This window comes from Pseudopipra pipra, chromosome 1 (genome assembly GCF_036250125.1).
Source record: "Pseudopipra pipra isolate bDixPip1 chromosome 1, bDixPip1.hap1, whole genome shotgun sequence".
NCBI lineage: Eukaryota > Metazoa > Chordata > Aves > Passeriformes > Pipridae > Pseudopipra > Pseudopipra pipra.
In genome coordinates, this window is record NC_087549.1 from 23,910,537 (window position 1) to 24,054,715 (window position 144,179).

The following is a 144,179-nucleotide window of genomic DNA, read 5'->3' on the forward strand; positions in this document are numbered from 1 at the left end:
CAAAATGCGAAGGGTCTTAGTCATTCATATGGACTATCAGTCGAGGATGCCAGAGCAATAGTGAAAGAATGCCCTATTTGTAGTCAGCAAAACAAAGGAGTGGGTCTTGGAGTGGGAGTCAATCCCAAAGGACTAAAAGCTAACGAGCTGTGGCAAATGGATGTCACACATCCATTTTTGGTTCCTGTTTTTGGTCGTTTGAAATACGTGCATGTATCAATAGATACTTACAGTCATTTCGTATGGGTCACGCTGCAGCCTGGAGAAAAGGTTCAAGATGTAAAACGACATTTAACAGATTGTTTTGCCACCATGGGAGTCCCTAAAACACTGAAGACAGATAATGGACCTGCCTATGTTAGCAGGACTCTAGGACAATTTTTGCAACAATGGGACATAAAACATGTTACGGGCATAGCTCATTCGCCTACTGGACAAGCTATAGTGGAGCGAATGAATGGAACAATTAAAATCTACCTTGAAAAATACAAGGACATTGGGGACGCTCGAGAGCGAGTTAGCAAAGCCCTTTTTGTGCTTAATCATTTATGTATTTTTGGAAATGATTCAGTGCCTCCTATCATTCAGAAGGAACAGGTGTCGAAAAGACCATCCATGATTGTCCATTATCGAGACCCCAAAACCGGAATGTGGGAAGGTCCAGCAGAAGTCATCTTTATAGGTCGAGGTTATTTCTGTGTGTCTACTTCTACAGGTACCTTGTGGGTTCCCAGTTGCTGGGTCAAGCCAGCGGTTGTGAGCCCTGGAGGACGAGGAGAAGAGACATCTACAGTGCCTGCAGATTCACCTGACCTTGGACCACCCCCTCCAACCTCTCCAGCACCTGATTCCCTTGCGACTGCGGACATGGGAGACACTGGAACAGCACCTTGATTTAACTGAGTGACTGTACACCTTTAGACTGCAAGGCCCAGCTGGCACAAACTGCCTAGCCTGTACACAAAAGAACTGTAGAGCCTGGGTGAAACAGTAGAACAGCATTAAATTGCATTGGAATGGTGGGAGGTGCTGTATAACAGCACGAGGATATTCGCCCAGTCTCGATCAACTGTTTTTGTATATTAGTGTGGCAAAGATGTTAAGATTCCCCATCTTTGGATTGTGTTCCCGCAAAATTGGGAACGTCTGTGTAATAAGTTTTCTTCTTTTCATGGGCATGATTGCCACTGTTAAAACTCTTCACACCATTGATCCTCAGAAAAACATGTGGGTTACTTGGGCAAATCAAACAGGTCAATCGTCCTTTTGTTTGTCTTTAGCATCTGCTTCAGATCCTTTTCGCGCTTGTTTATTTGGCATGCCTTTTAGTTCAGTATACAGGTTAAACTTAGTGTTTACTGGTTGGGTTTCATCGTCGTGTGAGAGTGAAACAGTTATTTCTACTGCATCTGCCTGCCTTATAAAGGCTCTCAACACCTCTTTGCCCTGGGATCCCCAAGAGTTAGATTTAATGGGATCACTGTCTGTACGTAACACAAGTGGTAATAGGACTCAAACCTGTTTTATGTTGGGATTATTTCAATCTGGGTTAAGTGTTTATCAAAGCCACGACTTGTCCAGCTGGACTAATGTCACTTCATATACCCCAGGGTTTAATTACAAAAATGCAGGAGACTATTGTGGTACTAATAATAGTAACAACCAAGGCCTTGGAGCATATGGAGCTGAAGTAAGGCCTTCCTCTCTGGGCATTTGGGTTAACAACACTGCACGCGCTTTTCCACCAGGTGTGTTTCTTATTTGTGGTGACAGAGCGTGGCCTGACATACCTGTACATGCCTTCGGGGGGCCCTGTTATATAGGGTCACTTACACTGTTGTCCCCGTCTTTTTTACAACTCGTTAATCTGACTTAATCATGCAGGCAAAAGAGGAGCCTAGACCAACTTTCCTCAGACTGTGATGACAAGGTCAAACTATGGGGTAAAACAGCTGCTGTTTTTGGATCCATTATCCCAGGGATAGGCATGGCACAAGTGCTAACATCTGTTTGCAAACTCGCATGCTGGGCTGTGAAACAATCAAATATAACCACCCGAATAATAGCAGAGCTCACACAAGACGTTAATAGTTTACGTCATGCTGTATTACAAAATCGAGCTGCTATTGATTTTCTGTTGTTAGCACAAGGCCACAGCTGTAAGGACTTTGATGGTATGTGTTGTTTTAATCTTTCAGACCATAGTAACTCCATACACAAACAACTACGGCCCTACCTCTGTGAGGAATGTGGGAAGAGCTTTAGGAACAGCTCCAACCTCATCACCCACCAGCGCATCCACACTGGGGAACGGCCCTACCTCTGTGAGGAATGTGGGAAGAGCTTTAGGAACAGCTCAATTCTCCTCAGGCATGAGCGGATGCACAGGGATGAGAGGCCCTTCCGCTGCACTGTCTGCGGGAAGGGCTTTAAGCAGAACGGCAACCTTGTCAGGCACCGGCGCATCCACACCAGGGAGAGGCCCTACAAAACACCAGTACGGGGAGTGCCGTGTACTTTCTCCAGGGTGGGCGGGCTAGGGGCGGGAGGGTTCGATCTGGGGACGGGCTAGAGGGGCGGCAGTTTGAGGTCTGGCCTCCTGCTCGTGCATGGGGAGCGCCGTGTACCTCCCCGGGGCCGCACGCGCAGAGTGCGTGCGGTTTAATTCAAAGGTGCAGTCACATCAGGGGAGGGGAGAGAGAAAGCAGGGGAGCCTTGCCAGCAGTTGCTACTTACCCATGGAGGAGGAGATAGCAACTTCGGCGCAGACAAAGGTTTGATGTTTCAGGTTTGGGGGGAAGGGGGAGGGGATGCAAGGGAAGAGGGTGTGAAAGAGAGGGGTGGAGTATCGGGCGGGCCATGGGGGTCTTATGATTGTTGGGAGGGAGAGAGGGGCAGTCCTGTAGGAAGTATCACAGGCGTGCAATGCACCTGCAGATACATGGTAACACAGTGGAGGTGGGTTATGGTCAGGGAGAATACTGGGGTTCCTTTAGAGTAATTGGGGTTCCAGCCAAGCTGGGGCCTTGATAAGCACCCCAGCCTTGGATATGTATGCGACCCAGAACGGTGGGTCAGTTTGTTTGTCAGTTTGTCGTTTGCTTACCTGCTGGTATTGCTCAGGCTCGGCATGTTCTGGTTATGTTTGCTTTGCTCTGTTACGTCCTGTAAGAGTGGGCAGGACAAAGGGCTGCTCCTGAGTATCCCCTTATGTTTGTATATCAATGGGTGATAGTAAAGCAGGAAATGTAAGACTTGCCCAAACTGTTCTAATGGGAACGTAGCCTGTGTACCCCTGTGTGGTTGCAAGCTATGCTGGCGTTGGCAATGCCTTCGGTAGGGTCACCCATGCCAGACAGATCAAAACAGTAAGGTCAGATACAATACATCCATGGGCAGGATGAGCTCGCTAGCCTTCTGGCAGTCATCCTAGGAGAAGGACAACTCTAATCCCAAACCCGGGCAGATGGAGCTCGTTTAGCCCTGTAAGGCCATCCATCTAAGAGAAGGTCACTCTAATCAAACCTACGTCCTGAGGACCTCTCTGCCACTGTCCAAGCTCGCTCGGCCCTGGCAGATGAACCTCAGGATTAAAGGGTGAGTTCAGTTCCGCGCAGACTGCATCTCACCTAAAAAATCCAATGCGCAGGCTTGAAGGCTTTACCCACATGCAAAAAATCCTGTAGTGATGGGCGAGGGTCGAAACGGCAGGTGAAAGGTGCACTGGGAGCCGCAGACTCAACCCTGCATGCAGGCGGTTCAGGATATTGGTCATTTGAGACTGACTGGAGATGGCAGTCTCTTGAGGCAGCACCCTGAACGACCAAGCAGCCTTTCCAAGGACAGCACTGCTTGCTCCACTCGGAGAGGGGCCTAGAAAAGGTGACCTAAACAAAGCTCATCTCCACTTTCACCCGGTTGGTTAACCGCAGGCCAACGGGCATCTTCCTCCAATGTGGTCGCACAAAGATCAAAAGACAAAGGCATGCACCTGCCTCCAAAGGTGTACCTAAATTAACTCTAGCATGTTGGAACATCAGAACCATGCTCGATTCTGCAGACAGCGGACGTCCTGCGCGTCGGTCTGCCCTAATTGCCCATGAGCTGGCTCGTCTCAACATCGACATTGCCGCTCTCAGTGAAGTTCGCCTTCATGAAGAAGGCAGCCTCAGAGAACATGGTGCCGGTTACACACTCTTTTGGTCAGGCAAGCCCAGAACCGAAAAACACCTCTCAGGAGTCGGCTTCATGATCAAAAACTCCATTGTTCCTAAACTCGAAAATCTGCCAACAGGTCACTCTGACCGCATTATCTCCCTACGCCTTCCACTAAACAACAAGCAACATGTTGTCATCTTTAGTATATATGCCCCAACTCTCCAAGCTGACCCTGCTGAAAAAGATAAATTTTACACTGACCTACGCCTCCTTACCCAAAAGGTTTCTGCAGACAATAAGATCATTATCCTTGGTGATTTCAACGCCAGAGTAGGCAAGAATTTTGAAGCCTGGAAAGGAGTATTAGGCAAGCATGGTGTTGGAAACTGCAACGATAATGGTCGACTTCTGCTAGAATTCCGTGCAGAGCAACAACTCACCATCACTAATACTATCTTTCAGCAGAAAGATAGTCTGAAGACAACCTGGATGCACCCCCGTTCTAAGCATTGGCACCTCATTGATTATGTCCTGGTGCGACGGAGAGATGTCCGCAATGTCCACCATACCCGCGTGATGCCCAGCGCAGAATGCCAAACAGACCATCGGCTGGTGCGCTGTAAACTCAATTTCAAGATCAAATTCAAACCAAAAAGGGGCAGCATCCCAAGGAGAAGACTCCAAGTTAACAATCTCCAATCAGCCACAATAAGAGACAGTTTCCAGGCAAACCTTCAAACTAGGCTCGAAAACATTCCCACAGTTTCTGCAGATTCCTCTCCTGAAACAATCTGGCACCATATTAAAAACAGCATCCTGCAATCCTCTGAAGAATTCTTAGGGTTCTCCCTCAAGAAGAACAAGGACTGGTTTGACGAAAACAACCAAGAAATCCAAGACTTGTTGAGGAAGAAGAGAACCGCCCACCAAGCACACCTTGCACTGCCATCCTGTCACGCAAGAAAAACAGCCTTTCGTCTTGCATGCAGCAAGCTCCAACAGAAACTCCGTGACATCCAGAACAAGTGGTGGATCGATCTAGCTGAAAAAGCTCAATTATGCGCAGATACGGGTGATCACAAAGGTTTCTATGAGGCCTTGAAAACAGCATACGGGCCTACATACCAGGTACAAAGCCCTCTACTCAGCGCTGATGGTCAAACACTTCTGACAGATAAAACCTCCATTCTGAATCGATGGTCTGAACACTTTCAGACTCTATTCAGTACCAACCGCGTAGTCCAAGACTCAGCAATTCAGTCCATCACACAACAACCAGTAAAGTATGAATTGGATACTGCTCCCACTTTAGGAGAAACCCTCAAGGCCATACAGCAGGTGAAAATCGGCAAGGCAGCTGGGATTGATGGAATTCCACCTGAAATCTGGAAACATGGGGGCCTTGCACTCCACACCAAATTTCATGAGTTCGTGGTGCGCTGTTGGGAACTCGGTGAACTACCATCTGACCTTCGTGATGCAGTCATCATCACCTTGTATAAGAAGAAAGGAATTAAATCTGACTGCTCAAATTATCGTGGTATTACTCTGCTCTCCATTGCTGGCAAAATCCTAGCAAGAATACTCTTGAACAGACTAATACCCACTATAGCAGAAGGTATCCTTCCTGAAAGTCAGTGTGGTTTCAGAGCCAACAGGAGCACCACAGACATGGTATTTGTCCTCAGACAACTGCAAGAGAAGTGTAGGGAACAGAACAAAGGTCTCTATGTAACCTTTGTCGACCTCACCAAGGCTTTTGACACTGTGAGCAGAAAAGGTCTGTGGCAGATTTTGGAACGTTTAGGTTGTCCCCCCAAGTTCCTTAAAATGATCATCTCTCTCCATGAGGATCAGCACGGCCAAGTCAGATATGGCAACACACTTTCTGAGCTCTTTTTAATTAAGAATGGTGTGAAACAAGGCTGCGTTCTCGCTCCTACCCTATTCACCGTCTTCTTTAGCATGATGCTCCAAAGGGCCACAGCAGACCTCGATGATCAGGACGGTATCTACATTCGATACCGTACTGATGGAAGTCTATTTAATCTAAGGCGTCTGAAGGCCCACACCAAGACCTTAAACCATCTTGTCCGGGAGCTGCTTTATGCCGATGACGCTGCCCTTGTTGCCCACACAGAAGCAGCCCTGCAGCGTTTAACATCCTGCTTTGCAGATGCTGCTGAACTCTTTGGACTGGAAGTCAGCTTAAAGAAGACAGAGGTCCTCCATCAACCTGCACCTCAGGAAGTCCCCCATCATCCCCACATCACCATTGGCCAATCGGAGCTCAAATCAGTCCAACAGTTTAATTACCTCGGTAGCCTCATCTCCTCAGATGGTAAGATCGACAGAGAGATAGACAACAGATTAGCAAAGGCATATAGTGCTTTTGGAAAACTCCACAAAAGAGTATGGCGTAATAAACACTTGAAGAAAAGCACCAAGATCAGTGTTTACAAAGCCATAGTGCTGTCGACTCTCTTATATGGCTCCGAATCATGGGTCATCTACCGCCACCACCTGCGTCTCTTAGAACACTTCCATCAACGCTGCCTCCGCACAATCCTAAACATCCACTGGTCAGATTATGTGACCAACACATCTGTTCTAGAGCAAGCAGCAGTCACAAGTATTGAGGCCATGTTGATGAGAACACAGCTGCGATGGGCAGGGCACGTCTCAAGGATGAAGGACCACCGCCTCCCTAAGATCTTGCTTTACGGTGAACTTGCCACTGGCTGCCGCATGAGAGGAGCCCCAAAGAAAAGATACAAGGACTCCCTGAAACAACATCTCAGCCTTGGCCATATTGATCACCATAACTGCTCTACTCTGGCCTCCAGTTGGGAGGTCTGGAGACACACCATCTATAACGCTGCTGATGCCTTTGAGAATGCACACAGGATCACCCTCGAGGAAAAAAGGCAATGCAGAAAGAACCGTGTATTGCAGAATACACCATCTAAGGAGTCTTTCTGCTGTGCCTTTTGCAATTGGATATGTCTGTCACGTATTGGCCTCATAAGCCACCAGCGTGCCTGTAGCAAATGTGGATATTAGCCTTCCCAAATCTTCGTTCGCGAAGCCTAGCCATGATGATGACAGTGGTTAACAGAACACACAAAGAAAGTAACAGTAGCAACTAGTCCTATAGACTCGTGGCTTCAATCTATTTTTGGTTCTATGTCTGAATGGGTTTTAAGTTTTGTTAAAGAAGGCCTACGATGGTTGTTGACAATTGTTGTAATTTTAGTAATAGTTCGTATTGCTTTTTCTTGTATTGTTAAATGTGTAAGTGCTATGACAGAGAAAGTATTGTTGGTCCAGAATAAAAACGGGGGAATTATAGAGAATTGGCTAGCAGAAAAAGGGCATATGGATATAGCTAAAGCTATGGACGAGCTGTTAGAATACAGAACACGGCTTGTCTAGGCTGGTGAGAAAATCTGAGATACCAAAGCCATGGCAAGGCTACAGTGTCTTTGTAAGTGCTAGTTGGCTGGTAAACAGGATGTTGTGATTAGCAAAACAAAAGACACTGAGAGCCACCTGTGTCAACAAAAGAAAGGAGTAAAAGGTGGAATCAACATTTAAGCCAGAACCAATAATGAACTTAGCTTTTGCAATATGTATGAGCTAATTCTAAAACATATATTAAGCTGTTAGCAGTGATCAATAAACAAAGTTTGCTGATTCTCATATTGAGCGTCACTCTCTTCCCTCGTCGCGACACCCATGTACTTCAATCAAGCAGGGACCCAGTGAACCACACAATCAGTTTGTGGATTGTTTACATGAGTCGATAAATTCAGATCCGGACATAGATAATAACATGAAAACAAAATTCTTAGACATGTTGGCCTATAATAATGCCAATGAAAATACAAAACAAGTTTTAAGTACACTACCTAAGGGTGCTGATACAGCCCAGTTTTTAGAAACTGCTGCAAAAATAGTCCAACAAGAGAAAGCAGCCTATTTAGCTGATGCAATAACTGCAGCAATAAAACCCTTCTTGTCTGTGGAGACTGACACTTCTTCAGAATCGGAATAAGTTCTGATGATGATGACGAAGAAGTTAATGCTGGAGTTTAGAACAGATCAGCAACATTCCTAGAAATTTTTTCAGAATTATTAAATAATAGAATTAGTATAGTTGAGTTTGTTGCAGAATAAAGCTGTTATAGGTTTAGAATTATTAGCACAAGAGTATTTAGTAAAGAAATCAGTGATTTAAGAATTTTTTAACACACTTTCGCACAAAGAAAAAGGGGGAAAGAAAGATATCAGTTTTCCTCTATTGACTTGCAAAAGTGCTTCATGTGTTTAAGTTTTTTTTTGTGCACAGGTGTTCTCTGGTTAACTGCACATAAATGAAACCCTGGAAAGAAGCTGGTTCTTCAAAGCAAGGCTGATGTTGCTGTTGAAGGTAACAGTGAATTACCAAAAGAGCACAATTTTTTGAGCACAGTTTTTTCAGTATTACAAAAGCACAATTTTTAGGTATTATGAGCACAATTTTTTGATATTTTTAAAGCTCATAAGTCTAGAAGTTAAGAAGCACATAATTATAGAGGTTTAGAATTTAAGAAAGTGTGTTGTGTGAACTTTAGATTATTCACTATATTTTAGTAAAAGAAAGTTAATCTATTTGGTTAAGAAGCTTTAACATTATAAGGTACTAAAGAATTATAACTTTTTAGCTCATAAAACACAGTGATATGGAATTCAAAAGTATGCTTGTGTGAATGTTGACAGTGGCCACTGTGAGAGCTTGTATGTGTGTATGTATGTGAATGCATGATGATTAATGGGTTTTGATCCATCAAATACACAAACATCTTTAAACAAACACAGAAGACACATAACTCAAAAATGAATGGAGTTCCATTTCCAGAAGTGTTTTAGACTGAATAAAGATTTTCAAGAATAAATCCTATATTTAGAAAAGCACTTTTAAGCAAAATTTAAGAGCACAAACCTTGAAGTTAATAAAATGTTAAGTTTGTTAATGTACCATTATTGTTATATGTATTCATGCTTATTGATATGTTATTGGTACAATAAGGAGTATTACACAAATGCAATTTAAATTGTTCAAAAATCAAAAGGGGGGATTTGTGGCAAGACAGAAATTGTGTGAACAATTTCCCTTGCATTTCTGTGTGTATTAGCTTGGCATGGCTGGGTGCAGACAGTAAAAAATACTGCACCATTAATATGGCTGCAGGCCTTGTGCCAAGGTAAAGGAGGAGCTGTTTTGGCAAGAAAACAAGTTTTATGGACACCTGCAGTTATCCAATTAGTGCTGTACACCACAGTATGTTTTCCTTATGTAACCAATGTAATGTGAACAAGAACTAAGTGTCATGAGGACTATATATTTTGTCTTTCTCCTAATAAAGCAGACATTTTGCCTGATCACATTGACCTAAGAGCATCTGTCCGTTCCCTTCCATCAAGAAACCGGGCCTTGATAGATACTGGAGCCCAGTGTAATGCCTTTGGAGCATAAGACTACAGAGACTGTTTCTATTTCTGGAGTGACAAGAGGGTTTCAAGAATTGTCAGTAGTAGAGGTGGACACGAGCTTGACGGGACACCAATGGGAAAAGCATCCCATTGTGATGGGGCCAGAAGCCCCTTGCATCCTTGGTATGGACTACCTAAGAAGAGGATACTTCAAGGACCCAAAAGGGTACCAGTGGGCTTTTGGTGTAGCCACGGTGATTGAAGAGGAGTCCAAGCAATTGTCTGCCCTTCCTGGCCTCTTGGAATACCCTTCCATTGTAGGACTACTGCGAGTTAAAGATCAAGAAGTGCCAATAGCCACAACAACTGTACACAGACTACAGTATCGGACGAACCGAGATGCTGTGACCCCTATCCACAAAATGATCCGGAAGTTGGAGAGCCAAGGGGTGGTCAGCAGAACCCATTCACCCTTCAACAGCCCCATCTGGCCTGTACGTAAGTCCAATGGAAAATGGAGACTGACTGTAGACTATCGTGGCTTAAATGAAGTCACTCCACCGTTGAGCGCTGCCATGCCAGATATGTTGGAGCTCCAGTACGAGTTGGAGTCCAAGACGGCAAAGTGGTACGCTACCATTGACATTACCAACGGGTTTTTCTCCATTCCCTTAGCAGCAGAGTGCAGGCCACAGTTTGCTTTCACCTGGAGGGGCGTTCAATATACCTGGAATCGACTGCCCCAGGGGTGGAAACACAGTCCAACCATCTGTCATGGTTGTTTATATAAATATAGCTTTGTTTGGGAACAAAGAGAGAAAAATATATAAACATGGCCTTTTTATTCATTTTCTTGGTTATTTTGGCCATTTTTATATATGCTGCTGGGTATCCAGTGAGAACTAACCCAAAAGGCATCTACCACTATCTGCCTTTCCTTAATTATGACATTAAAGGCCTAGTGACTGAGGTCCCTGGGATCAAAATTGGCCCCAATCCTTAACTAAATTGTTTGGCAACGGTTCTACTATTCCTAAAAGCCATGGAAGTGGTGTTTAACATTGGAAAGGTGGTGTGGTACTGCTTTTCTTGTTGCAGGAAACGCCAAAACTCAAAGGGATTTGCTGGAACTTTGGGAAGGGCCTTGAAAAAAACCAGTCCCTGGATGGCAAGGAATCTGGGTCAACTTTGGTAAATTGGTAGGGCGCGTGACACCTCCCATTAGTTGGGATTTCACACCAGAGCAGGTGTTTGATCCTGATGAGGTGGCACGTCGTCTGGCAGAAGGGTATTTTTCTTACGAGGACCCAAATATGCAGTTTTTTGCTTTGTACTGGGGCCTGGCAAGTGCCTATCGAGCTGCTGTGGACTATGCTCGGAAGACTAAGGCTGAGGCAGAAACTCAAACCCTGCCACCTGAGACCAATGCCACTTCTACTACATGCACTGAAAGCGGAACCCAGACTACACCACCTGAGATACCTCTCGCCCCTGTAGTGAAAAGGAAGTCGTGGGTACCAGCGCCCGAAACTTTAAGCCTACGACCAGATGGAGAGCAAAACAGGTCAGAAGATAACGGAGAGGGGACTGATACTGATGCCAGTGCCAGAACTCCACCTCCACGAGCAGCACCACCCCCAAAAATGGAAACTACAGAGTTGCGGTCAATGACCCCATCAGAACTCCGGGACTTACAAAAAGATTACACTCGTCAGCCTGGTGAGCGAATTCTATCGTGGTTGCTCCGATGCCGAGACCGTGGGGCTAGAGGTCACATATTGTCAACTGCTGAAGCAGAACAACTAGCTTCCATCTCCGGAGACCGTGAACTTGATCACTTAATTGCAGAGGAGAAACCCGACCTCAGTCTTTGGGCGCGACTTGTCTTAAGTGTGAGACAAAGGTTTCCATTTAAAGACTATTTACTGTGCCCCGTGAGGAAGGGGACCAAGATAGAAGACGCCATCCAGTACCTAAGAGAATTGGCATTGCTGGAACTTATGTATGATGACCCTCAATACGATCCCGTCACTGATGACCCAGAGGTTACCGCTTGCACAACGCCCATGTGGAAGAAGACAATCCAGGGTGCTCCTGCATCATATGTCCATATCTTGGCAGGAGTAATGCTTCCAAACATGCCAGAAACGCCTGTGAGCATGCTGTGTACGGTTCTGCAACATCTAAAAGAAACAGTAGAATCTAGGAATGAGTTTTCTAGAGACTATTCTGATTCCAGTTACAGACGAAGACCTGAGAGAGATGAGCCTTACGGGCACTCTGATTATGAAGATGACTACGGAGACCAGAGGGACAGACGCTACAGAGATAGATCAGCAGACCGGTCTCGACCACGATCTCGATCTTGGTCCTGGTCCCGCTCATGATCTCCTTCCGTCACACGCAGAAGGAGCGAAAACCCTAAGCATAGATCTAAGCGCAATGAACTGTGGTCCTATCTGCGCGCCCATGGAGAAAACATGAGGAAGTGGGATGGTGAACCTACTTCCAGACCTGAGGACAGAGTGAGAGAACTAAAACGCAAGGAAGCCGATAAGAAAATTGTCTACGTAGTAGATGCAGATTTCTTTGAAAAAGAACTGAGATCTCCCAGACGCAGAGGGTCTGGTGTAGAGAAGCAAGATTCAGGACGAGAACAGTTCCAGGCATGGAGAAAAGCATACAGCAATTGGCAGGACTTTCATATGGACTTTACTGTTATTATGTGGTTTCACTGTATTCATGCTACACAGTGCACAACTGCACATGCCCAGGCTTCCTCCTCCCCCTTTTGCCTGTGCCCTGTTCTGATTTGCTCCCCCATTTGTCTGTCTGATAGCCCACTCGATGTTCTGCCCCCTTCCCCTGGCGGGACGGTTAAGAATCGGGCACACGCCTGAATAAACAAGTCTGCTTGCACCCTTCCTCGTGTCCTGTCCCCTCTTCCCTTCGGACCCGTGACAGATGGTGCCCAACGTGGGGCAGAAAAGGTTTTTCACCTTAAGAAAACCTCTCCCACGCCACAAAGGGCTCAGACAGCGCTGAGAGAAGCGTTTTCGTCTCACTGGTCCTTCCCGGTAGAACCCCAGATTACGGCAAGATAGCCACCGCACCGAGAAAGGTGAGCTCCAGGAAAAACCTCTAATCCCATCTCCCACCCTCACAAAATAATTTCGCAATGGCCCTCTCGCTATCTACCCCTCAAAAGTTTGTATACCACAAGCTTAAAGACTTTATTTTGGAAAATGGACACCTTTAGACAAAAAATCCGCAAAATCCCTTGCTAAATGGCTTGAAAACAGAGGAGAAGCAATCTCCGACAGCATGTCTGTAAAAGACTGGGAGAAAATTGGATACAATATCTGGAGAGCGAAAGAGAGGGGAGACAAAATTGCTACTGAGGCCTTAATTGCCTGGAGACTGATTCTGATGATGCTGCAGCATCAGTTGATGAGTTCCAATGAAAATCTCCAAGAATCTGAGCAAAAATTCAAGCCCCCATCCCCAAAAATGGACAAGCCCCTAGGGTCCCGGAGCGGCGGGGGGGCGGGCGAGAGCGTGGACGGCGGGAGGGAGAAACAAAGCACGGAATACCAGCATCATGGCGTCGGCGAGCTAAGCAGCCTCGTGGGCGAAACCCAGGAGAGCAGGGAGTGAGCGTGGGAGCGCGCGCAGCATGGAGAAACGGCATGCAAAGATTTCGCGCGTCTCCCGCCGGCACCGCCCCCTAGCCTGCCCGTGGAAGCTCGGCCGGCACCACCCCCTAGCCCGCCTTCGCGCCCGCCCCCCTACGCCCCCGGCACGACCACGGACCCTCCCACCAGAACGCCCTCTCCCTCCAGCGCTGCCTCTACTCCCACGTCATCACCTTCCCGGGGTAGACGGAAACTAAGGAGCAGGGCCAGAGCCTCTTCCGACGATAACACCCGGGAAGATGGCCACGCCCATGAAGCCTTTGTTACCGAGGCTCCCGGCAGTTGCAGGATAGCAAATGCCTGTCTTCCATGCAATGATATTTGGAAAGCTTTCCGGACAGAAGCCGCACAGGCTAAGGATGCCAAGTTTTTAAAAGCTTTTCCAATTTACCTAGAGGAAGGTCATGCCCCTCAGTGGCGTCCGGTGTCTTATACTATGTTAAAGGACATCAAAAAAGTGATTGTAGAGTACGGTTTAGGCTCACCCTATACTGTTGGACTTTTTGAATCGTTTTTTCTCGCCTGCCGGTTAATACCTTATGATATCAAAGCGGTAATTAATGGACTGTTATCGACTGTGCAGGCATCCGTTTTTGAGGTGGAATGGAAACGTCTTATAGTTAAATATGTCAATGAAAAGATGGAGAGGCGTGGTATTCCTGTAAGCAGTGCTATTGATACGCTGTATGGAGAGGGTAACTATGCCAGCCGACAAGACCAGGCTCTTGTGGATTTAAAATACCTAGATATTACAAAAGATCTGCCAATGGAGGCCTTTAAAAAGGTTGCTGATGCATATGTCCAAACACCCTCCTTCACCCTAATTCATCAGGGCTCAACAGAACCTTTTGTGGACTTTATAACCCGGCTAAAGGAAGCTATAGCACGGCAAGTCCAGCAAAAGGAAAGCCAAGACATTCTGTTTAACAAACTTGTGATTGAAAAGGCTAACGAGGATTGCCAACAAGCCTTAAAAATGCTAAAGGATCCTACACACCTGGAGATGATAGAGGCCTGTAAGAATGTGGGGTCTAATTCTCATAAAGCAAGACTAATAGCTGAAGCTTTAGCTGGACCACAAACCTGTTTTCACTGTAGTGAGACAGGACATATTAAAAAGAACTGCCCACAAGAATCGCCCTGGAATTCTGGAGGTTATCACAAATTGGCCTGAAGGTGGGAACTTCAGTCTGGCAGAAGAAAAAGAAGAACCAGTGAGCCGAGCTGAAGAAGCTCCACCATTTGATCAGCTGCCAGATGAAGAAAGGCGTTATGCCCTTTTCACTGACGGTTCTTGCCGTATTGTAGGAAGGAACCAGAAGTGGAAAGCAGCCGTTTGGAGTCCCACCCGACGAGTGGCAGAAGCTGCTGAGGGTCAAGGCAAGTCGAGTCAATTTGCAGAACTCAAAGCTGTCCAATTGGCCCTGGACATTGCCAAACGAGAAGGATGGCCAAGGCTCTACCTCTACACAGACTCATGGATGATAGCCAACGCCCTCTGGGGATGGTTAGACCGATGGAAGAAGATGAACTGGAGGCGTGGAGGAAAACCCATCTGGGCTGCTGAGTTGTGGCAGGACATCGCTGCCAGAGCGAAGAATCTGAATGTGAGAGTGCACCATGTAGATGCCCATGTGTCCAAGAAGCGAGCTAATGAAGAACACGATAACAACAGAGAAGCGGACCGGGCTGCACAGATAGGAGTGTCACAAGTAGGCCCAGACTGGCAGCAGAAGGGAGAGCTGTTTCTGGCTCGATGGGCCCATGATGCTTCTGGTCATCAGGGCCGAGATGCCACCCACAGATGGGCACGAGACCGAGGGGTGGATTTAACCATGGATATAATTTCTGAAGTTATCCATGATTGTGAGACTTGTGCCGCTATCAAACAGGCAAAAAGACTGAAGCCCCTGTGGTATGGTGGATGATGGGATAAGTATAAGTATGGAGAGGCATGGCAGGTTGATTATATCAAACTGCCACAGACCCGCCAAGGTAAGTGCTATGTACTTACCATGGTGGAAGCAACCACCAGATGGCTGGAGACTTTTTCAGTGCCCCACGCAACGGCCCAGAATACCATTCTGGGCCTTGAAAAGCAAGTCCTGTGGCGACACGGGACCCCAGAACGTATTGAGTCGGACAACGGGACTAATTTCAAAAATGAATTAGTCACCACTTGGGCGAGGGAACAGGGTATCAAATGGGTGTACCACATTCCCTATCATGCACCAGCTGCTGGGAAGGTTGAGAGATTTAACGGACTGTTGAAGACGACTCTAAAGTCACTAGGTGAGGGAACTTATAAAAACTGGGACAAGAACTTAGCCAAGGCTACCTGGCTAGTTAACACCAGGGGTTCTGTCAATTGAGTTGGCCCCGCACAAGCAGAATCCCTTCACATTGTTGATGGAGATAAAGTTCCAGCAATCCATTTGAGGGGAATGCTAGGGAAAGTTGTTTGGGTTACCCCTGCCTCAGGCCAAGACAAACCCATTAGTGGGATTGTCTTTGCTCAAGGGCCAGGACATATGTGGTGGGTAATGAGGAAGGACGGAGTGATCCAATGTGTGCCTCAAGGAAATTTAGCCTTGGGGAAAAACTAATTGTATGTCCTGAGCTGTGTTTTTACAGGAAGCCAGTCACCAGATGAGAGAGAGAGACCTGAACTAAGCTGATGCTGGTATCCAGTGATGAGACAGCCCAGAACGATGAAACAGCCATAAATCAGAACTGTAATTGTGACTGAGGAGACCAAAGATCTGGACTGAACTGAACTGACATCGGTATTGATTTTCCAATGACGAGACAGTTGCGCCGAAAGACCAACAAGAACTATATATATATGTATATGTGTATATATATATATACACGCGGGATGTAGGTGAACGTGAGATATAGGTGTTACGTAAAAATAGTATGGAATAAGGGGTGGAGAATGTAGTGGTTTGGGCTAGGCCTTCCTTGGTGACCAGTTTGTAACCAAGGAAGGGTCCAGATTTACCCAGTATTCCCTACGATTTTTACATAAGCCAGATTATAAGAAGAAAGGAGGAGAGGCCTTCACTCTCTTTCCTTCTGTCGGCTTGGAGGTGCAGGTTCCCTGCTGTTGAGTCTGCTGTGTTGGGGAGCGAGGCCTGGTTAGGCCTTGCCGACCTTGGGAGACAGAGGTTGCCGGTGATCGTTCCAGAGCGACTCTTGGTTGTCCCAAGGAGAGTAGTGAGCTATTTCTTTCCTAACTCTTTTAGTTGTTAGATATTGGGTCACTAATCGGGATACATATATATATTTTATTTTGGTTTTGTTCCTTTTTCCTTCCCCCTTCCCTTTCCCTTGTGAAATTGTATATATTTCAACTGTATATAACTGTAACAAAAGTGTAAATATATTTGTATATCTCACTTTAGCTCTCTCTCTCTCATTTCAGGTTTTCTTAGTTTTTTTCTCCCTCTTCTCCCTGAGGTTTTATTTGGGGGGGGGGGGACTTCTGGTGGTAAGGTTTGGAGACTTGGCAGGGAGCCAGCTTCAAACCATATCAGGGGGAAAGAGCAGAGATTTTCTCTCCTAGAGAGAGATTGGACCTGTGGGACGAGGCACAGGGGGAACGGAGCCCGGTGAAGCTTGAGAGCAGGATTGGTTCCCGCCAAACGGTCCGGACCTGAACTTTTTCGAACCCTCATTAGGTAAGCTAACGGGGGTGCCACCGGGGACAATATTTTAACGATGGGACAGCATATAATGAAGGAGGAAAGTGTGGTTCTGTCCACATGGAAATTCCTCCTTAACTGAAAGAATGTCAAGGTTACTGATTTTGCTTTGCGGCATGTGTTATTGTGGTGCAGGAAGCAGGGCTTTGAGGCCACATCTAGTGCCGCGTTTAGTATATCTGCATGGCAAAAAGTCGGTGATAAGCTATGGGATGAAATATCTAAGGGATCGAAAGACGTGAATGACCTAGCAGTCACCTGGCATTTGCTGTTTGATACTCTGAAAGAGTGGCAGGCAGAACAGCAGACAGGAGAAAATGAAACTAAGTCAGCTACAGTACAGAATGCTCCAAATTCCAAGGAAGGGAGCTCAACTGATACTATAAAAGAATAGTCAGAGTCCTTGAAAAGTTCAGATGGAGACCCAGCTGGCAGCAATCCAGGCCATTTGCAGGCTTCACAGTGCTCAGGAGGAGGCTTAACTAATAGTGAAACTGACACTAAGCCAAGTTGTAAATATCCTACACCTAACGAGCAAATAGCTGACAGCAAACATGAGTCTAAGCCGAGTTGTAAATATCTTACACCTAACGAGCAAATAAAAATGCCTCAGGACTGGACGTCCCCGACAGATATCGCCCCGTCTCCCTATAGGACCCCTGCGCAGCAGCTAGCAGAGTTTGAAGCTCAGGACAAATGCCCAGAGCCCTCTGCTTCTCATATTGCTCAGGATGATCCACTTCATACTGCATTGCCCAGTAGTGATGAGGATGAGGAGGCCGCAGTTAGTCATCCTGTCACTGACAACACGGAGAGAGCTGCCTGCCAGTCCGCTGTTACTAATCAGAAGAAAGGAGCTGCTTCTCGGCCCCTTTGGAAAGCAGCAGAGCTGTGGACTCTGCCCCCTGTAACCGTTACTGTGCTGCCTAGACATCCAGGCAAATTTTGGAATCAAGTAAAACAAAAGGCAGCAGAAATAGGGGACTGGAATCTGCTGGACAGGATTGGTTATCCTTCTAAGACGTGTGATGCAGTTGCATCTACAGGTCTTGAGGCTTTCCCAGTTTTCAAGGCAGTGCCAGGCTCGGGAAGACAGGATGAGCACACTCCATTTGCGTGGAAAGTGGCACAAGATTTGCAGATGTGTGCCTCTAAATACGGGATAAATTCCGCAGAGGTAATGAGACTGATAAGGGTGATAAATACAGATCTATTAGCACCCTATGATATTTCACATCTTGCACAAATTCTGTTTCAACTGATTCAGTATCAAGTATTTCTAGCAAACTGGAGAAAGCTCGCTGAAAGAGCAGCATAGATAACTAGATAACATGCAGCTGCCTCAAGGAGACCTGAGGGGCTGGCGTTGATGCATTGAAGGGAACGGGTCCAGTTTTTTCAAACCCTCAAATTCAAGCTCAGTGCCCCCCTGCATTGCTAGAGCAATGCCAGCGTATGGGAATGTCAGCACTCATACAAACAATGGAGTTCGCAGCTTCAAAGCCTAAGTACACCACAGTGAAACAGGGGGTTAAGGAACTGTTCCTGCAATTTGTAGAACGCATAGCCACCTCACTGGAAAAGCAGGTAAATGATGAAGATCTCAGACAAAGGCTATCCCTGGAGTTAGCTAAAGATAATGCTAATGAGGATTGCCAAAGAATAATCTAGGCAATGCCTGGGAATCCATCCATCCCTGAAATGGTGGCAGCATGCTCTAAGGTGGGATCGGTGGCTCATAAAATGACTGCATTAGCTGCTGTCCTTCGACCTAATCCCAAATGCCATGGGTGTGGAAAGCAAGGACATTTTAGGGCTGAATGCCCAGTCAAGCAAAAGGGAAACAAGCAGAAAAATAAAACAACAGAGGCAGAAGTTACTTGTAGCCGATGTGGAAAGACAGGGCACTTTTCTAAAGTGCGTTGATCAAAATATCATGTCAACGGACAGCTGCTGCAGGGAAACAGGAAGAAGAGCGCCATGAGGCGCGCGGGGACACAAGTACCTCATACACCGAATCCATACATGAGAACAGCCCCGATGGCTTATCCCTCTGTGACCGCCTCACCGGAAAAACCCGTGGATCAGCAGGCATGGATATATCGACAGCCAACACAATAACTTTAACAACAAGAGATGTTGTCACGGTGCCACTAGACGCTCATGGTCCAATAGGAAGAGGGTTTAGTGCACTGTTAATTGGACGATCTAGCAGTATCATAGCTGGGTTAGATATTTGTGCGGGTGTCATTGATGCTGACTACACAGGGCAGATCTCTGCAATGGTGTCTACTTCTTATCCTCCAGTGACTATACCAAAAGGGACTTGCATTGCTCAGCTTGTACCTTTTGTGAGTTGTGTTCCTAGAACAGAGCAACGAGAGTGACAGTCTGGAGGATTTGGATCGACCGGACCACCTCAAATCTTCTGGTCCCAAAGTGTTTCTGCACAACGACCGCAGATGACTTGCACCATCTTCAACAAGACCTGCACGCCATCCTCGATACAGGTTACGGGTTTATTGGATACCGGGGCAAATGTAACCATCATCTCTCAGCGTTCCTGGCCCCTGTCCTGGCCACTTGTAAACACAGGGATGGGGGTGGTTGGATTGGGAGGGACTGCTCAAAGCCATGTGTTTCAGTTGCCTCTGGCAATCGTCAACTCCGAAGGGCAGAGAGCCACTGTAAAGCCTTATGTCACTACAGCGCCTCTGACTCTTTGGGGGAGAGATTGCTTGGAGCAATGGGGGGTGAAAATTACAACGGATTTTTAACAGGGGCCACTGTCTTGCAGGGTGTTCGTCAACCTATACTTGCTTTAACTTGGCTGACATGTTCTCCAGTGTGGGTTCCTCAGTGGCCCCTGCCAATAGAAAAATTGCAGGCCCTGCAACAGTTAGTGGCAGAACAACTTGCTGCTGACCACATTGAGCCCTCCCATAGTCCATGGAATACCCCTGTCTTTGTAATAAAAAAGAAATCTGGCAAATGGCAACTTTTGCATGACCTGAGGCAGGTAAAGGCTGTAATGGCAACAATGGGAGCCTTACAGCCAGGCCTTCTGACACCATCAATGATTCCTATGGATTGGAACATTGTAGTCATAAATCTAAAAGACTGTCAGATGGTGCCAATGGAATAGTGAAGAAGCAAAGAGAAATTTGCCTTTACTGTTCCATCAATCAATCATGCCGAACCATCCAAAAGATACCAGTGGAAGGTGTTGCCTCAGGGCATGAAAAATTCGCCCACGATTTGCCAGTGGTTTGTAGCCCAAGCATTGTCACCTGTACGTGAACATTTCCCAGAATGCTATTGTTTTCATTATATGGATGACATATTGCTTGTAGCCAGCAAGGAGGAACAACTGAGTGAATTAGAAACATTGAATAAACAGTCTCTACAGCAGTTTGGATTGATCATTTCACCTGAGAAGGTGCAGAGAATGGAGCCTTGGAAGTATTTGGGCCTCATAGTCACTGCTTGTAGAGTGATGCCACAACCCGTCAAACTTAACATTGATGTACAAACCCTAATGGATGTAAAAAAATTGATGGGATCTTTAAACTGGGTTAGGCCTTATATCTTACAAATACTCAGTTGCGACCCTTGTTAGAGTTGCTCAAATATTCTGTCAATCCTTTGGAACCTAGAACACTGAACTCTGAGGCAGTTCAAGGAGTCCAGAAGGTAGAATCATTGCTGCAAACTAAATTCGTATCTCGTATTGACCTAACACAAATGGTTCAGTTGTTTGTCTTTATAGACCACGTGATTCCTTTTGGTGCACTTGTGCAGTGGAATACTGAGTGGACTGACCCTCTGCATATTTTGGAGTGGTTATTTTTACCTTTTAAACCTCACAAAACTGCTCCTGGCCTGTTTGAACTTCTTGCAGAAATAATTATGAAAGCCAGAAAAAGATGCATAGAATTGCTGGGAAGAGATCCAAGTCAAATTGTTGTACCTGTTCAGTCTACGTATTTTGAATGGTGCATGGTGCATAAGTATGAACTGCAGGCAGCCATGTCTGACTTTCAGGGACGAGTTTCTTATCATTTGCCTTCTCACCCTCTGATTAAATTTTTTCGTGAAGTGCCCGTAGGACAGAAGACATTAAGTCAGTCAGAACCGGTTGATGGACTCACTGTTTTCACAGATGGCTCTGGAAAGACAGGTAAAGCCGCTGTAGTCTGGCGTGATGAACACGGCTGGCATGATAAGGTAGTCACACAAGAAGGCTCACCTCAAGTAGTCGAATTGCGAGCTGTAACTGTAGCCTTTCAATTGTTTCCACAACCTGTAAATATTATTACTGATTCTGCTTATGTTGCTAATTTACTTTCTCATTTAGATCAGACTGTTTTGTCCTCAGTTGACCGACGAAAGCTGTTTACAGTTCTTTTAGAGTTATGGACAACCATACAACAGAAAACTACGCCGTATTTCGTTCTACATATCCGCATCCATACTACCTTGCCAGGTTTTTTCACTGAAGGTAACACCAAGGCAGATGCCTTTGTATCTGCTATAGCCCTGGGCCCTACGCCCAATATACAACAACATGGCTTTGAATCAAACCATGTTTGAGCCCCAAGAACTAGAACTATTAGGATCTGTGCCACCTGCATTTGGAGCAGTTATGTTTAAAAGCACAGGCACTGTTACTCAGTAATTAATCAATTCACAGGTAAAATTATCAGCAGTACAAATTGTTTCTCCACAGAACCCAATGTATAAGGGATTTCAAGAAATGGACTATTGCCTCCCACAGTGTAGATACAGTCACGTTTGGGGAAACAACTCTGTAGGCATGAGATTACCAAACCACACATTTTTAATCCGTGGAGATAAAACCTGGCCTGGAATTCCTAGTTATCCAGTAGGTGGACCATGCTATATAGGCAAACTTACCATGTTTAAACCCACCATGCTTGAGATGCTGAATAACACACTTTGGAACCATAAAAAGACGAGTCAAACCAAGCGAAATGTGCATCAACTAGGGCCAGATCGTAATGATAACGTTCAATTGTAGGACATTCCAACCAACACAACTGCTTCCTTTATAGCGCCAATTAGCACTGTGAAAGCGTTGAAAGAAATTAAAAAGTTAGGATGTTGGGCTGCTAAGCAATTAAACATAACATCAAAAATTTTACCTGAACTAAGAAATGATGTTGATAGCATTAGGCACGCTGTTTTGCAAAATAGAGCTGCAATAGATTTTTTGATTTTAGCACAAGGGCACGGATGTTAAGATTTTGAAGGCATGTGTTGTATGAATTCATCAGATCATTCAACCTCGATACACGCTGATCTCCGAAAGTTGAAAGACAACATGAAAAAACTTACTGTCAATGTGTCACCATTTGAAGAATGGTTAAACAATCTAGGATTATCAGGATGGCTACAAGACTTGGTAAAATATGGAATAGTTATTTTGCTGGTGATCTGCGTTATTTTGATAATTGTACCATGTATCTTGAAGTGTCTTACAGATATGGTGCAAAAGACCATCAATCAGGCCTGGATTGTGCAAAAAGAAAAAGGGGGAATTGTTGAGAGTATCTTAGACAATACAGGACATAACATATTGCTTCAGGCCTGCTTGCACAATCCAGCCTATGTGCCGGACGGCGGGGACCTGTGTTCTTGAGCAGCAGATGTGTGTCCTTGAGCAGCAGATATGAGTAAGCTGCATAGAGATAAACAAGGAAAGAGGATGTTATCCAGGGTGTTAGAAACCACAAGATGGGAGAGCCTAAAAAATGTCAGAGCACGTGCCTTGGATAGTTGAGCCAATAGAGATATAGCTATAGTGTGTGAAAACGGATGTAACCAATAGAGTTAGAGTAGAGCGTGTGAACCCTGTAGGACCCCATATAATTTGTGTAATTTTGCAATAAAGCAAAGCATTGACTGTAACTCCATGAGGATGTGTCCTTGACTCTGGAGCTCCTTTTTGCATCTTTTCGTTTCTCAGATGTGCAGAGAGATTGTGGGAAAGTAAGACTGAGAGTCAACCTATCAGCCATGAGATTGTGTTGCTGTGTTTGAAATTAACCTATCTGTAAAGAATACCTGTGCCTAAGAAATGTATAAAAGGAGCTGTAAAAGTGCAAGTTTCTTTTTCTTCTTCTATTCTCTTCAATAAGAGTCTCTTATAGGTGAGACCTGGGTGAGTAGGGTTTCTAGCCTTCTTTCTAGGGTCTTTTGTTCACTTTTTCCTCCTCCCTAATCCTTTTTCCTTAGATGCCTTTTTTTCCTTTTCCCTGTTTGCCACCTTTCATAATAAATAGTTACTTTGTTAACTAGCAACGGTGTTTAGTTTTTCATATTCCAGAATCTCTCGAACCTGTTTTCCCTGATAGAGTAACCTCCTCCCCGTTACATATTTTGGCGTAATCGGCAGGATTCTGGTCGTGAAAACTCACCGTTGCTAGGGGGTGGGGTCGAGTCGGAGCCCAGGGATCATGCCACTCCATTAGTGAGCGGGGCTCCGTTGGGCCAAACCGCGAGGGTTGCGCCACTCCAGTTAGTGGGTGGGACCTCGTCGGGTCAAACCACGAGGGGTACGCCACTCCAGTTAGTGGGTGGGACCTCGTCAGGCCAAACCGCGAGGGGTACGCCACTCCAGTTAGTGGGTGGGACCTCGTCGGGTCAAACCACGAGGGGTACGCCACTCCAGTTAGTGGGTGGGACCTCATCGGGTCAAACCGCGAGGGGTACGCCACTCCAGTTAGTGGGTGGGACCTCATCGGGTCAACCACGAGGGGTACGCCACTCCAGTTAGTGGGTGGGACCTCATCGGGTCAAACCGCGAGGGGTACGCCACTCCAGCTAGTGGGTGGGACCTCGTCGGGCCAAACCACGAGGGGTACGCCACTCCAGTTAGTGGGTGGGACCTCGTCGGGTCAAACCGCGAGGGGTACGCCACTCCAGTTAGTGGGTGGGACCTCATCGGGTCAAACCGCGAGGGGTACGCCACTCCAGCTAGTGGGTGGGACCTCGTCAGGCCAAACCGCAAGGGGTACGCCACTCCAGTTAGTGGGTGGGACCTCGTCGGGCCAAATTCCCGGTCGAGCCCGGCCCCGCCGCAAATTAGGGCTATTGTAACTGATCCAGGGTGGGATCCAAATACTTGGGATGGCAATATCTGGAATACCAGTGAGTCTGATAGCGAACAGGAGGATGCACAACTATCTAGAGGGGAAATATCTTCGGGACCTGCAAAAGCAGCTCCTGTGGTTAAACGGAAAGGGGCCATGGACCCGGTCACAGGACGATGGGCACGAATCGATACCATGGAAGACTTCACACCTGAGGATGTAAAGAATTTAATCAATCGTTATAGTCAACGCCCAGGAGAAAAGCCCCAACTGTGGCTAGTACGGCTAATAGAAGAGGGTGCTGACAGTGTGGTGATTGATGGGGTAGATTCCCCATGTTTTGTAGGTTTGGCAGGGGATCTGTATGTTCATGCTGCCTTGCGTCGTGTTCCCGTCGGTCAGAACTTTACCTTGATATTGGTAATTGCCGTGGGATTTAGTGATAGGCACACGAATGATGGTGCGTGGCCTCCCATATCAAGTCAGTGGGTTACATTATGGCAAGCTATTTTTCTACTCAAGCAGGAGGGGATGAAACTTGCTGTACAGCATGGTGACCCGGGAACATACCTGGATCAACCTTTCACACCAGGCATAAGAAACATATTGCTTGAGGGATGCCCATCACAATGGAGGCCTTATCTCATACCCATTCTGATGACGGCGCAAGGTAGCCCTATTCGGATGGTGATTGAAAAATTGGGGCAGTTAGGAGATTTACCAGGGTTTCCTGGGGGTCTAGGACAAGCTGAGATACACGGAGACACTAAACCTCTAAAAGAGACAACAGTAGGGGTCAAGGGGGATACAGGAGAACGCTCCCGTCTGTTCAAGCGTCTGCTTCAGCTCGGAATCCCGAAATCCGAGATTGATGGTATGACCATTCACGTGGATGTTGTATCTGAGCCTGTTCATATTTCCACAGATGGGGAGCTATTTGCCTGTTTTGATGCTCTCTTTAAGACCAGGGAGAGAGATCCAAATTGCTTTATTAGTATACTATGTTTATGTCATCATAACATCAGAAGCAATGAGTTTCATTGTGAATGTGTATTCAGTCTTGTTTGCCTGTCCTGGTTTGGGTTACTACCTCTGGGGCCTCATTAAAAATCGCACCCAGCCCTTTGCGGGAACAGGAGGGAATGGTTGTTTCCAGCCTCTCACCTCCTTCTTCCCCTTCAGGCCTGCTACAACAGTTTTTGAAAATATTGAGTTCCCTTTTGATGTTAAGGACAGCATAATGTTATTGTTAGTGTTGCTTTGTCTGCTCTGTACTGGCTACACCATGTTTAAGGTCAGAACAGGGCCTTCTAGGGGGGTTGTTTGGACACCTGCCCTGGGAGTGGATAATGCTGAGTGGCATGGGAAGTGGGAGAACATCGGTCAGTATTTGGAGAAGTTTTCTCCTCCAATGATCTGGAAATTCACCCCTGAACAACTGCAGGATCCTGTTAGCATGATAAGACTGGTGAAGGAAAAATGCACTGGCAGCTCCAGAGATGGCCAGCTCACAGCAACCTGCTGGGCCCTGGTCACTGCCTACTGGACACTACTTGACATGGTACAGCACTGTCAGGGGGAAGAGAGAAGGAGCAAATCCACAGGCATCACGTCCACCCAAACCACAGCTGAGTCAGAGGGAGAAAGAAATAAATCAACCGGCACCGTGTCCACACAAACCATCGAGGAGCCAGAAGAACAACCAAAACCAATAGCAGTCGCCCCTGTCCAGAAAAGGAAATCAAAGACTAAATCAGTCCGCATAGCAAATGATGACAAAGAGGCAGGACCTGCATATCCACCGGAGGAGACAGAGCCAGAAATAATCACTCGGTCCCTATCCCTGGGTGAGCTACGTGAGCTCCAGAGAGAGTTCACACAACAGGCGAATGAGTCCATTCTGACCTGGCTGCTCCGAATCTGGGATGCCGCAGCTAACGATACAATCCTAGATGGGAGTGAAGCAAGACAGCTGGGATCCCTGTCTCGAGATGCAGTCATTGATCAGGGGACTGGAAAGAGGCAGGAAACTCTCAGCCTCTGGCGGCGACTGTTGTCCAGTGTGAGGGAGAGATACCTTTGTAAGGAGGATCTCCACATACAGCAAGGACAGTGGAACCGATGGAACAAGGTATCTGGTGCTTAAGAGAATTAGCTGTACTGGAGATAAATCTTTTCAGAGGACGAAAAATTCCCTAAAAGTCCAGATGGCGTACAGTGCATATCCCAGATGTGGTTAAAGTTTGCACGACTCAGGCCAGAAATGTATTCCCACTACTTAGCAACACTGCAATGGAGGGAGGGAGAGGACAAGGTGGGAGCATTGGTTAGTAAACTCAGGATTTATGAAGACACTGTCACTGCCCCATTACGAGCCCACGTCTCATCTGTGGAAACCAAACTGGCTGAACATGTCCGAAGCCTGGAAGAGAAGACTGAAGAAGCTAAGAGAAGAAATTAAGGAAGGGATCTTCCATATCTCGCCAGGACAAACAAGAATCTCTGCTATCAGGAGCCAGCGTCCCCCAGCTAAGGAGAGAGGGTACACTCCACATGACAATCTATGGTTTTACCTCCATGGTCACGGAGAAGATATGAGGAAGTGGGATGGGAAGCCCACCTCTTCCTTAGCAGCCTGGGTACGTGAACTGAAAAGAGGAACAAGTACTACAAGGAACTCTTCAAGGGTAAATGCTGCTCTGGTCTCTCGTGGGCAAGACTCCAGATGGTACAGGAATGATGATATGTCTGATTCTCTTGAAGGGACCTCCAGGTCATACCCACAAGAAGAGCACAATGAGTACCATGACCAGGACTAGGGGTGCCCTGCCTCTAGCCAGGTAGAGAAGAGGGACAATCGGGTCTATTGGACACTGTGGATTCGGTGGCCTGGCACATCAGAGCCACAAAGATATAAGGCCTTAGTGGACACCGGTGCACAATGTACTTTAATGCCATCAAGATACGTAGGGGCAGAATCCATCTCCATTTCTGGGGTGACAGGGGGATCCCAACATCTGACTGTACTGGAAGCTGAAGTGAGCCTGACTGGGAAGGAATGGCACAGACACCCCATCGTGACTGGCCCAGAGGCCCCGTGCATCCTTGGCATAGATTACTTGAGGAGTGGGTATTTCAAAGACCCAAAAGGACTTAGTTGGGCTTTTGGCATAGCCACTGTGGAGACAGAGGAAATTAGACAGTTGAACACCTTGCCTGGTCTCTCAGAGGACCCCTCTGCTGTGGGACTGCTGAAGGTTGAAGAACAATTGGTACCGATAGCCACAGCAACAGTGCACCGTCGGCAATACCGCACCGACCGAGACTCTGTGACCCCTATACATAAGATGATCCGTGAACTGGAGACCCAGGGGGTGGTCAGCAAGACTCGCTCACCCTTTAATAGCCCTATATGGCCAGTGCGTAAATCCAGCGGAGAGTGGAGGCTGACAGTGGATTACCGTGGACTCAGTGAAGCCACACCACCCCTGAGTGCTGCTGTGCCGGACATGCTGGAGCTCCAGTACGAGCTGGAGTCCAAGGCAGCCAAGTGGTATGCCACCATTGACATTGCCAATGCCTTTTTCTCCATTCCTTTGGCAGCGGAGTGCAGGTCACAATTTCTTTTCACTTGGAGAGGTGTGCAGTACACCTGGAATCGACTGCCTCAGGGGTGGAAACACAGTCCCAGCGTTTGCCATGGACTGATCCAGACTGCACTGGAAAAGGGCGAGGTTCCAGAACATCTACAGTACATTGATGACATCATTGTATGGGGGAACACAGCGGGTGAAGTCTTCGAGAAAGGAGAGAAGATAATCCAGATTCTCCTAAGAGCTAGTTTTGCCATTAAACGAAGTAAGGTCGAGGGACCTGCTCAGGAAATTCAGTTCCTAGGAGTGAAGTGGCAAGATGGACGTCGCCTAATTCCAACAGAGGTGATTAACAAAATAGCAGCCATGTCCCCACCAACCAGCAAGAAGGAAACACAGGCTTTCCTAGGAGCTGTGGGCTTTTGGAGGATGCATATTCCTGAATACAGTCAGATTGTAAGCCCTCTCTACCTTGTGACACGGAAGAAAAATGATTTCCAGTGGGGCCCTGAACAACAACAAGCCTTTGAACAAATTAAACAGGAGATTGCCCGTGCGGTAGCCCTTGGGCCAGTAAGGACAGGACAGGACATGAAGAATGTGCTCTACACTGCAGCCAGGAAGAATGGCCCTTCCTGGAGCCTCTGGCAGAAGGTGCCTAGGGAGACCCGAGGACGACCGCTGGGATTCTGGAGTCGGGGATACAAAGGATCTGAAGCCAGCTATATCCCAACTGAGAAAGAGATCCTGGCTGCTTATGAAGGAGTTCGAGCTGCCTCAGAAGTGATCGGCATTGAAGCGCAGCTCCTCCTGGCACCCCGACTACCAGTACTGGGCTGGATGTTCAAGGGAAGAGTTCCTTCTACACATCATGCCACCGATGCCACATGGAGTAAGTGGATCGCTCTGATCACACAGTGAACCCGGATAGGGAATCCTAATTGCCCTGGGACCCTGTAAATTATCACCAACTGGCCCGAAGGTGAGAGTTTCGGACTATCCTCTGAAGAAGAGGAGGAGCAGGTGACACGGGCTGAGGAGGCCCCACCATATAACCAGCTACCAGAAGATGAAAAGCGATATGCTCTCTTCTGCTGGTTTACCTTTAAACCAGTACAATAATCCAAATTCTTCTGAAAGCTAGTTTTGCCACAAAACAAAGTAAGGTAAAGGGACCTGCATGGCAGATCCAGTTCTTGGGAATAAAATGGCAGAATGGACGCCATCATGTGCCTATGGATGCAGTGAACAAAATAGCACCTATGTCTCCACTGGCTAACAAGAAGGAAACACAAGCTTTCCTAGGCCTTGTGGGGTTCTGGAGGATGCACATTCCAGGTTGTAGCCAGCTTGTGAGCCCACTCTATCGAGTGATCTGGAAGAAGAACCATTTTGAGTGGGGCCTTGAGCAACAACAGGCCTTTGAGCAGATCAAACAGGAGATAGCCTGTGCAGTAGCTCTGGGGCTGTTCAAAACAAGACCAGCTGTGTGAAACATCCTCTACAGGGCAGCTGGGGAGCATGGTCTCACCTGGAGCCTCCGGCAGAGAACATCAGGAGAAATCCACGGTTGACCATTACGGTTTTGGAGCTGGGGTTGTTGAGAATCAGAAGCCCACTATACACCAACTGAAAAGAAGATATTAGCAGCCTATGAGGGGGTTCGAGCTGCCTCAGAAGTTGTTGGAAAAGAAGCATGTATCCTCTTGGCACTGTGTTTGCCCATGCTGCACTGGATGTTCAAAGGGAATATCCCTTCAACACATCATGCAACCAGTGTTACATGGAGCAAGTGGGTAGCTTTGATCACACAGCGAGCCTGAATGGGAAAACCCAATTTCATGGGAATCCTGGAAGAGATTATGGACTAGCCAGAAGGCAGAGGTTTTGGAGCATTTCCTGAAAAGGTGGCTCATGCCCAAGAAGCATCACAATGTAAAAAGTTATCCGAAAATGAAAGAAACTATGCTCTATTTTGTCGGAGGACAGAAATTGTGTGAACAATTTCTATTGCATTTCTGCGACCTTTGCCTTGGCATGGCTGGGTGCAGACAGTAAAAAATACTATGCCACTAATATGGCTGCAGGCCTTGTGCCAAGGTGAAGGAGGAGTTCTTTTGGCAAGTAAACAAGTTTTATGGACACCTGCTGTGGTCCAATTAGTACTGTACAACACAGTATGTTTACCTTATGTATCCAATGTAACCTGGGAAAGAATTACATGTCTATGTGTCACAAGCAGTATATAAGCTGTCTTTTCTCTAATAAAGGGGACATTTTTGCTGATCATATCGATCTGTGAGTATTCTGTCTATACCCCTCCGCTGATATCTGGTGCCCGAACAGGGACTCCTACTTCATTGAGTTCTGCAGGGACGTAAGGCGAACGGAAGGGGCTGGGGGAAGCAGTCGTGAGAGGTAGTGCTGTCCCCAGCGCTACAAAAAAAGCCGCGTGCGTGGTGAAGTTAGAATCTCGCCTTGGCCAGGTGAGTCGAACGGGGCAGGTAGTATGGTGCCTGTGCTATCCAAAGAGGAAGAGGCTGTGGAAAAGCTCCTCCAATATATGATCTCTCTAAGAGAGCCAAATTATGACAAAAAAGCCCTGAAAGGGTTACTAGAATGGGCGAGAGCAAAGAAGCTAATCCCTACTGCTCAGGCCGCCTTTGAAGTGTCCATAAAGGTCCACTTATGGGAAGAGATGTCTAAGGGGTCAAAAGACGCAAGAAAATATCCTTCGCTTTGGCGTCTGGTAGTTGAATCACTAGAGAGACGGAACGCTTTGCACCGAGCATCTACGGCTGCAGAGGTGGCTACAGAGGCGGCTGCAAAGGCAGCTTTCCAGGGTGACAGAGTGTAGTGCAAACGTGCACAGAACAGTTTGTTTTCGGGGAGGTTTCAGCTCCTGCGCCTGCAAAGGCGTGAACGATAAAAGTTTTAAAAGCCACGGGCTTGTCTCGGTTCAGCAGCGCGCCAGCTCTGGCACAAAAAGCAGAGACTGCGGAGAACAAAGCTGGCGCCGTGCCATCGGCAACACCCTCTGTTGCTCCTGTGCAGTCGACACTGCCATCTCTTACTGAGCCCGTGCAGTCAGCGGCACCGCTCCCCACTGCGCCTGCTCTGGGTGCTAGCCAGCGACTGTTACCATGCAGGCGCCGCCCGGAAGAGCAATGCTAGGAGCCTCTGTGTCACCAGGGGGCGCTGTAGCGCTACCGCCAGGGACCACCATGTCGCCTGAACTTACGTCATCAGGAACCGTCGCGCCTGAGCCCGGAAGTAAGCCGACGAGAACCGCTGCTATAGCGACTGGAGCTCTTCCGAAAGAAGCTGCCACTACGCCGGCAAGAGCTGCTGCTATTTCAACAGAGGCAGGAGCTACCAGTGGAGGGACCACTACCCTTGCACCAATATTGCTGCAGAAGATGAAAGAACAACCGACTCATGACAACGCAGAACAGCTATTCCCTCCGCTTCCGTCCCCAAGTCTGACTTCTGATGATGAGAGCTCGGAGGATGAAAGCGACAGACTTGCTATGCTTGCAACAAAAGATCAGATGAACACTTTGTTGCATTGCTTTGAAGAGCTTAAGTCTAAATTGGCAGAGACAGTTTGCTCCGCAGCATCCAAACTTCTGCAATGTTCCAGCTTCATGCTGACATCACCTCCTCCAAATCCCTTTCCCAGGATGCCCAGGGTGGGAACTTCTGATATAGGGTTTCCAGCCTTGCTGGGTGGAGGGAGGGGGAGGGAGTGGGTGAGTGGTAACCCAACACAGAATTGGAAGAACATCATACAGGATGCTGCTTCTGATGGGGATTTTGGGCTCTTAGAAGTTAGTGCTTTCCCTGCAATTGTAGATGGTGCAGGGCGTAAATCCTGGGAAGCTTTAGATTGGAAAATCATCAAAGAGGCTAAAGCAGCCATTTCCCAGTATGGTTTAAAGAGCAGTTATACACAATCAATAATGCAACACCTTTTTCCTGCAAGTTTGCTAACACCGTTCGATACACGTATGATAGTAACCACGCTGCTGACTCCTTCTCAGCAGCTACAATTTTTTAATAAATGGGATGCTAGCTGTGCAGCAGCTGCAGCACAGCCTAGGCAGCAAGGTCACCCTCTCTATGGCGTTACAGCTGACATGCTCATGGGTGTTGGTCAGTACAACACAACGGACATACAAGTACAGTTTCCAGATGAGGCACTACGAATTAGCCAAGACCTAGCCTACAGGTCCTTGCTTGCAGTGAGGGATGCAAGGTCAGGGCCTCCATGTACTATGGTCAAACAGGGGCCCAATGAGCCATATAATCTGTTTATAGATCATTTGTATCAATCAGTAAATACAGATCCAGACATGGATAATGATATGAAAGCAAAATTTATGGATGGGTTGGCCTATGATAACGCCAATGATAAAATCAAACAGATTTTAAGCACACTGCCTAGGGGTGCTGGCGCAGCTCAACTCCTGGAGGCTGCAACAAGAATGATCAAACAGGAGGACGCAGCCTATCTGGCTACTGCAGTAGGTGCAGTAGTAAAGCCTCTTATGTCTGGGAGAGGAAGGAATGGTAAGGAACGCAAAGAAAAGAAATGTTTTGCCTGTGGTCAGAAGGGACACCTCAGCACCCAGTGTCGAGTATTTCCTTTGCCAGGGACTGCTCGCCCTGCAATTACAGCAGGAGGGTCAAGGTGCTGTAATAACTGTCAAATGAATAACCATAACACAAATGAGTGTAAACAGCAGGGAAACCCCAAACGGAGCGCGATGCACTCTCACGCGGTGACAGCAAATCAGGGTGCTTGGAACGCTGCCGTGCAGCCACCACAGAAAGCGCCGGCGTGGACCTGGCAACAGCAGTAGATACTATGCTTGAGACTCAAGATGTGCACTTGATTGATTCTACATTGCAAGGACCTTTAGGTAGAGGATTGAGTGCTCATTTGGTAGGACGTTCATCTTTGTCTCGTCAGGGAATTTTTGTGGTGCCAGGAATCATAGATGCAGATTCTACAGGTGTCATCAAAATCATGGTATACACCTGTCGTGGTTTGGACTTTGTTTTCCCCCAGAGGCTAAAGAAAAGTGGTAGACCCCAAGGGGTGGAAACCCCTGGAAGTTTTGAAATTCTGCCCAATGGGTGCTCCTGCAAAAATGTCAACATTCCACAAGCTGACCGGAAGAGATGAGTTGTAGTTTTGGTTGTTGGAGAAGGTGGCCATGTTGTAGAGTCACGAGGAAGGGGCTCTGAGCCCCTCGGGGCCTCTGGGCCCTCCCAGCCCCTGGCTGAGGGGGGGAGACTGCAAAGACCTGGAACAGTGCTAGACTGGACTAAGTGTCTGTAGTTAAGCCGGGAGATGTTTTCTCCATGGGCGCAGAGCAGCAGCTGGCACTGACCGGAGAAACGGTGACAGAGAGCCAGGACAGATAAGAACCTGAACCGGAGGAGCAGCAGAAGCAACATGCAGCACCGCAGAGAAGACTCCTGGAAAGGGAGAGAGAGAGAGCCAGCAGCTGAGAGACAGAGTTCTGGGGTTAAGACTGATACCAGACCCCCCAAAACTCCTTTGAGATCCCTCAGAGAAAAGAGGGAGATGGACTCCTATTTTGGAGAAGAGTTTTAGACATGCAGCACCGGAGAGAGAGAGAGGAGCTAAGAAGCTCAAAAGACGTCCCGGAGCCAGACCGGGATGGCCAGATGGAATGCGGGGGGTGTTGACCTTGGCTCCACCCTCGCACTGCTGCCACGGTGGCAGCCTGAAGGCAGGGCACAGAGGCCCTGCAAGGAGCTTGGGTCTCCTGGAGATACCAGACCGTCACGAAGACCCCCTGCGTCTCATGATATGACGTGGTGAAACGACCTTGTCTGCGGTTATGAAGCCCACGGAAGACCCCTTTGCCCGCGTCAAGGGGGCCGAGGGAGAGTTTGGATACCTCCCTCGTGAGTGCTGGCAGAAATCCAGCCACAGCTGCTGCATGCATGAGATGAGGAGATAGACTGCTGCCTTAGAAGATGCTGCTGCTTAAGGACTGAAAAGGATCTGTCCTTCTTTCCCTCCTGGACTTTTATTTGGAGGAGAGAAGAGATCTGATCCATTGTAAATACATATGTCATGGTAGAGATAGTTGTGATTGTGTGTATAATGTGTTATGATATTTATTTGTACAGTCATTGTAATATATTCCCTTTCCCCCACTTTGAGTCTGGTGTGTTTTGTCTGGAAAAACCCATCTCACATTAGGTTGAGATGTGGGAGGGGGCTTAGACTAGGGAATTAGGATTTTGGAGGCTATCTCAAATCATGACAACACCCTAACACCACCAGTTTTTATTCCTGCTAACAGTAAAATAGCTCAGCTAGTGCCTTTTAAAGCAGAAGTGCCCAATGCAAAACCACTGACATGAGGAGATGGGGGTTTTGGCTCAACAGGCCCCCCTGAGGTGATGTTAGCAGTAGACATAAAGCAGGGAAAACCCGAGGAAGATGTAATTATACAACATCCTAATGGACAATCCAGCACTATGACTATGCTTCTTGACACTGGGGTTGACATTTCAATTATTCCTAAACATAAATGGCCTCAAGCATGGCCTGTGGAAATGGCACCTACAGGAGTTAAGGGAGTAGGTGCTGTACAGCAGACATGGATCAGCAAAGATGTGAAAACTTTTCAGTTTTCTGATGGAACAATAGCGGGAACGCGTCCTTATGTGTTATCTTTACCAGTAGGCCTGATAGGTCGAGATCTGCTGGGGCAAATGGGAGCACTCCTGATTACTTCTCATTTTCAGGAGCAGCCATTGATAGGCAGCCGACCTTAAAACTGCAGTGGAAAACAGAAAAAACAGTATGGATAGATCAGTGGTCGCTGAAAAAGGAGAGGCTGCAAATAGTTCAACAATTAGTTCAGGAGCAATTGGATGCAGGACATATTGTTCCATCTACGAGTCCATGGAACACTCCTATATTTGCCATCCCAAAGAAATCGGGAAAATGGAGATTATTACATGATCTGCGAGCTGTCAACGCGGTCATGGAAGATATGGGACCCTTACAGCCGGGTCTTCCTTCTCCTATGATGATCCCCCATGATTGGGTCATACTGGTGACAGATTTAAAGGACTGTTTTTTCACAATCCTTTTGCATCCAGATGATGCTGTCAGGTTTGATTTCACAGTGCCTTCAATTAACAAAGCAGAACCAGCACAGCGTTTTCATTGGACAACTCTTCCCCAGGGGATGAAAAATTCAGCCACTATGTGTCAAATTTATGTTGCATGGGCCTTGCAGTCATTTTGAACCCAATATCCTGACTTATTAGTATATAATTACATAGATGATATTCTGATAGCAGGAAAAAAATTGGATGTGCCTGCACTGTTACAGCAATTAGAACAAGAGTTGGGTCGTTGAGGTCTCAAAATTGCCCCTGAAAAGATTCAGAAGCAGGAGCCATGGCAATACCTGGGTTGGACCATCACGAATGGTATAGTGAGGCCACAGAAATTAGTCATTAACACTGCCATAAAAACTTTGACTGCTGTGCAGAAGCTGATGGGTGACATACAGTGGGTCAGACCTGTGTGTGGAATAACCAATGATGATCTAGCTCCTGTGATGCCTTTACTAGGATCCTTTGCTCAGGCACAACTTCCAAGAGAATTGTCAGAAGACCAGAAAGTAGTTATAGTTAATATCTCAGGAAAAATAGCTGCAGGATATGCTGTAGAATAATAGAAGACCAGCCAGTGCAGTACCTACTTGTCAATTCTGGAGAGAGCAGAAAGCATCCATTGGGCATCATCTGTCAAATCGCAACCAGTATGAGAATTTTAGAATGGGTATTTTTACTATATCAACCCCAAAAGACAATCATAACATGACCTGAATTGTTTGCACAACTTGTCATAAAAGGGCGACGGAGAGTTTGTGATTTAATTGGCAGAGATCCATCTGTAATATTTGTACCAGTCGCCCAGAACTATTTGGAGTGGTTCCTTGAGAAAGAACCATTCCAGATAGCTATGGCAGACTTTGAAGGTCTGGTCACCAATCATTATTCATCAGACAAATTGTTGCCTTTGCTGCAACATCAGACAATTGAGCAGTTTGTGTTGCGTTCAGATGACCCAGTTGCTGGGATTACTGTTTTTACAGATGCCGGTAGAAAATCTCGGCATGCAGCAATTACTTGGCAGGAGGGAGCAGAATGGAAACATAAAATACTTCCGGGTGTTTCAAGAGACACATTACAAACCCTTGAATTGAGGGGTGTGGTGTGGGCCTTAAACTTCTGGAAGGAAGAACCTGTTAATGTGGTTTTAGATTCACTTTATGTAATGGGTACAGTGCAACGAATCGAACGAGCAATGATCAAAACCCTGAAAAATAAAATCTTAGCAGCACTTATGACACAGTTGCTGCATTTGCTAGATCAGCGAACACAGCCCTATTTCATCACTCACATAAGAAGCCATCACAAACTAGACGGTGGTTTAGCAATTGGGAATAACAGAGCAGATAAATTAGTGGCACCTGCATGGACTGGTCCTGGAGTAAATAAGTTTCAGCAAGCAGTCTTGTCTCATGACTTTTTCCATCAGTCTGCCGATGTATTAGTCAGGCAGTTTGGGCTCACTTCATTGGACGCATGAGGAATTGTACAGGCCTGTTCAGCCTGTCATAAGAACGGGCTGGGCATTGGCTTAGGAGTCAATCCTTGGGGGCTACAAGCATTGCAGCTTTGGCAAATGGATGTTACTCATGTTGCGGAATTTGGGAGGTTAAAATACGTGCATGTATACATTGATACCTTTTCTCATGCCATGTGGGCTTCTGCTCAGGCTGGAGAAGGTACCAGACATGTCATTCGACATGGGCATGCATGCATAGCAGCCCTAGGGATCCCCACAGAACTTAAAACTGACAATGGACCTGGTTATACCTCACGTTTCCAAAGATTCTGTATGAATTCGGGTATTTCTCATGTCACTGGTATTGCTCATTCTCCTAGAGGTCAAGTTATTATTGAACGAGCTCACGGGGTTCTGAAGTCACTTTTGCAAAAGCAGAAAGGGGGAGAAGAGCTATCCAGTCCACATGACCGACTTGCAAAAGTGTTATATGTGCTGAATTTTTTGCGGCTGACGGGTACTAGAACGGACCCTCCCATTGTTATTCATAACACTTCTTTGCAGTCGGGTCTGGTAAGTCAACAGGTAGTAGTTAAAGTACAGTACAAGGATCCACAAACGGGAATGGAAAGGGTCTGCAGAAGTGAAGATGACTGGAAGAGGCTATGCTTGCATCCTAACAGACACAGGTGTTTGATGGACACCAGCTCGATGGATTAAGCCCTGGAAAGAAGTTGATTCTTCAGATCAGGACTAACATTGCTGTAGGTAATATTAGCACTGTTAGAAGGTGTTGTATATAATAGTTTTGTCAGCATCATTAAGTGCATATCTTAGTGTTATCAAAGCACAGTATTTTTAGTCTTATTAAAGCACAATTTTTTAGTATACTTAAGCACATAATTCTAGAAGGTAAAGATTTTAGATTATTCAGTACATGTTAGTAAAAGAAAGTTTAAAACACAGTGACATGGAATTCAGGAGTATGTTTGTGTGAAATGCGACACAAGGGAACAGGCTAGCAATTTGTGCCCCCCACCTCAGCCAGCGCTTTGTGCCCCTCCACCTCAGCCAGCGCTGGGCTGGACTTATCCAACCGGGACTCAGTCTTCATAACTTCCACAGAGGTAGTACTAATCCCAACTGGGCTTTGGGGTCCCCTTAGCCCAGGGGTACATGCACTACTGACTGGAATGTCCTCCACTACCAAAATGGGTTTCTTTGTGCTGCTTGGAGCGATAGACTCAGATTCTCATAGTGAGATTCTAATAATGGCCTGGACCCCTTCACCCCCCTGTTTCATTCCAAAGGGACAGAAAATCACCCAACTAATCCCCTTCTACAGTGCGTCACCTGAGGGGGAGGGGGAGCGGGGTTCAGGGGTCTTCGGTAGCACACGACAGCCACAAGTTTACTGGGCAGCAGCCATCACAGCCACACAGCCGCTCATGAACAGCCGCTCATGACATGCCAAGTTAATGGGCACAGATTTACAGGCCTTGTGGACTCGGGAGCCGATGTTTCCATCATAAAGGACTCCGAATGGCCACTTAACTGGCCCACTGTTTGCCCAGCTGCAACCATTCAGGGGTTAGGAGGCACACAAAGGCCCAGACAGAGTGCCCAAGTACTCACTGTCTTGGGGCCAGAGGGACAAATAGCCAAGGTAGCTCCTTTTGTTGCTCCCATTCCGTGTACACTGTGGGGGAGGGATGTTCTCAGGCAGTTTGGCACAGTCATGCAAATTCCTCCTGCAAGCAGCCAGGTTTTTCAATAGGGGCCATTGGTCAGCCATCCCAAGTACCGATCAAACTGGTCTGGAAAAGTGAGCAGCCAGTCTGGGTGGACCAATGGCCTATGAAAAAGGAACGGCTTGAACATTTAAGAGAGCTTGCAAGGGAACAGTTAGAAGCAGGACATATTGTGCCAACAAACAGTCCCTGGAATACTCTCGTGTTTTGCATTCCCAAGAAAAGTGGAAAGTGGAGGATGCTGCAGGACTTAAGGGCAGTAAACGCAGTCATAGAACCGATGGGAGTGTTGCAGCCAGGACTGCCTCACCCACTATGCTCCCAGTAAATTGGTCACTAGTGGTAATTGATTTAAAGGACTGTTTCTTTACCATCTTCCTACACCCTGAGAATGCACCAAGGCTTGCTTTTTCCATCATGGCCTTGAACAATGCACAGCCCATGCAAAGCTATTGCTGGGTTGTCCTTCCTCAGGGAATGCAAAATAGCCCAACGAGAAATCAAACAGCCATCGTACACCATTATGTAGATGACATACTAATAACCACGGCCACAGGAAAAGAACTGCCATTTGTTATTACTGCTCTAATCAAAGCTGTCCAAGATGCAGGGTTGCAGGTCGCTCCAGAGAAGATCAAGCGATCACAGCTCTGGACTTGGATGGAAAATCACGCAGCAGGAAATTTCTCCACAACCACCGCAGCTTGAGGTAAAAAACACTTTAACTTTACATGAGTTGCAAAAACTTCTGGGAGCCATCAACTGGTTAAGACCTGCTTTAGGCATAACCACAGAGGAGCTACACCCTCTATTTAAGCTGCTAAAGGGGGACTGCAGCCTAAAGTCTAACAGGTCTCTGACAGCAGAGGCGAAGCAGGCATTAGACATTTGTGCCAAGACAATAGAGGGCAGACAAGGCAGAAGGAGAAATCCTGAACTGCAAATCTGCCTGGCCCTTGTTCCCAGCAGGTACCAGCCATTTGCAGTTTTATTTCAGTGGGATCAGACTGAGAAAGAACCACTACAAATTTTAGAATGGCTGTTTCTGCCCCACACACCACCTAAAACTGTGTGGACTACTAACAAAATGTTTGTCAAGCTTGTCATTAAAGGCAGAGGGTGACTACAAGAACTAGATGGAAGAGACCCTGCTGTCATCTACATCCCAGCTACAAAGGACAACTTCAATTGGATGCTAGCTGAGGATGCAGGATTCCAGGCTGCCCTGGCAGGCTTTGATGGTGACATTTCAATACATCTCCCTAAACACAGATTGTGGGCAGAAATTGGTAGTTTACCTTTAAAGGTCACAACCAGATGCAAACATGAACCAGTGAAAGGCCTCACGGTTTTCACAGATGCATCTGGAAAAACACGAAAAGCTGCAATGACTTGGGTAAATCCTGACACAGGACAATGGGAATGAGAGGTACAGACCATGAACCAAGGTTCTGTTCAGGTTCTGGAACTGGCTGCCATTTGCATTGCCTTAGGGAAATTTTCTGAAAAACCTATTAATATTGTTACCAATTCCTGTTATACTGCATAGTTAGTCTCCCGTCTCAAGAGTTTGTTTCTTCTAGATATCGTTAACCCTCACCTCTTGTTTGAAATGCGTTCTGTTTCATTTCCTGTGAATTATAGAAGGTTTGATTTCTATATAATGCACACAAGGTGACACACTGACATGCCAGGGCCAATAGCTGACGGAAACCGAGAGGCTGACAAAGCAGCTATGTTTAACACCATACCTAGAGTCTTAGAGCAAGTGAAATTGTCTCATTCATTTTTCCATCAGAATGCACGTTCTCTGAAGAGACAATTTCAGATAACACTCAATCAGGCTCGAGACATCATCATGTCATGCCCAGACTGTCAGAAAATCACACCCATGCCATCTCAGGAAGGCATTAACCCCAGAGGGTTAATGGGAAACGAGATTTGGCAAACTGATATCACACATATCTCCAAATTTGGCACGTTAAAATATGTACATGTATCCATAGATACACACTCACAAAAATAACCACCACAGCACACACAGGGGAAAAGGCCAAGGATGTGATAAGGCACTGGCTCAGTTGTTTTGCTACCCTTGGTACCCCAAAACAGATCAAAAGCGATAATGGACCAGCTTTCATCTCAGAAGAGGTAAGAAATTTCCTGTCAGAATGGGGAATTCCACATGTCACAGGTATCCCACACTCACCAACTGGACAGGCAATCGTGGAAAGGGCACATCGCACACGGAAAGACATGTTAGCTAAACACAAAAAGGGGGAATCAGTCTGTAGCCTGCAAGAACGTCTGTGGAAAGCCACGTATGTTATCAATTTTTTAAATTGTGACAGTGCTGAAAGAAGCAGGTACGAAAGGCAGCACAAGCCTCAGGCTCCCGCCTCTCCCAAACCACCAGTCATGGTAAGAGATTTGATTTCAGGGCAGTGGATGGGACTGTTACATCTCGTCACTTGGGGACGAGGCTATGCCTGTGTGGCTGCAGGAAAAGAGCTTAAATGGATCCCTTCCAGGTGTGTTAGACCCTACCTAGGTACACAGCCACAGCAGCAAGAACCAGAGTAATGCAGAAGTTATAAAAGAGTTATGTTTACGCTTCAGGTTTACATTTAAGGACAACCAGTGTGGCAAAAAGCAGTCTGTAAAAAACCTGTGAATCTGTGTGTGATGAATGGAATGACGGCTGTCAGTGAATGAGAGCGTGAATGAATAAGAGAGTTGTTTGACTGGACAAGCATATTAAACACAAAAACACCTCACAAAAATAACACTACCTCCGCCACATGGCCACTTTAAGAGAATTTAGTTTTGCTAAGCTTAGCCTGTTTCTTAAATAAAGTTTAACTCCCCAGTTATTTAAAACCCTCAGATTAATAAAGATTATAAGTATGCAAGGTTGAGCTAAGACCCCTAAGTTAATAAAGTTATTTTTCCAAGTTGCACTACCCTTTAGGAATATAAGGAAGTTTTATAAAGTTTACCATAGATGTATAAGAGGCCAAAGCAAGCGATGTGCTGGGTCATTGCAAGCTTTGGTAGTTTACAATGTACTGTTCTGATTGTTTGCATTGTTGTTGTTGCATTGTTTTCGTGAGAAGGGGGTGATGTAGGAGGCGTGTCCCAGGGGCAGGGGAACCAGGGGACATGCGCAGGGACAGACAACCCCATTGGTTAGAAGGTCACATGGTTTTAGGGGATAAAAGGAAGCGCCGAATTTGAAATAAACCTCTTTGATTTCCACCTCTCGAAGAGCGGACTGCATTTCTTTATCATATAAAGACCGCAACATTACGAGTCCCAATGAAAACCTCCAAGAATCATCACGAAAACATAAAAAAATCCAACTCAAAATCGCTGATAAAGGACAAGCCCCAGAAAAATGAGCACGGTGGGAGGGAGAAAAGTGGCGTGGGGAACACGCGGTCTTTGCAACAAGGCGATGGTGGGGGGGAAGGGTGCTTGTGCGTGCACGGGGCTGAGGCATGCAGGGGATGAATGCGGGAACGCACGCCGCGTGGAAGAATGGTGCACAAACTTTTCGCGCGTGCTCCGTCGGTTCCGCCCCCTAGCTGAGATATCTTGGCCTGCTAAGAAACCCCAATACCTGTTTTGCTAGAAGAACATTTTGGGAGCACTGGTTAATATCATGTTCTGTTCTGCTCATGGGACCAAAGGCCTTATTATAGAAAGAATAGGAGTTGTATACACATGGTAATAAATTAGGTAAACTAGACGATATAGAAGTCCCAAAGTCAGGATTTTGCAAGCTTGACGAATTCAGGTCACCTAACAAAGAAAATTGAAGAGATCAAATTGAGGAAGATATCTGTGGCGACCACCAGAGGGATGAAGGCTTGAGGAAAAGACCCCTAGGGTAGAAGACTGTGTATGCCTGGAAAGACTCCACTCAGAGACTAGCCTACTTATTAATATGTATAATAAATGATGTAACCATGTATCTAAAGTGTATAAAATGGCTTAGTTTTGCACTTTCAAGTTGAACACGTTTGTCCAGCATGAGCTGGCTTGTTGCCAACATTGAATAAACAAATACCTTGCTGCTTAAAGATACAAAAGACTGAGCAGTTCGTCATACCGAGGTTTTTCAGCATCATGATCATGGAGGCCATCACACACATTATTCATGAGTGTGAAACGTGTGGAAATCAAGCAAGCCACGCGAGTAAAATCTCCCTAAAGTAGAGGGCAGTGGCTGGATTTCCAGTATGGTGAGGCCTGGCAAACTGACTACACTGGACCATTGCCACAAACGCCAAGGCAAGAGCTACATACCATGGTGGAAGCAATGACTGGCTGGCTGGAAACATATCCTGTAAACCAGGCCACTGCTTGAAACACCATCTTAGGCCTCGAGAGGCACATTCTGTGGCGACATGGGACCCCAGAGAGAATTGAGTCAGATAATGGGACTCACTTTCAGAATAACCTTATAAGTTCTTGCACAAAGAAACATGGCATGGAGTGGATATACCGCATCCCTTATCACCCACAAACCTCTGCAAAGATTGAGAGGTATAATGGACTGTTGAAGACTATGTTAAGAGCGTCAGGTAATGGGACATGGAAGCATTGGGAGGCAAATTTAGCTGAAACCACTTGGCTGATCAACACTAGAGGATCCGCCAACCGCCCTGGTCCTGCCCAAACAAAATTCCTACACACTATGGGAGGAGATAAGGTCCCCCTACTACACAAGGGAAGTGACTGGGGACGTTGGTGTGGGTTTCTCCTCCCATGCGGAGAGGGAAACCCATCTGTTGGATTGTCTTTGCTCAGGGACCAGGGTGTACCTGGTGGGTAATGCGTGAAGATGGGGAGACCTGGTGTGCATCTCAAGGAGATTTAACCTTAGGGGAAAGATAATATGTGTTTAAGTTGTATGTTGCAGGAAGTAGAGTAGCAGGACAATGAAGAGCGAATTTTGCGAGGAGGAAGAAGAGTGATAGTGACCTGAGCTGGGCTCGTGCCCAATGACAGTGTTACTTCTACTGTCCTGAGTACCCATCCTGATAGAATGGAGCCCAAGATATGGAGAGGTGGAAGAAGGCTATAAAGTAGAAAAATAATATCTATCTATGAAAGCACAGGAGATAGTCAGAATATATATATATGTGTGTATATATATATATATATATATATATATATATAATGTGGGATCTGAGTATGAAGCAAATGCTATGGAATAAGAGGTGGAGATTCTATTTTGTCTCGCTGAGCTGGAGTTCATTTCTCCACAGTAGCCCTCACAGTGCTGTGTGTTGCATTGGTAACTAGAAGGTTGTTGATAACATATCGGTTTTGGCTACTGCTGAGCACAGCATCAGCACTGTAACATTCCTTCAGGCAGGGGACACAAGTAGGCCAGCTGATGCAAGCTAACCAAAGGGATATTCCATACCATATGGCATCAGCTCAGATACAAAGGCTAAGGAAAGGAGCAGGAAGGGGGCCATTCATTGTTTCCAATGGCTGCCTGGTGAGAAACCACTATGTGTTTTGAAAGCCCTGTTTCCCAGGAAGTGGCTGGATGTTGCTGCTGGTGGAAGGTAGAGCATAAACCATGTTAATTTTTCTCTTTGCTTTTGCATGCACAAGTTTTTACTTTTTTTGCTTTAGTAAATGCCCTTATCCCAACCCACAAATCGTTTTCCATCTTATTCTCTGTCCCTTTTTCCGGCTGGGAAGGGGAGTGATAGCTCAACTGGATGGGCACTTGGTGTACAGCCAAGGTCAACCCACTACACTCTGTCACCCTCTGATGCCAGTGCCAGGCTCTGGCACACCCTGCAGGCTCCTGAGCACTAATACAGATGTCTGAAGTCCAAGTGATTGAGCAAATATTCATCTGTTGTGGATATTAATGTTCAAGTAGTCTTAAATATGCCAAAAGAAAATTAAGGATACTCTAGGTATTTATACATGCTTTGAAGATACTGAGTACCGAATGGACTGGTCTTATGCATAAAGGACCCTGTAGAAATAGCTGATACTTTCACATATAAAAGCTTCAAATTTTTAAATAAAATGTAGATCCCCTCCCACAAACTCCAAGTTACTCACACATCTATTTAAAAGGTTCTAGGTTGTTCTGTTACCTTGGGCTTTGGTATTAGTCTCTTAAGTGTGTATGAGCTTGGGAAATTAAAGAAGTTCTAAAGCAACAGTCAACCTCACCTGAAGCTGTTACATAGCAGAATTACAATTTAAAGTGCTTGCTTCTACCTTTGAAACAAGATCTCCTACAGATTGTAAACAAAAAAAAATATTAATTTCTATTACTGACTTACCAATTCTACTATTCACTTTTCCCAAAATTAAGTACATCCCAAATGCCATTACTTATCAATCATATTTGCTTTCTCATGCTTTAAAAACATAGATACTCCAAGATTGTTTCCTTCCTGGTCCATTATAGTCTGTATCTCTGACTCTAAAAGAGTCGAGTAAATAATGCATTGAAGAGATAATAAATCAAGTCTCCTTCCCCCTTTTTATAAAAACGTGAGCTAAAAATACATTTGCCAATTACTGGTTTTAACTCCCAGTGTTCCTGCAGAAAAAAATTCTCCCATTTGTTTTTATGCCCCCAAAGGAAATACAGTTGTAATTTAGACTTTAAAAGAAAACAAGTGAATCGGAAACGATATAAAGTTTACCAATCATCCGAAGAAAGTAGAGAAGTTTGTCAGAAGCCAGTATTAGAAGAAAACATTTTTTGAGCTTACTACTGTTTAGATAACTGTAACTTCTCTAGGCTTTCTTTTTACACTCTCTAGTCGTGTCAGAGGACGGAAATTCATTGACTTCTTGCTTCCCTCTGTAGTAGTTAATCGGCAGTCCTTCTGCAGCCCCTTTAGCAGCTCCATTAACTCCCGTTTTTCCAGCTCTGCCTGCTCCAGCTCCTGACGGTGCTGTCTCTCTGCAGCCATCAGAGAGCGTACATCTGACATCAGTCGTGATATCTGACTCTGAAATGCAAATGCAAATTTACTGCAAGAAATAAACCCTTTTCTAATGATGGTGGGATGAAGTTGAACTGGCCATGCATACAGAACAATGGAATATAAAGAATAAGCAACAATGAAATAATTCTTTGATAGTGGAACAAATGTAAACAATCTGACACAATCCAGCATTCCCCTTCTGGGATTGTCTTGTTTTAAAGATTCCAATACAGTTTTTCGAAAAGTTTCTTTTAAAGTATGATAAGAAACAGCAGATTTACCCAGCTCCTGCTTATATTTTCTATTTCAAGACCCCCGTCAAAATAAAGTTTTGGTTATGTTCAGATACACTCTTCATGGATTTAACATCAAATCCAGTAGAAACTAAAATGTAAACTATAAAGCACATCCATTGTTTTGGGCTTTACAAACTATTATTCTGTGATAAAACAACAACTGGATGAATGAAAAGATAAGGCGGTCTTGCTTTTTACTTGATGACATTTATGGTGCAACTTTCCACCCTTCTGACCACAGCTGGAACACAGTGTAAACAACACCGTTGGCAGTAGTGCTCTGTGTCAGCTCTGGATTAAGCTACTTTGGATAGCACCAAGAAGAGGAGCAAGATATTTATTTACATCTGATTTGTGATCTCTGCTCTGAGTTTATAGACACTGAAAATCCACAATGTTACGTATGCGCAGAACATTGCAATCCTTGCAAGGGGTACCCAGGTGAGCTCCAAGTGAACTTGAAGCAGATAAGCCACGGGAATACAGCTCTCAGCCTTCTTCTCCACAGACCTGATTAACCTGACAAAGCTTTGCCAGCTTCGCTTCCCATACTTAATGTCATTCTCCTCTGTACAAGAGTATTATTTACAAGATAAAAGACTGCTACCACTCGAAAAGCTAGACTGTTAAGAGAGAAAAAAAAAGAAAGGAAAATGATCATATTTACCTTTAGTTCTTCAATTTCATTTTGCAGAATACTCTCTTTTTGGACCATATGCCTTCTCTGTGAATCTAACCTTGACTCCATCTCATGTTTTGCCTCCTCCACTCTGCAGATCATTTCTGACCTAAAAAATTTATTTCTCCTTGTTAAGTCTTGTAAGTATGGAAAAGAATGCTTTTCAAATTCTGGAAAGCCTTCTTGCAATGGCCTTATCTGATTCCCTTCAAACTCTACAAGGCACACCTGTAGAGGCATGATTTATTAATCTAAAAACAACTAGCATAAAAAAGTGCATCTTGCCCAGGGGGACTAAAGTGCCTGTGAACAGCCTATAGAGGGTCAACTGTATCATATTTCTGAAGCAATTTTATGAGCTCAAAAACATGTATTTATGACTTTAAGTGATTTTCTGCCATTTGCCTACAGTATGTGCTGGCTTAGTATTGCTAAATGCAGGCAGGCAAGATAAAAAGTCTGAATCCTACAGTATTGCTAAACATGAAAAGTGAGACTGTGTAGATGTGGCACTTTGGGACACAGTTTTAATGATGGGCTCAGCAGTGCTGGGTTAACGGTTGGACTTGATGGTCTTGAGGGTCTTTTCCAGCCTTAATGATTCTGTGGTTCTGTGTACTCTTGTCACTTTCATGGTGCACACTAAATGACAGTATGCACTAAACCATATCTAATCACTCACCAAACTTAATCACTCAAACAGCTTCACATCCAAAAAACTAGCTTGTACTACATTAACCTGAGTTCAGAAATAGGTAGAAGAATCCCTTGTGTCTCAATGCATTTAAACCATATCTGAGCCTGACTTCACAGCAATGTTCAAGAGCACAACACTTAGAGAGCTGAAAGATAGAAATGGGAGGGAGTATGAGAAAAAAAAAAAAGAGTGCAACTGGAATATAATGGAAAGGGAAAGCTACAGAAACATACATAAGAGGAAAAGGAATATGCTGGTAAGAAGAGTCATATTCACTTATTGTTATTTATCTATCAGAACTTTAACAAAAAATGAAAATTAGATCTTCAGCAATTTAATCTACCTGTATCTGTCAAAATAATTACAGATTTTTATCTTCTGCATCTGTAAAAACATGAACTTAATATAATTATTAAATAATGTGACTTTGGGTCTGTAACAGGCCAACAGAAAAATTAAATCGCCAACTTAAGTCCAGGTTTCTTAGGATTTTGTCATTCTATATAGTAAGCTCATAGTTTTGTTCAAGAATTTAAAGTCTATGCCGACACATAATAAAACTGGCCCATTAGTATCAAGTAATTAATAGACCATTTAACACACATCAGGATCCAGTACTAGTATTTGAAGTGCTTTATGCAGTGATTTTAAGCCCAGACTAAAACAAACACCAAAGAAGCAGAAGATTTGTACCGAAGCAGTTCCAGCTCCGTTCTTAGCTCTGCTACACAGTTGTGCTGTGTGTCTTCTGCGCTGAGAATGGTGTAACCACAGCCATTGGGGCACTCACGGCTCCGGTACTCACACACGGCCAGGTGACCATCCAAGTTACGGCGCTCAATCTGCACTGTACAACCTGAACGAGGACGACGAAGGTGAGCCAGTCAGTTACAACTAACAGAAGCATTTTGATGAATTCCAAACAAAAACACTCAAGAAAAAGCGATTTCTTTAGAACATGATATATGACAATTATACACACATAGCTAGTACTACAACACTGTTAAGAAATCTTAAGATATTTATCCATTAACTGAAAATAGAGATCGGAAGGAGGTATTTTCTCTAAAGTCTTCTGCTGCTGGTCTGGTATTAAAGCAACTTCCGTAATGACAATGCTGATGCCAATCTAAGACACTGGCAGCTTGCATGTGCTTCCATCATAGATTGCAGAGACTGGAATTGATGAAGAATGCGTATGCGCAAAAAAATATTAGGTTATCAAATTTAGGGAAAAAAGCCTAAAGATATGTAGTAAGAAAGACGGAATGTAACCTTGTTTTCCTGACAGTTTGTTGGTTTTGTCTATAATGTACTAGACCACATAAATAAGAAAGAACATTTACGTATGAACATTCAATACCTCATACAAGAACTGAAACATTTCCACACAAATTCTAGGATACAAACTTTGCAATTCCAGAGTGATTAAAAGTAAAATGTAAAGAATCATAAATTAACACTATATAAATTATTGTTATATTTAACAGTCTCAACTTGAAGTTTGTAGTCTTAACATTTAATCTTTGAGGACCTGTGTGTTGTAATACACAACTGCATATAATTTGAAGAGAAAAATCAACATAAGGGAACTGAAACAACAGAGTAATGAAACTTTCCAACAAACCATATCAGAAAATGACAAAAGAGCCCTCTAGAAGAGCTTTAGTAATAAATATAATGATTTGTAATTGAGGCACTCAAAATACACTCCAGTGTATTTTTAGGAGAGAGTTCAAGAGATGTAAGAACCCTCATACTCTGAATACAGACATCAGGCGTGGTAACTCTCTAGACCCTGCTTCTGTAGAAACTAGAATAGGTGAATCTGAAGCATCTGCAGGAGTCACTTACTGCTGAGAGAAATTATAACTTCCAGTAGAGCAATTCTAGCACCTTAATCATCTCATAATTAATTACAGTGGCAGATTCAATTATGCCCTTAGCATTATTAATTAGAAATTAACTTTATCCAGAAACATACAACATTTTGAATAAGCTCAACTGGGAAATTTTAGCAGCCTTTTAAAAGGCATGTTTCTTCCTCAGAAGGTGTAGGCTTGTTTTAAATAAACACCTCAGCATGAACAAAACAATTCTAACAAGAATTTAGCTTAGAACAATTCTTATTTCCAAGACACATTTTTGTTAAAACCACGAGACAGAGAGAGCACCAGGCAACCAGTTGTTATATAAATAAATTGTGACCCATGAGTGTTCTGCAGGTGCTACTGCATTCATTCAAACGTCAGAATATGCAGTCAGAATTGCAAAACAAATGCATTACTACATTTCATACATTTGACGTCCATCATACTCATCCATTTTGATTAGTTCTTGGATAAGAAACAGCTTTTAATCATCGTGGTTGCCATAAATTGGTACCGTGTTTTGTTCAAAAACACTGCTGTAAAGAGCAGATCATGCCAAAGCTTTGAATTGCTGTTTGAAAATAATGGCCATTACTGCAGTTCTGTTGACAGGAAGATTACAAACACATCTTTTCTAAACATAAAGGATTCAACTTCTTTGAATGTTACTCACCGGCATTGGAGCAAGGAATCTGACTGTACTCACACTCCCTTTCATGCCTGTCTATAGACTCCAGAGAACAAACCATTTCACAGCCGTACTCTCTGTTTCTGCAATGCAGCTGAAGACGGTTTAGATCATTTTTCATGTATCTATGTTCAAAGAAAAAGAATTTGTTCTTAAATCTTGGAACATTATTACAAAACTTTATTTTCAACTTTTGGACTTCCTAATTCCTCCTTTAGGAAAAATTGTGAGCAACCAGCTTAATTTTTTAAAAAGAATTCATGTGACCATATTGGAAAAAAAAACAGTTTGAAAGAAACAATGTTAAAGGAAAATTCAGTCTCCAAAAATAATGTGCAAATGAAATCTTTATTTTTCAATAATTTCTAACTGTGACCTTTCACTGACTCAGCAGATATTGCCAATAACAAACACCAGGGCTACTCATTCATCATTTAAGTTTTGTATTTCTAAATGTGCTAAACTAAACAAACTACATTGAGCACAGACAAAATAATCTAAAAATTAAACTCTAGTGCTCTGTCTACACTGTAGTTAACTTCCAGACAGTAAAATCTCATTAATAACAAAACTAGGTTGTGAGTCCTAATGAAGTAAATTTAACAGCTGCAGCTGAAGACTTTAAACATAACATAATTCTTAATCTGAGGAAGATTAGACAATGCAGGTGTTAAACAGCAAGGAGCATCTACTGATGAAACTCTGTCATGCGGGCAATAACAGGAATTAAAAGTTTAAAACAGAATAGTTTGTTTGGAAAGGACCAAGGTCCAAGTGCCTGACTAGTTATGAAGGTACTTGTGAAAACAGCCTGCTTTACATGATAAGGTGTCTCACAACAGGCATTCTTTTGTCTAAAGATCTTTTTTTTTTTTAAAGAATTTGAAGGTCAGAAGTTTGGTTCATATCTCCAGGAATTATTCATTACAAACCCCACTACAGTATAAGACTGAAAAGAAAGAAGATACAGTGTAGTGACTGTTGTCCAGAGTTGCTTTGCTTGCTTTCTCTAAAATAAAGTATGGAATGTTTTGATGCTGTAGAATGCATTCAGAATAATGTCCAGACAGATATCTAGAAATGGCATTCAAGATATAAAAAGCTAGAGAATAAACTAAGTATTCTTTCAATTTTGAAATCTAAACACCCTGAAAGTTAGGAAATGCTAATGCTTTTATGCAAGTGATCAGTTTCTGCCACAGGCATACTGGATAAAGACAGTCTGAGTGAGTAAATGACAAGAGATGAAGCTGTGCAAGCAAAACTGATAAATCCTAAATTCATGTAATTTCAACATACAGCAAGATTGTGGAATACCTGTAGAGAGGCCGTAGCAGAGATACATCAATCGCTTGTCTGTCTTCAGGGCAGTTACTGTGATGAACAAGCCAGCCATGGATGCAGGCAGTGCAGAAAGCGTGTTCGCAGGGAGCCTGCAATGGATTCTCTAACACGTCTCGGCAGATGGAGCACAACAGCCCTTCGTTAACGTAGCCCACAAAACGCTCAATGTCATAACCCATGCTCTCCACACACTTTGAACCTATAAAAAAAAAACCCTACATAGAAGTAAAGCCATCTTTGTGCTCAATCTGTATGGTTAGATCCACAAAAAGGCCTGAAAGTGATTCTAGGAACATGGGGACCTTAACGTGAATAAAGAACTTCACAGATGTGAATGCAAACACATACTTTGGAGACTTTGAGGTTTCAGTGAGAATTTGAGGATTGTACTGTTGGACATCAGAATTCCAATTTTATATCAATATTCTCTGAATTCTGAAAGCAAAGACTTTAGCAGATAGTTGAGCTGCACTTGTTCTGAACTCTGTTACTGAATGTAACTGTAGCAGCCACTGTGAAACATACAGTTGCTGTTTACATCAACTCTACTTGAAGCAGAAATATCATCGAAGTTCAAATGCAAATGTCTGGTTTCTGTTTTAATGCCTTTTATGTAATGCCTTACAAGCTTACAAAACTGTGTCCTTACAGACAATAGCTGTGACACTTTCAACTAGCAGATCATGTATTTATGAACTGCGCATCCCTTAAGATATGAATTTCATACTTTCATACTGCAAAAAAAAAAAGACTAAGATTCTCTTTTCATTGCAGACTTCCATTTCAGAGGGAACAGCATGAAATCTCCACATGTCTAAAGAAATACTTAATATTCAGGAAGTAAAAGAAGCCAAAACTGCAGCTAACCCTGAAATCATGAGGAGGTACCGTCTTCTCCTACACGGTTTATTTTATAAAATGGAGTAGCCTTTAAATGGATTTGAAAGCTTTGTGAAGAAGAACTAATGGGCAATCTGCCTTCATCAAAATCCTATAATGAAAAGGCTAGTGGAACTCAGTAAGATTTCACAGAACTCATTTAAAAGAATATGTTTTAGGTTCCACACTGCTCCTTAACATACAAAATTACTTTTGTAACCCCACTGAGACTTGTAAAAGAGGTTTTCATTGGTTATGAGGTTTTCTAAATAAAACAGAAACAGAAGATATCCTACCTTCGTAGATTTTACTACATATATATGTAGTTTGTATGTATATTTCTGAAGTATACTCAAAAACAGTTTTCTGATCAGTAAGGCATATAATACCTCCTTCAGTGTCTCTTCACTGCTTTATTATGCCTAGGAGAAAAATTAGAAAGAGTAAGGTTCAGTAGTGTTTCCTAAGTTACTGAGTCCTATGTCTAACCAGCCAGCTACTGAATAGATGCTATCCTAACAGCCCATTAAAACCAAGTTTTCCAAAGCAAGCCACTGAAAACCCCACAACACAAGAGATCTGACTAGACTGTGCGGAAAAAAAAATCATCAGTCTCTCTTTCAATCATTACTGATGCAGATGCTTATCACATAACTGAACATCCTGTTGCCATTCAATTTTGAAGCCAGTTTTGTTTGTAAGACTGAAGACAACAGAATTCAATATCCTTGAAAAACAGCAACTGAAATCTGGTAAAAATTATATTCCTCAAAAAGATGGAAGTTTCTTATCTCTTTTTAACCAGGCATGACATGCAGTTAATTTTTAAAACAGAACTATTATAGTCAAGTTCACTGCATTGAGAAATATCATTGCTCTGATGTGTAGCAATGATATTTAAGCATAACTTGCTACACAAGCTTGTTCACTTAAAACAAAAAAGGTATAGCAAAACATAAAGGATACCATTACTTAAATCTCTTAAGTTGATATATAGCAATTGCAAGGATCTCTAAGGACTAACACCAAATTTTGTTCTGAAGAGAAAAAAGAACTCTGCAATTCCTCTTCATGAATACAACATAAAACTGGAATTCAGAAGTTTTTATATATCTGAGTATCAAAGCATATCTTCACTGATTATGAAACGTGCTTGTTTCAAAAGGGCATTTGCTAAGACTAAAGTTAATAAAAGCTATATACAGCACACATAACACAAGCAGGGGTGCACAGGTGTTTCGTGTTACCCGAACACAAAACACATCATCTGCTGCGTGGTTTCCATATTGTGCTGTGTTTCTACTGGCATGTTTATGGTGCAGCCAGCACCAAGGCTTGCAGAGATGCTTGAGCCAGCTTTAGATTAGCTGGGACACCTATCAGCCATGTCACCGACTGAGTGTTGCACAAAAGCAGGGAGTGCAATCCACACAGGCTCCTGACCATGTCCCTGGCACATTTTACAGGCTGTGTTTAACTCTGTCCTTCTGTGGCTACATTGTCACCAACAACACACTGCAAGCTAAATTTACAGGTATCTCGGCTATGCTGTTCCTTCCTCCACAGCATAGACTTCTATGTCTTAAAAGAATCTTTTTTAGTTTATCATCTTAGAAGATGCTAAACAATTATTTTTACACCATTGTTCCTTGCATGTTTTTACAGGTCTCCTGCAGACAGAAAACTCAAGATTTTGCCAGTCCAGTGCGAACAAAATGTCATCTTTGCACAAAGCTGTGATTGTAAGAAAAGCGAGGACCACAAGAGAAAGTTTAAAAACCAGAGAACAATGCTAATTATCAGTAAGGAGAATGTGAAATCAAACATCAGTTTCCAATACTGATGAAAAGATTGAAACATATAGTATGTTTATGCTGGAAGACAAACAGCACACATAGATTCAGTACTTTGAACTGTGAGCCTATATTTTGATTTGGTTTGGCTGATCCCAGAGGATTCTGCTTTCAGAAAACTTTCAAGGATGCATAAAAGAAGTCAACAAAACTGTAAGTATTTTTGATGTCCTAGAGTCTCTGTTCACTGGAATTGTGGATGCTGTAAGCTACACTTTGCACACACATTGCTGATCCCTGAGGATCAAGTCTTCAAGAGACTCTTTGGCATCTTTTAATGAGTTTGCAATCTAACAGAACAGAGGAAAGAATATTTTTATCAAAAGGAAACAAAAACTTTATTTGTGCCTGACAGAAAAATGAAGTGCAACAAATACATATATATGCATATAAATAAATATATGTATGTATAAAGCCCCAAACAAAACCGTAGTTCCAATGAAAAGTGGATGGGAACTTTGAGGCAAAAAACACAGTGAAGGGGGTTCTAAAGATAACGTTCCAGCTGTTACTGAAGTGCCAGACCTCTTCCAGTAGACTTTTCCTGACCTGAAAAACCAGAGAAGTTTTATGTTCTTGCCAGCTTCAAGAGACAGACTTCAGTCAAGAGAAAGGCAGAGAGAGAGAGAGCATCAGATGAATGCCACTCTAGCAGTACAGATCACTTTACTCAGTATTTCCACCAGAAAATGAGCTAATTTACAACCTCTGCTCATTCCCACATACTTCTCTTTCCTCCATTTGGCCTCAAAACTTATTTTTGTATTACAGTTCACCAATTGTCACTCTCCTGTTTTGTTTGCACCTAAAAACTATTTTGTTGACCATTGTTAGTTGTTTAGCATAAAAAAGTAACTTTTAAATAGAATGAGCCACTTAACATAGTTACAACACTGTGTGATTTAGTATGCTGTTTACTTACATTTATTTGTTTATTATGAGTAAGCCTGAGTTGCTGGAAGCCGGCCACAAGCTGTGGACTTTCACTCAGATACGCTTTTGGCTGGAACAGAGTTAATTTTCTCAGTAATTTTCCCAGTAGCCGGTACAGTGCTGTGTTTTGTCACTAGAATGAGAAGAATGTTGCTAACACACTGATGTTTTAGATGTTGCTAAGTAATGTTTAGCCTAAGTCTAGGACTTTCCCATGCTCTGCCGGAGAGCAGGTGCACAAGTAGCACAAACCAGAAGATAAGGAGCTCGCAGCCAACAGCAGAAGCTACAACTCCACGAGATAAGAACAGTTAATGGCTTGCCTGCATGCAGATGGAGAGAGAATCCACTAAGGTGTGAGAAGACCCCAGACCACAAAGCACCAAGACTAGCGAGGCGCATGAAGAACACGAGGGAGGATGCATAAATTGTAAAGGGTATAATTGCACAGGGATGTCTTTGTCTGGGAGAAAAAATATAAACTATTACATGCTATTTGCTTTCCACTGTTTCACATATATTTTATTTCCCCCTGTTGCTTTTGACAAGCAAAAATCTCCCCTAGACTTCACAGGTATTAACTTCTCAGCAATTGTCATCCCATGTTGTTTGCCAGGCAAATGCACACCTAAAACCAGCCTTGAGCTATAGAGCTACTCCCTCTGACTGGTGCCCTGTGGAGTCTCATGAACATTGTGTAAGAGAAAGGGAACAGAAGAGAGTAAGAATGAATGGACAGCAATACCAGCTTACACTGGTGTAAACAACTGACTTTTTTCAACAAAAGCTTCTATAATGAGCAGTATGAGCTACACAGTTAATTTAAGGCCTCTACCAGAAACTAGAACTACTCTGACAAAGAACATTTTTACACAGCACGTGTCATTGCACTGCAAAACCCACTCAAAACAGAGTGATCGATGCACAACCTGTCTCTCACAGATCAGAGTCCAGAGAGGGGCAACAGAGCTGGTGAAGAGACTGGAGCACAAGTCCTGTGAGGAATGGCTGAGGCAGCTGGGCTTGTTTAAGCTGGAGAAAAGGAAGTTCAGACCTTATCACTCTCTACAACTCACAGAAGGCTGCACCCAGGTGGGGGTTGGCCTCTTTTCAAAGTAACAAGCGAGGACAAGAAGACATAGGCTTAAGGGGGAGGTTTAGATTGGACATTAGGAAGAATTTCTTCACAGAAAGGGTGATTAAACATTGGAACAGACTGCCCAGGGAGACTGTTGCGTCACCACCCCAGAGGTGTTTAAGGAAAGACTGGATGTGGCACTCAGTGCCACAGTCTAGTTGACAAGGTGGCGTTTGGTCAGAGGTTGGACTCAACAATCCTAGAGGTCTTTTCCAAGCCAACTGTTTCCATGACTCTGTGTGAGCACCTCTGAGGCTGTGCAGGGCCAGGCTCTGCTACACAGAGGCAGGAGCAGGGTCAGAGGAGCTTCTCTCTCCTCGGGGTTGTGGGAGGGGGAACTTTGCACAGGAAAAAATGGGAAGGCCTCTGGGTGCAGCTTGGAAAGGCACTTCAGGGAAGGGCAATGATCCTGGTCATGGAACACAAAATTGGCTGGAAACATCTGGAGCAGCAACCTGATACTGAGCAACAGCACCTACGTGGCCTCAAGCAGCTACAGACACCCCTAAAGCTGCACAGAGACACACAGAGAGCTGCACACAGACACAGAGAGCTGCACACAGACACAGAGAGCTGCACACAGACACAGAGAGCTGCACACAGACACAGAGAGCTGCACACAGACACACAGAACTAAACACACACATACAAAGAACTAAACACACACAGCTGCACACACACACACAGCTGCACACACACACACAGCTGCACACACACACACACACAAACAGCTGCACACACACACACACACACACAGCTGCACACACACACACACACACACACAGAGCTGCACACACACACACACACACACACACACACAGCTGCACACACACACAGCTGGACACACACAATTATCTTTCCCTTCTCCACACGACGGCGACGCCGCCGCCAGCCCGGCACAGAGGGCGGCGGTCGAACGGGCCCTGACAAACGCTGCGCGCAGCGCCTCCCGCCCCACGGCCCAGTCTCGCACGGCCCCGCTGCCCGCCACCCCTGCCGCTCAGGCGATCCCGCTCAGACGATCCCGCCCGGGCCACCGCGGCCCCGCTCCGCCGCCCTCTCACTCACCCGCCGCCCTCTCACTCACCCGCCGCCACCACCGCCCGGTGTCGCGCAGCCCAGGTTCCCTTTACGGCCGCTCTCGCTTGGCGGCAGCGCGGCACGCGCCCGCTCCGCCATGCTGTGTGTGGCATTGCGCACGCACATTCAGCTCCTCCCAAGGGCGGGAAGGGCCTTCCCAGGGCCCCGCGCACCGCCCCCCTCCCGCGCGGCCCCGCGCACGCGCGTCCGGCGGGAAGCACCACCGCGCCCGAGCGGGCGGGGGTGGTTGCGCAGGGCGCATGCGTGGCGGGGCCGGCGGGGTTGCCGGGAGCCCGCGGCGGGACAATTGAGCGGCGCTGAGGCGGCGGCACCGGCGGGGCACGGGGCGACTGGAGGTACGGAGGGATCGGGAGCTCGGACAGGGGGCCTCAGTGGAACGGACCTTAAAGATCACCCAGTTTTAGCCCCCTGCCGTGGGCAGGGACACCTCACTAGACCAGGTTGCTCAGAGCCCCATCCAACCTGGCCTCGAACACTTCCAGGGATGGGGCACCCACAGCTTCTCTAGGCAACCTGTACCAGTGTCTCACCACCCTCATAGTAAAAAATTTTTCCCTAATATTTAATCTAAACTTACCTGTCGCTGATAATGTCGAAACGGCCAAAGCGACACGAAAAAAGGTTCCAGCAAAGTTTATTCCAAGAAAAAAGCAGGGACAGCGGGGCTGCTGCACAGCCCCTTAAGTACAGTTTTTGAACACACGTAATGCACACGGATAGGACAGTTCAAACTTTCACACCAGAATTCTTACAGCTAATAGGTGCATTTTCTAAACTCTACTTTCTCACAACAACTTTGCTCTTTCTCAAAACAGACCAGTTCTTTCCCACAACAGTCCCGAGCACCTGCTCTTATTTTTCTCTCATGTTGATGTTTTTCCCAACTACTCTCGTTCAAAACAGGTCCTTGTTCTCATGAGACAGTGCTCCTGTTCTCATGAGACAGTGCTCTCTGTTCCCACGGGACAGCTTCTTCAGGATGCATCAGTATGTTGTCAGGATCAGGGCCTCCATTTTCAGTCCTCTCTTTCAGTCCATCTCAGGGGTATACTTTGATCTGGGCAACATCTATTGCTTCGTCAGTATGTGCCAAGGTGCTGACAGACCCGCTGTCACCCCTGACACTTACCCTCTTTTAGTTTGAAGCCATTCCCCCTTGTCCTGTCACTACATGCCCTTGTGAAAAGTCCTTACAGCTACTTATCATATGAAGTGATTTTTTCACTGATAGCTATGTTCAAGGCGATGCACTCGCTGCTTTCAGTTTAAATGACTAAAAGCTGATCCTGTGTCACACCTCTGTAGTTGCCCACAAACCCTGTTTGCCTCACCATCTGTGCCGGGAGTGCCTTTTCAAACACTCGGGAGAGCAGCCTGTTAAGTTTGGGCCGAGGTGCTTTTAGCAGGGCTCTGTGCACACCGAGCTGGGCTGGATGTGTAAAATTTTGAAATGTTCTTTGTATGTGTGTTTTGTTGTAATGCAGCTATTAATGTACCAGAAGTACTACCGAATGCAGTGCTTGCCAAACCAGATGCACTCCCAAGACGGTTTGGGCTGTAGTTTCACGGTTCGCTGGCTTTGGTCAGGCCAGGTGGTTAATAAAAGGGAGGAACTGTGCTTTTTGCATTGCTTGCAGATGTTTCCCTGCAGCTGTTCCCCTACAGCCAGACCTAAAGGTAAGGCAAGTAGAGGATGGTTTGGTATATAGGTGGTGTCTCTGAGGAAAGGCCATAATTGCAAGTTAATTGATGTAGTTGTAAGGTGGAACTGTTTCTTGCCCTTGCTACATCCACTCTGATCTCATCTACAAACAAGATTTAGCATCAGTCATTTGTTGCACATCCATGATGGTCTATTTTTTTCTGTGTGCTACTGTAAAGATACAAAATATAAACATTTTAATTATTATCTTTTGTATTTTTTGCTTTTATTATATTTTATAAAAGCTTATAGTTTGAAGACAGAGAGGAAGATGTATTGCTGGAAGCAATATTCCATTTTAAAAACACAACCCCCCTAAAGGTTTTTGTAGCTGCAAGTGGGTAGTATTGGAAATATTCTTACAGGTTCTAAAATTTAACATGAGTGAAGTTATTGAGTTACCAAGGGTAGTGTCTTTAAATTTCTTACTATTTTGGACATTTCCTAACGAGTCTGATTTTGTGGTTTAAGACCAATAGACAGCATAATGCCCAAAAGAATTTGGAAACCAAAACACTTCAGTCACAAATATGTGCAATTTATGAACTGCACAGCTCCCCTGTTCCACTGAAGATGTGACAAGCTCTGGAAGTGCATGGGCAGGGTTAATGTAGCAGCTCAGTCATGCTATTGATGGTCCTCATGCAGAGTCGTGGGGTGTCACCGTGTATTGTTGGGCTGGGTAGAGAACTCAATCAGATTCATATGGTACCTGAAGCTGGCTGTGCTCAGTGCTGACACTTGCAGTCTGCTCCTCTGGAAGGTTCTTGACTCCTCTGCAGTGTTCACAGTGACTATCAGGTGTTCGCACTACGGATACTCCTGTTATAATAACCAAGCTACTCCCTTATTGCATAGAGTTAACTAAAATTCATATGCTAATGCTGTTGTCAAGTAGGCCTAACTTTTGTGAACTGCTGCTTACACATAGTCAGGGGCTTCTTTCCTTGTATTTTTAATAACAGTCACAGTGGAAGTGACAACAGTTCAGGCCATTTTGCCATTAAGGTTTACATATAGTAACAGCATCATATATATCCCAGTTGTTCAGATATGGAGGAGAGAGCTTTGCTTATGTTAGTGTCTGCATGTTTGCAAAGTGTTTTGACCATACTCCATTATTACTTCTATGCAAACCTTGGGAAGAACGGTGGTTGTGCCCCAGGAAGCCACTGGAGTGCAGAGTAGCACCAAAAAAAGTGCAGAAACACACTGGCTGTTGCAGCAGGATGCAAAGGTGCCTTCAAGATAGTAGAGAAGTTTGTATCTGCAATCTGTATTATGGTTTGTTTTTAACCTAGTAGTTGGAGGGATCAATTAAAAGAAACAGTCCATGAGAATTAAACCAAAATATGCTCCATAAGTTGCTGTACCATGCTTGGCTTCTTCATTTCAGCTACTGTGTTATTTTATTGGAATTTTCTTCTCTTGTTTTCTGTCTACTGCTTTGAAGCATTAAGATTATAACTCATTATTCTAGTGGTTGCAAGTAAACTTTGCCATATTAACACTGGCATATTGGTTTTGTCCTAAGGTTGTTCAGGGGAATAATATTCTTATACTTTGAGGGAAACCTATTATAGATTTCTTCCATTATTCAAGTGGACACAACATGGAGCTCCACTCTAATTTTGAGCTTATTTCTTGCCCAATTGTAATCTCATTATAGTAGATGAGACATACCTTCAACATTCATTGTTCATTGTGCACTAATAAAGGGCTTTTCAAAGTTATGTTTTAAGCGTTTAGAATAGTTAGTTTTGCTTCAAATTTTCTTTCTTTTTACAAACTTATGTTAAGCAGCCAGACAGTGTTTATCTCCAGAGTACTTCTTGTGATTGGTAACTGCACTATTGGCTTTTTAAAAGAAAAAGGAAGTGTTCGACCACAGAATTTGCTGTAGTTGATCCTTCTTAGTACTTAATGCATTGTAACGATACCACTTTTTCTTAAATTGTATTATGCTTGTGAATTAAGATTGTTATTTGAAAATATTTTATTATATCCTTTATGTTGTTTTAAAATAGTGCTTGTGTTGTTATCTTTGGATGTATTTTTGTATTTGAAGCTATTCTGACTACAGTTGACTTTATCTGCTTCCTTCCTTCCTGTCCACCTGCCAGAGCAGTACAACTAAAGATGAGGCGATCTGCAGCTCCGAGTCAAGTCCTAGGAAATGTAGCCAAAAAGCCAAAGTTTACACCACCAGGAAAATGTATTGCAGTTTGTCCCAAGAATGAAACTAAGGAGATGGACCAAGAAATGACATTAAAAGAGGTAAAATGAACAGTGCACTCACTGAAAAGTATATTTGTTTGTACAGTATCGTGACTAAAAGATAGTATCTGAGCTCACCACGAACAACCTCTGCTAAAATTATCTGTTCAGAATAGATTTTGATAGCTTTGCTCTCAGCATATTTGATCTTGCTTCTCAGATAGGTTTCTCTAACTCTGTGAAGTGGATACAGAAAAATGTTTTTCAAGTAAATAAAAGTAACCAGTGTTGAGCCCGAATACAATTCCCAGTGTAGCTGTGGTAAGGATTGTATCTTTGCGTGGGCTTTGTTGGATATTTTTGGTAAAAGTAGTTAAAAATCCAAGATACACGTAATAAAGTGTCAGTACATTGAGTTGCAGTTTTGCTGCGAGGAACTTTACCTTTAACAATAACCCAAAAAAGTATCACAATTTCTATTTATTTATCTTCATAATTGAATTTGAATTTTATTAAATTCAATTCATAAACTATTGGCACAAGTGGTGTTTGATACTGTGTGCATATACTTTCTGTTGTGAACACTGGGATACATATAGTTGTGTAGGGATGTATATATTTATGTAGACAGTTTGATAATGACAATCACTATTCTTGAGATCCCTTGCTATTTTCTCTATTTCTCTTCACCTGCATGAAAGAAATGCTATTGTGAACTCATTTCTCTTTTGCAGAGAGATGAGAAAGAGGGAAGTGCTTCATTGCTTTCTAAAATATGTGTCCAGAATCAAAATGAAAATTTTACACAGTCTGTAGAGTCAACTGGAAAAGTAAAGACAAAAGCAAGTTTCAGCATTGGGAAGTGTAGCAATGTGGAAATGAAAACAGTAAATGTGCCCAAAGCTGGTAAGATGATATTTCTTATTTACTGCCATGTATCATTAGAGAATTTTAAAGCTTATGAATAACATGCTGCTTACTGAATTTTCATGGAATACTATTATAAGGGTTGTGCAATGGTGGCATTATTTAGTGTTCTACTGGCTGGAGAGTAAAAGTAACAAGCATTAAATGACTTTTTTAATAAAAAGGGGGAAAAAAAGTATTTTAGAAGCCAGTTGATAGTGTCACTATTCTGATTTGTGTCTTCCAGAAGAGCACTATAGTCAACTCACTAATCCACAGTTATAGCAATGCAAGAGCTGCGATGCCCTAAACAGTGGGAAAGTGTTGTAATTTGGAGACCTTGCTGATCTCGTGCAGAGAATGCTAACCCTTCTGAATGGATTCGGGTTTTTTTCCAGAATTCATGAGGGTTTCTCTTCTTCAGTGTCTCCAGTGGGCATTCAAGGCTCAAGCCAACTCTACCAGCAGAGCAGAACTGGCTCTGCTCATCTGTGTGTGTGTACTCTAGTCATTTGTGCTCTGGTAATGAATATTACTCTGAAAAGCTGGGTAGTAAGCACTGCAAAGACACTGAAGTGTCTGAACTGTAGCAAAGGCACTTTGACAGACCTGAACAACTGTGTGGGGTTGAATGTCTTCATTTCCCAGTCTTGGTGTGCCCTGACCACAGAAAACAGCATAGTTCTGTGTTGGGTGAATACGACCTCAGAGTCGAGTGCATCTTGAAAGCCTTGCACTTGAACTGGGTTATTAACACTGATGGATGAAAATCACTCCTTTTGGAGCCAGCTCAAGCATTTAAACACCTGTCTTACAGGTGTTCACTGTTGTTTCTTCATAATTAATGACATTGATAATGATGTTTTAGGGTTCATTTAATTGATACTTTGTGTAATGAGTAGAGTTTTAAAAGAGCATTTCATGGCCACTTATCACCTTGAGTTGTTGGAAATATAATTCAGAAGGCTTTAACAAAGTCTTATTTTATTTGTGATAAAAGTTGCTAAATCTTGAAGCCTGACTGAAGCAAAGCTGCCATAGCTCTGCGTCCCAAGGTCCAGCCAATACTGAGGCTAATTCCCAATAGGGAATTATTCCCAATAGGCACTCATACATCCAATGTACATATACACACGGCTGGTAACACAGGCCAACATAGACAGAGAACACAGCATTCAGGCAAGCACAAGCAGTGCCAATGGATGCATCCTGTTCCCCTCTCTGGTTGATCGGGGTGAAAGCCTATTCATGGAAAATAAATGAACATACATGCATCTGTCTATAAATAGACATGGACACAGAGAATGCAGATCCCTCCGGTAACTGATCTTATGCACTCAAGTCTGTTCAGTAACTGGCTCCTTGATTTGCTGGACACCCCAGCTGTGGGCACATGAGCCACAAAGGCCCACAGCTCCCAGTCCAGGTGCTGGTATGCAGACCTGCACTCCCACAGGTAAGAGCACACTATAGGTCCCTCAAGTACTTTGGCCTTAGCCAGTTGGTCTAATTAGTGGTGGGCTCCTGGATCCACTTGTCTCCCAGCTGCTTTGTGCACTAGGGATGCACAAGAAAAAACGTGTCTGTCTGGTAGTGAGACTTACCAGTAGCCAACCCCCAGGTGTCCTGGTCTCAAGTAACTTGCTTGGACTTCTTGGTCCCATCAGTAACCAACTCTCAAACCCCCTGGTCTCTCCAGTAGTTGGCCCAGACTCATTGCTGCTCCGATATTTGGCTCCCAAGCCTCTTATCCTACTGTCAGCTAATCCACGTTGGTGTTAGCCACCGATCACACACTGACACGTGGATCCAGGCAGTGTATATGGTTTCTGGCTTCTCTGCTGACACTTCACGTACCTGGGCCCTAATGACCTGTGTGTGGTCCAGCTCCAGCTGCTGGCATGTCCACTTCCATACACACTTATGCACACAGAATAGAGTCCTTTCACTGGGAAAATATTTAGAAATGTAGTTTAGTACGAAGGTGGGACTGGCTCCGGCAAGAGGATGCAGTGTGTTGCTGAAGAAGCTTACTGACCATCACCTGTTTAAAGGTGGCTGCCTTTTTCCTCTTATTGTTATGTGCTTGGTCCTGCCTGAACCACCTTCATCTCTCCCTCTTGCTTGTCCTTGTGGTTTTCTTCCCCTCCTGCCCCCAATCAGAAATCTCATTATAAGCCTTGTGCAATCTCTAGATGCCCTTTCTTGCACAGGTTTCAGGCCCTAGTAGGCAGCCACCCCCTCCATTCTGTAAGGTGCTTTGGAGAGGCTTTCCCATTGACTCTTCCTGCTGGGTTTCACCTCCAGAAAATGGGGGTGTGATAGCCCTGAGAGGTTGCTGCCACTGGCATGTTATGTGACCCAGAGTAGTGTATGCACTCTGTTTGGATGAGCTAATATGGAGAAATTCAGCCTCCCTGTGTGTCTTTGTCTTATGGCTGGAACTTCCAGTTCTTCTGATGAAGCTTCCACTTGCAGAAGATTCTCTGTGTGCATGGGACAAGTAGTTTGAGGCATCATGCTTCCCTACAGGTACATCTGCAAAACTTTTCATCTGCTGGTTCTGACTAGCAGTGCACTTGAAAGATAAACTGTGGATTTATTTCCAAAATAATCTGGGAAACCAGCAGTCTTTCAAACAGCAAAAAATGTTGTGAAATAGAGAAGATACTAAATGCCTTTTCAGTATCATGAATTTCAGGTGTGGCTGGTATGGATCCTCTGTGATGACTTTGAAAAAATAACCAAAAAACTGTGGAGTGAGACTGGGTGAGCTGCTTTGGTTGATGTGCTGCTGCCTTTCTAAGTAACTGAGCAAGCCATTTTGTGTCAAAGCCTTTCTATGCCTGCAGAATGGTGCTAACCCTGCAAGGCTTCATAAAGCTATCATATAAAAGAAGGATATCAGTGTTAGTTATGGTCTTCAGGTTCAGCGGTGATGCAAGCACTGTAGTGAGAAAACAATCCTGTCTCCGTTAAATCTTAAGTAATTTCTTAATAACTTAGATTTTCCAAGATGGTTTCTGCCCTTTATGTCACTTTTGTCTGCTATTCATTACACTAATGTAGCAATTACATAGATTGTGTAAACCATACCCTCCTTTGTAGTGTGAAATGAAATTGTTTTGTCAAAGCTGGTTTTGGTATGAAATTCAGAAGTAATGGAAACCATTTGTGAAAGCCAGAGTCAGTTTGGGGTTTTTATTATTATTAATATTGTAATGGAATTATATCTGACTGCCAGTCTCTGCAGCCAAAGAATACTTTCCTGTTAAAGGGGCACTAAAATAATTTTAAGATTGAAAAAGTTTGTGTGTATGCATTATTTTGGTTTATTGTCTCTGTATCATTTAATGCAGATGATAAACAGTTTGTTATTTTTATATCTTGCTCAAAGCCGCTGTGTTTGGGTTTCCAGTGCAGCAGTGGAATGTGTAAATAAATACCCTAGTTTCCACTGAAATTCTTGTGAAACACCTGTGAACCACTGGACAACTGCACACTGTTCACAGAGCTAATCTTTCTGAAACCCAGCCTTGAAAATGCTGCACATTCTTTCAAAAAAGCTTGTTATCTGACATATGGTGTCCATTTCTTGGAGTAGACAAGTAAGGATTTGATTAGATAGCAGCAATCTAAAAATTACAGCATATCTGGCTTAAAAACTCACTTGATTTTCTAGGCTTCTTTTCAAAAAAACTTCTTCCTAAAAATGTCACTAATAAAAGTAAAGCATAAGGGACTGAGAAATTCTACAAGATGAGCTATTTCTAAAGACGTTTAATAGTTTGTAGCAACTGTAAGTGAAACCTATCTATGTGTTGTGATTTTAAGACTGAACTGTAAGATACTGAACATGCTGTTCATTGGGCAGTTTGCTATTTGCGATTATAACTTCTGAATACTGGAAAATTATGTTATGTATCTTTGTAGGAAAATGAACTTTACTACTGCTTTTTGAACTGGTATTTGCTTGTGATTAAGAGGCAAAGAGCACAGCAATCTCCTTGGTACCCTTGTTTTGTATTCATAATACAGTACTTGTTGACACTGACAATGGATCTGGGTGGGGGCAGGTAATTTATTTGACATTGTCATTAGTGTTTTTTCTCACATGCCTCCAGAGAATTCTATCAGCTAAGTCTCCATGCTCTTTAAAAATGAAAATTACTTTAACATTCCTAAACTATTTAACAGTAAGTGAAAACAAAATCATAAATGTGTTTGGAAGGATATTATTGCACCTCTTAAGTGCTTGGTTTCTACTTGTCCTCATTACATTCTGAGAATCTATAAGCAATAACAAGAAAATACAAATAATTTGAATGGAAGAAACAATGGACAGGCAGATCCCTGAACTGTACTTAGTATCTCAGTGTTGCTGGTGAGCAGGATTGGCCAGAACTCAGGTTTTTACTCACATTTTCATCTTCAACTTAATGTTTTTAATACCTATAACTTTATATATATAAAACATAATGAATTTAATTGATGCCTATTATCTGAGTTTACAGCTTGCCTTCTGTTGGTATTCTTACTTTAGGAGAATGTTGCTCTGTTTTACTCTTTGAGCTTACTACACCATGTGAGGAAATCAATAGCTCTTTCACCTGCACACTTAGATGCAACATTCCAGTTGGACTGAGATTTCATTCTTTGAACCTAATGTAAGTGAACAGAAAAACTGGATGTAGTTTTATTCTGTTACAGCTCACCTCCTGTTTGGTTTTTGCTTCAGGAGTACCTTGTCCTTCATCCATCTCTAACACCTGTTCATGTGTCTTCCAAGAGGAACTTTGTCAGAAGTCATACTCAGATATTATCTTTGACCTAACAATGAGGACAGATTGTAAATATTTCAATTAATGTGTTCATCCTGTGTCTCTCAATAGATGTTGCTGAATGCTTTCCATGCTGATGATATTAATGGTATTTATTATTTACGTGTTCTGAATATATTTTCTTTATCTTCTCTGCAGTGTTAATGTTTACTGAGTGCATTGGTCTGTAAGGTTTGGACTCTTTACACACTTAAGTTTCCTTTTCCGTAATGGGAATCTTTGTTGGCTCCTTCAGCTTTCTAGAACATTGTTACAGGTCTGTCTGATACCTTCTATCACTTGATATGAATAAAAATCCTCTTAACCAATTAATTTGAATATTATAAGAGACAATCCACTGTTCATTTATGACAGTAGAAATCAATTATCTATCACTTTTAATCAGAGGATTCAGAGGATTAAATGATGTTATTTTCAGGGTTTGTCATATTGTCCAGTTTCAGTCTAACTGCTTACTTTAGGTTTCTAGATAACACAAAAACATTCAGGCCTGGCATCTCATAATCAAGCATATTATTGCTAGAATTACTTGGATGTCTGCAAAAGTAGAAGTATTAATTCAGTTTCTATTGTTGCACTTTACAGATGAACTGGAAAAGATATTCCAGTGAGGAGTATTTTTACCATCTGTCTGTTTAAGTGGTGGAGCTGCACGTATAGCTGCAGCTCATTCAAAACCTTGAAATGTTTTTATAAACAGCTGGTAAAGCAGTTAAGTGTTTGGGTAAAAGATACTGCATAAACATCTGTAGCTCTTAATAATTACCAAGTACACCTTAGCACAGCTAAGGTGCAACTGGATGCCTGAGTGTAAGTAATTTATTACTGCATTGTTTGCAAGTTAGATTTTGCAAGTTTGTGAATTTGTTATAATTTCTTATTCAGAATATTACCAAAGTACTTTGCTAGCTCTTTATGTTTCACAATGACCTCCTTCTCCTTGCAATGTTCTAGACAGAATAGTTTGTAATAGTGAATAGACACATTGAAAGACAAGCCGATTCTCAATTCAGAATAGTTTCATTGCTATTTAGTGTCATCTGTACCTGTTTGATCAGGCCATCTTAGGAAATGGGGATTGGTTAATAAAACTGGATTGATGTACATGTATCATAAGAGAAATTGTCTATATCTCTGGTGGGAAATTGCTTCCACAAGCATTCATTTATTGCATCAGCCACAGTGGGTATACACACACAGTGTCACTGGCCCAGTACCACACTGCCAGCAGTCAATGTGTTGCAGGGAGACTTGTTAGAGAGACTTCTGTGCCCTAGATGGCTTGTGTTTTCACTTTGGGACTCTTTGGCATCTCCTCAGGACAACACTTTTTAGTTGGTGCTCTTCCTTAGGATGTGAGATGATTTCTTCTACTCTGCTGCTGTTTTAAGACCTTCCCTGGCATTTTCCCAGGTGACTAAACACTCGAAATTCCCTGGGCTGTTGTCATGTCCCTAACCGTTGTTACTCATCCTGAATTTGGGATGCCCACCAGCTGAGTGGTGAGATACATGGTGCCAATAGAATTATCAGCCAAGAGTGTGATGGGAAGAAGGAACTTAGAGAAGCTTCACCACCAAAAGCATCATCTCATATAATGTTCAGCAACTGCAAAGCTGCTTTCCTCGACAGGGCAGCCGTCGGCAATGCTGCTGTAAAACAAATCCAGACTTGCATAATTCTAGTGTGATATCTCCACAGTTAGCACAACCTAATTTATAATTTCATGTGATCATATCTTGCTGTCATGTGAATAACTAGGCTTTATGTAGTTATAAATGATATAACCAGGATATTTATGCATTTGAGAAAAGAGCAGTGAATTGACAGAGAAATGTACTTTTCATTTGTCCCAGTTAACTGTGCTCTGTATTTAAACTTATGAAAATAATGAAAGAGAGGGGAAGAAAACCAGAAATCAGAATAGTATTACATGATCAGAAAATAAAGAAAAAGAGTTATATTAGATGTATGATATTCAACATTTTCCAAAGAAGTTAGAGGGATTAAAATGAAAGTTTTCCAGTCACAACTTGTCTATTGAATGGAACTGAGGCTGCTTCTTTACAATGAAAAAATATAAATTGGCAGGTTCCTTACTTTTGAGTAGCAATATATCCACTATCAAAGAAAGTTGTGCTCCATGTAAAGATGATAATCTTTCATATATTTTCCTTTATATTGTTAAGTTACTGGAAATTAAAATTTGTAAACAAGAAAAAAAAAAAGACTCTTTCTTGTGCAGAAACAGAGACCTAATTTTGAAACTGCAGACAGAAAGCAAACTCCCCTTTCCAAGAGCTGGCAGGGGATGTGGTGGGAAATGAACTTACTATCCCAATATATTTATTGCAATTTAGCTCCCTGGAGTTGCATGCAAACACACAGCATATAGTCTGCCATATATATAAAAAGAAATTATCTACTTTTTCATTGAATCATTAAAAATTAGGAACTTGGAAAATACTCTGTATAGACAGTATTTTAAACGATTCAGGTTTATCAGTAATAATTCTGTTCCCTCATTCATTCAGAGAGAAGGTATTCACACAGTTTCTTCTTACTTTTTTTCTTGATTATCAAAATTTATTATCAGGCTACATGAATGTAAGATGAGCAAAAGTGAAATACATGGCTATTCGCATTTTCTTGCATGTTTTTCCTTTGCATTCTTCTGCACTTTGGAAAGTCCAAGTTTGGAGTGTTGAGGGTTGGGGTGTGTGTGTGTTCCCAGCTCTCCTGTCTCTAACAAATACAAAGGTGGACTTAAGGGAAGACAGAGAGAATGCAGCTATCAGGTGGAGGGACAAGAAATGCCTTACTGAAGGGAACTGGGAGGTTTTCTTGAGCTATCATGAGTATTATTGCAGACTAGGCCTGGATGCCTTCAAAGACAGTTGTCAAATCCTTCTGGAGCTGTGCTCATTGTTTGGATTCCCTCTGTTGCCATGCCAGCATAACTGGAGTCCAGTCCCAGCTTTTGGCTTTGGGCCTTAAGTTTTCCCCTGAAACAGAAGCTTTGTCACAATATGACTTTCCTGAAGTCAACAAGATAATAAGATAGTTATCTCACTGTCCTCAAAATATCCACTGAGCAAAATTAGAAGACTGGAGAATGCTTCTCTGTCTAATGCAGGGAATAATGCATGGTAAAGTATTTTGAGGTTAGTATTTAAAAGCATAATCTCCAAAATTTACATGTCTCTATGAAAAAATGTCAGCATTGCAGGAACTTGACTTCTCTTATACCATTTCTTTTTCTAGGGATATCTTGCTAGTGGGGATGTGATAATTTAAGCAAAATATCCTGAGAAAATCATACTTTCAAACCTTTCTGTATTTCTCAGCTGCTTCTCATCAGTCATCAAAAAGCTTGTTGGAAGAGAGGATCAGAGAAGATAAAAAGCATGTATTAGGAATGGACATACTTCTTAATTTGTAAAGAATGGTTCTCTTAGCTTTTCTATTTTTATGGACCTGACTTATAAAGTGAAGAGCTAATTCATGGTGCCATATAGTCACATAGTATTATAATTTATAGTTCTTTAGCTTTAAGCCAAACTTAGTTTGAAGGCTGGTTATAGATCTGAATGTGTAGGCCTTGGAATGTCAGACTGAGATGAAGATAAATTCTTTAAAATTTGGCATGGAAGGCATTTTAATTGTCTAAGGGATATATTTATTCCCCATTTCAGTGGGCTAAATGTTGAGAGAATGCCTTACATCAGCAGAGGGAACGGAAGTGTAGTTAGGTTTTATGCTTGGAATTTTAGCTGATAAGAGCCTTGTTGTTGCAGCAGTTGGAGGAACTGTTAGAGGTTAGAAGTTAATACAGGCTAGATGGTGATCATAAAAATAGATGCAGGAAAAAAAAGACGTAGAGCTTCCCCTTGTTTGCCCCACCCCCAATGCAGGACAGAGGTTTTAGAATAATTGTACAGGAGAAAGGAAAAGAGTGGTCTGAGAGGTCCAGGTACACCAAGGATAAGAATAAGGAAGTACAAAAGTGATGGTAAAAGTGTTGATGAAGATGAGAGGAAAAAATCAAGTGACATGAGAAAGCCATTTGAAATACAACTTAAGTAATCTAAAAGTACTTCTAAAAGATCTGGTGCAAATGTATTTAAGCACTCTTAACTTCCAGGTGGGGTTGTCTTGCAATTTTCATTTTACAAAACTTTGTCATCTTCAACCCTCTTCTTAATGAATAGTGCCTGTACCCCTTAGCTTTAGAGACTGCCCATGAAACAACTGTTCCTATGAGAAATCTCTGGAGTTGAAAGCTTTCTCACCCACCCTTTGCTGCAGCAGGCTCTTAAAGACAAGCAGATTGAATGACTTGGCACTGTCTTGGTATCGTGTCAGTAGAAAGGACTATATGATGACCTAATGGTCAAATGTCTTGATACTTGCCAAATGTTTCCATTGCCAGTATAGCCCAGTATATTCACTGATGGGTAACATACACCATCCTATCTGCTGAATCTTCTTACTGTTTATCATGAGCACAAGAGTACCAGGGTTTCATTTGAGCTTTGATTCAAATCTTGCAATTGTCCTCTTGTTCTCTAAGACTTTCAGGCTCCTTGGTGATTGAAAATTCTAACCCCCAGGTCTCTGTAGAGCCGGTTTACTTGCGTATTACTAAATAAGAACAGAAGTCCTTCAGACTTATCCTGGGGCTACCACTTTGTGGGCAAAGCACCTTCACAGCTCTTGGCAATCTGTTGGTTTGGTATTTTTTGCACTGGAAGGTCCCAGCCTAAATCACTCAAGCTGGCGTCATTCCCTTCAATATTCATGTTTGCTGTCTGATCCAAACTGCATCTTTCAAAACAGCTGCTTTCTTAGGGCATCCTTAATTCTCTCAGATGTCTTTTTGCCTTTGAATCATGTGCTTTATAGTGATTCTTTTTTTTATGTCTGTCATGGAGAGATTCCTCCTCAGTTCTGTGTGACAAAGGATTCTTCCTCTCCCTCTAAGATGCTCCCCTGATTTAAGACATTGTCCTTTTCTGGGTGTTCTGTCTCGTAATGTGCCTAAATTTACATGGGCCACTTGATGCAGTTATTGGCCATGATATAAACCTATCACTTGCAAAATTTGTGCCCACCAAGCTTTCTCAGCAATTCACAGTAATGCGGCTACTTTAATCCCTGATCGTGTTATAGCTGTGACTAATTAATCTCAATAGCTCTCCAGACGGGACGGTTTGTATCTTTTTCTGGTAGTAATTCTAGACATTTTCACAGCAAACCCCCTGAATTTACCTGTTACCTGTAGTTCTAAGTCTTATTTCCCAGCTGTTGAAGTTCTTCAACTGTTGTTGTCCCCTCAGTTGTGTTAATACAAGTCTTTAAGAATATGGTTTGCAATTCACCCTACAATCATCCAGATAAGAGGCTGAAAAAGCTTTCTTTTTGTGAATTATTTGTCCTGTGGCATACTGGATCAGGGAACTACTAACCCAGCTCAGAAAAAATTATTAATGTGAGGACACATCAGTTCCCTGGTCTGATTTGCTCAGAAGATTTGTGAGTGCTCATACCAGCACAGTGAAGGGGCAGGAACATGCCACAGTTGGGGGGAGGCATAAATTACTGTTTTGGCAATGTACCACATTTATGTTGACTTAAACCAATTATTAAATTATTATGCTTGCAAAATAAATAAATAAATAGATTATTCTGCAGCTGGATCATCTTGCTGAACTGGCTGTACCCTGTGTTGCGTAAGTGCAAGTGGTGGTGGTGGAAGGTGTAGAATGAAGGGTGGATTGTGGAAACTTTTTTTTTTTGTAATTGTCTTGGAGCTACACCTATTGTTTCAGCTCAAAGTCTATACATATCATTAATATCCAGGCTTTCCACTTTCTGTGATTTCTCATCCAAGTACTGGTATGACCTTAGGCTGATGAGCAAAGCTATTTTAAAAAGGAAAAAAAAAAGGAAGGAAAAAATCTTGGTTGGTAGCCAGCTTCATTTTTTACAAGGGTTATTTTACAGTCATGTAATTCAGACATTCCATCAGGCACTTGCTCAAAAGAAAACTTTATAGCAGTATTTTGCTATAATTATTTAAGTGTGGAAACTTGGTCTCTCTAACAACATTAAGAATAAGGTGATAGAATGATACAAGTTTAGATAGGTCTAATATAAGGAGTTGCTGCATCAGGTAGCCCATTATAGAGGAGACTGCTGCACCTCCTTGTGGCCAGGACCATAAGGATGTATCCCTAAGAGGCACATGTGCACACTGTATGTGTATATACAGCCAGACATCAAAAAATGCAGCACTTGCACAAACACAAGCAGCTTCAATGGCCTCATCCTTTCCCTTCACTGGCTGACTGTGATGAAAACTGTTTGTGGGGAGTACTTATGTACATGACATGGATCCAGCAGCAAGTGGCCTTGAATTCTTATTCTGCTCAGTTACTGGTCCCTAGATCCCCTTGTCTCCCAGTTGTCTCACAAAAATGCACTGGGTCTCTCTGGCAGCTGGTCTGGGTTTATGACCTTGCCAGTGGCCAGTTGCCAGGTGTCCTGGTGTCCCTCCAGCAGCCAAATCTCAGACCTTCTGGTCTCTGCAGTATCTGGCCCAGACTCACAGTCGCTCCAGTTCTTGAATCCCAAGCCTATTGCCTGTCTAGTCCGGCTTGGTGTTTGCCAGAGGTCACACACACACAGGTATCCAGGCAGTGTGCCTCAGCTTCAGTCTCTCTGCTTGCCAGTGCCTGTTCAGCACCTGGCCCACTGTGACCCGTGGTACAACTCTGGCTGCTGGCATATACGCTTCCATACATTGTTATGCAGAATGAAGATTCCCCTCACACAGGAAAATAGTTTACTACAAATGTAGTGTAACAAGAAGATAGTACAATCTGCAATGATCAGGTGCAGGGCATGGCTGAACAACCATGAGCAGCCACCTGTTTACATGCACCTACTCCCTCTTATGCCTTTTCCCCCCCCCCCAGTATCTTCTTATGCTTGTTCTGTCCAAAACCACTTCCATGGTTTACCCTCCCTTGTCTTGCCTTCATTTCTTCCTCTAAATATCCTATACTGTCTTCTCCAATCCCAAAATACTATTCCTGGCATCTCACAATGAGTCCCATCCCAGTGGGCAGTAAGCCCCTCCTTCAGTCTGCAAGGTGGCCTAGAGAGAGCCTCTTCTTGGAACTTGTCCCTCTGGGTCACACCCTCGGCCCTGGGAGCAGCCGAACTGAGGGCTTGGTTTCTTTCATTTGGGTTATGTGGATTCCTCTGCCTGACACTTTTCACTTGTGCTCCTTGTGTCTGTGGGGAGGAGCCTTTAATCACACAACCTAACAGTGACTTCTTTTTGTCACTAAAATGTCAAGAGACTGGGCGGGCACTGCACAACTGCTTCAACAGCGGATGGTACAGCTTGCCTCTGACTATTTAATTCTAATACTGCCAGAGCCTAAACTACCTGAAGCACATCCAATTTTTTTTTTTTCGGTTACAGAAGAACAACAAAGTGCATAAATTAGGGGGGGAAAAAAGGATAGCCACCAGCTTTGTACTCTTAATATTAGTAAAGTGCAAAGTGAGAGGAAATAGGGAAGGATTAGGTGTTTAAAAGTGGTGGTTTTCATATAGTGCTTCTAACCACAAGAGTATTTTGTTTCTCAAATTTGAGTATAATAGGCTTCAGACTATAAAATGCTTTATTTAATCTTGGTTTGAAAGCAATTCCAGCAAAGTGGACTGGTCCCAATTTCGTTGGGTGGTACAGGAAAGCCAAGTCTCAGAAAGGGTTCCAGAAGTGCTTGTTATTCTAAATGCTAATTGATTTTCAGCAGTTAAAAGTCTCCTTTTGTTTAATGTGAATTTCTTGTTTTGAATGTGGCTTGTGTCTGCTTTGGGTTTGGGTTTTCTCCCCTTAGAGCAAACAAGTTTATACCTAGATCTTTATAGCCTTAGGATATTTCAAGCTATATAATTATTTCTCTTTCCTCCCCCCCCCCCGCCTTGCTTCTAGGCTCCCTTGTTTTCAAGGCTGAACATGTTAAGCTTAGGAAGCTGTTGCCACTATCTCAAATGGTGTTTGTTTCCACCCTCCGGACTCTTTCAGTGGAGTACGTAATTTTTCAAACTTAGTTTTGCTTTTCGTGTTTGAGAGCACCTCTCCTTCCATCTGCAGGTTTTTCTCTTTCTCCCATTTGTTGATTTAGTTTAGACCACACAGATGTAAAGCCTTGCGTGCGTTTTTATGTGAAGACTTGGCTTAAGGCGATACGTTGTTGAGTAGACATTAGGAATGCAGGCACGTCTTGCTAACAAAAATCAGATTTTTTTTTTTATCCTGAAAGAATGCCTGGATGTGTTATAATACAAGTCGTTTGTTTGCTGGTGGATATTAGCAGATCCCGGTACCCGCACGCTGTAACGCACTCGGTGAATCCGTCACGACTCGGCCGCAGCCCTTGTGCGTCCTCGCAGCCCGCGGCCGAGGGGCGATGCCGCGGGCCGGGGCGACCCGCGAGCCGCCTCAGGGCCGGCGCGGCGGCGCTCGGGGCCCGCTCGCACCGGGGCGTTCGTGCCGCTCCCGCCGGTGCCGAAGCCCGGCCGGGGAGCGCAGCGGGCTCTTTAAGAAGCCCCCGTGTCGGTGGCTGTCGCCGGCTGCCAAGTGCGGGAGAAGCCGAGCTTTGCGGCGAAGCCCGAGCGTAACCAGCCGGCTGGGGGAGATGCCGCCCCGCGGTGACTGACAGCAGGACCAGCTCTATGCAAATGGCGCCGGGGGCTCTGCCGGGGCTCTCTCCACACGCCGCCGCCTCTCGCCTCCCGCGCCCCGTAACGCGCCGCGCCTCGCACAAAGCAATTGTTGCTTTTTTGAGGGACGTCGTTTTACACGTAAAATCATCTCCAGCACGGTTTCAGTTTGAGATACGTGTGAGGGAGCTGGGGAGATGTGTCAGAGCTTGTTACTCAAGCTAAATTAGGTAATTTTTAGCTGGGTAACGTGCTAATCTTTAAACCTTTATGTTTCTAAATCCTGCGTATGTCTGGTCTCTTCATACAAAAGTGTATTTTGCTTGTTTCTTCTCGCCTTCTTCAGTCTGAAGCCTTATGTAGGTCAGGCTTGGCTTAAGCAGATTTCCTGAACCTGCGTCAGCTTAAGCTGAAGGAATTTTAATAAACCCTCCCTTGTAGGCGTGGGCCTAAATGAGACTAGCCTAGTTAAGCCTGATCTTTTTCTGTTTGTGAAAAAGAGCTGAGCAGAGCTAGGGGCTGCATGGTGGCTCCAGGAACGGCTTCCTTAATTCAAAGGTAACAATGGTTGGGAAGGCCAGATCTTCTAATTTTACCTTATCTGAAAAGCTCGATTTGCTAAAACTCGTGAAGCCGTACGTTAAAATTCTCGAGGAACATACCAATAAGCATTCTGTAATAGTGGAAAAAAACAAATGCTGGGATATCATAGCTGATAACTACAATGCCATCGGAGTAGATCGCCCTCCTCGTACTGCACAGGGCCTGCGCACGCTGTACAAGAGGCTCAAAGAATATGCCAAACAGGAGCTATTGCAGCAAAAGGAGACTCACTCAGATTGTCAAAGCAGCATTTCCGAGCCAACCAAGAAAGTTGTGGAGATGATTCCACAGATTTCCAATGTGTGTTTAAGAGACAGGAGCGGTGTTCAAAGGTGAGACAATTCTTTTTACTTTGTTACTGAATGAAAATTATGGCGCCTCCTATCTACTATGTAACGCTTTTGCTTGTGCTCAGGCTCCTAGAGGAAATGTTTATCAGAGAAAATTCCCAAATGGGGAACAATGACAAAAATAATACTGCTTTTGTTTTATGGGAAGCTTTATGGTGACTTAGCACTGCATTCTTTTTTTTTTTTTTGTTCAGCTCTCTTTCAAAGCTTGTTTCAGAGTCTTTGTCATACTCTGGAAAGTGAGGGTTAAGAGAGAATCAAAGGGAAACAGTAGCTCCAACCTCTACCCCTCCCCTACCTTTTAATAGGCAGATTATTCAAACACTGGCAAAGTGATGGCTATTCTCCTCCATTTAAGGTAATACTGCAGTCATTTTGCAACATATGGAACTGTTAGCAGTTTATATAGGATATTTAATAAAGTTAGTTCCCAGAGCTAAGAAACCTCACTCACACATCTTTTTTCTTTCATTTACTCTGATGTTTGCATGTTACATTTTAGTTGATTCCAACCCTTAAAAAAAAAAAAAAAGACTCCACACTGCAGTGCCTTTGTGAGTGCAAATGTTTTTTTAAATTATACTTTACTTACATTGATGGTGGTTCCCTGAAGCTGGAGCAAAGCTAATTGAAGTCTAAACTCCAAACAATTCTGTGTCTTACATGAGGTAGTTTAAATACAGAGAGAAACTAAGAGGTACAGCATTAGAAGTTGTTTTTTTTTTCTTTTTTTTTGGTAGGTTATTTTTTTTTTTTACTGCTCAGTAAAGTGAGACACACTGTCTAGATTTGAGCCAGACATAATACAGGCAGGCAGCGTTCAGGCTTTCTCCCACAGCTGGCTAATGCCCCTCATATCTGACTTGCAACACTCTGCTGGTTCTGTATTGGTCCTTGAGGGATCAAAAAATGCCTGGGTCAGGTTTTGGTTTCTCCAGATACAAAAACTAAGCTTGGGGGGGCGGGGTGGGGAGTCAAATAACTCCCCAGCAACCTTGAGAAAGCTCTGATTTTTCTTATTTTCCCAAGCAGATTAATGGGAAGCAAACTTTCCATATTTTAATCAGATGTACTGACAGTGGGTGCAGCAGCGTAACACTCTAAGAAAACCTGGCATGCGCACACTCGCTGAATTGGACTCATGGTGCCACTGGTTGAACTGAATGGTAACAATTGTCTAAATCCCAACATGCCAGATGCTCTAAAAATATGCTGTTGTGGGTCCTTTGCTTAAAGAAGTCTAAAGCAACTGGGCTGTGCTGCTGCTCCTGGTGAATGCCCCTGGAGGAACCATTCCAAAGAATTCTCTGGAACAAAATGAGGCTTTTAATTGCGCTAATAAAGGTTTCAGTGTCTTGACTACCAACTTTTGTAAGGAGGGGAGAGAAAAAATAGTGTGAGAACTTTGGTTTGTAGATCGGCTTATAAAAAGCACTGACGCTTTTAGGGAATGATTAAGAGCTAATGATCTCCATAGTTTGTCTCCTATAATTTAAACAATTTTTGCAGTTCTTTATGGGTCTGGGAACACTGACTTGATTATTGCTTACCCAAAATGGTTCATCTTAGGAACAACCACTACACTGTGTCCTGAAAGAAAACAATATAATTTAAAAGATTATTTTTTTCCCTGCCCAAACACATCGTTGTTTGATACTTCTAATTTTAACTCTGAGTTGCATTTTACCCTAGTTTTATAAACCCTGTACTGGGTTTTAACTCCCTGGGATGTGGCTTAGGTTCTGTAGGAGGGAAATACAACTTAAAATGAGTCCAAATTCTTAATCGCACCTTTAAGCAATTTCTAGCTCACTGTGATTAAGCAAAACCTGGTGAATCATGGGTGCCTGCAGGGTTATAAACACCATGCCCCAATTGTGGTAACTGTTGTTTGTCTTTCTTTCAGTCAAGTTGTCAGAAACCACATTAGTAACCACCATACAGGCAGCTCTTTTGTTTCTCAATTCCTTCTTTCTCTATTTGCTGTCTAATTGTTTTCCTCTTAAGAGGCTGACTAAGGGGAAAAAAAAAAGCCTCATCAGAGTTACCTGAAGGTTTGATAGTTTTTTAGTTCTGTGTGGATTACACTTCGAGAGATGGATTTTTTTCACTGCTTGGAGGCTCTAGTCTATGTTAGACTAAATCTTACCTTTCTTCTATTTAACCTCTCTCACTTTCTCTTTCTGCTCTCTCTCCATTTCCTTTTGTCAGAATGACCTGCTTCTCCTGCTGGTTGTTTCCTATTTTCTCAGGCTAGAAGCTGGCCAGGAGCCAGCAAATAAGAAGGAGGGAAGCTGTATTAGAAGCTGCAGTTGGGAAGAAGGAGGAAACCCGGAATTACAGTCAGCACTAAAAAAAGTGAAAATCTGTGTTCAGAATAATGCTTTTGATGCTCAATAAGAGGAGTAAAAGGAATGTGAGAAAGAAGTATATAGGAAAAGGTGAAGCTTTGTGGCATGAGGAAGAGGCAGTAAGGGGATATAATTGATACTCCATAGGCAGCTCAGGTAACAGTCAATAGAATTAAAATTATCTTGACGTTTTCTTTGGGGGATTAAGGAAAGGTCAGTTTTCAATACCTGCTTCAGATGGACTGTTTTCAGGGTTTTTTTAAAGAATCTTTAGTTAAAATAGTTTGTGTGGTTGACAGGCTTAATTTTTTGAAAATACACTGCTCTGACCCTGATGAACTTTTTTACAACTGATTATTGAGAAGCTTTCGTGCTTTTATTCTAGCAGGAATTCTAGCATTGAATCTAGTATTTTCATGTTAATAGATGGCAGGCTAGTCAGGGTCCTTTAGAAATTGCAACCATGACTGCTTATTTCTTTTAAACCAAGAGTTTTGAAGACCATGGGATATCTAGAAGTTATGATCATGCCACATTTTTATTAAGGAGTTAGTGCATTTACATGAGAATAGGAAGTACAAATTACATTTCTTCTTGCTTCTGGGAATTTGAACCCAATCTGTTACTAACCAGGACAGTGTTTTAATAATCAAATAGTGTGTGAATTGTAGGGCTTTCAAGACATTTAAAAAGTGTAAAAAAACCCACTTTCCACCCTCCCAATTTAATAGAGAGCAACTTGGGTTCTTGTGTTGGGGAGCATCTGTGAATATTCTGTTAATCACCGATCCACTCACTGCCTTTAACTGCTAGTTAAGTAGTGGCAGTCTAGTTTTCAAAGGGTTGGGAAGTGTCTCAAATCTTCAACCCTGTTGAAGAGACCCTGTTTTAGGCAGCCATGGCCATGATGGCGCACTGGCTTCGCTGTCAATACCAAGTTAATATATTTCTGTTCCCATGTTACACTATACTGCCTTCCCAGTCATGCTGCAAGTATTCATTCTTTGCAGATCTGTACTGTAATAGATCAAGAAGCTGATCTGGCTTAAAAAAGCATTACCTGAGTAAAGGAGTGATGTGCAAAAGTGTAGCGTTTCAAGCACAACTGATGGTAGAGAAGTGTCAGGAACAGCTTGAACCATTATTATCATCAAAGCCAATGCAATGTCAAATCATGATTTGAGATGCTGCTGACTCAGGAGTTTACACAAAGACAGATGAGTAAAGTGGGCGTTGTTCTTTTGAAAGGAAATGCACAGAACCATAGGCTTTCTTAATGGAAACACTTCAGTGTCTTCTCTTGAAACTTCAGAAAAATATTAAGATTGCCAATTCAAAGAGAAGGAGCAGGGATTAGCTTGATTCTCAAATTGACTGACAAAGTCATTGTTTGGGCTCTGGTTTCTTCTCCCAAGGCTCTTTGCGTAATTTTATTTAGTGATTATTGTACCTTTTAGAAAAAAAACAAATACTTGGGTGCATGAGTCAGAAACAGGGAGCACATTAGAACAGAGGGAGATTAATAAGTTTGTGAGATGGAAATATTTCTCTCCACTCAATCTCAATTAATAATAATAATAATAATAATAATAATAATAATGGCCAGTCTTCGCAAGCGAAGATTTGGGAAAGGTCATAAACCCTTCGAGCCTGCGCAATGGATTTTTTAGGTGAGACACAGCGTGCGCTGAACTGAGCCCACCCTTTAATCCTGAGGTTCATCTGCCGGGGCCGAGCAAAGCTTGGACAGTGGCAGTGAGGTCCCCAGGACGTAGCTGGATTGCCATACAAGGCTGACGAGCTCCAGCTGCCCGGGGGGCCGGGAATTGAACCCGGGTCGCAGCGGTGCGAGTCCTGCACTCTAACCACTAGACCACCAGAGGCCCCTGAATCTCAATTAATCTCCTTGTAAAATCATATTATATATTATATAAACTCTTTCCTCTGTTACTTTCATGGCTTGGTGCTTGGGTTTTTTTATATTTTCATGTCACTAATAGCCTTCCTTGCTTCTCCAGTGCCAGAAGGGCCTCCCAAGGGGAGTTCTCTATTGGCTGTACTGCCTTTATAGCAATAGATTCTGAATGTGACATGGCTGTGTCTGTGTCACATTCTGTGTCTGTGGAAAGAGAGAGGGGTACAGGTGGTGTTCAGGCAATGAAGTAGAGGGTCCTAGGCACAGACAGCAGAGTAGTATTCAAATGAAGTTTTGGTTACTTACAGCTATGCCTTTCCAAATAGTTTTTAATGGATTATTTAAATATGATTTTGTGTGTTCTAGTGCTAGTATCGATAAAGAAACAATTGCTGGTACCAGTTCACCACAGGCAATGTTGGATCACCATCCTGCGACAGTCATGATGGACTTACAATCGGAAGAGGATGTCAAACCTCCTCCTTCTTTGATTATAGACTCACAGCAAAATGAGAACTTAGAACAAGAGGAAGAACACCAGCTGGTGCATATTATGGAAAGGTCTCCTTCAACATCAGTATCTTCAGTTGATATGAGAGTGATGATGTCTCCATCCCCTGTACCAAGAAGAGATGAGTTTTTTAGGCTTGAGGTTGGAGAACGCTTTAGACCAATGTGTAGTTATGACCCACAGATGTTACAAATGCTGAAAGAAGAGCATCAGATAATATTAGAAAACCAAAGAAAAATTGGTCTTTATGTCCAAGAAAAAAGGGATGGTTTGAAAAGAAAGCAGCAACTGGAAGAAGAACTGTTGCGAACAAAAATCAAAGTAGAGAAGCTGAAGGCAATACGACTACGGCGTGATCTGCCAGAATACAGCAATATCTAAATATTTTATTACTTCTGTCATATTCTTTGATATACTTAATAATAAATGCAGAATTGTTCCGTATGTTAATATGGATGGATCAAAATCTGGACTTGAGACGTGAAAGCGTATTTTCCACATTGTTGTTTATGTACCTTAGAAAAATACCTCGTATGCGTTTGAATGCACCAACTCTTCTGGTCTAAAGTAGTCAAATCCTGTACATTTAAGTGTTTAGATTGATAAAAATCCAAACTTTTAAAATATATCCAATTATCTCTATTGGAGTAGTGATGAACTAATGAAATTTAGTCAGATCTTGTTAAAATTTTATTCATATGCATTGTTTTTTCAAATAATCACCTTTACTATCTTAATGAAGTTACAGGTTAATAAATACATATAAGAAGGAGAAATAAGAGGTCATGTTCAAATGTCTTATTCTTTTCAAGTTGGTAAATCTTATGACAGTGGTGAGATTTTGCTGACGTATCAGCTTGGAAAACAAAATTACTGGATCGTTATATTTTTTTAATGTTCGGTAGACAGTTGAATAAATGTACATATTTTTAAAAGTTAATACTTTTTAATTGTTTCCAGTGGAGGAGTGTTTCCATAGGATATTATCAAAATAGAGACAATGAATGCAACACTTGGTTTTCAAAACTGCATGCATGTGTAATTTGTGTGTACAGTTACCATGATCGTATATTCAGTTATAGTAATTATACTGGTGATCAACCACATAAATGTCTGATTTCCTCTTTTGCATGCATAATTACTACAGTGCATGTGCAACCAAGACAGTTGCAGGTGCCTTTGATCAGTATGACTAGGACTATAAGCTACTGAAAAGAAATCCTTTCTGTATGTAAGTAACACGTGACTTGAAATCAACAGAGAATTCTGTGTTATTCTGGGTACCTTTTATAGATGCTGTTGTTCTGATCTTTCGATTAGTTTCAAATAAAAAGCCCCAAATAAAAATAAAATTGATTCTTCTGTCTGTCCTAGTAGCAGCTGTTTCCTCTGTAGTTGTGATCAACGTTCATAACTGGAAGAAAAATATCTGGAAAACATCAGTCCCAGATGATTCATTTCTTCATAATTCTAAGTCCTGCCCGTTATGAATGGATCAACAACTGCCTTAGACCTCTGGCTCCTTATTCCCCATAACAGTACTTTCCCCTTCCTCTAACCTTTAGCGCAAGAAAAGGAAATGAAGCAGAGAATCAAGGAAAAAGAGAGAACAAAGGAGATGTAATTCCTCCTGTGCCTCCCATCTCAGAGGGCCCCAACAACATAATGAACAAAAGCAATAGGAAGGAGACTGTTTCTTCCTTGCTCCCGTCACCAGTGTTTTCCCAAATTTGCTTCCTTCTCCACACCCACAGAACCTCAGCATGCAAGCATGAGGCACTGATCTGCATCAGCAGATTCTGAATGAGGTAAGCTCCTTGTGTGTCTTCTGAGTGAACCAGGTTGCCTTTGTAGCTACAGGGATAGATGCTTTTGGAAAACTATGAAGAATGGGAGCATGTGAGTTTAATTGAGGGCCAGTGGAGCTTCAAGAATTGTGGTTGAATTTTGTGACAGTAGACAAAAGAATTGATCTTGACTGTCAGGGTCCGGGATAACTTTAACAGGTTACAGGTAGGAAAAGTTGAGGAAGCAAGTCTTTTGTTTACAAACTGAGGAAAAATACAGAACAGTGAAAACAGATGTTGACAATACGGAGTTCCCTAATACTTTTTCAGTTGTTTTCTAGAGAAGAGAGCACTGTAAATGTCTTGAGAATTTTTGTGTGCACTGAAAATTATGGTGCCTGGAAAAGTGGCCATCGTTTCTGTACAGTCCTTGGCTTTCTGCTGTATTTTTTAGTTCAAGGACATTGATCTGTTTTGTGTAGCTGGAAACATTTCAATGAGACATTCACTTCCTGAGTTCACAAGAATCAAAATGCTGCCTTTAATAAATAAATAAGGATTTTATTTGTTCTACAGCACTGAATTACCTGCCCTCATCTTGTAGTTTGGAAATGTCTGGTCTTATCCTTTTAGTTGAAAATCAGAATTCTGGTTTTCAGTGGTAAGGAATTAATTTCTATTTCTTGTTTCTGTTCTTAGATATTATGCAAATGAAGAAGTTTTTAATATTTCAGAAAATAATTCCCATACAGCTCATTGTCTTGCAGTGGTTTTGAATTACAGCTAGTCCTATACTGACCACCAAAATGCTCTAGAGACTTAAGAATATTTTCTGTTGATGCTAGATGAAGAGATGACCTCCAGGGTTTCTATTGGCATGGTATTTTTATTTCGAGGACTAGAACCAGAGGAATTTCCAGTCTTGGAAAGCTTACAGTCTTTTCTGAACTGGCAGGCAAAGTAGTTGCAATAATAGGACTCTGGGTAGAGCAAAGTCTCTCTTGTGTTCTTGGTGCTGGAGGGGAGGAATGCAAATGAGTAAAGAAATAAAATACACCAGCCTGGTCAGAACTGTGCTGTTATGGTCAGTGTTCTTCCATGTTTGGTTGTTCTGGCTTTGTCTCATTTGTTAGTGAGAAGCCTTTCATTCTTATCTGCAGGCAGCAGCTCTAGTTCAGAGGTCTCTCATGCTTCTTGTTTGCTTTGTTCTCAGTTTTGTTTCTTTTGGTTTTTGGGGAGCTTGGGGAAGGGGGAGACATCTGTTAAGTCCCCTTGGAGCTTGCTGATTTCTTTACTAGTGAGGTGGTGTTTATTTCCTTTCACTATAGACATGTTTCCTCCTTTAGTGGCATTATATTGCTCTCAGAGCAGCGTGTTGCTGACTGTATATTATACTTTCTATATTGGTGAATCTGCATTTCTTTCTCACCCCACATCCGCTTTACAGTATCGGGTTGTCTGTCTGAGTCAGACTTCACTTCTCTGTGCCTGTTCCTGGGTTTTGTTCCATGTATTCCTAATGTTGGGTACACGCACCACAGCTGTGGCTGGTCCTTCTGGACCATGAAGTGCTAAGAATTTTTACTGTTCCAGCAAATGATACTGTGTTAGTGTGTGTCAAAGGGATGATAGAAAGCCCTTCCCTCCTTCACCCTCATTCTTATCCTCTTACTCCCTTCGCTACATCTGGCAGTGCCATTCACTGTCTGCATGTTTATAATGTACATAGTACAAGCAGAGTAATTTTAGGCAAGGACAATTTTTTACCGTATGTTCATGTCCTTCTACTAAGATAACTGAAATAAACTGGCCCTAGAAGTAATTTAATTCTCAACATCTAATGGATTTATGTTTAGGATTCGAATAAAAAGCTGTAACGTGATAATTGTGATGGCATCTTGTGTAATTTCATCTATCTGAGTAATTGTCTAACGATCAGTCTATAATTTTATCTGCTGCTCCCTAATTATTTTGCTTTTTTTTGTACCTCCCTGCTTCCCTCCTGTAACCTTTTGACTCCTGTGGAATCATCTCAGTGGATGTGCTTGCCTTAGATCAGAATTCTTATCACATAAAACTGGTAGGAGAGAGTACTCCAAGACCAGGAGAGATTATTCATAGCTAAAGCCTTATATATATTTCTACACATTTTCAAACTTGGTTTTTTTTCCCACATACAATGAAAACGCACAGACTATCTTCTTTGGGAAGACTTGTCCCACTTAATTTCCAATAGGCAGAGCCATTAAGTTGCTTAACATAAATAAATGAGAGTTGTTTCTGAGTGGGAGGAACAAATAAGGAATTGTGATACCCAGGCTGCCTGGCTAAGCTGTCTTTTAAAATTTCCTGTATCTTGTTTTAAACTGCTTTAGAATGGTTCAATGTGAATTTTAACTTCAATAATGTGATAAAAAAACTACTCAAGAAGATGATAAAGTGTTGTTTTCCTAAGATGTTGCTTACTTTTCCATTTTGCACATGAAAATAAAAAGAGGACTTTAAAAATATTGTTTTTAACATTAAAATGCATTAAATGTAGCTTCTCAATGTGTATCCCTAACTAGTCATGCTACTATTCTGTTTTAAATATCTAGGTCTTAAATAATTTGTGAAATGTTACTGTCTATATGTTAGATTAAAAAAAAAAAACAAAAACAACAAAAAAAGGTGCTGTTTACAGTAGTTAAAATAGTGTCTGTTAGCTGGCTATGTAACACATAACTAAATTTCAGCCATTCTGTGACCTATGTTTCTATCTCTGATAAAAACAAAAGTGCTTGCCTTGGTGTTGACCAAGTTGCCTGTGTATAGTGATAGTTGGGGCATCCAGTTTGTCTGGGCAAAATTTTTTCCATGATAAAGATACAATTTCCTGAAGTTCCACTGAATGCTAGCCAGCAAAATGTGAACTCTTCCTTGCAAAAGCTACAGTTGCTGAGTGGAAAAGTAGTTGAAAACCTCAGTTCTGATCCATGTGTGTAGGAAGGTGGATGAGGGTCAGAGAACCCAGGGAAAGCTCAGCCATCTGTAGGCATTGTCATTCCCCACCACTCCTGCCTTTCTTCCATGCTGTGGGATTTTACACTATTTTATCCTTGTGATTACACAGAATGATTCGTTGATACGTCCAAATATCTCTGAGTGAATATAACACCTTGTTTGACTCTGTATTACTCACACAAGAAGAATGTCATATAATTATCATTGAATACTTAATCAGCAGTTACTCCACATAATAGATGATTTTTATTTGCTCTTCAGCAAAACTGCAGACTTGGAAAATGCTACTGAATTTTTTTGTATTTTACATATGCAATTAAATTTATTTTTTTAAAGAAATCAATTGTTTCCTGGCCATTTCCTTTTGGCTCTTGATTTTCATCTGTAGTTAGGATAATTGCAATAATTAGCATAATTAAGCATACATATAGTGAAAAAATAATTCCACTGGATTATATTGCCCCTCTAAACTCAGTTGATGTCAGGACTTAGTTTGGTTAAGGCTCAGTCATTTTCACAGAATCACAGAATTTTCTGAGTTGGAAGGGACCCACAAGGATCATCAAGTCCAGCTCTTAAGTGAATGGCCCATATGGGGATCAAACCCACGGCATTGGTGTTATTAGCACCACACTCTAACCAACTGAGCTAATCTCAGGGTTTTTTTGTGTACTGTAGCCTGTGTGTTGCCATTTGTTTACTTTGTATGTCATGTAAGATCCTTGTCTGTATTGCTAATGCTTTCTCGGAATACGTCAGTTTTCAAAGTTTGGAACTTTCAGCATGGTTGAAATAAGAAAATCAGTTTGTAAATTACTGATTTATTTGTTGTTGTTGTTTAAGCTTTAGTTTAATAGTGAAGCAATAGGACAAAACGTTTATCTAGTTTGGGGATGGGGAGAAGAGATATGAGACTGCTTGTGGTTAGTTACAACATTATTCGTGTCCTGCAATTGCATCAGATAAAAACTGGCCAGTGTCAAGTTGTATTTGTTATTAATCACTGACAATGTCATGTCGAAGAAAGTAATTTATAAATCAGCAGCAGTTTGCAGGTAAATTTTATGTAGCCCACTTGTTGATACTATTAAGAGTAACATTTTGTGAAGGCAAAGCATTTATGTGTGGCATGTGCTGGAAATATAGAATTAGAATCTGTGTGTATACATTGCTATTGACACATTCTCTATCGTAGTATGGCGTTTGCTTAGGGCTACATTGTAAGGCACATCCTCCCCAAAAAATTGACATGGAAGTTGTGCAGGTTTCACCCAGGTGACCTTTGCATCATTTTGCATTGTAAGGAAGCTTTGGCAGTAGGTTGTACATTGTGAGGGACTTCCAGATGACATTAGTAGCATCAACTATGTTTGGCAAAACTACTTTCTGCTGTTACCTCCTCTTGGGTTATAATGTGTGGGCTCTGTGTATGCATTTGTCCTTGTTTATGTCTCAGTTTTTTTCTGTGAAACAGATTACCTGGAGAATACTCTGTTTAGGATATACTGAGTTTTGATCATCTTTCCTTTGTAGTCTTCCAGTTTCCTTGTGCTTTCGAAAAAGTACTCAAAACATGGCATCAAGCTGGTCTTTGGCCATTCCTATAAAACCTAATTCAAGTTTGTCTAATTTGTAAATCATTGGCAAACACATAACTTGGTAATTTTCAGTACAAGGTTGTTACACTTCGGATGTAGTCCATAATAAATGAATTCTTAGGAGAGCCTGTCCAGCCTGAGCACATTGAGCCATTGAGAGTGGATCAAGGACTTCTCAGCTGTGAACGCCTTGAATGAGAGCAAGAAAATGTGTCCCTCATTTTGCCACTAACAGGACAGACAGCCTCAGTAAAGGAACCACTTTGTTTAGATCCAGAGAGGATGACAGCAAGGATCCCAAGCACAGCTGTCCTTCTTTTGGGGCAGTAAGTTTTTAGGAGCTGTTAAATTGTCCAGCTAGATAGGTAATGGCCCAGCTCTTTTGCAAAAAAACCCAGCAATAGCCTGGAAAATACTGTTTGTAGCTCTGGGATTCAGAGTGCTGCATAGTATGTGCGCAGAAAAGGAGTGAATTAAGCTCATTTAGGGAATTTAGCCATTGCTGTTTGTTATAATTATTTCTGCTAGATAAAATCTATTCCTTTCAGAATAGTTTTTGTTATATAACTGTATATGCTAATTTGCTGTAGTTGAGTTTTGAAAACACATTGTTCCTAAGTGAACTCCTGAGATGGCACTAAAAATGTTTTTCAGCAGTCCAGAAGTTAAATATATTTTAGGAGTTTCAGATACTTTAACTCTGAAGATCTAGTGGGCATCTATAAAGATTGTTTTCAGATTAAATATAGTAGAGGTAAATTTAATCTTTTCCTAAGTCTCATCCTTCTCTGTTGAGCATGCACATGTGCATATGTTCATAGGCATATACAGACCCAATGAGATACACATATGGTGAGTTGATAAGGAGCTCCACATGCTGCAGAGGCTTTACAGTGACATCAAGGGTCAAAGAAGTCCCTTGGGAATAGCAAGTAGAGCTGGTCTGCTGATGGAAAGCTGCCACATCTCCATGTCTTCTAGAGTTTCCTTATATAAGTGGTCAGCTCAGGACCAAAAATAGGCAGAGTTGACACAAAGTAGGCTCTGCTAAAGGCATCCTGAATTTTAGGGTCCCTGTATGGAGTCATCTTATTAATTTGCATTGGAATTTCTATGCAATTTAAGTTGTATTCAGTTTTCTTACATCCAGAGCCAGCAAAGGCAGCACAGTGAGCACTGCTTACCTCCACAAGGATGAATTTCTTCTCTTCCCTCCTCCCTCACCTTCTCTGTTCCAGTTTTGGTTTCCTAGTAAGAATTACAACTAGAGCTCTAGATTTTTGTGTTTGGGTCATAAATATTACTTTTTTGCTTGGACTACTGAATGGATTACACTTATGTAAATCAAAGTTATGTAACTTGATTTGGAAAGATTACTCTTTCCCTTTCCAAATATTTCATCAACCACTCTGCAAGTAATCATTGCTGCATAACACATGAAAATTCTAAAAAAATATGACTCATCCCTTGTGTGCCTCTTCCCAGGGTAATGCCATAAATTTTAAACAGTCCTGTTTAAATAATTTAGGATAGGAATATATTGTGTTTCATGCTTGTGACAGTGGGCGCAAGTTTTATTGGTTATTTGTATTTTAAGGACTCTTTTCTGTAATACAGGGACATCAAAGATGGCCATTAATAAACACAAACAGTACATTAAAAGTGTTCTTCCTTCCAGTATATACTAAAACAGATGTTAATACGAAGGAGACATAATCTTAATAAATCCCTTTCTGCCTGCTTGAGTTTTGTTACAGATCTAAAAGTCTTTGCATTTTAGGAACAGAGATTTTGTGCAGTACAGAAATAGTTTTATTTTTGATAAAAAATGGTAGAAGTAATAGCAAATGTTTAAGAGAATGCCAAACCATGTATTTTCAAAGTACCACATGTGGGATTAGCCGTGTACCTTCCATTAACATTTAAACACAAAAAGATGCACACTTACATCTCTGCAAGCTGCTTCAAAAATTAGTGCTTTTTGAGAAGGTTACAATTAGCCTGTGATTATGTAATAGTTGATTAACTATTTCTTAGTGATTTGCTTTTTTTGATAATTTAAATATTTGGAATTTTTTCATATCCCATTTAGACTATAATTTATTGCAACAAGATTCAATATTTACAAAACCCAAGGATAAATTTTAATTTCAGATATCAATTTTGCATTTATTTTTTGAAGTAAAAAACCTTTACTTCACAAATTAATCAAAACAACTTTCAGTGTGGATGGCAACATTAAGAAGTGTAGTAAACAAATGATTTGGATGTCATTTGACTGGTTCCAGTGTTTTACCAACCTGATCTGGCTCACTGCACGAAATGATGCCTGCAGCCTTTCAGAATTCTCAATGATGCTGCTTTTTCCTTTGATAGTAGGAGTTGCACATCTATTTCTGTGGACTTGACAGAAGCTTTCAGCTTAGTTCATTAAATTTTTACAGTGAAAGCTGGAGTCAGTTGCATTTTTAGACAGTTGAGAGGTTTAGGAAGAATAGTTTTCTACCATGGAGCTATAATTTTGAAAGTATGTGCTCTTCATCCTCCCTCCTCTGCAGCTGATATCCTTGAGAGGTAAATGTTTCATTAAATGGTGATGATAGGATTGTTCCTACTTGTTCAAATTAAGCACATCTGACATCTCTGTTGTTGTATATAGAAGATTCCTATCTGAAAATAAAATTAAGTTTACAAGCTCAAGTACCCAAAAACTTGCCAATAGCACAACCTGAACCCAGCTTTCACATTCTGTTGGGTATAGTAATTAAGTACATGATTAAGGGTTGTATTTCTGTACTCTTCCTTGCCAATTCCAGTTCACAGAATGGACTGTGTCCGCTCAGTGAGCCTCTAGTTGGTATTTTCTTTCTACCTCTTTGTTCGGTTGTAGACCTACCCCTTATTCTCAGCACACTATTCAAACTATTTTGAATTAATTAGCTATTTTTTTTTCCTCTGTTGCTCATCATGATACTATCTGAGTGCCTCCCAGATGTAATTACGTTTCACAATGATCCTTGTGAGATAAGAAGTTGGTATAATCTCCACTTTTTAGGAGATAAAGCAAGAGCTGAGGCACAGAGAAAATAAAACCAAAAAGCCCCATTTTTATGGAAGGTGCAGGCTGAATCATCGAGCACTGCATTGTCTCAGTGCTTTGCTATACTGTACAGTTAATCTTTCACAACTACAATTTCCAGTTACACCCATGAGTGTTCACTGTTAATACAAATGAGACTGAATCACAAGTCAGGTGCTCAGACAAATATTTATTGCTAAAATTGGGGTGAAATGACTGCCATTACACCACAGAGGAACTCTAGAAGACATGCAAGTAAAGTCCAGTTCTCTAAGGCATTATTCAGCTTATTTAACCACAAGACTGTACTATCAGTCCTTGCATTCTCGGCCTCCTTCATCCCACACCTTTTGCAGTTTACAACAAAGCAGTTCAGGGATGGCACAGGCAGCACCAGCTTTTTTTCCTGCCACCTTTCCTGCCTTTCCAGAAGTTCGGTTCTCTGCAAGAGGTCCCATGACAGTGTAATGCAGCATGTTTTCTGTAAAGGCTTTATCATTAATGCATATGTACAGTGGGGCAGATCAGGTCACTGGAACACTGTTATTTTTGACATCTTCAAACTCTGCTTGACTTCACAACCTTAAAACTATTCACTTAATGGAAGGTGGCGTATGGGGGTGATGGGTGGGTGGGTGACGTAGTTTTGTACTACTGGGTACAAAATGGGTAGATGTTAATCTTTTGGCTTTTAGAGCAAATTAACATTTCTAAACAGGTTATTCCATATCATTTGTTGTTTTCACTTGTGTGAGACAGACAAGGTTGAAAATCTTATCTTTCCCCTTTGGGGTTATGAAGTGAATTACTATACTAAGAGGTCACTGAAGTCAGTGTAGACCATTAATATCATGGCATGCAGTGTTTTGCCCAGTGAGTTTTGCACATGTTTGCTCACAGCAAAGAAACTGAAAGACTGAAAATTTTTCAGGTTGAAGAGCAGAATGTACCAAAGGGACTTCAGGGAAAGTGATATGATGATCCAAGCTTTGGATCCTGCTTTGCCTTCATGGACTTGTCCATTAGAAATTATTTGATTCTGGGTCTTCTACTAGTCCTAAAGTCAGAATTGATTTGAGTTTGTCTTGCAGGGTGTGATCTGTCAAACGTAGCCAGTTCAGGAGCTGAAGTGCCTCCATCTGTTACGTTGTATCTCCCGTTGCAGCCCTATCCACTTGTAGAGCAGCTACCAAATTTGGGTCTGTAAAATTACATAAACCAGTGTAACAATTATAGTAGGTTTAAGTTCACTACCTTTAACACTACCTTGGTAGTCTTAAAAATTGAATTAAAATAAAAATTGAAGGATGGGGGAAGAGAAGTTGACCCTGTTTACCATGCGGCTGTGTTGCTCTGAGTGCTCTTCATGTCTTTGTGCAGTCAGTGCCCTTCTGCACTCAACTGCTTGCCATTTTTTATGTTGCACTGCCATGTTGCCCTTATTTCTTTTGTTGTCATTTTCCACTTCTATTTTCCCTGTCATTGCCTAATCTGCTCCTGTTCTCATTTCTTTCTCCCAAGCCATACCTTGATTTCCCTTGATGGCTTTCAGCCATATGTTTTTTTTAGTGAACCTTGAATTTTGAGGGTCAGAGATGAGGGGCAGTAAGTTTCTCTTGCACCAGCTCCTGCTCAGAAAATCCTAATCCTCTCTCTGCTCCTTATACTGTACCCCAGTCCCAGTCTGTCCCAGTAGTTCTCCCCATCCGTTCTCCTAACCTAATCTGTTGTCTTCCTACTCTTTTCACTCCTTGTAGGGTTTCTTGCCTTTCTCTGCATGCTTTGCTTCCAGCTCAGACTTACGGTCTTTTACTTAGTTGTCAGTTTTCTGCTGGTTTAACATCAGCAATAATCTTCGTTTTCAGACTTTGTCTCCCAAATTACTTTTCCTTGTAGATGTCCTTGTCCCCTCTGCCATCTTTCCCTGTTTGGTGTCAGGACAAGGGATGATGTGTCTAAAGGAGAGGGCCAAGGAAAAATTCCCTGGTGGCACGCATGGAAGAGACCCAGCATTGGTCTGAGCAGTGAGAGCTGTGACTACAGAGAAGTCTATTCTCGGCCTCAGTTAGAGCATGTCCAGTGTGTAATCCTCAGGAAATTAAGAAAATGTGCAAACTACATTTATTTCCAAGAGCTTTTAGCTTTCAAGAGTGGAAAAGTTTTACCTCAGCCAAAAAAAAAAAAAAAAAGGTGTTATCTTCTTCCCAGATTTTTAGATTCTTTTCCCAAGTATTGAGTTAGTAGAGCTTCTACAAGAAATAAGAGTTTATTGTGACTATGACTGCATTAATTTGTTATTTTTGTTCTCATAAACAGTGATTTTTCTTTCATTGCCAGTTTTTGTGGACATTGTACATGTGTGCTTAAACTGAGACAGCTAGCATGGAAGATGTACTATGGACTGATAGTTATTAGCTATGTAAAATAAAATCTACTAATGGAAATCCCCATAGTATTGCATGTTTAGCAATCTAGAGGCTAGTTTGATTGGCATTTCAGATTATAAAGAGACTTTGACACAGAAGTTTAAAAATATTTAATTTTTTTGATCATTTGTATTTTTGTTTTAAAATAATTTTGGATGTAGAACAATAATGTGTTTTTCAAAGAAAATATTCCTGCTTGAAATATCCATCTGTAGGTGAGTTTGCTAACAATGCTGATATGTTAATATATTAATTAATGACATAAACATTTTGAGTTTGAAAGGGATACAAAGCACTGGGTTGTAATAAGTGACTCTGAGATGTAATCCTAGCTGTCATTGATTCCTGTGGGTTTAGGGCAAGTCAGCTCGAATGTTACTGGTTGCACTTCTAACAGTGTCACAGAAGTGTTGCGAGAAGAGTTGATACATATTTTCCATCTTAGAGGCACACTAATATACATTTGCATGTTAGCTTAGTATTAAGTTTTATCATTAGACTGAAGTTGCTTTGCAAATGAAGGATGATGCTATCTGTCTCATATTTCTTTAAATATTCCTGGGATATCTTAGGTGTGTTTAACATGTAGGTATTTCATATGCAACTAGACATTTAACTACTATGTAAACATCTGTTCTCAAAATGTTATGAATTAATTTAATGAAGAAACTTTTCGATTACTTCCTCTGCTCAGAAGAAGGAGTTGGTACTGGCTCTATGGAGCAAGATCCATGGCACGTGTTTAGAGTGACTGTGGAGGCTGCAGCAGAGCACTGCCATCGAGTTTGGGCTGGGATTCATTCAAAGCCCAAATCTCCTTTTACAGTGGTCCAGTTTTTTTGCTCTGCCTCCCTCCGTTTCCCAATTATTCCTTAGCGCTATAGAACACAACTTGAATCAAAGCTGTCTTCTTTAAGTTGTAATTTTTGCATTGTGACAGTGCTTTTTATTGGGAAGATTCAGAGCAGTTGAGGGAAAATTCCCCATTGTTCCATACATGCTTTCAATGTTCAACTATGGAGCTGTTGGGTTAACTTGACAGGTCCCATGGCTTCAAAATCACCCCAACCTAAAAGCTGCTAGAGAAGAATGGGCAGACTCCCAGTCTCCTTGTTCCAAACCTCATGTACCCCTTCCCTGTATTGACTGTAGTTGCTGATGGGATTCATTGAGCTGGCTTGCCTGCAGCTAGTGGATGAGAAGAAGGGGGGCAGAGGGGAGGAAAGGTGAGCTCTTAGGCTTTGGCAGCAGCCTGCAGCTGGATGGGGTTAAGCTATCCATTAAACCACACCTCAGGCCAAGGTGTCGAGTGCCTGGCTCACTGGACCCCATGTCCCTCACTCCTTGTGGTAACATGTGTGTACTTACAGTGCTGCAAAAGCTACAGTGCACAGTCCCCTGAAAATGCACGCTTGAGTTACCTTCTGTAGTCTTTCGTAATGCAGCTACTTTCTTGCTGCATTGGAAGTAACATAATGCACTTAATTGATGCATTTTCTCTAAATCCTGCTCATCAGAAACTGGTTAAACTAGTTTGCCATTGGAATGCTCCCCATCCCCTCTACTGGATCCTGTCCCGATTTCTGTAAATCATCACCTTCCTGAGGCTGCTGAAACTTTTCCTCATATCAGTTAGGCTGTGGTTTATATCTTGAAACTTAAGCCTTTGCTTTCTCAAGCAGAGAGAGAAAGCTTTATTTGTGGAAGTTTTTCAAAGCCCTGTTAGCCATGTCTTTAAAGTTCCCAATGCCTTCATTCTGGGAGGAGAGACTTTTGCCGCTTGCTGTGGTTTCTTCATGGTTAAGCAAACCGCACTGCCAGGCCAGGTGGTTTGCTCATCGGGAGAGAAAGGAGTGGGCATGATTGTGTGATGTTTCTCATACTGTGGTGCATGCATAGTTCCTGTTACTTATTATTTTCACTCGAAACTGATTAACAGCAGAGCTCAGAATGTACAACTGAAGTTTGTCTCCCAGGGTCTCAGCAAATCCAGCTCTGTTTCAGATACTGTCTAAGGTCAGTGAGCAGCAAGGGGTTTCTGCTGAAACTGTTGCTGTCTGTACCCCTGTATCAAACACTGAACTTAGTCCCCGTGAGTAACATACCAGTCTCATTTCAATCCCTGAAAAGCTTATGACACTGTATTTATCAAATTTGAATATTCTGCTATTGCACTGGAATAAATCTTTGAAGTTAAATAGGTGTGATGCTGATACAAACAAACTGATAAGATAAAAAGAAGGTTGAATGAAAGTACCTAATCAGCATTGTTGAACAGGTTTAGGTTTTCTATGCAAGGAAATTATATGTAAGATAATTTTGAGAGGATATAATTATTTTTACATAAAAATGTTTAATTAAAAAAAAAAACCCTACACTTTTATCTGAAACTAAGCTGTAATTATGGGTAAAAGGAAAATAATTTATGTAGCATAGAAACAAATTGTTATTGAATTTTTCTATAAACAGAAGTTATGATAATTCAGAAGACAAATTGAGGGAAGAAATCTGAACATTGCAGAGTATTTGTTTTTTTATTTTTCCCATAGGAACATAGTAGTATTGTATGGAATATTGGTGCTGATTTGCTTCTCACTGCGGGCAGATTGCTTTGGAAATCCTTTTCACTAAAAGTCACTATTACAAAAGGCTAGCAATTTCCAGCTCTGTTTATAAATTATTGGTTTTCTAATTTTTTTAAATGAAGCAGGGATAAGAAGAGTTTGAAGACTTGTTATTGCCTTGAAGGTTAATCTGCCGGTGGTTCAGATAACACCGTGCAGGATTCCCTGAGTAAAAGAGCAATGACCATAAAACGGATCTCAGGGGTCACCAAACTCATGTGAGAGGTCAGTGGAGGAGACAAAGAGGTTTGTTTGTGAATGGCCATCCTTCAAGAGAGAAGAAAAAAATTCTGCAATGAAATCTCCAGTTCTTGCAGTAACCATTTAAAATCTTAATACGAGGGAAGAAGGTGCTGATTAAACCAAGAGAATCAGTTGGAGAAAAAAAAAATCTTGTATTTGTTTGTCAAATCAGTTTGCAATTAGAAGCTCAATATAGAGTAAAAGTAGTCTTTTGTATTTTAGCAAGGTACAGGTTCCCCTCTTCCCCTCTCTCTCTTTCACTTCTCTAAATCTTATCACTTGTGATTATTGAAGATCCAATAGAACCTTTTTACATTTTTACAGAACTGCAAGGATTTATTATTGTTCTTTGGCTCATTTACTAGGGTTCATCTACAAAGAGTCCCTGACATTACAAGAAGGACATCTCTATTCCATTTTCTTATCCTTCTGTGGCATAGCAGTGTTCAGTAGTTGCTCTGTTACTCTTTGGACACGGGGGCATCTGCCACAGGAAACTCTACAGATGTTTGGCTAATGCCCTAAAGAAACATCCACATATGGAAAATCCTATCTGCTTTAGGCACTGTATTAGCATAGGGTTGTATACAGACAATGCAACTTTCAGAGTGCTTTGAAGAGAAAATTGGATTCAATAAATATAGCGTTTTTCATTTAGATAATACCTTTTTCATAAATGCTAAAATGCACGTGTTTTAGGCATGTAACTTATGAGTATTTTGCAGTTTTCAGAATATGTAGACAATGTAAAAGTGGTAAAACTGCCTCTCTATTGGACCATTATTGAGAGCAGTTTCCTCTTGCTGCTTCTCCTTTAAATACCAGCACACTTGGAAGTTTTGGAAAGGTTAGTCTGTGGCATAAGCACTTTTCTGTAAGAGATTTGTATAGTGTTGAATCCCAGATGGAATCAAAGGAGCAAACCGATTTAAGCTTTTAGCCAGAATGCAAGGGTATTTTAATGAAAATTAGTCTGATTCTCCCTTTGAAGCTGTGCATGTGCTGAAAAGGAATGCTACAGATATTCCTTTAGGTAATGCTGGGGACTTATTTACCATTACTTATCTCAGATTGCTAACTCTTGAAAGCATGTGTTTATTCTTAATTGATATTATAATCAACTACTGTCTGTTCTATTATGATTTCTTAACCTTATTAACCTAAATATTTCCTATTAATATTTACATCTGTGACTCTTATAATTGGGTAACTGCTGACAAATCTAAATCAATCTAAGCCTGTTAACAACATTTGAGTTGAACTCAGGAGATGGTCTGTTTCAAGATTTACACAATTATTTATTTTTCAAGGGTGCAAGGAAAGGAGTTGAAATAATATTTTGCATTACTACATTTATGGTTATTCTGCCACTTAGTATGGATGACTTTAGCTCCAGATCTGGTTACTGGCTGCCTGTGTTCCCTTTCCTGAATTCTGTGTTCCTGTCCTTGCTTCCAGAACCTTGCCCAGCACCATCTCACCAGGACTCTGCTTTCATTTTCTGCTATGGTCATTTCCCTTTTGCTTTTTTCCCAGCCTTTCCACTCGTCTTGTATATGTGTCAAATCAGGAGCTCACTTGCTAATACACCAAGTAACCTGCTTTCCCTGGAAATGCATACTTTCTGAAACAATTTGATGTTTTGGGTTTTTTTCAGGTTGAGTCCTGATGTACTCCTCTCTCTCAGTCCAAATTTACCATAAGCGGCTCAGGACAGGAAATGCATCACATTGTTTATATAAGATGAAATGTATAGATTGTAATTGATTTTTTTGAAATGCAAATGACTGTATGCTTTGTCAGGATAACCTGAGATACTCTTTGTTATTTTATTTCCCTTTTAGATGGGCTCAATTTGCCAACATCAGGGACTGCAAAGGAAGAAGCAGCTCAGGAAGCACCCGACTGCCTTGCGAAATATTTCAGTGTTGTGTGGTGTAAGGCATCAAAGAAAAAGCACAAAAAGTGGGAAGGAGATGCTATTCTTATTACAAAAGGAAAGTCAGTAATTTTGAAAGATATGGAAGGCAAAGACATTGGAAGAGGTACTGTTGATTTGCATACTTGTGTAAGGGAACAGCTGGCATAAAATCACTTTGTGCTTTGAATAACAGACACGAAGCTCTTCACATTATTTAGTTCTCCATACCAATGTTGACCTTTGGGATGAAAAAACAGTTGGGTTTTTTGTGGGGTTTTTGGCGTGTTTTTTGTTTATTTGTTTGTGGTTTTTTGTTTGTTGTTTTTTTATTTTATTTTTGGTTTTGGGTTTTTTTGGGGGGCGGGGGTTGGAAAGACTGCAAGAAAGTTTTATATTTCTTACATACAGGGCAGATGCATGGGGGAGGCTGGAGCAGGCTGATAACATTATTCACAGAAACACCAAATGCTAGTCCAGAGAGAGGATCTGGAAATCAACAGCTGTACTAATTCAGCAGAAAGCCAAATGAGGGATGAGTGGTTGATTTTAGTTGCTCACATAATGCGGAAGTGAAGGTGTTAAAATTAGGGGAAAATACACAGTTAAGTTCCTTGTAGATATTCCAGTCTGCAGTGCAGCAACCAGGAATTTCAGAGGTTGGATCTCTACTTTTCAGCCAGTCTAACAGCTAAAAATATTATCTTTATTGGAAAGACAGGCAAACAGCTACATTTTCCAACACAGCCAAAGTCAACTGTGTAGCAATTTTTAGTCTTGTAGTTTTAGCAGCAGCTGCTGCTGTAAGACATAGTTTGGGTTGATATCAGAGTTAAAAATAAGACTTGCAAACCATAGGCTGCAGTCAACTTGAAGCAGTAATTTTTTACTGAAAGCAAAGCAAGAATTAACTTTGCTAACCGAGCCAAAAATGTTCTGTAAGGGAGTAGGATTGAACAGTGTTGCTACAAAACATAATTTGGTAAATTTTAGGTCTGAGATGGCTTCTTTGCTCTTTTGTTACAATCATGACATTGTGAGCCAGGCAGTTTTGATTTGCAAATCAGTCTGTAACTTAGAAGTTAATTTGAATTTATTTATAGCAAAGCAATATATGTACAGACTTGCTTGTTTTTGAAAAAGGCAGAGAGAAAGAGAGTAATGCCTGGAATGCATCAGCCACCACCCTGTTGTTCTTGTGTTTTTTTCAAGTCCTGTCTTCTTGAATTAGCAGCAAACACAATGGAAAAATGAGCATTCCGATTTTTGCTGGTAGAAGTCTTCTTGCCATGTTTGATGGTGTCAGATAACACAATGATACCAATGTCATTGGTGCTAACCTGCCCGTTCAGAGTTGCTTTCAATGCTTATTGGTTCTAAGAAAATCATAAATTGATCAATTTAAGCAATGTGAGTTTTAAATTTGTGCAATTACTTAGCCCACCGAGTGAGAGGGAAAGGTCCAGTAGTGGTGCTTACTTCCAAAATTGTATTAAAACTCAGAACTTTATAGTAAATATGTATGAGCATTCAGGATTGTTATTTTTAAATGGGAAGAAAAAGTCAAAGGAAGAATTTTTGTCTTTTTCATAGGCTTACCAGGGCTGGATCTCAGATGGTGCAAGGGAACCTAAAACTAGCACAGGCTGTAACTTGGTTTTGAGACAGCAGAACATCTTGCTGTTCTCCTCTGCAAATGTCCTAATTCCTTAATAACACATTACAAAGAATTTAGGAGGTGGTCTCTTGTAAATTGCTGTATGTTACAGAAACAGTTATTTCTGGCAACTGCATCAACAGTGGAGCTGTGTAGGATGCTTTTTGCCTTTCCTGTTTCCAAGTACCCTCAAAGCCCATCTTGTCTTAGAATTAGACTCTTCAGACCAAAATCTGCACAGGGATACACCTGTATTCAGTATGTTCACCCTGAAGCTATGTGAAGGTAATAACAGAAAGCAAAAATGCAGAGCAAAGGAGAGGTCATAAATGCCCTCCCCAGCCACCTTGTTTAGGAAAGCTCGTGCATTCTTTTGTGTTCAACCTCTTTTCTGAAACAGGTGTTCTTCTTTCAAGAACCAAACAAGGTTCTCTGTGTGCTTTTTGAATACATTTAGAGGAGAGGAAGAAAAGTAACTCCCTTTCCCTTTTGGCCAGACTATTTTTCGGCACTTGCTTAGATTATGAAACACCTCAGTTATTTTTTTCTCTTAAAAGAATTCAAATCCAGACCTTCACCTTCCAACTTTTCATATTCCTAGAAGTGGGAGACCTGAGCTTTGCAAACAGCTTCCAGCAGTCTTTATATGTAGTGTTTGTTGGATAAAATATATGTAAAACCTTGGGAGGCCTTGCCCTTTTGTTCACAGCTGAGTGATTTAACTGCTGGTCTACAGAGTCATGCCCTTTTTTTTTTATTTTGGCCCAGCTGAGGATCCAAGCCTGTTTATCCAAATTCACACAAAGTCAGCAGTTGAGGTAAAGGATTCTGAAGTAATTAACTCTCTGAGTTAAGAAAATAAATGATATATGTCCTCTGTTTCTTATGTGAGAGCTTCAACCCCTAGAATGTTTGAAAGAAGGAACCCCCACTGTTACACTGTTATCTTAAAAGAAAGGAGCAGCTCTAGCTGTATTTTGTAATGAGACTGATAGTATATGTAGCTGCTCTGAGAATGCCCATCTGATTGAGTCCACAGACTTTTGAGCTAACTGATAAATCCTGACAATAATCAGAGCATATATGTTTTGGAGCATGGGTAGAAGTAAAGATTTCAGATGCATCTGAATATTTAATTGTAAAAAAACTAATTTAGAATTGTTTTAAAAGAAGAATATTCTGTTTAGATCAATAGCAAGAGATGCTAGGGGAGTTCATAGTGGGGCATGAAAGAAAGGAAGAAAGGAATAGAATGGTCATTAAGGCAAGCTGCTAGATTTTATGATATGGGGCAAGTTTTTAAAAATTCTTTTAAATGATTATCTGACGTTCAGTAGACTTGATTGTGGATGAGGATGACTTGATTATTGGCTCACATATTCTGCTACCTGATTCTGATTGTTAGCACTCACACGTCAATCTCTGTTAAGGAGAGAAAGACTTTATGTGTAACAATCAAATGTTTCAGAATCAAATACCTTTCCACAGTTTTGGGGTTGTTTCCTGCAGATGAGTACTGGTGTTAAGGAGGTAGTAATTGCTGTGTTGTCCTAATTCATAAATATTTATATTCTTTTAGGTACTGGATATAAAGCTAAAGAGCTAGACAGTCTTGAAGAAGGTCAAACACTGACGGTTGGAGGAAAAGAAATTGAAGTGATGAGTGTAATTTCAGCAGACGACTTCAACAGTGGCAGGTGTTTTCAAGCTGGAATAGGGACTCATGACACAGTCCCAACTGCATTATCTCAAACTAATATGAAACCATTCTGTAAACCCTTCAAAAATGTCTGTCAACCCAGTAGTAAAGACAATACGCTCAAAAATTCTCAAAGCTACAAACCTCGCCACGATCCAAACGCTTCAAGTAAGATGCAGATTTTTAAGTTTCTTTAAACATCCTCTGCTTTTTGAGAAAAAAATGTTGAACGTGTAACCAAAATTTTCATGTTCTGTGGTGTATTACTGAAATATTTCTGACATATAGTAATAGTGTCTAACCATGTTAGGATTTTTTCATGTGTGTTTCTAACAAGGGAAATACTCTACACTGCATAAAGTTTCTCATAGTTGTTACAGATGGCTGTGGAAACACATTAGAGTGATTTCTGAGAGTTTTGCCAAGGAAAATGAGTTATTGATCAGAGGAACAATCTGACACATGCTGGGAGTTCTAGATGATTTCCATCTTCCCACTGGGGTCAGTTAAGCACTGCCATAACGTGGCAGCATAGTAATTGCAGTGGAGCATCAGTAATAGAGAAGTTGAACCAGATTCAGAGAATTGCTTCTGACAGTGCCTGGTCCTTCACAGCCGGCGAGTGTAACTGCACTACTCAAACTCAACCCAATGTATTTTGCAATAAAAGTTTTGGTTTATAGTGCTCAAAGTATCGTGTGCTGAAGACCCATGGAAGTAGCATATTGTGTAGAAAAAGGCTGGTTAAGCAGTTGTGTAAGAGGGACCCTATAAGTAATTGATAGCTTCAGGAAGTGGTCTTGGTTATCTAAACAGATATACTCTTTTGTCTGTCAGTAATAAACCATTTATGTTCTGCTGGTGGCTCTGTCTTTCAGGTGGAAAGACACTTGAGTTTAAAAAATGTTAATAAGCAGAGCAATGCATATTTTTAAAAAAATACAATTTTTTTCTACATTCTGACTATAATATCTCCATCCTACTTCTTGCCTCATATATTGATAATATTGAACTTTTTGAAGCCGCTTCCTGGCTGCTATGTAAATAAACAATGGAATCTTAATGAAGTGGTAATAAGTGATATAACTGGCTGTTTTGTAGGGGAGCCTTATTAAGACTAGCTTCTGGTCTGAATTTAACTTGATTACGTTTTATCTAAGAATGTTCCTTCCTGTGGTTGCAAGATGACGCTGCATTAGCATTCTAACCAAAAATCTGGAAAAAAAGCTGATATATTCAACACACAAATTAACTTCTTTGCTGTTTCTGCACTAGTCTGTTAAAATGTTACATTTTATTCTGATTGTCTGCTGTGACTTCTCTTCTGGTGAATTTGAATACCTCCCAACAGATTTCGAGAGCCCTCAACACATCAGTAGGTTGGACTCTAAGTCATTAGATTTGGTTACACAGAGGAATCACATTATTTAATGCCTGATTGCATAACCTCTTGCAGAAGTTACTGAGATACTTTACAAGACCAGGAGCAGTCCAAGGTTTTCACGTTGAAGTCTATGACTATAGTTGATTAAAATGCAGCTTTTTCAAAGTCATTTATCCCTGTTCTCAGCAGAACAAAGCCCAGTGACAAAGATGTAAAGCTATGCCTTCCACATATGATTTCTAAGCTTTTAGTCTATTGTTTATTCCCCATTTTCATCCAAATTTTTGTCAGAAAAGTTATCTTTTTGTCACCACTGGCTCTTAAATATATACACTTGCTGTTTGATGTAATCCATCAGAACTCAGCCCCTTGTCAGTCAGAAACAAAATCTCCCTGACTGATACAAGCCTTCAACCAACCTACTCCCATGAATAAATTATCAGTATAGATCTACTCTAGTGACAGAAGACTATGAGGGGCTATAAACTGCTTTCTCATTCTGTCCTCTGACGATACAACTTTTCAGTGAAGGTGTGTAGCATCAATAGAAGCAACTCAATGTGGACATTGTCTAGCAGAATTAGGATGTTAGAATTTGTAAAAAAATTATGGCAAGCAAAACTGCTATTCAGATGTAGCCCAATACTTCATGCTCTCTTTGTCTCTGTGTGTCTTCAAACTTGTCAGCCTCTTTTATTCATGCATTGTGGCAGTCTTTTCAGCTCATGCTCAATCCTTGCCTATTTTTCTTCAACAGATCAATGCCTTTTACCTCTGTTTTTCAGGCAGAGAAGTCTTTTCTGGGAAACTACAAGAATATCCCCTTGAAATGTAGTGTCTAGACTTTATGCAGGTCATTGTTTATGTTCTTTTTCTTAAACTTTCAATTCAGAAGTCTTTTGAAACTTCTTGTGGTTTAAACCTATGCATTCAAAGTCATCGTACAACATTTATTAGGTAGGCAGTTTCACCCATCATAAGAAAAACCCCTCAGATGTCTCAGTTTATCACCTTTACCTTTGAGAAAAATGCAAACTATTTGGAAAACCTTTGTAAAAGGATTTTTTATTTAGAAAGCAATCTAGGTACTCTGTAAATGCATTTTCTGGCTGAGAAAGGTCAATATATTAAACAGTATCTTGAACAGTCATTATATCATTACTTTATTCTGCAGCTGAGTTAGACATAATACCCTTTGCTAACAGACTAAAATTAATGTTTTTATTCCATACTCACATATGCTTTGAACTTCAGATTCTCTAGTTATGCCACGACCAAATGCAAGTCATCAGTGGACGTTCAATAAGGCTGGTTTACCAGTGGTGGATGTAGTTGTAGATCCTTACATTGCAAATAGTCTCCGACCACATCAGAAGGAAGGAGTTATATTTCTGTATGAATGTATAATGGGAATGAGGTAAGATGAAAAATATCCTTTTGGCTTTCAATACCTGTAATATTTTCATGCCCATGTTTGAAATTTGAGAATTTGAATGGGAAGATTTGAGCTATTTTTCGATTAATTAATATTAGTAATTTTTTCCCAATAAAGGCTGCACAAGTTTTTTCTGACCTGAACGTTTCATCATGCTTGCCATGATTTTGCCAGATGTGATGAGAAGCTAGTGCACCAAATGACCTGTCTGGAAATACCGAGTCTTGTACACACAGATACAATCAAACCCATGCTGAAGAACACTGCTTTCTGGGATTTATAAACCATAGAATTCATCATTATTTATGTAATTTATAATTCAGACATTTAGAAAAAACAAACCGTTTTTGCCAACCTGTTGAAAAATACAGGACTGTTTTCAGAAGTGTTTTCTCAAGTCATAGATTCCTTAAGGTATACACAGCTTTTAAAAATATTGGATAATAATTTCAATTCTAAAAGTAGATTAAGACTCTAGTTTTGGAGGACTAATGCAATAATGTAGAAAAGGATTTTCACTCTAAGGTCTTCTGATATAACTGAATGAAACCCTCCAATAGAGCATAGTAAGCATAAATAGGTTCTGTATACTTCAGAAAACAACCACAGAAGCAAATCCCTAAACCAGTTGTAAATAATTATAGATATGTCTTTTAAAATATTACCACTGCCTCATTATATCTTACAGAGTTAGTGGCAGATTTGGAGCTATTCTTGCTGATGAAATGGGCTTAGGAAAAACACTGCAATGCATTGCACTTGTCTGGACTCTTCTGCGTCAAGGGGCCTATGGATGCAAACCTGTACTAAAGCGAGCACTAATTGTCACCCCTGGGAGTCTGGTAAAAAACTGGAAAAAAGAATTTCAGAAATGGTTGGGAAGTGAAAGGATCAAAGTCTTTACAGTTGATCAGGTAATAATTTATTTCCAAAAGGAGGTTAGGTAATATTTGGCTCAGAGTATAGGAATTGTGATTTTTTTCCCCCCCTTTCTTTTAGCTAGAGACCAAACCTAGTAATTCTCTGTTAATATTTATTTGTAATACTTTATTTCTTCCTCAGAGAACTGTCCGTATGGGCATTTAGCTGTCAGTAACCAGGACATAACTCAAGCTCACCTGCCTCTGTAGCATATACCTGTCTTATCTTTCCTCAGGTTTCTCCTGTGAAGATGTAAAAGGTGACCCACTCCTCCTTGTGCCTCTTCAGTTTAAGGAGTTTTCTGTTGTCTATCAAAATGCCCACCTTCCCTGCCAGAGCATCTACTTTGTACTCTGTTTCTGTGGTAGTTGCTTTTGTTCTGTACTGAAAACTTCTGATTTGTTTCAACTGTGTGTTTTGGTTACTTCAGAAGGTTATTCCCTTTACTGTCACAGTCAAGAATCAAATTTCTGTAGGGATGGTTTAAGGTCTCATGAGTTACCAAGCCTAGAGTCTCAGTGTTAGGTAATGTGAATATCTCTCGTCTGTAGAAGAATGCAGACAAGTACAAATCTCATTAAGAAGCGGGATGATGCTGATCCCTGTCCCCTGCTATAGTGAAGCTGTTCCTGGTGGTGTTAACATTGCAGAGTTCCAAGGAAGTGGAGAGCTTGTAGTACCTGCATCGGTGCTTGCAACAGAGATAAAGATACTTGTATTCCAAAATTATTTTTTAATCTAATAGTTTCATACTAGTAGCTTGAAGAAACAAATAGTACTTCATTCTAAAGGTCACCCAGTTCTTACATCAACCAGATTTGCCTTTAGTGTCTTACATTATCCTTTTGGCTGTATGGAAGAGTGAATATTTCAGATGAAATGGAAGTTTTCAACCTGTTTTTTAACTTCTTGGTAGAGTGTAGAAAATTTTGTAACAATAATTATTTCTTTAAATGCCACTCGTTATTGTCGAACTCTTGAAATGGTTGATCTTCCACTGAAGACAATCTACATGTAATAGGTGCACCTAGCTTCATTTGCTTTTCTTAGTAGCTTGTTTCAAGATGTGAAAATGAAGCAAACTGACTTGTTAGGAACTGTAATGTAATATAGGTTAGGATGAGAAATATGAACGTTCCTAAAAGAAGCAGATACAAGGCAAAATATAATATGGCAACATTTTCACCTGAAAGGATAGTTGGAGATAATTGAATGTTTTCTTGCATTTTTTTTCTGAATAATGTTGGGAGGAGAAAGCCTGAATTTGATGACAGTTACTATGGCCCAAAATTACAGTAGCTTTCATTTTCTTTAAATCTAAATAACTTTAATATTCTTATACATCTTGTTGGACCATTTGATTGAGGACACTCAGCAGCTTTTAACATTTTGTTCCCAAATAGCAAGAATACATTGTCATGCAAAACGAAGACACAATATGACTTGCCTGGGGTATAATGAGGTATTTCAAAATAATTTACTGTCTGTCATCTCTGGAAAAACAGCAATTATCATACTGTTACTTCTCCAGTGTAACTCAAAAGGAAGAACTTGTCTCAAATATTTTTTTATCTTCTTGCCTTTGAGGAATATATTTAAAGAGCTGGCAGCTGTTTTGAAATGTTTTCCTCACTTTCACGCTGAAACACCACAACCTGATCCGAACCCCTCAGTAACAGACTTTTCAAAACACCAGACCATTATCTGCTTTCAAAATGTGATTAGAATTTAATTCTGTTAAATGCAAATGTCATATAGAGGACATCTCTTTTAAAATGAAGGAATCCCCACAAAAGTTGATGTTAGGTCTTGTTAATCCATGTTATCACCATTTGAGATGTGTTTGAGAGAATTATTCCTTTCTGTGTTTGCAGAGTATCACTTCTACTGGGGTTGTTTTGTTTTCTAAGTCAAAAAATCTTGAGAAATAATTTATTGAAGGTTTACATTGTTTATGATTCAGCATTTTTGAATTTACTCTTCACCAGCTACATTGGATTTAAACTAGTGCAAAGAAAGGTGTATTCAAAGAGGAAGTCTGGGACATTATGAAGCTGTAATACTGATTGACAATTGCTCCATATGTGGCTCCAGGCAACTCACTTAAACCTGTCAAGTCACTTTGGGTAATTGTGAAAATGGAGGCTATAATACAGACATATCTTGCAGCCAGTTAAGAGAATGAATTAATTACTTGAAATTAGCTTGTAAATTTATTTTAATTTTTAGTCCATCATCCACTGCTGTTTTTATAACAGGCAGAAATATATTATATTTGTCTGCAGGGGACTCACAATGTGCCAGGACTCTCCTACTTTTTTTTTTAAGAGGTTCAAACAGTCCAGAAGAGTTGATGATTTAGTAGGGGAGGGGAGTTGGAGGCTGTTTGCCAGTGCCTCAGCACTCTCCTGCAGTCTCACCTCAGCGCCTGAAAGCGTAAGAAAACAAAATGTTTTCTGAACTCTGGGCATCTTCTGATGCTTGACCATTGCAAGAGAAGTTTAGAGAGGCATTGCCTCTATGTTCAAGGCTGCAATGTGGACCTGAATACTGGCAGAAACAACATTGAGTGTTGTCTATAGGGCTTCTCTGTGTCTCTGTTTGTGTGTTGGGAAATTTTCTGCTCCTTTTTTAAAAATGTCAGTAAAAATATGGCCAGAAAACAGTCAGTTAACTACAGTACTGGGAACTGAGGAATGCTCAAATCCAATCCCAAAAACCTGGGGAAATAGGTGCATACCCTTGTTACCTGCTCCTTGGTATTCCTTGCTTCATTCAACATGTGCTGGGCTTCTTTGTGAGCAGGATGTAGGGGATTGATCCACCTCAAGGTACTTTGTGAGATTAATGTGCCAGATTCGTCCCATAGATTCATCTGACTCACCTGCTAGGAGGCTCTAAATGTTGTGATAATTAAGTGGTGCTGCTTTTACAGTGCATTACACCATCTGGCTCCAGATTTAGTTGTCTGTGTTTGCTAACTGATCCTGTTTGGAAATAAAAATATCTTGATTTGCTTGATTTGCTGTCATGATTAAAGAGGTTCTTCAGCTTGTCAGCTGCACCCATAGCCTGTTTAGTTAGTGAACACTGTTAGGAAGTGGGAAGAAGCAGGCAGGAAATTGGCATCTGGACCCAAGCTGAAAGGTAAGGGACGTGCCCAGAGTAGACTTTTTCATTTTTATGCATAATTGCAAGACAAGTAAACAACTCTAGTACATTCACAAGTCTGCACAGAAATGTAACTATTTCTAGGAAGCCCTTTTTGGAAGAAGCTCACTGTCCCATTACAATGAGTTTTGTGTATTTCCTTCAATAGACATGAAAATTCTTTGTGTCTGTTGAAGGAAAAGGGCTTGAGTGGTATGTAAAAGAGGAGATGCTCACTCACAGACATTTTGTGACCTGTAGTACCAGGTTTGGAAATCTACCAGTAGACAGACAAGTTTTCTGGGGCTGGTTAGAGACTCTATTTCCTGAGTCCCTTACCTGTTGGCCAACCCATCAATGTTAAGGGCTAGTAACAAAGTAAATGATAGAATAATCATAGAATACCAGGTTGGAAGGGACCTCGAGGATCATCTCTGAGATTAACTCGGTTGGTTAGAGCATGGTGCTGATAACACCAAGGTTGTGGGTTTGATCCCTGTATGGGCAATTCACTTAAGAGTTGGACTTGATGATCCTTGTGGGTCCCTTCCGATTCAGAATATTCTGTGATTCTGTAATCTGATCCAACCTTTCTCGGCAAAAGCACGGTCTAGACAAGATGGCCCCGCACCCTGTCTGGCCAAATCTCCAAAGTGCCCAATGCTGGAGAACCACTTCCTTTGGGAGATTATTCCAATGGCTGGTTGTTTTCATTGTGAAAAAATTTCCTGTTGTGTCCAGTTGGAATCTCCTCAGGAATAACTTGTACCCATTACCCCTTGTCTTTTTCCATGTGACTCCTGGTAAAAAGGGAGTTTCCATTTTCTCTACAGCCAGCCTTTAGATACTGGATCATGGTGATAAGGTCTCCTCTAAGCCTTCTTTTCTCAAGGCTGAACAAACCCAGTTCTCTCAGACTTTCCCCCTCTGTCAGGCTTCCCAGTCAGATGCAGAAGCTTGCAGTTAAGCCAAGGAGGTCTCCTGCTCCACCTAATTCCCTTATCGTTAAAGGGGGTGAACTGTTTTCATGCTTCCAGGAGAATGTGCTTGAAAAACTTACAGCACTTGTGAGTTCCTTTACCCTCCATGGAAGCTTCCCACAGAATCCCTCCCAGCTGAGCTCTGAGCAATCTGAACTTTGCTCTTCTATAATCTCATACCTAAAACATTTTCAATTGGTTCAATAATATTTATATAACATAATATTTAATAATATAATATTCAATTTAAAACTACAAGGGGAATTTTGGTAGAATGCAGCAACTTCCTATGGGACCACATTACTGCACCTTGCAGGTTGAAATCCCAAAGTGAATGTACGGGGAGCTACCTATGACTCTTTGTTATCTTGGCTTTAATTATTCATTTGAAGCTTACCCAAACGCCAGCACTGGGAAGCTGTTGCAGGAAGTCTGTGCTTTTCACCTTCACAGTAATGTGTCTCAGAGGATTTGAAGGCCTAAAAGAATAATAAATTTTCTTTTAATGAGATGGTGAAATTCTAAATTGCTGTATCAGATCCCATATCTCCTTTGCAAATAAGGAAAAAATCAATAATCCGGACTCATGAAGGAGATAGTAAATGTCTTGTGTCATGCTAGAAAAAATTTCACTGGATACAGGATGTTTAAGGAATATGATGAGTGATCTCCAAAGATTTATGTTGTCTGATGTATTTTTCTTTATGTCTGCAGGACCACAAAGCAGAAGAATTCACTGGTTCTCCACTTTATTCAGTTATGATAATCAGTTATGAGATGGTATTGCGATCTTTGGATCAAATTCAGGCTGTAGAATTTAACCTCCTAATCTGTGATGAAGGACATCGTCTGAAAAATAGCACTATTAAGACAACTACAGCCCTCACCAGTCTATCTTGTGAGAGGAGAATTATCCTTACTGGTTAGTATCTATAGTTACTTTTAATATTTTGCTGTGCTAATAGTGCTAGGTTGGGTAAAGGAAAAAGGCAGGAGATCAGTATGAATTTTGACAATGGGTATTAAATGCAGAAAAAACAAGTAAATTAAATTAAGTGCAGTAAATACAGGTTATTTCCAATGTTTTTTAAATAAAGTCAAAATTTGTCAGTGTCCAGGGGCAAGCAAGGAGCCTGGGAACTTCTATAAGGAAAGCAGGACTCTGTTTGCATATGCTTATTGTTTTCCTTTGTAGTTATTTAATAAAATTGATTTAGAACTTGACTTTTTAAATTCCTTTCTCAGAAAATTAGATGTGCAGTCTGTTTAGTTAGGAGGACAGTATCTTGTTATTCTGAGTAATTCCCATTGAAACAAAACGTCTATTTTCAAGATGCATTGTCAACATTAAACCCTGCATTCAGTGGTTGTACTTTCATCAGTTTCAAGAAAAAATTATTGAATGCAGAATTATTTTTTTTTTCTTTCAAGGTACTCCAATCCAAAATGACTTGCAAGAATTTTATGCTTTAATAGAGTTTGTTAATCCAGGAATACTCGGTTCTTTATCCACATATAGGAAGATATATGAGGAACCAATTGTCAGATCTAGAGAACCTTCAGCAACAAAGGTACTTTGTTGAAAAAATGCAGAAGAAAACTCATAGACTGCAAAGTGAAATTTCCTTTCTATGGAATAAAGTGAAGCTCAGGACTACTAATAGTAGCAGAAGCTTTTCACCTTTCTATTTGAAGTAAATTCACTTGTTCTCCAAAGGAAGCAGAAGGAGTACACGCATGTTGAGATCACCTCATTTCAGCTGTCTATTAATTTGCAGGCAACAATTGTTCTTCCAACACTTGCATTCCCCAAAATGCCATGTGCATTGCCATGTGACAATACTTCATTAATGCTTAGTTTTTCCACAGCACTGCAAAATCTCCATGATTTTATTGCACTTTGAGAAATTCTAGAATATAATTCAAGCCTTGGATGTCATCTGGGACATTATCTTCCTTTTTTAAAGACTTTAGAAACCTGATGTAAAACTAAACTAATGCAGTGATACTAATTGGAGAAGAATTGGTCATTACAGTCCCATGTCAGAAAGTGGTATCATACTTTTAAAACTTTATTTAAATACCTAATTAAAATAATACAGAACATCATTCTGATGAAATACAAGTTTATAATTAATTTTGTGGTTTGTTCTTTTAGGAGGAAAAGGAATTAGGAGAAAAAAGAGCAGCAGAACTGACACGCCTCACTGGACTCTTTATTCTAAGGCGAACACAGGAGGTTATTAACAAATTTCTGCCCCCCAAAAAGGAGAGCATAATCTTCTGCCGACCAACAGCACTGCAGCTGGAATTGTATCGAAAACTGCTCAGTTCTCGAGTTATTACATCCTGTTTACAAGGCAGGCTAGAAAACAGTCCTCACCTAATATGTATAGGAGCATTGAAAAAACTTTGCAATCATCCATGTCTTCTGCTTAAAGCTATAAAGGTATCTATTTGCATAGGGGTGGGTGCCTGCAATTAGCCATTTCAGCAGACAAAGGTTACTAAAACTATGTTATGGTCAATGTGCATGTCACTTAAGGTCATTTCCATACTCTCACCTACAACTTGCTTTAGGAAATCTGCTTTCACAAACAAATGTTAGGTAATCTGAATGTACTCAGGGAAGGTATCTCATCAGTTTCCTATTGCCTTATGGTATTTTTTTCCCAGGTATTTTCCTTCTTAATCTTGTCTTTGAATATTTACAAAAAATACCTGTAAATGTGAATTTTATGAAGGACACTGTTAACTAGAGATTACTGTATGTACTTTGTCTGCTGATTCCTCTGAATCCTCCCTGTCCACATGATAATTTCACTTTCTCAAGCTCAGTGACACTGGGAGCTGCAGGCTCAAGATTGGATGTCTCCATTTCCACTTCTTCTGGGATCCTGTCGTGCTGTAGACCTTGTTATTTCTATAGAAATGTTCTCATTCCTGTAGGTAAATAATATGATAATTAGAACTTGGTAATAGTAACTTCTATGGCCACTAGTTGAATTCCAAGTAAGGTGTGTGGAAATGTAAATCTTTCCTAAAGGACATACTTCATGACTTTGTAGGAATGTCCACAGCACAGACCTCCCTGTAATTTTCAGCACTGCCAGGTAAAGTTCACTGCCTTTACTTCATAGTATAAGCATTAGAAATTTTTCATATGCAAAAGCATAAGCCTTCAGAAAATACAGGGATAGGGAGGACTGTATGTGCAAGTCATTTATTGCCATTGTGGTTTTGACGTTTAGTCTGGCTTTTTCCTCCCTGTGAAACATTGATTTTCTAAGTATAGCAAGATATTACCTGTATTTCTTCTATTTTACTGGTTTTGCTTGCTAGCTTTTCTTCATTTCCAGTTGTATAACTGAATCTTAATGACAGCATTTTCCTAAACAGAATGAATGAGTAGGAAGTTCATGGGAAATATTATGGGATTTAGAAAGAATAAACAGTGTATTGATTTCCTCCTCACTCCCAAGGTTTAGATATGTTTTTTTTCTGTGAATATATATTTGTGTGGTTGTTTAAATAGAGAAGTTTTATACATTTTTCAGTTTTAAATATTTCAACTTTCTACTCAGCTGCAAACAGTGTCTTAGATTAGAAGGTGTAAACCAAAATGAACACTCATGGTATTTTAAAACTTTGCTTTCAATCCAGTGTTGAGGGGTTGTCATGATCACATGATACACTATTTTGTGGCAGCTTTTGATGCCTCCTTTTGTTGTTGTAATAAAAATATAGCAAAGTTTAAAAAAAAATATGTTAGAGGGGATATGGAACTGTAAGCCTTTTATTTTCAATAGGAAAAAAGCTGTGATCCTGTGTCTGAGGAACACGATGAGTCCAGCCTCTACGAAGGTGTAATAGATGTCTTCCCACAAGATTATACTCCGGACACTTTCTCTGAAACTGATTCAGGAAAATTGCAGGTGCTGGTGAAGTTGTTAGCTGCGATCCGTGAGCTCAACTCCTCTGAAAGGCAAGTGTGAAAGAAAGTTGGAAGGGAGGTAATGGGAGTGACCTTCTGAATACTGATTTGCTTTTCAAATGCATGGGGGCATAACATTCAAAATAAAGGCATTGCAGGTATTTGCTGAGTTACAGCTGTTGTTGAGGCATTATTTTACACCTTTAAATTTTGTTGATTTAATTCAGTGCTTTCTTTTGTGTCTCTGCTCTCGTGGGTACTAAATAGTTTTTGCAATATACAGACTCAATTCTGGTCGTCTTCTGAAGTTTATATTCTATTTTTGAGGGAAAACAAAGGTGTGAATATGGTGTTGATTGAGAAAAAAATAGTAAATCTTGCAAAGTCTTTACAAACAAGTCTTGGATGTAGTTCAGTTGTAAAGTGTAATAATAAAAATATTCTAAAACATTTTAAAAATCTATTTCTGTTTTTTTCATGAAATTATTTGTCTAATTCTTCAGAACTTGTTTTTAATCAAAATTATTTTTAAAAATAATGAAATTTGTTACACCTAGTTTGGATTACAAAAGACCTCTGAACAAGATCTGGTAGAAAATGCCCTAACTGTCCCTATTACTTTATTTATGGCTTAAATTCAGAAGATATTTGTCAACTTAGTAGAATCATCCTCAATATCTGGGAGGATAGAAATGTTAGATTTGCAGATCTTTGAAACTTACTTAGGCAAAATTTCAGAGAAAATACACCAACATCATTTGGGTCATTAGATCAGACTTATTTTGTTTTTCAAAAAACTAACAACAAGCTACCATAAACTGTATTGTTTATGGTATCTTTCAGTAGCCTTCATCCCAGTTCTTTTCAATCATAAAATGTCAAAAAGAATCTTGACTTTCCTATTCCACTTACAGTATATTTCTTATTAGAATTTTCTGAGGTTTTCTATAGGAGTTCATAGTAGCTTTTTCAGTAAGTGGAATCATATATATATTATTTATTAGTTCTTACAACATCCTCTGCAAATGCTGCCTTAACAACAGCTTTTTTGTAAAAACAGAGGTATTTTTTGAAAAATCTGTCTTTGTGATTGGTTCTGAATCCCTGCAATCTGTGCATTATGCCAAATTCTGTTGCAAATGGAAACATTAATTATTTAACATTTAAACGCTTGACAGTAGGTATAAGACATCCAGATCTAGTATGTGATTCTAGTTAATAGGAAATGTTTTATTTCTTAGGAAATAAAAGTAACCTCAGGTTAATGTGTAATTTTTGCTTGACTTTTAATTTTATTTTCTTAGATGTCTTCAGTAATTTTGTTATCAGACTTTAATTTTACCAAGGTATAAGATGATAACTTTGTTTTACTGTTTGACAGAGTCGTACTGGTATCCAATTACACTCAGACATTAAACGTATTACAAGAGACGTGCAAACACTATGGATACTCTTATACCAGACTTGATGGAAATACTCCTGTCTCCCAGAGACAACAAATTGTTGATACTTTTAATAGTAAATTCAGTCCAGCTTTTATCTTTTTGCTGAGTTCAAAGGCTGGTGGAGTAGGACTGAATCTGGTTGGAGCATCTCATTTGATCCTATATGATATCGACTGGAATCCAGCTACGGATATTCAGGTATGATAACAACTATGTATGTGGGGTTTGGGATGGGCATCAAATGAATTCTTGATTGATTTTGAATTGCCTGTCTTTACGTGTCTTATTGTTTCCCAGTTGTCACATTGCGTCTGGACAAGTACAATACTTAGGGAAAGCTCTTTCTGAGAAGAAAAGAAGAAATATTTCTCTGGCATATTGTATATATTTGGATCATTGGAATGCCTCTTGCAGTAAAAAATAAAACTATTAAATTCTGATTTCTTTGCAGGAGTGAATCATGTATCCTCTTTGTCTCCTGACATTTTTTTAACTGGAGAGTTGCTATGTTTCTAAAAAGAAAAGGAAAACAGGATTAGATTGCATAGGAAATGTTGCTGTTGATTTGCAATCCCTGAGAAAAAGGGAGAGATTCTGATCAGAATTACAAGAATGAGAAAATCCCATGGTTATGATGCCAAAAGAAAGAAAACAAAGCCAGTGCTGTGCTATTCTTGTAAAGGCACTGTTCGCCTCAAGGGATTATTTAGTTGGCATAAGAGTATTCAGTTTAAAATAGTTCTTAACAATAACAATTAAAAAAATCTTTTTTATGAACTCAGTAAGAAACTTTTTATTGTGGAGCAATGCTGTGTGCTTAGTACCTGAAATAAGCTCTGATTCTTGGCCCTGTTCCTCTTCCAAGGGTGAATTAGTACCCTCATGTGGTCACTTGTCTTGTTGCTTGAAACAGTCTGCTAGATTAGACAAAATTGCTACAGGTTGCCAGAGTCTGCAAACCATATTGTGGGTACCTGTACCCAGTATGTAGGTGTAACCCATACTATTCTGAAAAAAATCATATAGTAGTACTCAGTTTTACGTTTTGTTTGTTGAAGAAATAAAGGGCATACAAACCACCATTTTTATATTTTTAAAAGAAATGGAAAAGTCACTTCTAAAAACATATTGTGGCAAAAAAACATTTTGGAGATGTGGGAGAACAAGGAGTATTCCTGAAATATTAAATGGTTGTTAGTGCTTGGAAAACAAATACGAAGAGAGGATTTCTGGCAGGAAAGAGTTGAAACCCCCACTTTCCTACTATAGTGTACAGAGAGAAAGGGGAACATATATGGCAGAAAGTAAATTAGATTTTCAAAACTGTTTATAGTAAATACCAGAAAACTCACAAAAACAGTCAGTTATTGAGGAATGCTTTATTTGGACAACATCTTTTTGGACAAGGGAGTGGAACTGGTAATTCAATCAGTGGAGGCTACAAATTTTAGTTGAAATATCATTGTGAAGTAAGCTGTTAATGCCCTTCATCTTTTTGCTTCTTCAGGCTATGGCTAGAGTGTGGAGAGATGGCCAGAAACATACTGTACATATCTACAGGCTGCTAACCACAGGTCAGAGATGGTGCTCAAACTTACTCTTGAGTGAGACAGCTGTTGAAATTTTGTCCATAAAAGAAAGGGAAAGAGTGTTTTTGGAAATCACTCAATCTTTAAAAACATATTATTTGTTCTGAATTCAGTTAAAATGGAGACATCACATTGGTTTACTTGCCTTTGCTTTGCTTTTGCTTAAATAACTGGATATAGTGGTTTAGCATTTTCTATCTATACTGTTTTCAAGAAATGGATTTGACTTCTTCTTTGCAAATCCTGGTCAAAAATTATCCCAATTTATGTATTTTTCATTTTTCTTTTCAATACAGGCTCAATAGAAGAAAAGATTTATCAAAGACAGATTAGCAAACAAGACCTTTCTGGGGCAGTTGTAGACCTTTCCAAGACATCTGAACACATCCATTTTTCCACTGAGGAGCTTAAAAATCTCTTTACTCTTCATGAAGATTCCAATTGTGTAACTCATGATTTGCTTGAGTGTGACTGTGACTGTATGGGAAAGATTGACCATCAGAGTGAGTTTGTTTTTCTTTATCTCTGGCCATTGCTGAGGAATCCATTCTGAATATACAGTCTATCTCTGGAGAAAACCTTGATGCTTAGAAAAATAGGATTTAAATAGTGAAGTTCATTATAGGGTCTTTCAGATATTGGCTGATTTATCTAATCTGTAGGAGCCCTTGACAAAACTAAGAGGAGAAAAGATTAATTCCTTGCAGTAACAACCAGTTAATTTATTATGCCTCTTAATTTGAATTAGCTATGTCCAGCTTAACTAATGATTCCTTATAATCAAATGACACAATATGGTGTTCTGTTTCTAAATATTCAAGGACAGTAACGAGTAGCTGGTAAGGGCTAGTTAAAAAGCAGGTTATCTGAGGGTAGCTATACCAGATGAAGATCTGCACGAGCTCACTGTATATAAGCCTTCATTTCTGAGCTGTTAACTAAAGCTGATGCAGGATGATTAAAATAGTTATTTGAGAAATGCTGGAAGACTCCCTGGCAGTTGTAAAGTCAGGTTGCAAATATTTGCTTCTATCCTTTCTGTAGGAACCTGTCTCCCGTTCTTTTGGCATATCAAAATTGGTTTCATACCCTGCTGCATACAGATATATAGGTTTAAGTTAGGAGAAGGATTAAGAAAAAATAAATTGTCATAAGGTGTGTTTGCATCTTATCCATTTTAATTTTCATAGTTCATCTAGTTTCTTAAAGGAAAGAGTGTCTATTGCTCTGATATATTTGCTTTGGGCATGAAATATCCCTGTACACTATTTACAGGTGTGATAGTGAGGTACCAATACTGATATCTTCTAAATGCACACTAATACCTCAATAAAAAGGACTCAAGAAATGGGTACAAGAGCGTGTGTTCTCAACAGACATGGGCAAGAAATGAAATAATGTGGACCCAATATGGGACTATTTTGCTTGATGATTTGCATGTTCTCAGGTAATAGGCTAGAATTCTGTTTCTTTCTCATCTCATTCTACCCAGAACAGGGAGGACTTGGCTAGTGAAAGCACAGGGCTTCTGTAGCCATAAGAATTTGATTTTCTCCTTTATTTTTGCTCCACATGCTGATTAAATCATCTTTGTATCTTTCTTTAATGACTGAAAAATTAGACCTTCTGTTTTTGCGTGAGTAAGTGGTGTTCTAAAATATACCAGCCTCCACTTAGGTACTATTACAGGATCTGTGTGGGAAAGGCACCTTTCATGTTAAATGTTAGCCAGATTTTCTCAGTGGTGTTCAGTGAGGCAGGTATGGCTTCTGGACTGCAGAAATCCTGAGAAATTTTGTGTTGTTGCTCTGATGAACACTGATCCGTGTAATTTTATTTAGCACTTTGCAACTGTCTTAACACTCTTGACTTCTTATCTTATGATTTGAACACGTCTTGGTTCCATCAATTCAGCCACAGCACTAGTCTCTGTAACTGGGACTTCCTCAAGGGTAATTATATCCTGGTCCCAGTGAACAGAAACTTTTGGCAGTTAATCAAGGAATAGCCTGAAGGCCATTCTTAGACTTAAGTGGTGGTAATGATAGAGTGAGGGGAAGGTTAATTTTCTAAAGAGCAGATGACAAGCTGGCTCATCGTTTCCCTAGTGAAATTGCTTGGAGACATGGTCTTCAGTTTGATCACACCAGCATGCAGCTATCACTAGTTGATCTCTGCCTTTCCTAAGAACAGAAAACTGTCAAATTACTGCATCAGGGAACATCTGTGCACAGAAAAGCCAAGAACTCTCACTGATTTGTCTCATCCATTTTTAGCAAGTATGATTCCAAACAATATAATACAGGCTTCACAATATATGAGCTTTTCATAATGATCTCCATTAGATATACACCAATAAGACTGGATATTCTTGACCAAGCTCCTGTGGTCCATTCACACTAGGACCATCTTTAGGAAACTACAGGAGCCTTGAAAGGAGAAAATTACCTGTGTATGGATCATGCAGATGTGTTGCTTGCTATTCTGCTGGCCTTCAGATCAGCTACAAAACTGTAAGCCTATTGTTTTACCTCATCATATTATAATTTAAGGAGTTAAGAATGCAGAATCTCTAAATGCATCTGTTCTAAATTTTCTTCTGGCCAGTAAAAGAATATATTTCAAGTCTACTTGAAATGTGCATCATGTGTCAGTCAAACGAAAAGTCTTGTGTGTATGAGTCTTTATGGACTCTTCAAAACTTTAAAAAATTCAGGAATACTCTGAGTCATGCTACTTACATCCCTGGTCTTTCCTAAGGAGCACGTAACACTGCTATGAAAATACTTGGAAACAGGTTTTAAACCAGTAACAGCAGTGATGCAATTTTTCCCATCCAAAATAATTTGTTCGTTTTCCTGTGCATCAGATGAATCATAAAGCCATCAATCTGTGACATGTCCTGCAATGACCGGGTACTATTTGGGGCTTTAGGATCCTTTGTTGAAAGTGAATTAATCTCTTTGTGCTTCACAGCAATTTCTCTTCCTTACTGTGATATATAGTATTGTGTATATTGAACAACTTGGCATAATCTGGATGTACAGAGTGTACAGATCTAGTGTGCTGAGTCAATGAAAGAGCTACATAGACTATTCTTAGCTGTCTGGAACGATTCCTCTGGGAAGCAATTGAAGCTAGTGTGAATTCTGCTGCACCATACATCTAGATTCAGGTTTACTTAAAGAATGGGAGCAGCCCAAATGTCACGGAATTAAGGATGATAGAGGAAGGGAAATTGCCAGAAAAGATATTTCCTGTCCCATCCATGTGTAAAAGGATTTGTCTTTATGCTAGCATATGGTGATTTTGATAAACTCAATCACTGAGCAAGAAACAGCCTTCCCCCTCTTACTGTGAATACATATGTTTGGGTTTCATTGACACAGAAGGATTATATATGCTGTTCTATTTTCTCTCATTTGTTATCACCAACTGGCTTATTGATTCAGACTGAAATTTTCTGTCTTATTTTTCTCTGATTAATCTACTGCATCATTTTTTTCAGATACTTCCTCAGAAAAGCCTTCTGTATCTAGAAGTTGCCAGCTTGGACAGAACCATGGGAAGCCTAATTCAAAGAAACCACTCTCCATGTCACAGTTGATGCAGTGGAAACATTTCGCTGGGCAACGTCAGACTCTTGCTGATCCTTTCCTTGAAAGGATAAAGGAGAATGTTTCTTTCATTTTCCAGAATGTAACCAATTCAACTTCCCCACCTAATAAAACTTAAGTGCCTTTCCCTGCCACTTGCATCCTTCTGGTCATAGACCAAGTAAACAACTGATGTGCAGTTACCTTTTGTTCTTTTTGCCTAGTTCTGTTTTGTGTGTTTCTGATGAAGTTTCTGAGTAAATGTGATTCCTGGTGTTTATACAAAGTTACAGTTGCATAATTGCTGTAATTATAATACAGATTTTTAAAGCTAACTTGGCTTTCCAGTCTTCTGTTCCTTTGATTATAAAATTAGTAAGATTGTTTTTATGCACATTCCTACTGTAAGTCTACTTTGGTTTATAGTTTCCATTTGATCATAATGATTTACTGCTTGTAAAGTTGTAAACTGGCAACTCTTCAGCCAAATTTTACAAGATTAGGCAATCCTATATACAGGTATGTGCTGTTAACAAGATTCTGTTTGGATTTCTGTTATGACAGTGAAAAATTACGTATCTGTATAAGTGCGGCTTTATAACGAGGTAGATATTTTTTCACTCAAATTTACAATTTACATCCAAAAATCTGAGGCCACAGATTGATACTGTGTCAAAATACTTTGAAATTCTCCTATTGCTTTTACTTGGGAAAATAAACTTTATTTCTTAGACGTACAGAGTACAGGCTTATCTACATTTAGTTAACTCCTTTTAAGGACACTTTCTACCAAACACTGAGTACTGAGCATATTTTCATGGTTTATTTTTTAATGACTATATTTTCCTTCTTCTTTGAAAACATAAACATTCAAAATCGGTTTGTAGCTTTTAAGTGAAGTATTTTCAAAGGCCCACAAGAGCATAAGATTGGATAATTTTCAGAAGTACTGCAAACTTACAGAATTTAAAAGACCTTGAGCAAGGGCTCCATTGTAATTCTGCATTGTGTCACATGATGTACAACCTCTTGGTATTTGGTATATGTGATAACAGAGGTCAAAAGCCGAACTAACTTTCAGAAAACAGTTTAAATTGGTTTATTCTCCGTGTTATAACAGTTAGTGCTCCCTTTTTCCCTAGACTGTCACTGAGTTCAGAGTCCATCCTAACCCATGATCAAACATTCTCTTTGCATTTTGATGCAGTTTGGGAACTGAAAGACATGTGCACTGACCTCTATTTACTGTCCAAATTTACTTCAGAGGGTTTTTTGAGGTTTCTTTGGCTCTAAATGCTGAATGACACCAGGAAATAATGAAGACCAAAGTGAGAGAATGATTGAGGAAGTCATCAGTTCTGAGCATCTTTTTGGCATGCAAACTGTGGTCTTGGTAGCAATTAGAATTATGCTAATAGGTAAAGTTTAATTCTTTAACATTTTAGGCTGACTGTTAAAGAGTGTGTTCTTCCCCCTGTCCATGGGCAGTGTGGCAGCTTATCCAGGTGCTGTGCTGCTGTGGTGCCCATTCACTGTTAGACAAAGTTCCCACACCTTATTTTACTTAGCAAGGACAAGGTTTGCTTTCATCTTTGTAACTCAATAAGGAGATTCTAGCGAATCTGTATAATGATGATTATTGTAATTAATACTTATTTGAGACTGATCACACTTAGATCTGTGCTGCCCGTAAGTCTCTCCAAGTTTGCTCCCGTCCCTGTCTGTGGGAAGCAGGCCAGCCTTCTCTGTTCTCTGCTGATGCTGATCTCGTATGCGGTTTCTTGCACCTGCATGAACAAGTGTATGGTTCCATGGAACCAGTTTGGTTCCATTGCTCATTTGTTTGTGGGACCATGATTGTCTCCACTGAACACACATGAGCCCACTCTGGTTTGGAGCAAACCAACTGCAGTGCTGTTGAGGAAAGCTGGGCATAGAAGAAGAGTTTGCTTCGGGATCCACACCAGGCTGTTTCATCTTTTCTGATGAACATAGCCCCTCAGGAGTATCTCAGCGGGCCTTCTGACCTCACCTGTGGAGTCTTGTCTGAGACAATTGTGCTTGCTGTCACGTCATGCACCACCCCACACAATACAGCTGGAGCTGCATGCTGGCTGAACAGGGGTCTGGACAGAGAAGCGCTTTTGTTTGTTGGCCTCCAGGGTAGTTTCATTCTGGCAGTTTTTAAATTAAAAGCCAGTGGTGTACCACCATGGAGCTCTTAGAAGGCTAGAGGAGAGGAGCCCTCAGACACATCCTGCTGTATTTGTGCAGGTGATCCAGGTTCAGATCATTGTTCTGGGAAATGGGCTATCACACTAAGTAATGTTGCTTCAAGGTTAAGAAGGCCAAAGCAGCCTACACAAACACATGTAATTCCAGTTACTGCTTCAGTGTGATTCCCTGTCTGTGCCCTGCTATGCCAGGCTGCCCCTGATCTCTGACAGTGGCAGCTACATGGTGATGCTCAGTGGAAAGCTCTTCCAGCATCCAGCCAGCCAAATGTGTCCTTCTCAATAACCTTTTATGACTTGGGCATAGTGGAAGTATGCATGTGCTTCTTGGTTGTTTGAGTAAGACAATATTACCCAAATAACAGGCTGCACGTGGCATTACCTGTGATGCGAATTGAAAATCTGATTCTGAAATTTGATGTATCCTGGAAAATTATGGTTCTCACTGGAAAAATAGATTGTTGAAAATATAGTAAGCATGAAGACAGACTCTAATTTATTGTGCCATATGTGATTCTCCCACAGCAGTCTGCAATAGCCTTCCAAATGAGACCTGCTCATGTAATCATAGTATAATAATCAGTGTTTTCATACAGACTGCAGCAGGTGGACATGTGAATTTCTTCACCCATAGGCGAGAAATGTCTCTTAGGAAAACTCCCTGTGCCGAATTTACCCTAATTTGACTGTTGACTGGTAAGGTACATTGGGAGTTTCAAGCCTCCGACAATGTCACGTTGCCCGTTCTCTTAATAATTGTGAAACCCTAGAGGATAGGGAGGTGGATGGTGCTGAAAAGCAAGTATCAGGAGGACCTGATACTTGGTCTAGCAGATGGTCTCATCTGTGGCTTTGGGATTCGCTGCCAGTGATGCCAGCTGTAAAGCACAATGTAGTTTATGTTACATGATCCCATCAGTCAATCCTAGTCTCCTACATCCAAGACTTGCAGTGATGAAAGGGGAAGGCAAGGGCTGTTGAAGGGCTGTGGTCTAGTGCAGTGCTTGAAATATGAGATGTTGATTAATATACTTGGTTGCCTTTTTCAGTTTTTGAAGGATGCAAGTGTTCATCCACCAAGTGGTAATTCTTATGGACACATGCCAAAGAACGAGGCAAGTCTGCTGAACAATAGATCTCAAGAGGTGCTTCTTCAGTGCAGCATGAAGAGCAGCAGATACTACAGGTGTAAGCACAATGACAAGGAGCTTATTTTTTCAACAAATGCTAATCAAAGATGGCCAGTATTTGACATTTATTAGTGCTATAGGATCAGCATGGAGGTATGCCTGGGGCAGCAGGTGGTGAGTGCAGTGCCGGCTAAACATCCTGGCGCCTTTATAGGTGTGAGATGTTGGGGGTTATCAAGTCAGGGTGTGCCCCATCTGAGCTGAGACTGTTGTTGGGCACTCCTGCGAATGACAGTGATTTGAGCTGGTTTGCACCAGTGGGCCCTGTCAGAAGAAGAGATCCCAAAAATGTGTTCCTAGGGAATGGTTTGCTAATCTTAGAGTGGCCGCTGCAGGTCTCTGAATCACAGTGGGCATGGAGGCCTATCAGCCAGTCCTCAGATTCAGCAATCAATACTGTGTTTGTTCCTTACCAGCTCTTAGATGGGAGGAGGGGATTTTGGAGAAATTGAGTTACTTCTGGTACAGGGCATGCTGCCAGAGAGACAAGTGTACTGCATGTTCCTGCCTGAGAATAACCCTGATTTTAAAAAGCAGAAGGAGTGGTGTTTTATTTATTTCTGTATACTGCAGCAAGGTTTTTTTTAACTGGTTTCATATGACTGTTTTTGTTGATTCAGCTTTTAACCATCTTGGCTCAGGTTTTCTTGTCATTGAGGTTGTGACCCTTTATCATTAACAGTTGTAGAATAGCAAGCAGAATTGTAGCTCCATTCACTTATTGTCAGACAAGGAACCGTATAACAAGCTTTGGGTGTCATACAAGTTTGTATGGCAACTGCCATAGATACATCTTGCAGTCTGACAAGAGGTTGACATCAAGCGCGGTTAAGGGTCTGCCTTTTTCAAAGGTCATAAAGTTCTTTCACTCGTCATCTGGTACAGAGAGGTGCCAAGTGGTGACTGAATGATTCTGTAATGGAAATAAACTCATGGGAATTTCTCAAAATGCCGAATATGGAACGAGCTTTGACAACTGCCCGGGGTTACCAGTAGGAATTTGGAAAGACATACTCCAGCCCTTGCAGGCAAGTTACACAGAAGGAAAGTAGTTCTTTCATGTGCTTTCCATTGAATGAAAAGTTGACGTAAATCATGATTGTTTATGTGTGGCTTAATTCAATGATGTGTTTGTGGCTAGAAGATCTGGGAAGGCTATAAAGAACAATGAGAAAAACCACTTTAGGCTTTATAAAGTAACTGAAGAATAAGCTGAATTGAAATCTGTTTTTAACAAGACCTTTGTGTGCTGTTACTTAGTACAAAAGTGAGACTGCTTTTGTAGGCCTAGGTACTTCACAGGACTTAAAACATACGGTGCAGTGTTCCACTCTTGAGGTGACATGTGTTTGCACAAGCAGCACCAGTCAGGAACAGATAAGTAATCCTGAACACTGCAACCAACTTGTGAGAAACTTCCAGAAACTTCCCTTGTTAGGTACATTGATTGCTGCTACCTTTCAACAGGCTTTTCATCAACACGTGGAAATACAGACCAATTTGAAGGAAATATGTCTGTCTAAAAGCCTCTATGGCTGTTGTTGCTTCCAGCCTTTTTTCTTCTTCTCTCTCAGCTGTGATCTCAGCCTGAGTTCTCCCTGTACTCCTTTGTTTGCTTAGTTTGATTTACACCCACTTGACAACATATGCTCTTCATTCTCCTCTAATTCATTTCCTTCCAAATAGGCAAAATGTCAGTCACTGTGACAAAAGTCTGGGCCCCTACAAGCTAGATTTTTGGGTGTTTTCTGTCAATTACCCAAAAATCTTTTCCTTCACTTCACGATGACTGCCTTGGCCCAGGTTTTAGATTTCTACTACAGTGTGAGTTATGGCATGTAACAGTGAGTTCCCTCTTGACCCTTGAACCTTTTCAAGGTTCCTTTTGAGGGATAGGGTTTGTTCAACAATAGAAGTGCAGCATGAAACTTCCTCCCTCCAGCTGAAAGGTGTTGTCTTTCATGGGGTTTTCATCCTGTCCTGGAACTACTTTGGAAACATGAGGCTCCACAGCCTCATTGAGTCAACAGAGTTCTGTGCAGGAGTCAAGGCTTATCCAAAACCTTGAAGACCTGGGATCTAAATAGGATCACCAAATCAATGAGTTAAGTAGGTGAACCTCTGAGGGTTGCTCATGCCAATGCTATATTTGATATACATTCTACAAATGTCGAAGGGGTTAACAGCTATTCTAGCTATACAGCACTTTTCTCCTTCTGTTGCTACTTTGAAACTTTTCCTGTTTGGACTAAATTTTTCCCCCATCAATTTTGTGCTGCCAGGCTGATTTACATTTGTGTTGCGTCAAAAGCTTCAGCCAAAATGGCTGATCTGTTCCTGAGACTGTGGGTAGGAGAAAACAGGTTTTTTTGTCCTTATTCCAAAACTGGAAACCCTTCTGCTGAAATGCCTTCTTGCCTTCATATTTTGGGTTAGGACTTAGAATAGAGGTGGGAAGAGATAGGAGGAAAAGGCATTACTTCTGTATTAGCATGTTTGTCACTGTTCCCCTTAGATTCTGCACCAGTTTATAAATATTTGCAAAAACCAGGCAATAGGAATATGTATGGTAAAGACTTCTTTCTTTTGAGCAGCTGAATGTCTCCTGATTTCTTCCACACTAGAACTGGAAAAACTGCAAAGTTTTACCAGTTTGAGCAAGCTGCATTCAGAGCTTCTACCTGGGATCAGGCCCTGAATACCCCACACCCCAGGGTAACTATACATAGTCTGACCAGAGTTGTTTCAAGAGATGCTTTCTGTAATTCTTGCTTCCAGTTGCTCTCTGCTGGGCAGGGCACAGTGCAGCAGCTGACAGCAAGGAACTTTCTCATCTGTGTCCTAAATCAGCCTACCAACATCTCATCCACCTCCAGGAGGAAAAAGAACCAGGTCACAGCAGTAAAACTAGAGCCAAGGTGGTATGGGGTAAGGAAACCAGTGAGATCAGGATTGTCACAGAGAGAGAAAAGGAAGGGGGGAGGACTTAGGGGAGCAAGGAGCTGGTAGGGGGGAGGACCAAGACTGGGCAAACAAAGGTTGAGATGGTGTCCTCCAATGTGAGTGTCTCCCATGGGCGACAGACCTCCACAAACCTTTCCAATGTGAGTCCTTCCCATGGGCGACAGACCTCCACAAACCTTTCCAATGTGAGTCCTTCCCACGGGCTGCAGTTCTTCACAAACTGCTCCAGAGTGGGTCCCTTCCATGGGGTGCAGTATTTCAGGAAGAAACTGCTCCAGTGTGGGTCCCCTGCAGGTCACAAGTCCTGCCAGCAAAACTGTTCCAGTATGGGCTCCTCTCCTCATGGGTCCACAGGTCCTGCTGGGAACCTGCTCCAGCTCTGTCCTTCCATGGGGTCACAACCTCCTTTGGGCATCCACTTGCTCTGGCCTCCATGAGCTGCAGGTGGATCTCTGCTCCCCTGTGGACCTCCATAGGCTACAGGGGCAGAGCTGCCTCACCTGGTCTTCACCAAGGTCTGCAGGGGAATCTGCTCTGGCACCTGGAGCACCTCCTCCCCTCCTACTCTGCCGCTGTTTCTCTCATGCTCTCACTCCTCCAGTTGCTGTTCCACATTTCCTGCCCCTCTCCCCCAGCTCTGCTTAAACATGTTATCCCAGAGGCACCACCATCATTGCTAACAGGCTCAGTCTTGAAGCTGGCTCGCATTGGCTCTATCAGACATGGGGGAAGCTTGCGGCCCCTTCTCACAGAAGCCACCCCTGTAGCCCCCCTGCTACCAAAATCTTGCCACTTAAACCCAATACACCTGCAGAGTCACTGGCAAAGTGATTGTTTCCTCTCAGCTCATGTCTGTAAGCTTTCAGAGTCATTGAATTCTTTGCTATTGATTTGTGAATCACTGGAAATTTGAAAGTATGGTCCAGATGAAAAAGTTTGCAACATTCATTGCAGCATGCCCTCTTAAAGGGCACAGATACTGTTTTGTAAGCTGCAGGTGTTCAGGATTAGCGTTGCCTTGTGGACATTTAACAGCCCTGTACACATGCATCACAGCGAAATCTTGCGTGAACACATATTCTCTTTCCTTGCTTCAGCCAGCTAAGAGGATGGACAGCAGCCTGGGAATAAGTTGTGTTGCAGCTTATGAATCCAATTTGTGCTTTCTACATATATGAAATCTCTTATCATTTATCTTAACAGTGCATTTCAAATTAGCAAATATCTCTGACTTTTAGTTGCTGTCTAGTTAGGCGCTTATGTGCCACCTCGTAAGTGCGGTTAATAACTTTTCATCTGACAGCAGGGTGTGAAGATAAATTAATCAAATTCTCTGCAACACTTGGCTGTATATGGGGGAGGTAAAAAATCTGACCTGTGATTTAGAGAGAAGGTGCATCTGAACTCTTATCAGAGGTGCACAACAAAAGCATAAGAAGAGACAGCTATTGACTTAAGAATTAAAAAATTGACTGGATATAAATAATATAAAATAATAGTAATTTAAAAAAACACAAACTGAACCAAAACCAAACCAACAAACAAACCCATCAAAAACCCCCAAAAACCCACAGAAAACCCCCCAACCAACCAACCAAAAAAACCCGAACAAAAAAACCGAAACCAAAACCACAAAACAAAAAAACCCAAACAAAACCAAAAACCACAGCAAAAGAGATTAACTCTGAAAGAGGCTTCTCAGGAGACTGTGGAAGCTTCCTCCTTAGCGGTTTTTCAAAACTGAACTGAACAAAATCCTGAGTAACCTGATCTAATGTTGAAGTTGGCCCTGTTCTCAGTAGATGGTTGAACAAGATGACCTCCAAAGACTCCTTCAAATGTAAGTTCCAAAGACCTCCTGGACTGTATTAGGAATATGGAGAAAGTACAGATCAGCAAGGTCTGTGACTGTCACTGACTATCGTCAAGAGCTCCTTGGGGTCTAAAACCTGTGAGAGATGTAGAGCAAAATCTGCTCAGGAACAGTGAGATTTTAAAATTTCATATGACTAAAGAATTCAAGAATCCTGCTTTGTGGAGGAAAACTCAATACCACCATATGAAATTAGCAGCCTGGAAAGAGTTGTGAGGTCTTACACTATATGTTGGCAGCTTCCAGAAGCCAGTGTTTCCCAAGGAGCCTGTGGTGTGCAAATGAAAAAGTGGAAGGTTGCCTAAATCCAAGAGCCGCTTGAAATTGTAGTGCCAGCTTTCCTGAGGATGCTTTTAGCAGTGGCTCTACTCTTTGTCTCGTCATTGACAAAGTATGTTGTTTTGCATAGCTGTGCAATAAAGAAAAGTGTAACTCAAAAGCAATAGTAGTCAGTGTATCTCCTCCCAAAGATATTGCAAGCTTTAGTGGTGTGAAAAGCTCTTTAAGAAACTGCTAAAGTGTTGCAAGTTCTGAAATGTCAACTTTAATTTGAAAGCTAAACACAGTCCAGAAATTACCTTGCTATGGCTTTTCTTCCTAAAAGCTATGATGGTCTCAAAATCCATCAGACAAAATATTAGAGGGGAAGAACATACTGGACATAGAAATATTGCTTAACTTGACACTTTCATAAACAAAACTTGTTTGGAAAATAATTTCTGTTTGCACCCTACTTCAGCATGCAAGCAACCTCTGGAAAGAAGCTTCCAAGAAAAACCCTTATTATCAGCAGTAACCTTAAGCATACACTGTCAAGAGGACATAAAATTTCCTCCAGGGCATGGTTTATTTAGTTCTGCACTTAGATGTACCAGTAAATATGGTCTATAGACGATTAATTCCCTTTCCTCTCCCTAGGAGAGTTGCAGAGGTATCACAGAGGTGAAGAGACCATAGGTATATCAGGAGAGCAATAAGAGCAAAGATTTTGCCCACCTGTCAAAATTGGTTTTTGTTTAACTGGCTAGGCTTTAAAAGCCTACCTGGCTACCAAGGACTGCCAGAAGCCAAGTTTGCTCCTCCGAGCTCATCCTTCCTCCTGCAACGCTGTAGCCCTGGAAGAAGGAGGGACACTGCCTGCCTTCAGAACAACACCCTGCCTTACAGCACTGGCAGTTTCCCCCTCACTGCTCTCTCATCTCACCTGTGTCAAGGCCTGTGCCCCTCAGCTGGTACAAGCTCAGGTAAGTGGTACCTGGTCGTACAAATGCAAGCAAAACACTTGTTAAAAAGCAATTAGGATTGCTTGATGCAGCACTTTTTTCCAGCCTTGGCCACAGCAGTAGTCTGACTGAAAATGCACTATTACTGCTGGGGAAGAGAAGTGTAAGGGTGTGAGTGTCTAAATCCAGCTGGGAATTTGCCTGGGGGCGTGCAAGTGGGGAATTTAGGTGACTTCAGGCCACCTCCTTCTTTAGCTCCGGTTTCCAGTTTCCCTCTTGCAGTTCCAGTCCTTGCAGGTATCGCGTTCCTGGGGCAGGCACAGCTTGTTTTGAGCTATGTGTTCCTGCAGGCCAGATGCAGCTGCCTGGCGGGTTGCCCAGGTGTGCTGGGCTCGGAGGGTTTTGGGTAGCAGAGAGCTGAGGCATCGCGCGGCAGAGAGGGACTGTGTGCTGCTCCCTGGCTGCAGGTTTGCACAGCAGCCCCATTCCTGAACCTGAAACTCAGTTCTATGAGGGGACTCAAGCACTGGAACAGTCTGGCTGGGAAAGTGGTGGAGTGGCACTTGGGGACATGATTAGTGGGGGACTTGGCAGTGCCAGATTAATAGCTCTAAAAGATCTTGGAGGTCTTTCCACTCTAACCAATTCTATGATTCTATGACCGTGGCCCTGCTGGTCCTCCTGTTGTGCTACTCACGTCAGAGATGTTTCTGCTCCTGCTCTTATGTGGAGCATTTTAGAGCCTTGACGTACCCACAGCAAGCATTGCCAACATGCCAATTAGGTGTGAGAGTCTCAGCAGCTTTGCTGTGTTCGATTTTAATTTCATTTTGTTTTAGAGCCAGCAAAGGCAGAAGTCGAGGTTTCCTGGAAGGGTGACCTGAGGGTGGCAGCAGCTGCTCACGGTCCGTCGGTCCGAGTGCCGGCTCAAGGAAGCTGCAGAGCCCTTGGAGCGCTGGGTTATAGCCAGCCCGAGGGACCTCGCAAAGGTGAAGGTGACAAAAGATCACTGTCATGCATCGGGAGCCCCTGTGACCAGGAAGGTGACTTTGCTACAAAAGAGACGTTATGTGAACATGATTACTGCTTCCAGACAGCAGTAAGGCACGATCACTCTGTTTCTGCAATGAAATCAATGAGGTACCATTGATCTGGTGACCGGCTCTGTCATGAATTATGATGGGATGATACCTCTCGGTGAGGAAAGGGCAAGCTGTGCAGGTTGATAACTGATGTGAAAGACCACAGTTTGTAAGTTAAAGCTGCAGCTGGCACCTGACAACCCCAGGACCGTGGGTTACAGCAGCAGAGGGATTTGGGTGCCTAAGTACTGCCTTAGTGCTGCTATAGGCACTGGAAAACTCAGAGTCCTGAAACCGCTCTGCAGCTGCAGGCTGAGGTGTGAAACATCTGAACACACTAAATGCCCATTGGAACCAATAAACTCCCTGAGGGTAATCTCAGGTTGGTGTTTAGTTGCCAAAGACTTGTCACCATGATTAAAATGCCCTTCTGATTTTTCCTGATCCTGTAGACATTTATGGACCCCACTTGAGGTACCCAGCTCTCTCCAGGCATTGCAGTGTGCCTGTGCATTTGACTCAGAACTGTGATTTCTGAACATGGGGAGAACACTGAAAATCTTGGTGCCGTAATGGCTGAGTTTCAGAGCACCTGTCTCTGCACATCTATCTGATTCTGGCGTCCTTCTCCAAGGCTTACTTATGAGCCAAGAGGGAAAAGTAGAAATGACTGCATAGAACTGCTCTGTTCTTTTCATTTCCAGGACCAGCAGAATTCAGTAGGAGCTTATAAGTAATTTAAGACAGCCTGAGCACTTTCTAAATTACAATGTCTTGTAATAGTTTCAAGAGGTTGTTCCATCACAACCCATTATAGCCTTCAAAACTGCCCTCAATGGTAGCTAAGACCGTGGAAGGTCCCAGCACTATCCATTACCAAATTTGGCCACTTTGTATCATTCTATCAAGATTCTAGATCTTGGGGTTTTGTTTGGGATGGTCAGAGTCCCATGGGACATAATTCTTACTGCATTACAATTAGTTAATAAAATCTTGAGACCACACACAAAAACTTCTTTCAGGACACACTTCTCCTGAAATCCTTGGGTAAGAACTGAGCAGAAGAGGAACAACACTTCAAGTTTGGCTCTTTGTTTTTTTACCAAATCATGGACACAGTCAGAGTCAGTTCAAGCAAGCCTGGCAGTCTCCATCTGCTTTTCCCTGTTATCTCTGAGGCATTGCAACCTAGGAGCGCTCAGCTGCAAATAGAACAGAGTTTAAGGTACAGAGGGCTGACCTGCTAAGGAAGGTATCTAAAACTGCTGTCTTGCTCGTTTTGCCTCTTCAGATATGACCACTCTACTCCACCTCCAGGTGCTCACCATGTGATTAGTATACTAAGACTTATCTTCTACAGCATCCAAGCCAAACCTAACTAGGTTGATTCCAGCATGATGACATCAGAAGGGCATTTGTAAGAATCAAGGTAGTACCACCTGAGAAAGGTCACAGGGAAAAGTTTGGCAAAATATGGGGAAACATTTGCTAATAATCATCTATCAAAGTGGGTGCTGCTTCCATTTCATTTGTCAGTGTGCCAGGCAGATAAGTTCTGGTGACCAGAAATCCCTTGTAGAGATTGCACATTATTAGCCAAAGCTGTGTGCTGCTCTGCTTTGCCCAAACACATGAGAACTTGCTGAACCGCCTGGATATGGAACTGATGAGAGCTTGTGTTTGAACAAGTACAGCTTTTAGACAGTCTGCAGAGTCGGGTTTAATGAAAAGTTAAAATTAAGTATCCAATGTCCAGCCCCTGACTGCTACCAGCAGCTGTCAGCAGCAGGTCCTGTTTTGGGGTGGCTGAGGGTATGCTGGGCTGGTTGTGCTGCCAGACAAGCAGAAGCTGTGTCTGGAGCCACTACAGGCTTCTGCTGAGCTCTGCAGAACATCTGCTGTGGGAACCCTTTTTCTCTCCTTTCTGCTTTCTTACAGAGAAATAGGTCAGGAAGCAAAAAAAACAAGAGCCGGGAAGGAGGATGAGAAGTTACAGAGAGCAGGTGTTCCTCTTAGACTGGAAACGACTTGCTGGGAATAATGCACTCTCAGTGCTGAGCTCCTTTGACATTCCCTCTCTGCCTGTGGGAGCACCTCTCCTATTTGTGGTCATGGCCAGCAAGGAGCTGCAGACATGTCACGGCATGGGGACCCACACCAGCCCTGGGCATGGCAGAGTGGAAAGGTAATGGCTTTCTTTCAAACAGACAATATTCAAAATAATGTTACCCCCCTCCTCCAGCTGCCCACATGATTTGGAAAGCCAGGAAACCTATGGACCTTTTTCTTTAGGGAGTCTGATTGAGAGGACTCAGTACATGATTTGCAGTGAACAACAGTTGTCCTGGTGAGTTGTTCTGGTAAGAAGCTCTGATCTTACACTGCTTGCGCTGCCTTGGAGTGAAGGCAGCAGTCCCCTGAGGACTGTCCCAGTGCACTGGGGCTGTGGCTGTGGACTGGGAGGCTGTGTGGGGATGCTGCCAGTGTGACCCCAGGCCAGATGTGGTGGCTTATTTGCTGCTGCTGCCACGCCACTGAGTTCCCATGAGAACCCACCCCTGTGTCTTCCTACTACCTGGAGTTTTCCACCTAGTGCTGCTGTGAGTGGTCAGGCTTGAGGACGAACAACTTCCAGCAATCTTTTGGCTGGCCATCATTAATAAAGGCTCTCTCTGTCCTTTTTAGGAGGGAAGCCACGCATTTGTGGTGCTAGAAATGTGTGCAAGAGGAGGCCTGCAGAGAAGATGGTGTTGTGGCTGCTGATATGATGTCCTGGTCAGACGAGACAAGCCTGATGAAGAGTCATCCCAGCATCCTAAGTGGGTAGTGCAGTGCTGCCCAGAGAGAGGAGCACCAGCATTTCCCAGATCACTTTGGCATGCCTCTCGTTATCAGAGGATAGTTCAATGACAATAAAATGCATTTTATTATGTTTAAATGAAGAACTAAAAAACAGATTTCTAGAAGTAAAAAATTATTTGCAAGTGTTAGGACAGAAACATATGTTTATAATCACTGGTAACATTCACGAAGACTCTTGATGCCACCCCTCTCTTTGTGCACTCTAAGCTCACAGAATTAACCTACAGCTGTTAAAGTTGTCCCAGTCCATCAAGTCCACCTTCATGCTCCAATATGTGATGCCAGGTAGAGGCCATAATCCTGAATGATCTCTCTTTGTGTATATTATTATTTCCTGGAGATCCACTGGTTATGAACATTCCTTGGGCTTCCTGGTAGTGTAGTGTGTTGAAAATTAATTAATTACTATATAAATTTCTGCTCCTCCTGTTAATTAATTTCAGCAAAGAGCACGTACACTGACCTCCCATAGGTGAGGAAGCACAGCAGGTGGGTGCACATTTCAAAGTAAAGCAATTAGTGGAGGTAAATAAATGACACTGGTGGTGGAGTCTCTTGGTTTTTTATCAAGTGTAAACACTGAAAGCAGATACTTTTCTCCTCGCACTTCAGGATGGTTGAGATGCCTCTCTCTGCTAACTTTGCTTAGCTAAGATTTTCTAGTAGAAGATATATCTTAAAAAACACAGGGGTACAGATATTCTGAAGTGGCACCTTAAAAACCTGTCAATGCCAAGTCAGGCAGGGGGATTTAATGTAATATTGCAGAAAGTGGTTTTGAGGGTGGGATGTCACATTGCACTCACTAGTACATCTGAGAAGCTCCAGTGCTGTTGGAATATGGGGTCTGGAAACTACTCTTACGCAGACAGTGTACGTCAGAGTGACAAAAGCTCATGAAAGTTGAGAATGGCCCTGCATCCTGGATGGATGTTCTCTGGTTATTTATCAGCACTGCACAGACTCAGTGACACAAGTTCAGTATTTAGGTGCCTTCCACAAAGGCATAATCTGTGCTCTGGAATTCCTTGATGTTTGCTGTAGCGGACACGTTTGGAGCTAAGGTTTGACTGGCTGGCTTCATCAGACTTTTGGGAAAATGGAAGAGTTGCTAATTAACTATGTATTTTAGCATCAGACCTTCTCTTCCTGCCTGCTGTGACTGTCTGTTGGTCATGCTGTTTGTCCAGCCACTGCTGGTATCTCAGAGAAAGCACTGAAGTAGGTAATGTTTCCTTTAAAGCCTTCTGAGCTCATGAGAGTGAGATAGTGCATTCCCATGTGGTTAAGTTATACACTCACAAGCCCCGGCTAGAAGTGTTAGCAAAACAGCCTTGGGTTGCTAGGAGGTGCTGTGTGGGGATTAATTAATCAGGACGGTTGTGCCTTCTGCTTGCCATCATTGCTGATATAAAGGAGAGGTTTTCAAAGCCAAAAGCTGTGATGGACTCTTGCTGGGCTGAGAGATTTGCATATAGAAACACACATTAAGACAGTTGCGGCAAATGTTAGTCATTGCAAAATACTGCACAGAAAAAATCTAAACTGTGAGGCCCATAAGAGGCTCTGTCTCCTCTAAGCTGCTCCTCTGTGCATGTTGTTATGTGCAGTAGCCACACAGAAACAGCTGAGACTCTGCTAGTCTAGAAGATTTACATGTTACACTAAATGGGGAAAAGACGATGATAATTAGCTCAAAGATTTTTATTCTGATTTTGAAGCAATGTCCTAAACTTTCTTAATGCACAAGTAAGAGAGTTGTCTTGCCCCTTGCAAACACAGGGTATGCTACCACAGGTTGCGGCTCCTTTACTGTAGCCCGTTGAGCTGCCCAGATGATAATTTTCTGATATATTTCCATCTATATGGAGTTAGTCAACAGACAGGGAAGGAGATGGGATAACAGTAAATCAGCAGGCAAAACAGAAAAACCATGAAGAGATTGGTGAAACCTAATAGAGCTTGGAGCAACCTCTTAAACTAGACAATGATGAGTGCCCAAAGCTTCAAACTGTAGTAGACACAAAGCAGTCTTGACTACATGCACACACAGAGGGTTGAATCCATACAGCTTTTAAATGTTTTTAGACATCAAACTCATTGGACTCACAAGCTTTCGGCTAGTTGTCTCCAAGCATTCATTCTCTGGGAGGTACTATCCAAACAAAAATACTTAGTTTCCCCTTAGCTGAAGTCAGGTATTTTCTCAGCTCTTTGAGAACAGAGTGTAGGAGGAAGGCAGTCATGGTTGTTTAGATTCCAAAAGCCCTTCACTGGTGACCCTGCATAATGAACTTTAAGACAACTGTCCCCAGGGTCCCATATTCAATATGCCCAGAACCAGAGATGGGTGCTCTAATTCTGCATCCTATGAGGCTAATGCTCCTCAGAACTGATCCCTCGTAAGTCCTCTGTGAGACTGGGATTCAGAGTTGCCCACAACTATGGTCTGGTGCATGAAAAGGTCAGTGTTTGCAATCACAAGCAGCATGTTCCACACTTGTTGAGAGTGTCAGGAAAAGAGAAGGCTGGATCCAAAAATGAGCAGGTGAGCCCTTCCAGTGCAGTGTAGGGGGACCTAGCCTTACAGAATAACCCACAAAATCACATCTAATGCCTGTGTGTACCCTGTTCTGTTACCTTTGTCTCTCTTTCAGCCATGAAAAGAGGGATCTGCACAGAAGGTAAGGCAACCTGTTGGTTAATAGTCAGTTCCTTACACTGTTCATTCGTAGGAGAGCTCCTTGTCCTGAAGGAATTCAGTTCTGCAGCTTCTTCTAAGGAGCATGCCTGAACTCCTGGTTTACAGAAGCATTGCAGGTGACAGGGAGCAGCTTCTTGCCAAAACTGACACAGTGGGCTGATAATATTCATGGAAACACTCTAATATATAAAAGCAGGAATGTAGTCTAGTGGTTAAAACATTCAGTGTGGAAAGGTGGGCTTGAGCTTCCTTTCTGGGCTCTGTGTTGGTTCCTCAGGGATACATCGCAGCAGCAGCCCAGGGAGTGTATGGCTTTGAGTCCCTTCCAGGGGAAGAGAGGAGTATGTGTTGCTTTCCCATTTCCTGCATGAGTGCTGTGTCCACAAGGCTGCTATGGGAAACCTGTTGGAATTCATTTCAGGATGGAAATGACTACTGTTTGGGCTGGGATTTTTGTTTGATTGTTTTTTGCTAAATGGATATTGCTGAATATTTTAGACGTGCTGGGAATCCCAAAGGGATCAGGCTGTCAAGACAGTGAGCAGTTCGTGATTTTCAGGCAAAGAGGTATGATAATCTTGGCCACAGAAGTGGCACCTGAGGGCATGCACAATGAGGAATTTTAAGCACCTGAGAACATTGTTAAGGCAAAATCCTTTATGCCTATAACCCCTCAGGTGTACTGTTGTTCTAGTGGGGTTTGGTAGCTTCTTTTGCCAGTGCTAGTCACCTATATTCCCACTTGTATTGCACTTAAAGAACTCATGCACCCATTTTTGTTCCCTTGCACCAGTGTTGGACATGAGGACTGATACAATCATTGCCTTGGCTGTACTCACAGTAATGTATAGGTTATAAGTGCTAGATGTGATCATAGTCACTTCTCTCTCCTGTACACTGCACACTTCATTGCTAGCTTCAGTGTAGAACACCGCCTGCCTGAAGCAGAGAAGAGGGAAGGCTAAGCAGTTTTTGTTTTGTTTCCTCCGAGGTGTTTGAGCCCAGGCACTGCAGCATCATTGTTTCAGCTGCTGCTCTCACAGCCCTGCAGCACTGGAGTAGCACAGCGTTGGTAAGCTGTTCTGCAGCCTGCAGCGACACTGTCTGCTGTTTGTAATGAACAGGATTACGGAAATACTGCAGGACAGCAGTCAATAGACCTCCTGTGCAGGCCGTGGAGCTATGGTAAATCAGGCTGTGGAGTTAACACATGCAATTCCAGAAAAAGGAGGTTATGCTGCTGCCAGAATAACACATTGCCCCACTGGTGCTGACACTTCTCTCTGAGCCCTGTGGCTTCTAGCAAAAGATTTGCATAAAAGAGTCGTTACTGTACAAGCCTGTTTCATACCTGTGGTTACCTACACCTACAGGGCTCATCGTCTTGTGCCTACGCGTGTTAATAGACGAAATGACCATCAACTGGCATGCCAACATTGTGGCACAGCTCAGGGCTTTTGGAACTCTCATCAGTACAGCTGATGAGGTTCATTAGTCACTGTTAAGAGTGACTTTTAGTGCAGCTGCTTACAAACTGGTTTTTACTTTGTACCTTTTCGGTACAAAGGTGGCCCTCATTCTGGCAGTTATTTAGGTTCCTGCTACTGAAATCTGTGGGGGCACACTGTCTAAATTTAATTTTTCAGAATGTGGGACCTGTGGGACTGTTCTACTTGCTGCAATTCAAATGCATAGAAGGAACCCTATAAATATTTCATGGCCTCAGCGACAAACTGTGATGTGGCTGCAAAACTAGACACACATACATCTCCAGAAGAAAAACCACATTGTGGCAGCAATGGAGAAACCCTGCTCCTAAGCTGTCAGTACTTAACAGCTGACAGATGCGGAAAGACAAAGTATAGTTTATGTTTTAGAAATAGGCTTTGCACCAATATAGGTTTTCAGTTTTCAATATGTCTTTTAAATGAAGCAGAAATTACATGCCTATCTGCCCTCAGATTTTCCTCGTTAGCATTAGTCAAGCACACTTGACTTGCTTACAAATGCATTTGATTAGGATCATGTATACTCTTAGGAACCTAAAATAATGAATCATGACTTGAGTGTACGTGCTGTTACAGCCAACACTGTTGCTTGGTGTCTGCTGCAGCAGTGAACTAATAGAAAGCTCCTGGAACTGGGTTCCAAATCATTGGCAACAGGAGGTGGTAAATAGCACACATGAAGTAAAGCAAGACCACAGAAAATGGAAGGCTACAAAGTGCACAGCTATTTAAATGACTATATAATTGGTTGAAATTCTTTATTTTCTGCCATAGAAAGAGCTATAATGGAAACTTGATTTTGTCTACATACATATACAAATATTTTTGCATACGTTCCAGACTCTGGCCCACAATGTGTAGCTTTTAGATCTGTAAGCTCACTTGCACTTCTCATTTTTTAATGCCAACAGATTCTTCTGTTCTGTTAGCCCTGAAGAAAAAACTCTGTGTGCAAATCATTTTTTACACATTCACCTCTGCACATGTAAATTCATGCAAAGCCCATGTGCTCAAGCACTGGTTCAGAAGCCAGCAGGGGATGCAGTATTGGCTGCCTTTAAAAACGTTTGTTGATAAAAAGACAAACACAGAAGAGAAGAGTGTTTCTGTTTTGACAGTATTGATATTCCACATAATTTATTCTGACCTGTCATCCTCTTTTTTTTTTTTTTACAGTTAGTTTTATTGTGCAGTAATTCTTATTCACACTCATCTCACCGGTGAGGTCCATGAGGACTGTCTGTGTGATAGAAGGATGCAGGACTATATGTAATATCTGTTATCCCTATTATCATGACAGCTGCCTGAGCCTTTGACAGATCTGCAATCTACTGAATCATTTACCTAAGTGCCAGAAAATATCTGTAAGAGGAGAAGTAGACATATGAAAAGGGAATAATACATAAAGAAACATATGCATTGAGATCATTTGTCATTTTTTGAAAGACTTTGAAGAATGATACATACATTTAGTACAGTGTCATGCTCATGACACTATGGGCCTTTTATTTGACTGGCAGGCCTTACCTGGCATGTATCAAGCTTTTATCATGTCTGTAGGATCCCTGCTGTGTGCTCTGGCTGCAGGGCCTTCCCTGACCCCTGACCCTCCCTGGTACTCACACTGGGTAATGAGACACTGCCCTCCCTGCTATGCCACGCTTTGCAATGCTTAGTTTGTGGCAGGTGCCTTTTTCATTAGCTGCTTGCTTTTTTTTCTTCTGCCATCTCCCCTGTTTGCCAAGCAAGCCCCTGGGGCTCTCTGTGCTGTCACTGCTTTCCAGTCTTTGTTGCTGTTGCTGCAGACCTGGTTGCAGGGTGATTTCACCCCAAGCCCCTCTGTCACAATGACATCCTGTGCCTTCAGATCCTCCAAAGCATGTTTTAAGAATTGCCTTTTCAGGAACAAAATCTGCCTATGTCAATATATGCCATGACCAGAGAAGGTAACTGTGCTGTTAACGAGCAGAGGATACCTGGACAGCAAGTGTTGATAAAAGATTTTCACATTAATTCAGATCCCTGACAAAGAGTTGTAGTTACCTTGAATTCTCTTTGTGATAACAGCAACAGAAAAATTACCATGGCATTGCACAAATTCTTGCAAGACAAAATGCACAGCTAGGGAGTCACCTTGGAAGGGAACTGAAGAGACAGCGTCCTAAGTGGCTGTAGCCATGGGCTGATGGTACAACTCCCTCATTCCCACAGCTTTCTGGTTTATGGAACACTGGAATGGCCTCAGGGTTAGCTCACTGGCAAATATTGAGCTCTTAGGGGAATACACAAAGAAAGGAAAGTTTGAAAAGCAGAAATGTATTTCATACAAGGTTTTAATTGACTTTTTCAAGGGAATATGTGCCAAAATGTTTCCACTGGAAACTTTATATAAAATTAATATAAAGAGGTTCTGCAATCCTGGCAACTCTCTCCCCTCTCCTAAGAGCTATCATAGCTCATAACAGCTCTGTTTTGTGTACTGGGAGCATCAGCAGCTGGGATTTATCATTTTTCAGTCTTAGTATTTCTGTAGCTCATTTCAGAAACTCCACTGGTAATGACAGCTCTTGCCCTTTTACCTTCAGGACAGCTTGGAATTCATCTTTTAGGGCCAGAAATCACTTAAGCATCAAATTTATAACAAGAACAAAATAAACAAGCATTTAGTACAGTATCAGACCCGATCTTGGCATTCCTTAAATTCCTTCAAAGAACAGTCAGAGGGACAGAGTGTCATTGCAGCTCTGGGCTCTCTTTCACCACTGCTCTGCAATTGAGTGATGATCTTCCTAAAACCTTCCCCTTGGTTTTTAACTCTTCCTTGCCTTTCTAAAGATTTTACCCAAGAGTTTTCAGATGCCTCTTGGACTAATGACTACCTTTTAACCTCAGGGCTTTCTAAAGAAGTCCCATCCCTTTCTTGCAGAGCTGGGCTCCTGCATGCAGATGTGACCGTCCTTGGCTGCCTACTTCAGTTCCTGAGCTATAGTCTCCTGCTTTGGTGGCCATGTGGTGAAAAGCAGCTTTCTCCAAAGAGGAGGAGATTGGGGATCTGCAAGTTTGGGAAGCACAACATCTCCCGGGGCTTCTGATAAGGTGGATTATGGGACACTTATTTTGATTACAGCTTTACCGCAATGTCAAGATCTGCTGAACAGAGGGTTTTCCTGGTGGCTATTTGCTTTCTCAGAAAGTTGGGAGGATTATATTTTCTCTTCTTCCCTGGTTCACAAGAACTATTTCCTTGAAAAGGCTGACATAAATTGAATCCATACACAGAAACCAGAGGGACCAGCACTCCCTGTATGTCAGAGAATTTCTTAGAATAAACAGGGTGAAAGAGAATAAAGCTGTCAGCTACAGCCAGTGACAGCAAACAAGGTGCCTTTTCCTTCCTCTCATTCCTCTGAGCATTGTGTTCGCTCTGCCTCCTGATGGCTGGGTCTGTACTCTTGAGCAGTGCAGCATCCTGAGATCCTCTTGCCCCAGATGTTCTAGACCAGGGAACCATCGTGGCTCATATGTATCTCTGTGTGGAATCTCCTTCCAGATGGGAGAGGATGCATGTTCATGCCTTGTCCTCAGAACATTTCCAGCATGCCTACCCTGCCTTTGGGATAGGAGTGGCACTGCCAGCAGGAACCCACTGCCACCGGGATCCCCCTTTGCCAAGTTCTTACACAGCCCTTTTTCCTGCTGGTGCTAAGGGTGCCTGTTTAAGGAGCAAATGAATCTGCCACAGGAATCTCTTGTATTGGGATTACATGTGCTATTAATAAAAATCGCCTTCTACTTCTAAATCAAGGCATTTAAAACCCACAATGAATGCATTCTGCAGTAATGAAAAAACCCACCAACTTTTTTTCTTGAAATTTAAATAGGCCCATGAACTTTTGTATCATGCATGCTATTTTAAAACTGTAAATCTATTCCACTTTTTCCATTGTGGTTGTTTTTATGTTTCATTGTCTTCTTACATAGGAAAGTCTTTAGTCTTTTAATATAACAGATTTTATGTTACCAGGCACAGGTTTTTGTGCCCAGCTCAATACGTTTGGTAAGAAACCAGTTTTCTGACACTATTTTTTCTATGGTATGAGGCTAAAAAAAAAAAAGGAACTGAAGAGAGTACCAGGGCATCAGGAAATTATTGTTAACTTGAAGTTATTGCTAACTTCTGGAAATTTAGATTAAGGTGTTCTAAACATGTTTTAAAAATGAAAAAAAAAAAAAACCTAAACAAAAAAGGAAAAATCCAAATACTGACAAGTTAATTCTTTTCTTTGATTTCTGAGAAAACCAAGCAGAACTCAGGCTAACAGACTGTCTAAGTCCAAATGTTGTGTTATTACGAACATGGCCTGAAACTGGATGATAAAATCTGTAGGTAATGTAAAGGTGTCCTGAAAGACCCAAAGCTGTTTAGAGTTCTGTTAGAAAATGCACTCAACTCTGCTCCCCCTAAAAAAAAAAATCTCTTTTCCATAGTGATGAAGGAGAATTTGTCTACAGTTTTCACTTTTCCATACTTTTTCCTCTGCTGTCTCTTGTGCTTAGAAGATCCCTATAGACCACAGAGCTATTTCATTCTCTGTTAAAGTCTACATAAAAGTAATTGATTATTCTGCAAGTATTTGATGCCTGTTGTGATGCTGATTTGCTCTGGTCACTGCCTTTTCTGCTGACCAATGTGCTCTCTTTGTTTGCTTCTGTTTCATGTACCTCTAGTTTAATAATGGAGCTGACAGTTGTCTGAGACAAGGACTATATTTTTGATATATGTTTGTATAGTGCTTGGCACAATGTGGCTCGGTTTCTGACTGTGTTTGTCAAATAATAATGATTTTGTTTCCAATTCTTTCAATCCCCAGTTTTGTAACAGTTTCAGAACTTCTCTTTAAACAGTTAGAAGCAAACTATTATTTAAGCAATATTTTCCACATCAGTTATGATTTCTTTTAATAATTTAAGTGTTTTTTCCAATACTCCTCACAAGCACTGTGTTATTCCTGTGTCATTTTACTGATTTAAAGACAAAGACCTAATGATACAGGGATCTGCTCCAAACATCTGAATAAAACTGCACAGTGCAACCACTGAAAACCAAGTGCTGCTGCTCTGGAGGGAGTGCCTTGTTCATGAGAGGCAGCACAAGGAGTACAATGGGTGCCTTCTAAAACCTGGTGTATGCCCTCAGTGTCAGAGGCAATTTACTCTTCAGTGTTATTCCCTTGGAGTATTTACCTGTCTCATAATACTTAAGGGATGCCCTTTTCTTAGCACAGTAAATGACATAAACATCAGAGGTGTCAGACCACTGTCAGTGACAAACATCCCTGACCAGTGAAAGCCACTATTCGCTGGTTTGTCACTCTGTGTGGCCTCTGTTGTTATTGTCAAGTTAATCTCTTTCTATTTCTGAAGAGGAAATCAGGATCTACTTCTGTGTTAAGCCAGTCTCTAATCCTTGTACCCAGCTAAACATACCCATAATCTATTTATATGTTGGGCTATCCCCAATTAAACCAAAAAATAGTATAACCTAGTTCAGCTATTGGGTAACACCAAGTATTAGCAGTGGTTATTTATATCTTTAAGATGTTTCAGACTTGCTGCATTAAATAAAAGCTTGGACTGAGCTTTTTAATGTTTGCTGTCACAGCCACATGGGCTTGAATATGTAGCCATGTGATGATAACCTCAAATATTCTGGGCTGGGCTGGCTCAGCTGCAACCTCCTGCACGTTCCCCGTCTGGGGTGGCAACTGAAGTCCCTGACTTGTCTGAGCCGTACAGGAGACAGTTCCTGTGGCAGCTGTGAGTGTTCTCATGAAGTTTTGAACTTGGCAGCTCCTTCCCTCCACTGCAGCTGGCGAGGTGACAGTAAGCAGGAGGGTCTGTTCAATCTGCTCAGGAATTTCTCCATGTATGTTGGTGTTTGATAAATCATTTTTCCCCGAAATGCATATGGGACAGTTTGTGTATTTAAACAGGTGTGTTTTGGGAACTCACTGCTCCATTTGCAGGGAAGTATACACTCCATGAGTGCATCATGGAAAGACAATAACTAAAGTAGTGACGCAGATTTTAATAAACAAAAAAGTTATTACCAGGTGATTTGTGCAGCTCTAATGTAATTAGTAATTAATATTAGAGACAGCATGTTGCATTTGCCTCTGCAAGGCACTATATCTTACTTTGGGTTTATTATGTCCTTTGCATTGCTACAGGATGCACAGAGCTGGTGTGGCTGTCAGTCTTCAGACATTGCTATGATTGTTGTTGTCACTGGGTGTGCTGGTTTAAAGGTAAACCAGCAGGGGAAATGAACTCAACTCAAAAGAGAGATTATAAGTCAGAATAACAATTTAATAAAATAATACAATAAGTACAATTATACAGACAAACAATTGGTCTTAACCCACAAAACCCAAATGTATAACCCAGCACCCTGGGGCATGAACAGAGTGGTGTTCTTTGGGCCCCCTGAGTCCAAAGTAAAAGGAGAGGGGAAAACTTGTTGGTGAGAGTGCTGGTGCAGTCTGGTCAAGAGTGGTGATTGCAGTCTGGTGGAGAGTGGTGAACTGCAGTCTTCCTTTGGATCCCACGAGTGGTAAAAATGTTCCAAGACTCCAAGATTATATATTCTCCAGTTCAGGCAGGAATGCCCAGTACTTCCCTCAGGGCGGGGAGTTCCACAAAAGAGTGTGAGGACAGGGAGGCACCCTCCTATCTCGCAGGCCTCTTAACACCTAGTTTATAGCCTGAGGAGTCAGGCCGCTCTGAGCAGAAGGTGTAAATAGTCCATTGATACCAGTTTCTGGGAAATGGCATGGAAGGCTATAGAATACACAGTTTTGGGTTACACCCATACAGTGATGAACTGGTCCCAGCTGTTCTAACTAGGACACTGGGTTTCTTTTTTTTTTTTTTTAAAGAAGATGAATATATGTGATTGCTACTTCCATCACTTCTAGACCAAGCCAGGGCCAGGACCAGGCAGCTGAGTTTCTCTCAGTATTGGGTGATGATCTGGTGAAAGTGAAGAAGTATCTTCAGCAGGGGACTGTGATACATGCAGCTGCCACTGAGAAACGGCTGGTATGGTCTGGAGGTGAATTAGAGTTGTAAGGCCAACATCAGAGTGTTGCCAAGTGCAAAATGCCATAACATAGCTCACTTCCCACGTGTGTCTGTTAAGTATCTGTCCTTTCCCTTACATGACTTTTTTATTGCACTTTTCTAAAATTTAGGACTTTTCCACTCACTGTGCAAAATGTTTTCCAGTGTTCTTCAGAAATGGAAAATAAAATAGTCCAAAAACCAGATCTTTGCAAGC

At 41.9% G+C, this 144,179-nt stretch overlaps 3 protein-coding genes across 9 annotated transcripts; 2 read left to right on the forward strand and 1 right to left on the reverse strand.

Moving 5' to 3' along the window:
• Positions 1 to 44,172: 44,172 nt before the first annotated feature.
• On the reverse strand, positions 44,173 to 56,706 carry LOC135411332 (RING finger protein 151-like). 4 transcript variants are annotated; one of them, XM_064648762.1, is made up of 7 exons: positions 56,581 to 56,706; positions 51,866 to 51,991; positions 50,664 to 50,889; positions 49,332 to 49,471; positions 47,481 to 47,643; positions 46,079 to 46,199; positions 44,173 to 45,139 (listed from the first exon to the last, which is right to left on the reverse strand). In XM_064648762.1, exons 3-7 carry the CDS (start codon positions 50,867 to 50,869, stop codon positions 44,903 to 44,905), a joined length of 867 nt encoding a protein of 288 aa, XP_064504832.1. In that variant the 5' UTR covers positions 50,870 to 50,889; positions 51,866 to 51,991; positions 56,581 to 56,706; the 3' UTR covers positions 44,173 to 44,902. The 4 variants fall into 4 exon arrangements, with proteins under 4 accessions (XP_064504832.1, XP_064504847.1, XP_064504841.1 ...); XM_064648777.1 differs by having other exon boundaries at positions 50,664 to 50,905; XM_064648771.1 differs by lacking the exon at positions 56,581 to 56,706 and adding an exon at positions 54,345 to 54,985.
• RAD54B (RAD54 homolog B) lies at positions 56,656 to 119,535 on the forward strand. Of its 4 annotated transcripts, none has more exons than XM_064648710.1 (15): positions 56,656 to 56,929; positions 60,425 to 60,573; positions 61,248 to 61,419; positions 97,337 to 97,537; positions 100,647 to 100,934; positions 103,405 to 103,567; positions 104,274 to 104,499; positions 109,351 to 109,558; positions 110,068 to 110,207; positions 110,795 to 111,085; positions 112,446 to 112,621; positions 113,952 to 114,213; positions 115,523 to 115,589; positions 115,901 to 116,107; positions 119,113 to 119,535. In XM_064648710.1, exons 1-15 carry the CDS (start codon positions 56,671 to 56,673, stop codon positions 119,337 to 119,339), a joined length of 3,036 nt encoding a protein of 1,011 aa, XP_064504780.1. In that variant the 5' UTR covers positions 56,656 to 56,670; the 3' UTR covers positions 119,340 to 119,535. The 4 variants fall into 4 exon arrangements, with proteins under 4 accessions (XP_064504780.1, XP_064504791.1, XP_064504808.1 ...); XM_064648721.1 differs by having other exon boundaries at positions 56,835 to 56,929; positions 60,420 to 60,573; XM_064648738.1 differs by lacking the exons at positions 56,656 to 56,929; positions 60,425 to 60,573; positions 61,248 to 61,419 and adding an exon at positions 75,852 to 75,937.
• Positions 74,837 to 82,084, forward strand: FSBP (fibrinogen silencer binding protein). The gene is made up of 2 exons (XM_064648750.1): positions 74,837 to 75,937; positions 80,588 to 82,084. The coding sequence occupies exons 1-2, from the start codon at positions 75,567 to 75,569 to the stop codon at positions 81,111 to 81,113; spliced, it is 897 nt and encodes a 298-aa protein (XP_064504820.1). The 5' UTR covers positions 74,837 to 75,566; the 3' UTR covers positions 81,114 to 82,084.
• Positions 119,536 to 144,179: the final 24,644 nt, after the last annotated feature.

Bases quoted from the DNA above. Each gene is read 5' to 3' on its own strand.
- LOC135411332 (XM_064648762.1), bottom strand. From the start codon at position 50,869: ATGGGTTATGACATTGAGCGTTTTGTGGGCTACGTTAACGAAGGGCTG. The intron at 47,644-49,331 runs GTGAGTAACATT...GTCCTCGTTCAG, and splicing joins GATTCCTTGCTCCAATGCCG to GTTGTACAGTGCAGATTGAG. The intron at 46,200-47,480 runs GTACAAATCTTC...TAAATTTTTTAG, and splicing joins ACGGAGCTGGAACTGCTTCG to GTCAGAAATGATCTGCAGAG.
- FSBP (XM_064648750.1), top strand. From the start codon at position 75,567: ATGGTTGGGAAGGCCAGATCTTCTAATTTTACCTTATCTGAAAAGCTC. The intron at 75,938-80,587 runs GTGAGACAATTC...TGTGTGTTCTAG, and splicing joins GACAGGAGCGGTGTTCAAAG to TGCTAGTATCGATAAAGAAA.
- RAD54B (XM_064648710.1), top strand. From the start codon at position 56,671: ATGCTGTGTGTGGCATTGCGCACGCACATTCAGCTCCTCCCAAGGGCG. The intron at 97,538-100,646 runs GTACTGTTGATT...ATATTCTTTTAG, and splicing joins AGGCAAAGACATTGGAAGAG to GTACTGGATATAAAGCTAAA. The intron at 103,568-104,273 runs GTAAGATGAAAA...TATATCTTACAG, and splicing joins GAATGTATAATGGGAATGAG to AGTTAGTGGCAGATTTGGAG.